This window comes from Phocoena sinus, chromosome 8 (assembly GCF_008692025.1).
Source record: "Phocoena sinus isolate mPhoSin1 chromosome 8, mPhoSin1.pri, whole genome shotgun sequence".
Taxonomy (NCBI): domain Eukaryota; kingdom Metazoa; phylum Chordata; class Mammalia; order Artiodactyla; family Phocoenidae; genus Phocoena; species Phocoena sinus.
Genome location: NC_045770.1, coordinates 72,218,906 through 72,320,859, shown reverse-complemented (window position 1 = coordinate 72,320,859; position 101,954 = coordinate 72,218,906). Strand labels below are relative to the sequence as shown.

The following is a 101,954-nucleotide window of genomic DNA, read 5'->3' as shown; positions in this document are numbered from 1 at the left end:
CTGGTGAAATCCCCCTTAAGTCCTTCATTCCTTATGAGACTTAATCATACACCGTAACGAAAGTCTTTATTCAGTTCCCTCTTCTATTTACCAGAATTCCACTTTAATTTGGACCTAGTTTCCAGTCTGGATTGTTCCAAAGCCTTCTAGGTTTTGGCATCCCCAACTGCTGGACTCTCAATCCAACAAAACAAACAGAACAAGCAAAATACCCTCAGAAAAACAACTCATGTGCTTAAAATTTTCTCCAGGTCCCCCATGCCTAATGGGTAAGGTCTGAATTTCTTATCTTGGCCTTACAAAGCCATCTGAAACCTGAATTAAACTGATTTTCCCAGCCTCTTCACTTCCAACTCTCCAATCCAACAAACACTCTTGTCCCAACACGTGTGTGTGTGTGGGTCTTTCAAAGTCTTCACATCTTCATCATGCACTTCCATGTTCAACCTTCAAGGCTTAGGTAAAATGTTACTTCTTTAGTGAAGCCCACCCAATTCCCCCAATGGTTTCTTCCTTCAGGTTCCATTGTATTTATCACTTAATCTTTAACAGAGCACTCAACAGAGCATTTTATTTCTTTACGTCTGCCTTTCCCAGACATACTCTTTCTTGTTTCAAACATTTTTCTATCTGCTCGATTGCTATTGCTTATAGAGTAGCTGTGGTAATATTCATTTGAAATGCACTTTGTACAACTGTGAAGTGTAACACACCACTACTAAACTGATCTGAAGGAGAAGTGGGACGGCTGAAGCAGAAGAATGATGTTGCTACTTTCCTTTTACTGGTTCAAAGTCTGAACAGGTTGAAAACCTGTTGTAGCCATTTTATGAAAGATAACCAGCTTGCATAATGGCTTAAAAAAATGAGTAGCTCTCGAGCAGCCCACCCAAGTAAGTACCACACATAAGGAGAATCCACAAGATGTGTTACAGTTAAAAGAGTATCTATAAAAAGTTTTACTTTTTTCTGTAATTTTTAATATAAGACATCTAAAGTCTTAGATAAACGGTGAGTTGATACTATCAGGAACAAAATATGGCACAGATTCCAAAAACAAATCTTTTTTTTTTTTTGCATTTAGGCTTTGCAGTCACTATGCAATGATTATCAATTCGCCAAGGACCGTAACACTCAGATACTGGAGAAAAAGAGATATGAGAAACATCTTTTATTTTTTCTAAAGAGGTGAAAATAAGTAAGATTTCTTATATCTCTCACTCATAAGATTTTTAAACTCTTAAAAATGCAATTTCTTTTCAAAGCACATGCCATCTTAAAAAAAATCTTAGCAATGTACATTTGCACTCAAAGAAAAACATGCAGCGCATTGTCCTCTGACAAAATTCTGCATAAAAACCCCACACAACTTTCTGCAAATATGTCCCCTCTTTATCTTTTAGGGACTCCAAACCACAAACATTCAGTGCAATATTTATTGTTTCTTATTTCCGTAGGAAACACAGGACCAATGATGTCTTCTGACTACAACTGTTTCCGGATGGCTGAGCAACAGTCTCCCTCTGCTTTATTTTAAAGTACTCTCTTTAGCTTGCTGATGTAAGGTACAACTAGAATTCAGCAAAACTTGAGGATCCAAGTGGAAGATGGAGGAGAAATACTTAAGGTGTACCCTGTGCCATAAACTTAGGAAAAAAATTTACACAATAACAAAACAAAACCAAAAATCCTCAGATTTTATCAATGCACCCTTTTAAAAAGTTTTTTTTTTTTTTAGATTCCTGAAAGCAGCTTAATGTGAATCAAAAGCAGTTCCTGAGTAACTGCTGTAAACAGTGTCTTTTTAAAATATATATATATATATATATATTTGCAACTTAGCTCATTTTGGTTCTGCCTTAATTTACCTCCCTAGCTTTTAGTTTAATCCTAGTTCCCTTCTTTTCAGTTCTCAATGTGCAAGTACAATAGCATCAGCTCCGAGTCGGCATGGTACAGATGTTTCTTGTCACTTCTGTGTGATCACCTGCATGTCTGACAGGCCAGGTTTCCAGAGTCACTGCAGGTTACAGTTCTCTCAGTCTCACAGAACCTGTGAGAGCCACGGACACTTCACGTTTTCTTCATCAGACGCCGTGACTGCCACGTGTGGAGCTTGTTGTAAGCTGTCTGGAGCATCTCCTCTATGTGACTTACCAACTGAAAAACATAGCAAGACACTTACGCAACAATGGTAAAGGCTGGGGAAGTTACTGCTTCTGATCCAGATCTGGCACATACTTCAGTGCTGTTCCCAAGCTCTTTTTTGTTTCTCCAATGAGGTAACATGCAAGCCCTCTGTGAAAGTGTTATCAGACACATTTTGTATAGAAAGGTAAGAGGGATGGTGGGGTATAGTAGAGGCTGGAAATTCACCTGCTTTGCCTGCACTGTATGTCTGCCCTGTCAGTAACCAGCCATAGGACAACATGAAATCCTGGGTTCTAGGCTTTAGTTTCTTTTGTCAAATGAGAAAGGTGAACTAAACTGGTGATTTCTAGATATAAACATTAGCCTCTTGACTAAGATCAAGAGGGTAGCATCAACACTAACTTAGAGAAAATTTGAAAAATGCCCCACTCCCCTGAAGATTCTGAGGCAACAGGTCTGGGATGAGACCCAGGAATCTTTTGATTTTTCAAAAGCTCCTCCACTTAATTCTGCTGCACAGGCAACCTTGTGAAGCACTTTTCTATGTTCTCTAGAGTCTTTTCCAGGTCTAACACTTCAGGATTTCAATGTAACTCAGCAGATTACAGAAAAATCTAAATGGTCTCAAAGCTTCACACAAGTATTATGTCATGCCTTAGGTCAGGACTACGTATCTTGAGCAGAAAAAAATTTTACCCTCGTCACAGACATAACTAGAAGTCAACAGGACCACACTGAACTAAGCTGATAAAGACTCCTAAGGCAGAGTGTCTTTGGATTATCTGTTTCCTCGGAAGTGGACAGTGTAAGTGACATGGTTGGAAGTAAAAGTTTTATGAAAAGTCTGCAGGTCAATTTTGGCAGTATGGGGACAGAGACCAGGAAGTCCTAAATCCTTGTAGCATGCCAATAACTTAGACTCAATCTGAGGTAGTTAAAAACAAAATAAACTCTTATTTACCACACCTGTTATCACTGTGTGTGTGTGTGTGTGTGTGTGTGTGTGTGTGTGTGTGTGCACGCACGTGCACAAGGGGGAGTGTTATGTTACTTACTTCTGTCTGGGAACTACACTGCTCCATAGGCTGCAGTGGCTCCACAGAACCAGTTAGAAGAGATGAACGCCACAGCCTCCTGTAAGGCTGCACATGGCCTCAGAATCCTTTTGACTATAGTGCTCCAGGCAGTGACAGTCAATTGAGAAGGCACATAAACTGAAATCTACTTGTCACCCTTGCTCTGCTGTGGGAAGACACTTCAAGCTTCTTTTCTGATTATAAATAACATTGTTATATTTTAAGAAAAACCACTTAGAATGTTTAGGGAATAAAAACTTACTAAAAATATTACTGATGAAGATTTTTCAACTTTCAACTGTAAAACTTGTTTTGATTATCCTACTCACTGAAACACTGAACTCTTAAGTTTGTACATACTACTTTTTTCCCTGTCACCTCTGAGAAGACTTGCATTAACACATAGAGAAACAATCTTGTGTGGTTGCTCTAGCCTTCCATTAAAAACAACGCTAAAAATCCTGGGCATAAGGTGACACTTCTCACTGCCTTACCCACTGCCATGCCCTGCTGTCAACCACGGAAGCTGAAGGCCGATCATAATCCAGGAACTGTTCAGCTTACTTTCATAGAATGGCAATTCTACCTTCCTCTGCATTGCTACATTTGTACTTGCTACTCAGGTTTTCAAAATAAATACCTTTAGGAACATACATATAGGTTGTAAATCTATAAAGAAAAGCATGTAGGTGATTATTACAAATCCTGGTTAGTCATGGCCTTGAGAGAGTGGGACAGGGCCACTCAGGGTACTGGTTCTATTTTTACCATGATTGGTGGGTACACAAATACTTACTTGTTTTACTATTTAAAAGAGCAAATATATTTTATACACTTCTGAATGTATGATACATTTTACAATTAAAAAACTATTCTTGGGACTTCCCTCGTGGTCCAGTGGTAAAGAGTCCGCCTTACAATGCAGGGGACACAGGTTTGATCGATGGTCAGGGAACTAAGATCCCACATGCCACCGGGGAACTAAGCCCGTGTGCCGCAACTACAGAGCCCACGCACCACAACTAGAGAGAATCCCGTGCACCGCAAGGAAGAGCCCGTGGCGCCCCAACAAAAGATCCTGCATGGGGCTTCCCTGGTGGCGCAGTGATTGAGAGTCCGCCTGCCGATGTAGGGGACACGGGTTCATGCCCTGGTCCAGGAAGATCCCACATAACGCGGAGCGGCGGGCCCGTGAGCCACGGCCGCTAAGCCTGTGCGTCCGGAGCCTGTGCTCCACAACGGGAGATGCCACAACAGTGAGAGGCCCGCATACCCCCCCAAAAAAAAAAAAGATCCCGCATGCCTCAACGAAGATCCCGCGTGCTGCAACTAAGACCTGATGCTGCCAAAAATAAAATAAATAAATGCTCTTAAAAAAAAAAAAAAAAAAAGGCAGCCTTAAAAAAACCAAAAAACCCCCCAGTATTCCCAGCAACAGAAAAAAAACAACATATATACTCATTTACAGGAAAACAAAGTAAATTTCATCATTTTACTACACAGAGAAAAATATTAGGCCAAAATTAAATTGTTGCCTTACATTTGTGCTTAAATACTGTCTCCGAATTTTTTCTTGGAATGGGCAGAGTTTTGTAACTTGGAATCGTTCCAAATTACTTTTCATTTTCACTACCTAAAAAAAGATGAGAGAAATAACGAATTACAGACTCTCAAAGAACCTACAGGGATCAAGAGAAAAACACACATAAGGTTTCTTTTTCTTTCTTCTTTTTTTGAAGATTAACTGGCTCCACCAGGCAGAGAAGCAATATCGAATATATTCAGATTCTTTTGGTTTATAATTCATATCCTTCCTGATGTTTTTTGTGCATGTGTATAAATGCATATGTAGAAAATATACAGTATACACTGTTTTAAAATTCCACTTGGTTTAACGGCAACATCTTTAAGTCATTAAATACTAAGTCGTCATTTAAAATGGATGTATCTTTAACCAATCCCCTTCTGGTAGATATTTAGACCATTTCTACACAGACAGTGGTAGAGAAACATCTCTATGGCTCAATCTTTGCATACATTCATTGTTAATTATTTCCTTAGATTAAGTTTCTAAATGTTGAACTTCTGGGTCAAAGCGTGTTTTAAAAAGGTAGTACTTGTAGTGGAGGAAAGGACTCTCTTCTTAGCAACTTGGCCATCACTGATCATTCTAAGTTTTTTATCCTTTCACAAATTATAGATGAAAAATGCGCTTTTTATGTAGCTTTAAAGATAATTTATTTGAATACTGAGTATGAAAATTTCCTCTTAGGTTTATTGGGCCACTTGCATTCTTTAGTGAATCGCCTGTTAAAAATGTTTTGCCTATTATTTTAAATGGGGTATTTATCTTTCTCTTAAAGATTGTTTATAAGAGCAGACTATATAGTAAAGCTATTAATACTTTTTTAAAAATTGAATTATAGTTGATTTACAATGTTGTGTTAGTTTCTGGTGCATAGCAAAGTGATTCAGTTAACTTTTAAGATGCACGATTATAAGTTATGGAACTGGTCTGGATCTCAAGTTTCTTTGTATACAAAATGGGTGTCAATACCTACTCCATCAGGATGCCTGTGAGGCTTAAATGAAACAATATATGCAAAGTAGTGTTTGGCACATGGTAAACATTCAATACAATTTTCCAACTTCAAGATAACACTTCACTAAGTTACACTACTACAACAGCTGGCTGTGTTTGGAATGGGTTCTGACCTTTTCTTCTAGGAATGGCGTATTAACGGGAAAGCAGGACCAGAAGTGCCGTAGAAGTTCCCCAACAGCCACATACAGGTGTTTCAATTCAGACTGAATATCATTTGGCACCATCTCTGCAAAAGAAAAAGTGGTCCATAGGATAAAAGCTATTTTCCCCTGTGCGTGGTCTCTGAAAGAATGACAACTCAGAGAATAAATCTGAAATGTGCACTCTGCCAATACTAAACCAGGATGTGCTATTCTGAGACAAGTTACTGGTTTTGTGGCCGACAGACCACAGAATTTAAATTTCCTTGGGGTTTTGGAGGAATTTTCAGGTTTTGCTTTAAGAGGTAGGAGAGGAAAAAAAATGTGTGACGAGCAATGTCACACATTACTAGTGTGACACAGCAACGTGCCACTGTTTGTAATATTAAAACAATACTGAAACATCAACTCTTGTCTAAATATGCTTTAGGATCTGGATGCATAAAAACAAAACAAAAATCCCAGAAATGTCCCAAAGAGAAACCAATAAAACTTAGCACTCTTCTCAAATTGCTCTTCTGAGGTTTAGGTAAACGGACAGCAACATGAGGTCCAGCACATACGGTTTATGGCTTGCTGTGTCCCTCCCTGCATCAGTGCTCCTCCAGGTGACAGTGCTGTGATGGTACTACTGGCAGCACTGCTTGAGAGAACCTGAAAGAAATTAAGACAAAAAAGTGGTTTCTCTCTTTTTTGGCCATCTTTTTTACTTAACATTTCAGTTCTATAGCAAAATGTCCAATAAGTCTTCATTCCTGTATAAATACATAAGTTATAGCAACCAGAGTGAACCACTTTCCATGAGGCTAGAAACACAATATGTGTAGAAACAGAATACCTACCAATCTTCCAGGAATACCAGGCAAGTCCATAGGTACTTCAAAATACACACGCTTTTGTCTAGTCAAGCCCCCCTGCCTTTTTTAATGTATAGTTGATTTACAATTTTGTGCTAGTTTCAGGTGTACAGCAAAGTGATTCAGTTACACATGTATATGTATATATCTACATATTTTTTCATTCTTTTCTATTATAGTTTATCACGAGATACTGAATATAGCTCCCTGTGCAGTAAATTCTTATTGTTTATCTATTTTCTATATGGTAGTGTGCATCTGTTAATCCCATACTCCCAATTTATCCCTGCCCACCACCCCTCCTTCTCCTTTGGTAACCATAAGTTTGTTTTCTATGTCTGTTTCTGTTTTGTAAATAAGTTCACTAGTACTTTTTTTTTAAAGATTGGGAGTGAGTTATCTATCTATCTATCTATTTATTTATGGCTGTGTTGGGTCTTCGTTGCTGCATGTGGGCTTTCTCTAGTTGCCGTGAGTGGGGGCTACTCTTCATTGCTGTGCATGTGCTTCCCATTGCAGTGGTTTCTCTTGTTGTGGAGCATGGGCTCTAGGTGCATGGGCTTCAGTAGTTGTGGCACACAGGCTTATCAGTTGTGGCGCATGGGCTTAGTTGCTCCACGGCATGTAGGATCTTCCTGGACCAGGGCTCGAACACGTGTCCCCTGCATTGGCAGGTGGATTCTTAACCACTGTGCCACCAGGGAAGTCCCTGTACTATTTTTTAGATTCTATATAGAAGTGATATCATGTAATATATGTCTTTCTCTGTCTTAGCCAAGCCCTTACTTAACTACCAACTTAACTTATGAACTCTTAGCACTGAAGGTAAGAGTGCTAAGGTAAAACTGAGTTTAAGGAAAGAAAAAAAAGACAATAAAACAAATGTTAAATCCTTACTGGCAGCTGACATAAGAAAATCCAGCAAAGCAGAAATGTATCATTTGTCACTTTTCAAGAAGTGAATACACCTAGCCAAAAGGGGAAAAAACCCCACATTCCCCACTGTATCCATATCAACATTTAGGGACATAACCAATCTATCTCTTCATTGAGTGCCTAACAAGTACCAAGGGCTAGCCATGGAGAGGAACAAATCATTTGCTGAATAGCTCAAGCGCAGGTTTAGTGTGTCTCAGTGAAGTTTTTACAAGTAGAAACCTGTGTATGGGCTGGATGAAAAAAATATTTAACTTGGTGTGAAGAGCACATTACAGGACAACTATGAGTCAAGGGGACATGAATGCTCACTTTATTCCTATTTCCTTTTGTTAGAAATGCATTGTAACCAGAAGCTTCAGCGACCGCTGAGCTTGCCGACTAGTCACTGGCTACACTCAGGTATACACATCCGAGGGCAGATGACCTCTTCATGTGTCTCAGATAATGAAATCACTTTTTTAGGGGTGTGCGGAAGAATCTAAATATTTAAGACTGACCACAGCTTAAAAAAGTTAGGTGGACCTACTTTGGCCCAAGGGCCAGATCTTGCACAAGTATAGTATCTAGAGAGTGATGTCCAGAAATTTGGGGAAATCTGGGATTTTTCCAATAAAACTGTGTATATGGAAGAAAAAATCAGCAATCACAAAACTCATTATCTTACTTTTCATCATCATCTTACCTTCAGGTATGCCAAATACCTCTTTTCTCTACCTCTTTTTCAATTTATTAAGCAGAAATATGTCTTTAAACCCCATTAAAGTATTAGTTTTACAGTTCAAAGTGAATGTGCTCATAAACTGAGAAAACAGAATGGGAATTCTGTTTTTCAAACAGTACAAGTCACCTACCTGAGTTAATTTGGGTGTATAAGCTTCCATTTCTTGTCTAATACTTTGAAAAGAATTAATAATGTCCTGACTTGTTGCATACTGTAGCGACTGGATTGGAGTTGGACCATGATAGTACCTGAAGATTAGCAAAGAAGAAATTACTAATCACACAGAATAAAGGTGCTCAACATTTGTCTTTCAAATATTTTAGCAGTCTCAAGACAACATTCTCCCCAAAGTAAAGAGTTAAAGATATTTCAATAATATAATTTAATTCCTGTAAGGGCAATAGGAAGAAAACAGCACAGATAGCCAAAATTTATTTTCTTGGCTTCCATCATTTAGGATCCTTTCCTGAGATGCACAAAGTAAATTTTTAAGGAAATAAGATACTGTATTTTATGGTAACAAACTAATTAAAGCTTGAGTTCTATACTTGCAGAATATATTCTGCAATGACTTGTAATATAAAACTATTCTGTCTCAAGTTAATTTAATATTAGTCACCAAACTTACCTGTCTGACTTCTTGAGGTTTAGTGCAATTGTTTTTATGGAATTATTTTTTCCCAAGTCTTCATATTCAATGGACTCTTGTAACTTCGCCTATAATTATCAACACAACACTTTTTATTGTAAAGTTCTCTTACAAAAGTAATGAACATGACTGAAAAAGCAAAACTGTACAGAGGATAAAATATGAAGTCTTCCCAAAATGAATCTCACTTCCTAGACATGACTGCTCTACAAATGGCTGAACCCATTTTTTTTCACCATCCCCTTACACAGAGTACTTGTTTTCCTACACTCTGACCAAACTAAGCATTACTGAACCTTTAATATTTGAAAATCTGGTAGATGAAAATGTGTATTTTACTATTTTTCTCCCCAAATAAATATTAAAAAATAATTTTTTTACGTGTTGCAAATACTTTTCTTCCAATTTGGTGTTTTTCAATTTTAATTATTCCCTTTATGCTTATTCTTTCTGTGGGTTAATTTTTTGCTTAAATCTTTGATCCACTTAGAATTATTTTGAAGTAAGTAGTAAGGTAGGGAATCTGAGGGTTTTTTAAAATATTAAATTATTAATCAGTCCCCCTAACACCATTTGTAGAATAATGTCTTTCCCCACTGATTCTGAAATGTCATGTTTATCATATATGTATTTAATTCCTCCATGTAATAAATATTTGGGTTTACTTCTGGATTCTTTATTTTGGTTTTACTACTGTGTTTTCTCCTGGACTAGTAACAAAATGCTATATTTCTACAGCCTTATAATAAAAACACATTAATTATAAGACACATGGTGACAATCTACGTAAACATTTGGGAAAACAATTTTACAATATTTCATCCCTACAGAGCTATGGAATTCATCTGGTTAGCTCTCATCTGTAGCTTCCCAGACTAGGATCAAAACGTTTAAGATATTAAATATACCTCAAAAAAGATCAATCTGAAAACAGTATTTTAAACTGCCCCTATTTTAAGAGTCTAAATAGTCCTCTTGTAGTATAGGAACAAATCTGACCTCAGCATGCTATTCAGAGTAACACATCCATCAGTCCCACCTTACCTAGACTCAGCCTAAGCTTTTATTACTTTCTCAGCTCTACACCCTTGAGCCAACTTCAAAGCATACTGATGTCTTCATTACCTTTCCCATATGTCAAGCTCATTTCTACCCCTGCTGTTACCTTACCCAAGTCATGTCCCAACCTAACCTCTTATATAAATCCAAATCCTAAGCCTCTGCCAAGGCCTAGTTATTCACCTAACTTTCATACTTAACTGAAAGCTCCATGAATATAATACTTCTGGATCTCTCATTCTATAAATCCCTTGCAGAACACACAGCAGACAACTATTGACTTGAAAAAATATCTACAGAGTCAGTTTATCACTGAATATTGTGAAAATTCACACAATGATTTTTGACAATTCTTTCACTACCAAGAATCACAGGTACTTAGTGCAATATTGCAAAGAAAAGCATCACTTCCTAGATTTCTTCTTTAGCATCTCTAACTTACATTTTAGATTCACTTTGCTTAGTTCAGAAAAGAAATATCTTACTGACTTTGATAATTTTAAAGGTGTATATCCCTGTAGAAACATATTAAGTAACTGAAATATATAAAAGACTCGCCTATAATCCCCCTTTAAAAATCATAAACTTAATTATATCATATTAGTCTGTTCTGTGAACTTCATCTACTTGCTCACTCTTTGGCTCCTATTGTAAATCACACAATTACTATACTTTAAATTGTTTTATAATTATTCTTTTGATTTTGTTTTACCTGTAGACACTAAATTCTTTGAGGACACGAACCCAATCTTATTCTTTCTTGTTTCCCACCACCTAATATGGCATGTAAGGCAACTCAAAAATGGTTTCTTGAATTTAATTTTAATGAACTGAACTATCGTATGGTATATGTGAACTCTTTTTAATTCAACAATCCTTTTAAAAAGCCATTAATTGCTGCATGCATCAATCTCCATTGTATGGATGTATCAGGGATATTAGGATGGTTGCTATTTTCTCAATTATAATACTGCCATGAGTATCTGTATCTGAATCTTTGCACACAACTTTATTTTTTTTAAAAATAAATGTCCAAAGTGGAATACTATCCAGAAGTGGAATTAAGGGTATAAACCTTCAAAAATTTAATACATATTGCCTGACTGCCCTCTAAGGAAGCTTTATCATAACTTATTTTTATAACGAGGGAGGGAGGAACTTAAAAAAACTGAGGGATAGCGAAGCTTGGCAAAGTTGCAGAGAGAGAAGAAACATACAAGTAGGTAACTGTTCATATTCCCCCACAACCTCTTTTCTGTATTTAATGAAAGACATTTCCAGTTCTGAAATGCCAGGTTTAACATGAGGGCCAATCTTATCTTTTAAAATCACATACACTAACCTTTAGTTTTTTCTTTCTGTCATATTGTCTTTGTTGATACTCTTTCCCAGAAAATAAAACTGTATGTTAATATGTGTATGTGTCTACAGGTGAAGGAAAAAAATAAAAATAAATAAAAAAATAAAACAAAACAATAAAAACAGTTAACAGACTTGAGTCCATGGAAAGCAGGCTGGCAGGCCAAAACTGAGGAAGTACTCTTTAAAATGTTCTACAATTTAAGCCAAATGCTTAACATCTTGGCCAGAAGGAACTGAGTCATCTGAACTGATCAAGGGTCAACATAAGGTACTCGCAGTTACATAAGGTATCTGGAGAAATGTGAGCCATAAATGTCCCAGACTTTTTACCCATACCCTTTTTACTGCTGGCTGAAAGCAATCTGCATCTCCAGAATTTCCATCAATGCTGCTGGGCTCGCCATTTTGCTCATTTTGTGCTTCTCTGAAAACAAAGGAAAAAAAATTAATGTTGAAAACCACAGGCAGAACAAAAACAAAACTCCATCTGGCTATCATGGAAAACCCAGTTATTGTATCTTAGCATGTGTACTTAACTGTTTCCTGAGACCTGCTGCCAGGACCATGGCACTGTGATGGTTAAATCTCTTGATGATGGCAGCATTACTATTCTCTCTTATGGACTTAGAATTAGAAGTAGATGGCACAGAGGAAATGCCATAGCCCTGTGAGAAACAATTTAGTAGATTAAAAATTAAAATAAACTTCTGGTTTTCTTATCTATTATGAGAGACATGTTGAGCCGTAAAAACTTTCTGGATGACAGGACTTTATTAATTCTGAGCATTATCAAATACTTACAGGTAAACACTTAAAAATAAGTGACATTATACACACAAAAAATGAACAAATACTACTAACTGCTTTTAGTATTGCAAAAATACCTTAACTGTTAAGTGCTGCATTTTTTTCCTAAAGAGCAATTTTGGATCTAGATTAAAATACCAGTTAGTGGGACGTTGGGCTGTAAGTCAGTACACTTAGTTAAAACTCATAGGGGCTACGAAAGAAGAAGCCGTCACTCCCACCGGAGTGGGGTACAGGGAGGGTAGGGTAGGTTCAAAAAAGCTTCACGGAGCACCATAAGATGAATAGGTGCTTGCAAGGCAAAAACGGAGACATTTCAGGAAGAGGAAACTAAACAAAGGTATAGAAGTAATGTAATACATATTGTGCCATGGGTTTGTATGTAGTTCGGTATTCCTGGAATGAAGGGTGGGCCAGGGATTGGTGGGACATAAGGTTAAAGAGGTATGAGAAAGATCATAAAAACTCATATGCCATTCATTCATTTATCAAATAATTACTGAGTGCCTAATACCTCCTATGTGATGGGGATAGGCCAGTAATAGGAACAGTCAGCCTCATGGAACTTACAGTCTACTGAAAGAAGACTGACAACTGACAAGTAAAACAAGGTAAAAATAAGACCATTTTTGATAGTGACAGACGCTATGAAGAAAATAAAGAAAAGAAATGGAGAAAATAAAGACACAGTGTAGTGACTGGAATGGGAGGAGATACTTTAGATAGGGAGGTTAGGGAAGGTCTCACTGAAGAAGTAACATTAGAACAGATGTCCAAAAGATGGGTAGAAGCTAGTTAGGTAGAAGAGCAGGAAGACGGAACAGCAAGTGTAAAGGCCCTGAGGTAGAAAAAGCTTGATACGGACCTTAAAGAAGGCAATTATGTTTGGAGCACGAATCGAGTGGAAACAGCCCCAACTGAGGGAGAAGTAGGCAGAGGCCAAATCAAGAAGAGCACGGTAGGAGTTTTGATTTTATTCTAAGTTCAATGAGAAATCACTGAAGAGTTTTACATAAGGGGGGCATTATGATCTGATTTGTAACTCTTACTGCTAGGGAAGAATAAACTATAGGGAATAAACGTTGAAATAAGAAGATCAATTAGGAGGTTAATGCAAGCAATGAAGCAACGGTACCCTAAAAGCAAGAGGGTGTAAGTGTCTACAGAGACAGAGGAGATGTAGACAGATCAGAGATGTGTTGTTGAGTACTTGTTGATCAATTGAATGTTGGAGGTGAAGAAAGGGGAGGAATCAAGGAGACTCCTAGGTTTTGGCTTGAGTAACTGAGTCCATGGTAATGGTTTTGTTTTTTTTTAAACTGACATACAGATGACCCAGGAGGAAATAGGTTTTTGAGAATGGGAATCAAAGGTTCTATTTTGGATATGTTATGTTGAAGGGTGCTGTGAACTACCTAAGTGAAGATATCAAGTAGGGAGTTGGATATATGATTTTGGAGTTCTGGGGTTAAGACAGACCAGGACTAACTGGAAGTCATCATTACATAATTAGAATTTGAAGCAATGGAATGGAAAGAATGTATTTACAAGGAGGCTCAAGTCTGTACCCTGGGACAGAACTACTAGAGGATGACAGGGGAAAAAGAGGCATTAAAGGAACAACTGAATCAACCAATTAAAAGGATTGGATATATAAATTTTTATATATCCTTACAAGGGAACACTAGTTGCAAGTCTGTACCCTTAAACAACATCTCTCCAATTTTGCTACCCCTTCCCAAGGTCAGAACTATTAACCTCATTTTACAAGAAAACTTAGAAAAATGTTTATAAACTACAGTTTAACCCAGGTAAGTCTATGTACTTAACAACCGTGTGGTGTATTTAGCTCAGATTGATAGTGATAACAGGAAAAGTGAAGAAAGGTATGCACAACATACCACCATTTTTATTAAAAAAAATTTAAACTCCCCCTCCATATTAAGCTGTATCTTTTAAAAAATATATTTAAATTTAATTTTATTTTATTTTTGGCCACGCTGCGCAACATGTGGAATCTTAGTTCCCCGACCAGGGATAGAACCCACGCCCCCTGCATTGGAAGCGCGGAGTCTCAACCACTGGACCGCCAGGGAAGTCCCTTAAGCTGTATCTTAAGCTTCGTTTTCTCCAGGTGATTAAAGAGGGCCACGTTTGTAACGTGTTGAGATTCACCAAGGAAGCGACTGAATGCTGAGAATTTTCAAGAAAACAACTGAATTTCATTAGGGAAATGACTCACTGGGACATCAAGGATTACTTTCTGTTAATTTAATAATTTAGACTTATAGGACACAATTTTAACATTGGTTTTCTCACCAGGTGCATGCATATACCAAGAGGAAAAGGGGGGGGGGAGGAAGGAATGAGCATGTTTATATGGCTAACAGAATAGTAGCCAAAGGAAGGGCAAGTGTCAAGAGAATACCTGAGGAAAGCAGGTTCCTTCCTAGCCTAGAAGATAGAGGCAGGGATAGAATTAGCCTTGATCAGAAGGGATCACCTATTTCTCCGTGATTGGATAAACTTCTCAGTCTGGAGTCAGAGGTAGGTGCTGAGGTAGGTGCTCATACCTGATGGTCTAGCTGTTGAAACATACTGGGGCTAATATAGGGTAAGGGTCATGACTGTGCTCAAGATCTGGCAAATAGTGGGCAACCAACAATGTTAACTTTTCCCTGTATACTAGTATTTAGGCACATTTATTTAGATTAATGTTAGATACAGCATAAAAAACATCGTGTTAAACCTTCATTAATACCTAGGCAACTGTTGATGGGGGAGCTAGAAAATTCTTTTAAAAAATGTTTTACCAATTCATATGGAAATTTCAGTTCTCCAAGGCAATCTTAATAATAAACAGTGCTCTTGAAAAGCACTTTTGATAAACCATTCCAAATAACAGTATTTTGTTTGTTTTACCTTCTAACAAGTTAGAATATCTATACTCAAGGCAATTTTAAAATTATACAAATGTTGAAGACTAGGAAAAGACTGTTTTCTCTCGTAAATCCTTTTACTACTACTTACCTCATCTAATGGTTTATCTTCCAAAGCTGTCAAATCAAGTAGTGGGTTTTTCACTCCCAATGAAACCATTGTTTTTAACCCTAGAAAATCAATGAAACAAAAAGTGATTAAGTTTTCCTTTCTCAGAAATAAAAAAATTCACTAACAGCAGTAATGACGAGAGCAGCAAATTAAATGCTAGAGTGTGTTTCTGCCCATGGATGCCGCCGAGTAAGCATCGTTGACGTCTCCCCGCCCCCTCCACTGCCGTCATGTCTAAATCAGAGTCACCCAAAGAGCCCGAACAGCTGCGGAAGCTCTTCATCGGAGGTTTGAGCTTTGAAACAACCAATGCGAGTCTGAGGAGCCATTGTGAGCAGCGGGGAGCGCTCACAGACTGTGTGGTAACGAGGGATCCAAACACCAGGCGCTCCAGAGGCTTCACGTTTGTCACATATGCCACTGTGGAGGAGGTGGATGCGGCCATGAAGGCAAGGCCACACAAGGTGGATGGAAGAGTGGTGGAACCAAAGAGGGCCATCTCAAGAGAAGATTCTCAAAGACCTGGTACCCACTTAACTGTAAAAAACATTTTTGTTGGTGGCATTAAAGAAGACACTGAAGAACATCACCTAAGAGATTATTTTGAACAGTATGGGAAAATTGAAGTGACTGAAATCATGACTGACCGAGGCAGTGGCAAAAATAGAGGCTTTGCTTTTGTAACCTTTGATGACCATGACTCTGTAGACAAGACTGTCATTCAGAAATATCACACAGTGAACGGCCACAACTGTGAAGTAAGGAAAGCCCTATCTAAGCAAGAGATGGCTGGTGCTTTATCCAGCCAAAGAGGTCGAAGTGGTTCTGGAAATTTTGGTGGTGGTCGTGGAGGGGGTTTTGGTGGGAATGGCAACTTTGGTCGTGGAGGAAACTTCAGTGGTCGAGGTGGCTTTGGTGGCAGCCGCGGTGGTGGGGGATATGGTGGCAGTGGGGATGGCTATAATGGATTTGGTAATGATGCAAGCAGTTTTGGAGGCGGTGGAAGCTACAATGATTTTGGCAGTTGCAGCAATCAATCTTCAAATTTTGGACCCATGAAAGGAGGAAACTTTGGAGGCAGTAGTTCTGGTCCCTACGGTGGTGGAGGCCAATACTTTGCCAAACCCTGAAACCAAGGTGGTTCCAGCAGCAGTAGTAGCTACGGCAGTGGCAGAAGGTTTTGATTACTGCCAGGAAACAAAGCTTAGCAGGAGAGGAGAGCCAGAGAAGTGACAGGGAAGCTACAGGTTACAACAGATTTGTGAACTCCGCCAAGCACAGTGGTGGCAGGGCCTAGCTGCTATAAAGAAGACGTGTTTTAGACAATACTCGTGTATGCGCAAAGAAACTCGAGGACTGTATTTGTGACTAATTGTATAACAGGTTATTTTAGTTTCTGTTCTGTGTAAAGTGTAAAGCATTCCAACGAAGGGTTTTAATGTAGATTCTTTTTTTTTGCACCCATGCTGTTGATTGCTAAATATAAGTCTGATCATGACACTGAATAAATAAATGTCTTTTTAAAATAAATAAATAAATGTGTGTCAAGGATAAACAGTTACCTTTTTCATCTATTTTGGCACATTCTGCAAAGAGGTCCTTTGACCCAGTATTCAGCCGGTCCCTGTGAAAATAATGGGACTGAAAGAAACGTGTCCAGAACTCCTTTTCTGTCATGTTGTGGGGAACATTTTCTGCATATTTCATTTTTACTGTGAAAAAAACCCATAATAGTTACATAGTGAATCTCCAATTCTTAAAACCCCTCAAATTAGTTTCAAAATAGACTAACAGCAAAACTAGATTATGAAAGTATTCAACTTTACAAACTGTATATAATAATTGTAAATATAAAATATAACTTGAGAGATTAGGTGAGGCACTACCTTTATGAATCTTAACAAATTACAAACAAAACCTTATTTTGAATATTTATTTATTTGGCTGTGCCGGGTCTTATTTGAGGCATGCAGGATCGTCGTTGCAGCATGCAGGCTCTAGTTCCCTGACCAGGGATCGAACCCGGGCCCCCTGCATTGGGCGTGTGGAGTCTTAACCAATGGACCATGAGGGAAGTCCCACAAAACCTTATTTTGTACCAAGAAAATTGACGAGTTTCAAAGTTTTAGTGGAAACACCAAGCTTTTTGGAGTGAGACTTGAATCTGCTTATTTGATCACTTATATATGGACACTTTTAATCCAAGGCACCGTGTTAGGTGCTGGGGAAATAAATAAAGATCTCCATAACCCAATGGACTATCAGTTCGGCACTCCAGATTTTTACACATTATTCAATAAGTAAAGAGATTAAGAGGTTTAGGTCTCTTAAGCTGGAGAGCCTAAGTTTAAAATTCTAGGTCTGCCACTTACTGTCTGTGTGATGCTGGACAAATTGCTTAATCTTTCTTTATCTTGGCTTCCTCATCTGTAATGTGGGGGTAATGATAGTACCTACTTCATAGGTACTATCTGTGATGATTAAATGAGTTAATATACATAAAGGCCTTAGAATGGTGTCTGGCACATAGTAAACACTACATAATTATGTTATTATCAGAAAGATAAGAAAATAATTACATTATAATGTGGTAAGACACAGAGCCCTATGGAAGGAATGGGGAGGGGGCTTATATCTGCCTAAGATAGTCAGGATTTTACAGAAGTGGCAATGAAGTGATGCTTGAGCTGAGTCCTGTGGGAGAGAGATGTTTCCTAAGGACTAAAGGGGCAGGAGTGAGGAAGTATAAAGAGAGAATAGTGTATAGCTTGAGAGCTTTGTTTAATTAGAAGAATGACTGAAGCAGCTGCTCTCAACCTTGGCTGCACATTGTAAATCACTAGAGCTAGAATCAAAACATTTATACTTTTAGGATGATTTCTGCAAGGGAGGCAGCATGAAGGATGATCTGAGTTAGTGCTGTAGAGACTCATTTATTGATGCCTCTGGAGCATGTCATCTTACTCATGTATGTTAAAGGGTATATAAAGTTTAGGAACTTCCCTGGTGGTCCAGTGGTAAAGAATCCACCTTCCAATGCAGGGGACGCAGGTTCGACCCCTGGTCGGGGAACTAAGATCCTACATGCTGCGGGGCAACTAAGCCCGTGTGCTGCAACTACTGAGCCTGCACACCTCAACTAGAGAGCCCGTGTGCCGCAAACTACAGGGCCCACACACTCTGGAGCCCATGGGCTCTGGAGCCTGCACACCACAACTAGAGAGAGAAAAATCAGCAGGCCACAACTAGAGAGAAGCCTGCACGCTGCAATGAAGAGCCCATGCGCCGCAACTAAGACCCAATGCAGCCAAAAATAAATATATACATAAAAAAGAAAAAATAACTTAAATATTAAAGAAAAGGGGCTTCCCCGGTGGCGCGGTGGTTGAGAGTCCGCCTGCCGATGCAGGGGACGCGGGTTCGTGCCCCGGTCCGGGAGGATCCCACATGCCGCGGGGCGGCTGGGCCCGTGGGCCATGGCTGCTGAGCCTGCGCGTCTGGAGCCTGTGCTCCGCAGCGGGAGAGGCCACGGCAGTGAGAGGCCCGCGTACCGCAAAAAAAAAAAAAAAAAAAAAAAAATATATTAAAGAAAAAAAAGTTTAAGAACCACCAATGGAAAGAATGGGAAAGTCATCATACCAATGGATTGATGACAGCACATTATATGCTAAGCCATTAGTATCTACCACATGTCAGGCACTGGAAAACGTACTTTACATATTTTATAGCACTTCATCAGGAATAAAGGTAAAGCCTTTTGCTTTTCAATGATACATTACTGAATTCATCCAAACAAATATTTTAACTATCTGAAAGAACTGATTCTTCTTACCTGCTGGATAGGTCCTAAATATGGACTCAATGATATCAGTCGTTAAATTGTATCTCAGACCATTACATCCATCTGTTTGGGGTCGGACATCAGCCTAAAATAAAGACCACATATATATATCTGTATTTGTTAGAATATTGGGGGAAGATGTCTAAGAACCCAATGAACACTGGACAAAGGTGGAAAAACAGACTCTCTGAATGAAACAGAGACAGAGATAAGTCCCTCACCTATACTTTTGGCATAGAGACAGGGCTCACAGAAGCCTGACCTGGTTTCACATAATTTTAGTGAACTGTAAAATCTGCTTTTTGAAAATATAATGGTCAAAAATGGCACATTTAAGTGTGGCCAAAGGCAGATATCTAGTGGAGATTTAACATAGAACTTATACAGTTACCAAATATTTAACTATTTGGTTACTAAGTAGTTAAATATTATCTGATTGGTTTCTTTAGAAGGCCTTATTAATTCAATTCACTGCTAAGCACTCAGAAAGATGCCAAACACGTAACTGCTACTCAAATGTTTGTTAAATGTATAAATACTGCTTTGGTTTTACCGTCACTTTCTAATTCCATACATAAGGTAGTCTCAATTTTCCTCTTAAGATACATTTTACAAATCTTACTTTTTTATAACCTGGTGGTCATTATACGTTTAAACTTTGCATTGTAAGTAAAATATTGCAATCATTAAAAAAAGGTAGCTGAAAGCCCTAAATTTAAAAGTAATAGGGGAAGTAAGCATTAGTCCAGTTGCTATAACATTTTCAAAAGTCCATTTGATTTCCAGCATACTAGAGTCAAGTCCAGAAAACTAAGAAAATATAACTGGCAAAAAATATATAAATTAAAAAAGATACTGTATGTATTTTAAAAATTATTTTAGAAGAATACCGTGGATACTGAAGTATCCACTAATTTACTTGAAGAAAATGCTAAATTTTACAAAAGAAGTGGCATCGTTAACACATATACCACGGTTTTTTTCCCTTTAGAAATCTAGAAGGGTCACATACCAGAAATGCTGCAGAAATGCCAACATCCTGCTTATGATTAGATGTGGAAGAACTCTCTGTTGCATTCACATTTAAACGATTGGCCCAGAATTCCTCAGCACTGATCACCTGACTCACAACAAGGTCTTTATAAAGCTGAAACAAAACAGGATCTTCTTGCAGCATTCTGGTGATAGAATATATCGAACATATTGAACTTTTAGAATAAAACACCATTTAGGTAACATTCAAAAAAGACTTTAGCCACATGAAACACCCAACTTTCATTTTGTGATGATTGAGCGGCAGAGGTCATTTAGTTCATTTGTCAGTAATTAAAAGCAAAAAAACATTTTTGGAGGAACAAATGTAAGTGCAGATAAACAGAAGTCAGTCTGAAGAAGCAAAGGCTAAACTCTTTGAAGGCATGGATTTGGTCTTATTCATCCCTATATTCCAGTGATACAAAGGCTGTATTTGTACTGTACTGTATTCTCTTTCACAAAAAGGTGAATGGGGAAGAGAGATTTTCTAGCAACTAGTTTTTCATGGTGATAAGCACCTGGAGCCATAAGCACAGAAAGATAATTCATCTTATCCGAAATTCTCATTATTTTAGATGTTTTCTCAACTTTTTTACAGTATGACTACTTTCAGGTTTCTTATTCACACACACATTTCTAATGGTTTAGTATCTTCTCTGTGACAAAGAACTAGAGAATTAAGGGACCTTATTAGCACCTTCGAATCGCAGTTCTGTTCCTAATCAGATGTTAGGTTTGAGGCAGTTCGTCTGAGTTTATCTCATCTGCCGAAAGCCAAAGCTAGTAAGATGCTAAAGTTAATAACCAAACACAGAGGTAAAGATAACGAAGCCCATATTTTCCTAAACTACACTGTCAAAGCACAAGGGGTGAGAAATAAACTATTACTTGACTGGTGAGAACCTAGCATCTCTTTAAAAGGCTGTTCTTTTCCTCCTTCACCTGTTTTTCTCTTCCAGTTCTTTATTTGCTTTCCTCTTGAATTTGGGCAGCAGCTGCTGAAGAAGGTCTTTCACTGCATCTCGCTCTTTCACTGCTGTGCTTTCATTGGAAAAATGGAAGTTAGTTGTGTCCCCTGCATGCAGGACCAGCTGAAGTTGAATTTTAGCTTTTCCTTCTGGACTGATTTTCTGGCCTAAAAAGAAGCATGAGGCTAGTTAGATAAGGACACTCACACTGTGGAAAGTCATACAATAAGTTACTTCTCTCAAGACTCAGGCTTCCTTTGGGCTTTAGTTGCCCTTTTCCAATCTTGATGCTTCAGCAGAAAATGTACAATTCTCAAATAATCCCACATAACCAGAGCATGGTTCAACAAATTCACTGCTAGCACTTGGCTTCCTTCTTCAGTATCCTTTTTGTGTGGCACTTCTCACCCACTGCTTCCACCTATGGATACTAAGGGCTTTGGTTTCCACTCAACTGGGCAGCTTTCTTAAAAGCTTTCTAAACAGCCAACTCAGAGTCCTGAATCCACCCTGAATAGCTGCTTCCAACTGACAATATCATTAATAAAAATGATTTGTCACGATTCAAAAAACTCCAAAACATAGCCCATGGCCTAATTACTAATTGCGAAGGAAAATACGTAATTTTACATTTGAGAGATCAGGTGTCAGCACTTCAACCAAGTGACCAAACTTAGCCTCATTAAAAATGGAACAACCTGACACTATGGGCTTTCTGAGGTGACGGAATAGCAACACCACCACTTATGTGTTGTTCTTGCTGAAAATGTCTAACTTGAGTATAATCAAGCCTGTAGACCTGACTTTTAATTTATAAGAAATACAGGTATACAGGAAAAAAATGAAACAAAACCTTGAGGAGACCATCAGACATAATCAGAATGTGTGATATTCTACAAGCCCATACTCTTAAAGAACAGACAAAAGAGACTACAACTACATACATGAACCTAGACTAAGTATTGGTTAAAAAAAAAAAAATCACAGGTATAAAAAACTTTGGACAACTGGGGAAATGCAACAATGGTCTGGATATTTATTAAAATTTTCTTGGTGTCACAACGCTATAAGCAGTCAAAGTGTACACTCACGTAAAAAAGCAAATATGGCAAAATAACTAATATTTAGATGGTATACAATATACACGTATACATTGTACTATTCTTTAAACTCTTCTGTAACTTTGAAGATTTTCATAATAATTTGGAGCTGGAAATGTCAAAATATACCTACATAATAGAGATCTTGTATTCTTAAAAAGTGGGCCTCATGACTTGTCTTCTTCATAAGGGAAACAGAGATGAAGGGGCTTTGTCTCACTAAATGGGTGACTAATGGTAGTGTGAACACATTACCTAGAGCTCTCTGCCCCAAGCAACCTACTAACACTTAAATAAACAGAAACTTTTTCAATGAAGATGCTGCTTCCAAACCAACAGTTTAGATGAAATACCTTACTGCCAGAAAGAGCAATATGAAGCAATTTACACTGTCAGCCAGCCTGTTCCATTATTCCATACCTCCAAAACAAACTATCACTCCTCTCTACTATCTCTTCTCAGTCACTGCTTTATTCTTGCTCTGTCTTAGCTCGTGCCTCTGAGAGGCCTACTTTTGAAGCTTTTTAACTATCTAACTGCTAATTTTCACCTTAGTAATGTATTATTGACAACTTTCAATGGCTTCTTTCAGAAATAAGCATTCTTTCAAATATTCAGCTTAAAATGAAAACTGATCTGGTGCAGATCTAAATTTGGGCATGTGCTCTCCTCCCCAATAGCTGAGAAGAATTGTTGAAATACAGAAGATAGGCATATTCTTTTTTTTTGTGGCCTCTCCCGTTGCGGAGCGCAGGCTCAGCGGCCATGACTCATGGGCCCAGCCGCTCCGCGGCATGTGGCATCCTCCCGGACCAGGGCACGAACCCGCGTCCCCTGCATCGGCAGACGGACTCTCAACCACTGCGCCACCAGGGAAGCCCAAGGCATATTCTTTATTGCATGCTGTAAGTATCATATTGAGTATCTGTTTTGCAAAGGTATAAGGCTAGCTTCCCGTTTAAGAGAAATGCTAATACAGGCAGTTCCTAATTTATGAGTCTATTGTAGAACAAATGTTAGTTTGTTAAGACTACTATTAGAAACTTGGTGAGGCATTTCTCCACAGAAACAAAGGTTTGAAAGGAAGTAGTGTTACCAGGAGTGGACAAAGACCAGATAGCTCAGGCAGTACTGAATTATGATGAATTTTAAACAGTATTTCCTTTTGAAAATTAAGATTCTAAGTTACTTCAGTGGAGAAAGATGATCTTGGTCATTTCCAGCAGCAAATTAGAGGTAAGTCCTTAGGGCAACTGTTTATACACAAAGGAGATTTGTAAACTGACCACTTGCAAGTTGAGGATTGTCTATGTTTTGAGGTGTCATGTTCCTTGAAATCTGTTCAGGATTTTATCTAGGAGAAGAATCTCATATCCAGGAAAATAAATGAATCCATATTAATGGTCATAGTTAAGATAACACAATTTGTTGAGGGCTTTGTTACCCAACTCCCCTGGGGTCCCTCCTATTCAAGATCTTTTAGTTAGGTGAATTGCAGAAATCCCTTTCAGAGTACAGGTTCTAAATCCCAGGATTCACTTGGTGCCTTTAAACCTAATTATTATTGAGCCACAAAGTACCATGTCCTTTGGGTAATAAATTCAAAGTTAATTTTGCAAATTTGAAAAGAGAAGGGGTTTTGATGTTAGCTTTCATACCTGAAAATCATAAAAAGGATATAAAGATATTATGCTCTGTATTCCTCCCATCTACATTTAGTATAAAACTAAGTCTATTTTCTCAACAGATGATGGATGGCCACATAACCAAAGATTAGACGACTTTACTTAAAAGATACAATTTTATGCCAGGGCAATCTGGCATCATCTATCAGGATTTTAAAAAATAAATTTATTTATTTATTTTTGGCTGCACTGGGTCTTCGTTGCTGCACGCGGGCTTTCTCTAGCTGTGGCGAGCGGGGGCTCCTCTTTGTTGCGGTGCGCGGGCTTCTCATTGCCGTGGCTTCTCTAGTTGCGGAGCACGGGCTCTAGGCACATGGGCTTCAGTAGCTGTGGCATGCAGGCTCAGCAGCTGTGGCTCGCGAGCTCTAGAGTACAGGCTCAGTAGTTGTGGTGCACGGGCTTAGTTGCTCTGCAGCATGTGGGATCTTCCCGGACCAGGGCTTGAACCCATGTCCCCTGCATTGGCAGTTGGGATTCTTAACCACTGCGCCACCAGAGAAGTCCATCTATCAAGATTTTAAATGCATGAACCATTTGAACCTGTAAGCCCACTGCAGGGATGTATCCCATACATAAAACCTCAAAAAGATATTAGTGCATATACCAATACTGCAACATTGTTTTCAATAACAAAATTCTGAAAACTTCCTAAATGTCCTTCAATAGTGGACTGGTTAAATACATAAGTGTAAATCCATTCAGTGGACTATTATGCAACTCTTAAAAGAAGGTATGTGTGGAGATCTTTATGTGAGGTAGATTTACACATGTAAAGCTGTACATACTCTATTATTGTAGAAAACGCAGGTTACAGAATAATATATATTCAATGATCCTACTCTATAATTATTTTTATACAGTTGATTTTTTGACATTATGATAAAAACCCCACAAAGACTGTATAAGCAGTCTTCTTATAAAGTTACTAACAAATATGACATAAATCAGACTTAGTATAGCCGACTTACATTTAATATCTGCATACATATGGCTGATGGTAAATCTATCTTTGCCTTCAGGTGCCCAAGCAATTCTTTCTGCCATGAGGTACAGAGCTCCATCCTGCTTCTTTTGTCGCACCTTCTTTACAATCAGCAAAACTTCTTCAGATGAAGTCGCCATGACGGCTAGAAGGTGCTAAAAAAGACAAAAAGATTTCACATCTCAGTTAGGGTTGGATTTATTGACTTGAGTCCCTTCCAAATCTAAAATGAGTAATAAGGAGGGAAAAAAGTCTTTTCCCTCTTTCTGAGTTGAAGATAAAGCTGTATGGCGTTATTCCTTTAAAATCAAATTTCATTTTGCTCATACAACAGGTATGAATTTACACAACACTGCAAGTTGACAACACCTGGCAGTTTTCAAACCATTTCCACACATGCTAATCAGAGTATTTTCAATTTATTTTTATTTTCCTGTTATATTATTAAATCTTAAACACATGATTTGACTACAAATATGTGGTCTGTAACCTATATTGCAGAACTTTAGAATTACACAGCACTCTATTGGATATTTAGTTCAAATTTGTTTCAACTGAAAAAACTAAGAGCCAAAGGGTTTGTGTGACTTCCTAAAACCACTCCTAGATCTAAAACCCGGTCTAATATGCTTTAAAAAAAAAACTGAAAGAATTTAACACTTAACACTTCAGATGCTATCTTCCCCATCTTTTAACAATCAAATGTCTTCAACTGCTCTCCAGTCTAGGCGGAAGATTCATTTGTATATGGCTAATTTGTTACCTAGGAAGAAACAGCTTGGAGCTCCCCCCAAGTTCACCCCATCCTGGGAATCTTAACCACTCAACCCAAATCCTAGATTCTTGAGTGTAGCTGTCTGGAATATGAGGCTGAAAAGGATTTTGAGGCTGTTTGGGCTCAACAAGAAAGATGCCACGATTGATGAAGTCTGCCATGGGCTGCGATGGGGAAAGTGGTGGCACAAATGGCACATATATGCCATTTCTGGTGAAGTTATGATTTTAGCTTTCATTCCCAAAGGAATGATTTAAAATATAACTTAAAAATATTTACTTCTTCAGGTACAAATTATAATTTCAGAGAAGTTAGCATATCTAAGTGTCATAAGAATTAAATTTGAGCAAACAAGTGAAGCTTTATTGTAACATTTCTTATTCACTGAAACAGTGATTTAAAAATCAAAAATACAAGTAAAAAAAAAAAGAGTGAAATTTTAATTTCTCTGAAGTTGACTACCTGAATTTTGAATAGCCAGATCTTCCCTTTTAGTTTCCTTACAGGCTACTCCACCCCAAAAATGGAAAGGAAAAGGGTCAGTGTGAATACATTTATTCAATAGTTCTGTACTGAGCCAAGAAGTCTAGGGATTACCTGAAGACAAATGTCTGCCAGTAGTGATTTCTGCTTTGAGAAAGCTTCCAGTCTAGTGAGCAAGATATGTGTGTGTGTGTGTGTGTGTGTGTGTGTGTGTATACAAATTAGAATGTGTAAAGTCCCAAAAGGGAGACAAAAAACAGTTCTGAATTAGGACTCAGAGGCAATTAACTTTTTCACATGAAAGGCTTTGTCAAATATTTCACAGATATCTTAGGGCAATAAAAAAAATTCAGTTATAATTAACTGAACAAACAAGATGCAAATCACTAAATGCATAGTTCTTAGGTGTTCCGTTTGATGCGTTTTGGCAACTGTATACACCCATGTACCATTACCCAAAACAAGACAGAGAACATTTCCATCACCCCCCAAGTTCTCTCATGCCCCCTTCGAGTCAATTCTCTTCCTCCCACCCTCGAGCAACTGTTTTCTGATTTCTATCACTACAGATTAGTTTTTATCTGTACTAGCATTTCATATAAATGGAATTCAGGCACTATGTATGCTTTTGTCTCTGGCTTTTTGCTTAACATGTTTTTGGAAATTCACCACATTATTACATGTATTGGTAGTTTATTCTTTTTTATACAGAAGTTAGTTATGAATTGGGTTTTGAATGAGGGTTTTGACAGAGAAAAGGCAATAAGCATTATAGGCAAAGAGAATGCCTTGGGGCAAAGGCTCCAGACTCTCTGCAAATGGTTAGTAGTCCACTCTGGATATAGCACAAAGTTCATGATGGGGATCAGTGGGATATGAAGTTGGACAGTTAAGATGGAGGCAGATAGTGGAGAATACCCCCCTATGTGGCAGACAACAGAAAACTTTTAAGATTTGAATAAGGGAGTGATTTGTATTTTAGGAAATTAATCTGAGGCAATATGAGAGAGACTGAAGGGAGGACCAGAAAGGGTCTGAACCAGGCTGGTGGCAGTGAGAATGGAGAGGAAGAGACAAGGAGGAGTACTGAGGAAGCAGGATGAATAGACACTGTGCTGAAGGAGGTATCACAGCTGCTTGCTCATACCCCACTTTTAAGCCTAACTGACATGAGTACAGCGATGCCACTCACAGAAACAGTAACAAGGGTAAACAAGTTTGAAAGTGAAGGTAAGGAATTCGGCTCTGAAAATGAGTGTGAGGTGCTGTTGAGTCACGCAGGTAGAAATAGTCTGTATTATGTGGGCATTTATAAATGTTGGGACAGAGCCTAGTAAGTTAACAAAAAGGGATTTTTAAAAAATGCCACAATCTCACAACTTTAACATCAATTTTCTTAATTTTAAATTGTGCTTATCTGTACTCACCCTACAAATGTAATCATGAAGTACAGCCAAGTTAATTATCTTGTTTATTTGCCATTGAAAACATTTTCCCATGTTACTTTACAATCTCCAGTTTTAATATCCATACATTATATATGATAAAGGGTCAAAATTCTTAATATATAATACCATCTTTTAACTGATTTACTTATTTGATGTCCTCCAAAGATTTTGATTAGAGGATTACTGTTGCTTAAAAAGTTTGAAAACCACTGTTTTAAAGGACTATTTTTTTTTTTTGGCTGTGCCGCAGCTTGTGGGATTTAAGTTTCCCGACCAGGGATTGAACCTGGGCCCTTGTCAATGAAAACGCACAGTCCTAAGCACTGGACCGTCAGGGAATTCCTTAAAGGACTATTTAATGACATGAAAAGATAAACTGTTAGGTGATCAAAGCAAGCAAAAAAAGCATGTAGTTTGATTCCATATTCTTAAATTTTAAAAAACCTTCTAAAATTTATTGAAGGCTTGTAATACGTGCCAGGCATTGGGCTAAATTCTCTATAGGCATTATCTCATTCAGTCCCTAGTTAACAATCCTGAGGTAGGTTCTATTATTAGTTAGTTCTATTCTGCAGATAAAGGAAATTGGGTCTGAGAGATCAAGATGCTTTCCCAAAACACCAAGAAGTAGAACTGGGTTTGAATCTGGATCAGTCTGACCTTAGAGTTCCATTATGCTATTTTGCAAATATATATGACTGGAGAGACATACACCCAATTTAATAGTGGTTACCTATGGTGACAGGACTACAGATGATTTGAATGTTCTTTTTGTTTTCTGGACTATCTACAATAAATATGTATTTTGTAATGAGAAAAGCAGTTACTAAAAATGTCTTTCCAAGAGTTTGTTCTCTATCAAACCACATCTATAAGGTAACATGGGAAGGTGTTAGGGTTGGTAAGAATTAAAACTGTTATTTTCAATTTCTGTAATATGTGTACTGTTTTTATTTAGTATTAAAACTTTAATTTATAATAATTTTTATAAAATCTATGGAACCATTAAATATTTTAATATTAATTTTATAATATTCATTATAATAAACACGTAACTATTAAAAACATTTAAAAACCTGTCTATACTATGTAAAATTAAACTGCATACCATATGAACCACATTTTAGGAAACATGAATTAAAATCTGAGAAAGATAGGAGAGGTGTGTGTATGGAGGGGGATAAGCAGATAACTACAGGATAATTTAAAATATGTCCATATATGGAGGAAACACAAGGTTACAGCTGACAGAGCAAGTCACCAATTAACTGGGCTTACGGGCACAAATAAAGTGTTAACTTTGGAAAAGAACAAAAAAACCTTTCTGAGATGGGAAGATAAGGAGAAAGATGAATGAAGACAGAGAAACTGTAAAGTGGAGAATAAATTAGATTAATAGAACTATTAGAGTTGGCTACTTTAAATCAATTGGGAAAAAACATAGCCTCTTATGCATAGCATGTAAAACCATTCATATTAAAATCTATTTAGAGGGAGCTTTAAAAATAAATCAGAGATAAGTTATTGAACACTGGGAATAACTAGTCAATTGTCTCACAGCTAACCTGCTTGGCAAGTTTCCCTGGTCATCTGTAGCACCTCTGTTAATTGTACAAGGACCAGTTTTAGGAAGTTTAATAGAACCAGTAGGACCATCCTACAAGGGCTTCTATGATTTCTAGATTTTTCTTGAAGGTGGCTCCTTGGGTGGCAAAAACTTCTTTCTAGTAGAAATCTGTAAGAGCCACAGAATATTTTATGAAAAACATCGGTGCAGTTATATTTAAACAAAGTGGCTTGATGAAGATCTAGTTTTACTTAAAAGATTATTTACTTTATGAAATAATCTGCCACAAGACTTCTTTAAATAGCAAAATCCTCCAGTAAAGGCATTTATTCATTTGCAGTTAAATATTTACTTGCTTGAGGCTAAAGGCACATGCATGCCTTGTGCTGAGCCTCTGCACATTCTCCTCCCTTTCCATCAACTAGCTTTTACTCATTTTCTGTCTACTCTGAGTTTCAAAGTTATAGTATTCTTCCCTTCACAACACTTATCACTACTGCAATTAATTTTTAAAAATTAATTAATGAATTTATTTTTGGCTGCGTTGGGTCTTCATTGCTGCGCGCAGGCTTTCTCTAGTTTCCGCGAGCAGGGGCTACTCTTCGTTGCGGTGCACAGCCTCCTCATTGCGGTGGCTTCTCTTCCTGTTGAGCACAGGCTCTAGGCACATGGGCTTCAGTAGTTGTGGCTCACGGGCTCTATAGTGCAGGCTCAGTAGCTGTGGTGCACAGGCTTAGATGCTCTGTGGCATCTTCCTGGGCCAGGGCTCGAACCCGTGTATCCTGCATTGGCAGGCGGATTCCCAACCACTGCGCTACCAAGGAAGTCCCTGCAATTAATTTTTAATGTAATTCTTTTAATGCCTTTTTCCCCGAAAGACCGCAAGTTTCATAAAGAAGGGAAGAGGCTGTATGTGTTGTGTTCATGGCAATACAGAGCCCAGCAGCATATTTTAGTCCATAGGAATAGTCCAATAAATACCTATGACATCAATTTAAGATCTCTGTTGTTAAAAGAATACAGTCTTGGTTAAGACATAACAAGAAACCATTGTACATACATCCTCGGCTAAACTCCAGGAAGCACTAAAGCTCTCAACTCACAGATCAGAGTACCATTCCTTACAGATTCCAATAACTGGCTTATAAGTAAACAGGGATAGGAAGAATTTGAAACTATTCAGGAGAAATCTTTAAATTTCCATTTCCTACATCTCATGTCTCTGCATTTCCATTACCTACATCTCCTTTTCCAATGTGCAGAGATAAATGGGGCAGACGAAAAAAAGGCAACAAGTGAAATATAAACTCCTTATCACTCACTAAAAGGAGGATTGTTATTAGAGAAAGCGCTTCTGTGTCTGCCAGCATACAAAATGGAGACTGGAATGCTGCTTGCCATCGGGCAATCCTAAAAAATGTTAACAATTCAGCACTACAGGGAATAAGACCTTGAAAGTATGTAAAGAGTGATCAAAACGTACTGTTTTAAGGATACATACACACATAAAGAAGATATTAAAGGGAATAACTGAGGTAGCAATTTTAAGACCGAGCACTTTTTCATTTTACAGCAGTGATGGGAGAGGCAGGAGGAGGAAAATGCGTCAGAGACGCAAGATAGAGGGAAGAGTATGCTCATATTCACTAATAAATACTGCATGCTGACAAAGAGTACGATACCAAAATTGAGAGAAGAGCAATCAGTTGGTAATCATAAATGGAGCAAGGAGGGACTATTAGATGGATGCCTGACACTGTCACATTGCAGGCAGGAAAGAGAAAAAGGAGGAAGGGACAAAGACACTTTTTTTCTTTTTAAATTAAAAAAACATTTTTTTTTGGCCGTGCCATGTGGCATGTGGGATCTTAGTTCCCTGAACAGGGATCGAACCCATGCCCCCTACAGTGGAAACAGGGAGTCTTAATCACTGGACAACCAAGGAAGTCCCCAAAGACACTTCTAGTAGCAGCATCCATGAAGTAGAAATAGTGGTCAAAATGCTAGGAATAGGAAAGCTCAAGGTACACCTGACAACATTCTGATGGTAAGGGAAAAACCAGCAGCGCAGAAAAGCAGGGCTAAAAGGTGTAAAGACAGCCCAGCAGGGATAAGATATAAGCCTTGAGAGCAGGTCGTACAGGAGGCAGCCACAACTGACTGAAGTTGATCGTTGGGTGCATTCTTTTTAACTGATTCCTCTCTCTTTGCACCAACCTTCCTAGTATTTTTAAAGAGCCCTCCCTGCATTTGTGTGGATTTTTTTTTTTTAACATTAGCACTACCATATGTATTTAATATCACCTGGAAGAGACTCAAAGCTCATCAGTCTGATGCACTGCCAAATGTCAGATGAGTGAGAGTAGCAGAACAGGTTTAATGCCTCCAAATTCTCTCTCCCTTCTTTCCAAATAATGGATTTCAGTCTGCTAAAAGGTACAAAGTTCCAGAGTCTAGATCTTTTGTAAGCCATAAGCCTGATACTAGAGGTTACCTTCCCCTCTGTTGTGACCTCTCCATCTCATTTGTTCTAGTTTTGATTTTTTTAAATCGATCTTAGGGTTGGCAGCTTTGGCTTAGTTACTAAAGCCCAGTTCATGATGTTCACACTGTGTTCCAAGAGGGGAGGCTGAGCGCTCCCAAACTCAATTCCACCATGGCATGCTGCTTTGTATGTTGGGGTTTCTGGTAAGAATTCAACGGGAAAAATTGTTCCACTCCTTTATGGAATCAGTACTTACTGCAAGGTATATTTTAAACCACTTAGTTTTTGTATGTTTTTAAAACTGGGTCTTCTGATGGGCAAAAGGTTGTTTTTATCTCTCTTCTCCCGCCCCCCATTTTACAGACCCTAAAGCGGGCATTTAAGAGTCAACTGAATACACTTCCTTAAACAATGTAGTCTCTGAGAACACTGGAGAATTTCTAAAATAATTATTTATTTCCATGTGTTGGTGCTTAAAGATGATCAAATTGGGCACAGACCAAAATGTTATGTGTGTGTAGGGGGTTGGCCTGGCACACGTGTTAAGAAGATTTTAAGAGTGGTAAGTTTGACAGGTAAAGCAAAAGGTGTGTGGACACTAAGGTAAAAGCTTTTCCCTTACAGAAACCGAAAGACTCAACAGCACATTTTCTAACGGGACGGGCTTCTCAGCCCCAGAGAGGCCTCCGTGTCCTTCATCCTCATGAGCCAAGTCTGATCCCGGCTTTGAATAAATCTTCGAGTCCCTGCTTTCAGTGGAGAGATAAGGCTTCCTACAGACAAGTAGATTAGGGGTCGCCTCTTCGTCGCTTCAGAATAATAAAGGGCTACGAGACCGCAGGCTTGGGAGTTGTGGCAACGGCGACAGGGACACAGGAAAAAGGGGCAGATTCCGCGCCGTCCTGCGGCCCCCAGGCCTGTCAGCTCTTCACCCGCCCGCCCACCCCCATTCTTCGGTCTAAACTTACCAGGTGGGAGCTACGGCCTTGGGCAAGGAGTAAGTTACTGAGCTAGGTCGAGTCGAGTTCCGCTGCGCTTCTTAGAGACGCTGCCGGGAAGAGGCTGAAACCCAGCAGCCGCCGCCGTCGCCACCGCCTCTGTTACCGGGGGGTCTCGCCTCCATCGCTGGCTGCGAGAACTCTGAAGGCACGTGACCGGAAGTACTAAGGCGGGCCTGCGGGGCACGTGACCCCAGAGCGCGGCCGCCATGACACCTTCCGCTAGTTCCCTCCCTTCCCCGCCGGTGCCCGCCTGTTTCATTTCCTCTCGCCGCTTTAAGCGGTGAAGGGTCCCGGGATCCTGCCTGGCTCACCCCTTTGGCCTAGAGCTCCTCCGGTCCCGATCGGCGCTGCGTCTTCGGCCGACAGCGGCCCGCTTACTGCAGGCCACAGAGAGCGTAATCACGACCGCGGCCCGAGGGGGAGGGACCACGCGCCAGCAGGGGCGTAACCTGTCACGTGACGAGGAAGTACAGTTAACAGCTTTGTCCCAGCGTCCCCGGCGCTCCGGGATGACGTAAGCCAGGGAGGGGAGGAGCAGGAGGGGAGACTGAAGTTAAGGTGCGGCTCTTACTGCGTGGTGAGTGTTAACGGCACCCAGCCGGGAGAGAGGGTGTGACCCATTGGAATTTGGGGGATACCGGCCTGGAGATGGTGGAGAGAGGCTGAGACCTACAGGCTGTGAGCCTGGCTTTGAAAACTTGATTACCGAGGCTCCTTTTAAGAAATCTGAGTATAGTATTAAAGTTACTGCTGTTAAAAAGTTAGGAGTTCCGCTAGTCAGGGAGCTTGTGGTCAGGAACTGTCTGCAGTGGGGTGTGCGAGGCATGCTGAGTGCATGAATGAGTGAGTCGCCATTTCTTGGTCTGAGATGAAGAGTTGTTCTTTGTTACTTGGGTTTAAAGATCTCCATTACGGGAATGAGGGAATCTCGTACTTCCCCTCCGCATAATATCTTTAATTTTTGCTTCCTTTCTTTTCTCTTTTGCCTCCTCTTCCTTCCACGCCCCTAGTGGGGAAGAAAGAAAGCTGTGATTTGCATTGGGTGTTTGCGCAGCAAACACTAGTCCATTAAAATGAATAAAAATGAGTACTAGGACGAAGAGAAAAGACTTTGCTTGATTCTACTGCTCCATTAGTTACCATCGAGCAGTGCGGGGAAATGGAAAGGTAATTAGATTTGGACTCAGGATTAGTGGATTCTAGTCTCAGCTCTACTTGTGAACTCTGTGACCTTGGGCAAGTCAGCACTTCAAAAAGTTCTTTCATTGACTTTGGTAAGCATTTATGACCACCTTCTATTTGCTTAGTTTTTTGCTAGGCTAACAGTGTGACAGACTTAACAGAAGTAATAGTTAAACTCGGGTCTGCAGGAAGATAGTGTTTTGTTAGATGGAGGAATATTCAAGGAACAGCATATATTAAACCATGGAGGCACAGAAAGTTTATAGAATGAAAGGTTTGTACAGAGCTTTTTGTTGTTAAGTACATACTTAACAAAATCTTGAATATATATGACGAAATCACTGTGCTGTACACTTGTAACTAATACAACATTGTAAATTAACTATACTTCAATAAGAAATCTTGTTCAAGAAAATTTAAAACATAGACAAAAGTAGACAGGATAATATAACGAACCCTCATGTGAACCTAACCAAACTTTAACAGTTATCAGCATTCTGCTGTTCTTGTTTGAACAGTTTTAAATTTTCTAGGTACTTTTTATATCTATTATCACATTTGATTAATGGCAGCTTTCAATTTGAGCTCAATTCTACTGTATCTAGGTACTGACTAGGAAGATTATATTCATTTTATTTGAAAATTTCTTTGGGTTTTAGTTAACTGCTTGCTCTGTTGAATCAAAAGTGTGACATGGCACATTGTAAAGCAATTATACTCCAATAAAGATGTTAAAAAAAAAGTGTGACATGGCTACCTTAAAAACATATCTGGAAAAAAAGTCTGATACTGTTTTAGGATGTAACATAGAAATTTAGTGTCCAGGTCAAGGAACTTAGTGTTTCTACTCTATTCTGTGTATCCAGCTACTTAAGGAGATTTATATTCAGTTCTGGAGACCACATTTTTAGGCAGACTAAAGCTCTTGTGTGGAAGGCTGATCAGAAGAGAGAGGAATTTGGAAATTGTCAGGTCAGGAAGAACTGGGGTTGATGAATTTTTAGAAGACCTCATAACACTTTTCAAATACTGAAGGACTGTTTTGAAAGGAGTGAACTTATTTCCTTAAACTGTAGAAGCCACAGTTGGAAATAAAAGCTCCAAGTCATCAGGTTTCAGCCCAATAGTAGAAAAAGTACGTTATAACAGTGAGAGCTGTGGAGGAGTGGAATGGGCAGCTTCATGAGAGGGAGCACTTCCTTTCCCTTGCTGAAAGTGTTCAGGGATCCAGCACAAGACTAATTCCTGAATTACATGGATGTGTGCACTGAATTACCTATGAGTCTTCCACTTTGAGAATTCTGGGAAGTGGGACTTATGCTGGGCCTGAAAGGCTGGGCAGATTTTAGTAAGTAGATCTGGAGGGAAAGGAGTCATTTCAGAGAGTAAACGCAAAGAAAAATATAAATTTGGAGTTGGCTCAACACTATCACTAGCAACTTCTCTTGAGAACTGACATTGTTTATGCTATTCCTTTTTCATTCTCGTCTCTATTAAGTCTTTTTCCGAAAAATAGAAACTTAACTAGGTTTTTTACTCTGTTAGGTCATAATTTCCAGGTCATTCTCTCTTCACTGAGATCAAGACCAAATGGTCTTTCCGTCTCAGAGATTGTTTTAAGATTGCAAGTGGAAGAGATAGCCGCTGTGGGCCTGATGTCATTCCTTTCTGTCTGTCTTAGGATCTTGTACAGTGATTTTATTTTCTTTTTCTTGTATTTTCAGTCCCTTTCATTTTTTAAAAAAATTATTTATTTATTTGCCTGCTCCAGGTCTTAGTTGGGTCACACAGGATCTTAGTTGTGGCTGTGGAATCTTTGGTTGCAGCATGCAGGAATCTAGTTCCCTGACCAGGGATCAAACCTGGGCCCCCTGCATTGGGAGCACAGCGTCTTAACCACTGGACCACCAGGGAAGTCCCTTTAGTCCCTTTCATTCTAAAGCCTTTTCTTTTAGCTGCTATCTACAAATCTGTTTGCGTCTGTCCTGCTCACAAGGTCGAGGGGTTTTCTCCTCCACCAGATTTCTTGAGTAATTGAAAGGCCTTGTCTTTAGTTCCGCACCACCCCTCCCACCTTTTCTCAAGTCTTTTTTCTGGTGTCTACCCACAGCGCTTCACAGAAATTGTGATCTCCCAACACCAAATTCTTCAATGCCTTTCTGTTGCCTACCAAATTAAAATTTGTGCAGGTTCCTTAGTTTGAGATTCACAGTGCCTTGTACCTTGTGACTGAATTACTGTTCCAGCTTTATCTTTCATTTTTCTGTTGCTTGTGTCCTGTGTTTCAACCAAAGACTAAACTTGTATTCTCCAAATATATCCTCTGTATCTTTGCTTATTGCTGCCCTACCTGCTACCCTTTCTTTTTTCCTTGTGATAAAACCTACTCAGCTCCAGTGCTACTTCCCCAGGAAGTTTTCTATGGTTACTTTTAACTCAATGTGATCCCTCTGTCCTCTAAGTCTCGACATTGGACCTTGCTTACGTTTCCCTTATGAGGGGTGTGTGTGTGTGTGTGTGTGTGTGTGTGTGTGTGTGTGTGTGTGTATGTATGATTTGTCTTTTTCTCCCTAGTTGATTATAAAGTGACTGATTTCTGGAATTATTTTATTTGTCTTGTTTGCACCACTGTGCCTCACATTCTACTAGAAACTGTCGACTCAGAGAAAAACACACAAGATGAGAGTTGTGAGTTTAAGTTTTATTCAAGGTCTTGCTGAGGACTATAGCCCGGCTAACAGCCACTTAGCCCTGAGGAAACTGCTCTGAAGAGGTAGGGGAGAAGACAGTTTATTTTATGTTATTTTATTTTTAAATTTTTATTGGAGTATAGTTGCTTTACAATATTGTGTTAGTTTCTGTTGTACAACAAAGTCAATCAGCAATGCATATACATATATCCCCTCTTTTCTGGATTTCCTTCCCATTCAGGTCACCACAGAGCAATGAGTAGAAGTTCCCTGTGCTATACAGTAGGTTCTCATTAGTTATCTATTTTATACATACTATCAATAGTGTATATAGAGAAGACAGTTTATATATGATTTTTGGCGAGGAAATAACTGCAGGTTAAGCCTACATCTTGGTAAAAGATTACTGCTAATCACAAAGAATAGATATCTCAAGTTATTTTAGTGCTTTTCTATGTATGGGAAGGTGCAAAAATCTGGGGTGATTAAAATTCTTCCTGAGATATACATCTGTGAGGGGCCTGCTTTGTCCAAAGCAGAGGGCCTCATCCTGTTGTTAATTTCCTCTCAGAGTGCACTGGTGGTCAGCAACTGTAGTGGGTTACGATGTAACCCTTGTAGAGATGGATGGTGAGCAAAACTATTTGTCTTAGCAATCCTGATTTGTCTGTATCTACAGTACTTAATAAAATGAATGAGTGAAAAGGATGAGAGAAGATTTTTCTTAGATTAGGAATTCTCAAATATTTGAGTATAGGAGGACTACTAAAGAATTTTGTTTTTTCAGAACACCATTCTCCTTGCAGAGATCAGCTGTATTACCAGCAGAAAATAAGACTATATTATGTGTATGCAGTAAAAAGTATTGTAAGCTTATATATGGTTTGCCCCTGGAAAGTGTGCTCCATGAGGACTTTGTTTTGTCCTCTGTTTTATCTCTGGGACCTAGAACAATGCCTGGCACATAGTTGGTGCTAAGTATATATTTGTTGAATAAATGAGTGAGTGAATACATGTGTTTCTGAAAAAAAAAGTTAAAACCACAAAGTATAAATTTAAAACAATTAAGCATAAACAATTGTTTCTGAATTTTTTTGTAGTATTTGTTTTTTATTCTCAATTTGGTAGGCAACAAAGAATTGAGGAAAAGTTAAAATTAATGGATAGAATTTTCTTAAATTCTGCTTTCTTCTGGAAACTGGTATAATTTGACAAAAATGTACACTTGAGAGTTGTTGAACAGGTAAGAACTCTTGTGTTAGTTTACAAAGTCTTCACTGGGTAGTTGGCATTTGCTACCTTGTATTCTTATTTCTATTCTTTCCTATCAGGCCTCTTATTGAAGCTCTTATTCCTCTTTCTGCCTAATTCCCCACACCTGACTTTTCACTTATTCACAGGCTGGAGAAAGCTATCCAGAGGCCCTTTCCTATTAAGCACGGTTAAAATGTGGGCTGATAACCATTGAATTTAACAAGAGACTTAAAAGCAGAAGATTTACAGCTCAAAAAATTGCAGCTGGAGGTGCTATTTTACCACAGAGGAGCTTGACAAAATTTCCCCTTATATCCTGCAAGCGTCTATTCTATCTGTTCATACTGTTAGGTAAATAGAATGGGATAGGATTGTGGAGGGCCTTGAGAATCTGGATTTCATTCTGTGGGAGTTTTAGGAGTCAGGGAATAATCAGTACAAGCTGATGGTCACCTATAATGTCACCTGCGTGTGTTTTCTTTCCACCTAGATGCCAAGGAGCTCCAGAATAGGGATCCTTGTCCCTTTCTCATGTTTCCCTGTTTTCTCCACCTGTTCATTAAGTGCTTGCTGAAGGAGTGGTGAGCTTCTTAAATTATATTTTTGCAGGTTTTATTCAGGAATACTGTGCCTATCCCTCAACGTAGTTTCATCTTTCTGGGTAAATGACTTTCGTGCCAGTGATACCAGAGTCCTACAACCATGTTCTTGCAGAATTTGAGTCTCTGGATCCATTACTTTCAGCCCTGAGGCTGGACTCCGCTCGTCTAAAGGTGATTTTCGTGATCCTTATATCAGTTTTATTTTCACTTTCATATTTTTGTGTGCTCTCGGTTACGTGCCCCTCCGACCCCGTTCTTTATGTTTTATAGAATCTTGGGTGTTCTTACCTGTGCTAGTAATACCTCACATAGAAGTAGTATGTTCATAGTGCTTTCTTGATTTATTTTTCAAGCAATCGTTTGAATTCTTCTTTCCCATCCTTGGAAACTATCATATAGATTACTGAATTTTCTCGCCTCTAATCTTGCTGTCTTCTCTCAGAAAGTAATGTATTCAATTGAAAATAAAATAGTATAAATGAGTATACCCCATTGCATTTTGAGCAACACGAACCATTGCTATTAAACTAAGTTCGTTCCAAAACAAGGAGTTTGATGTACCCCCTCTGTTTTAGGGAACAGAGCTAAAAATTAGCTTTATAAAGTTAGCTAAAAATTAGCTCTGTGGGAAGGAGTATGTGCTTCCCTCGAACCTTGAATTCATTTGATAAACTCAGGAATGACATGGTAAAGAACAGTTTCATAACCAATTCCAAAATAATTTCATTCTTATCCTTTTGTTCCCACCCCAAAGCAACTTTCTAGTCTCTGAGCAAAGGGAGAATAGGAAGTAATAGGCAAAGTAATATGGACAACAATTATGAGGGTTGATATCAGACGTTTTTTAGCTGCAAGTTACAGAAAACCTTCTCAATAATATCTTAAGCAGTAAAGGTGTTTATAACCTGGTTGGAGGTTATCGTTTCTGGGTTTAGTGTAGTGGCCTTTGATATTCCTTAGGACCCAGGCTCTCCATCTTTCCTGTTCTACCATCATCTGTATATTGACTGTTGGTCACAGTTGCAAGGTAAGTGTGCTGGCTCCAGTCTTTTTTTTTTTTTTTTTTTTTTAACATCTTTATTGGGGTATAATTGCTTTACAATAGTGTGTTAGTTTCTGGCTCCAGTCTTAATGTCTCCGTTAGCATCTCAAGCAAGAAAGAGGTGGCCGAGGACAAAGGCTTTTTTCTCTTCAGCTCCGGCCATTTATCTGGGAGGGCAAAGCTTTCCGGGAAGCCCCAGTAGGGCTTAGTCTTATTAGCTGGATTTGAGTCACAGGGCTCCCCCTAGCTGCAAAAGAAACTGGGTAAGTGAAGATTTAGGTTTTCCAGCTTCTACGGTAGAAAGCAACAAGTTCGAAGAGGATTGGGAATTCCTGTTCGTTCACCAACCAATAATTTTTGTCACAGGGTATTGGGCACAGCCTGGCCACTGCTTTCTCTGGTGGGTAAGGAGAAGAATCAGTAGGCTGAAGGTGTGGGGAGACGTAATAGTACACTGACTTGCATTTGTGTCCTCTGCAGTCTCACTTGCTCTCAAAGCTGTGGACATTTTGTGCTGATTATACAGACGAGAAGTGATTTATGTGAGCAGGTGATTAAAGTGGTTGCTTTATACCCTAGAGACTTACTTGATCTTCCATCATTGTGGTCAGTATTGGAATGACCTAGCTGAATTGCACAGAAGATGAATGGGCTAGTAACTGGCTTTTGCCAAGGGAAAATTACTCATTTATACAATTGAGCCTATTCAGCAATTTCGAGATTCAATTAAAAATTTAAAACCAAAATGTTCTTTCTTCTGTATCTTTCACTATCTAGAATAAGAGCTTGAGTGCCATTATGTGGTGTCTAACTGGGCAGGTGGGTTGGGTGCGGGGAGGAACCTGACACAGATCCTCAGTATTTATTTCCAGTACATAGTTTATTTGTTAAATGACTGTGACAGTTTCACACTTGTCTGTTGCCATGTTTTTTAGTGCACGAGCATAGCTGTGTCTCGAAAATGGTTGGCCTTGGGCAGTTCAGGAGGAGGACTCAATCTCATTCAGAAAGAAGGATGGAAGCACAGGCTTTTTCTTTCGCACAGGGTAAGATTAAGGGTAGCCCTGTCATGTACCATCCGGAGTATCTTTCATAAATTTGAATTTCTCTATTATCAATGATCATTTGGACTAAAAGAAGAGGGTAAAACTTGAGATTTAAAAGTAAAAAATTACCCATTTTTGAGGAGCTGCCTAATATTTTTCCTTTTGTGCTCTAGGAAGGTACAATTTCTCAGGTCGCCTGTTGTTTACATGATGATGATTATGTTGCTGTGGCTACCAGGTAAGAAACTGTTCTAAAACTGTCTGATCTTTTCCAAATGCATTTGAAGTTGACAAATGTAGTTGTGTGTTTGTTAGGGTGACCAGCCATCCCAGTGTGCCTGGGCCTGACCCTGTTTTAGCACTGAAAGTCCCGTGTCTTAGGAAACCTCTTAGACGCAAGCAAACCAGGATGGACAGTTGGTCACTTAGGGTCTGTGGAAAACAGTAATATGAGGCAACAACATTTCTGTGGCCTTAAAAGAGAAAGGTAACAGGGATAATTTAGAACATCTAAGTTCTCCTATTATATTGGATTGGTGGACTAAAGCAAGGAAATTAATACCTTGGCTTTCTACTTCCTCTTTTCTGAAGAATAAGAATTTGCTTATATATTTAACATAGTTGATATTGTGGTGCATTGAAATTGTACCTTTTTCACCTTTGCCAAAAATTTGCTTTTGTGTCTCAATACTTGCAGTCAAGGTCTTGTAGTTGTTTGGGAATTAAATCAAGAGCGTCGTGGGAAACCAGAACGAATTTATGTGTCTTCAGAACACAAAGGCCGAAAAGTTACAGCTCTCTGTTGGGATACAGCTATTCTTAGAGTTTTTATAGGTGATCATATGGGGAAAGTTTCTGCCATCAAACTCAACACTTCTAAACAAGCAAAGGTGAGAACCAGTCCAGTTCTTTGTGTATGTAGGTGAGATATAAGGTGTTGTCTCACAGAATTTCAATTAAAGGACACAGTTTGACCTACTGTGTCTCTTGGGGACTGATCTAGAGCTCAGACTATGAATTTTGAGAAGACTTGTTTGCATGTAGTACATATGGTACCCTGGTTTAGCTTGACACTGTTACAGAATGGCTTCTGTGAGCTAACTTCAGTAATTTGCAGTTGTCTATTATATTACTCCATAATTCACCTTCATGGCTCATTTAAGTAAAGCATTCTTTAATACTAGGCTGTTAAGAAAGAAAAGATGGCTGGACTTCGCGGGCGATTCACTGGTTAAGACTGCGTGATCCCAATGCAGGGATCACAGGTTCGATCCCTGGTAGGGGAACTAAGACCCTGCATGCCACATGGCGCAGCCAAAAAAAAAAAAAGGAAAGAAAGAAAAAAGAAAAGATGCCTGTTTATTAGTTGTGTGAATAAAATGGCAAACATAGAAATGGTACCAATTGTCCAGGGTCCTATACTCCTGGTCCCTGGTTAGAAGAAACTCATGGGTCTAGGTATATTTTCTCAGGATGGATGTAACTTGTTTGAATGGAATCTTAAAGACATCTCCTGGATTACGCTAAGCAGTGTGAGTCCCCAGGCTTCCTGCCACAGTTGTTGGAGTAGAAAAGTTGAGTCTCAAGTTATCCTAACAGAATGCTCCAGTCTGTCATTAAGGCAGAGCCAGCCTGCTCCTCGCTGTCCCTCTCCTCCAAAGCTATGATATCAGAAATGGGGGACTTGTCTCTCATTGGCTTATTTGCATGTAGGATCCTGGTAGAGAAGAATAACTATTGGCTAAGTTATTTTAATTAACACATCAGAATATTCTTGATGTATTAATTAAATATTCATGATGACCCATCAAGGTTACTACTTGATTCCTAACATATTTTTGATATACAGTTGGAATTCTACACTTATTGCAGCTCTAATTTGTCTTTTTTCCAAAGAGAGAAGTACTGTCTACAGGTGAAAAATTGTCTCACGTATTCTAAAACTTGCTTCATCTTTTTCTTCCCAACTTCTAAGAATAGATAATCACAAACAGAGCCTTAAGAATTCTCTTCTGCAGTTATGTAGCAAATTATTTCACAAAACTTAAATGAGCGAAACTTGATATTCTAACAGGCAAATTAATTTTGGCCCATTTAAAGTTTTTATTTTGCTGTCTAAACTGTTTTCATGTAAAAGCACATAATCCCCTTCTCTCTAAAGAGAAGGGGATTATGTGTATACGTAAAGATAAATAAATTTTATTTCCTTGTCATATCCCTTTTAGGCGGCTGCTGCCTTTGTGATGTTTCCTGTTCACACAATAACGACAGTTGACTCCTGTGTTGTCCAGTTAGATTATTTGGATGGAAGATTACTTATATCTTCACTTACTCGATGCTTCTTATGTGATACTGAGAGGTATATTGACTAACCATGAGTCATTGGAAATACAGAATTTTAGTCCCGGAAAGAAGTCATCTCACCCAAACCCCTCAATTCAGTTATACAGATATTAATAAGGAACCACCTGTGTGCAAGCTGATGTTAGTGAGTAGAGAGGAGCTAGAGGAGAGTGACATAGTCCAGTGGGTGACTAAGACAAATATTCAGTTAACTCTACCAAGAAACCTGGTCTAAGTGTCATGAGGGAAGACCGAACAGAGGCCTGTTTCTATATGGGGAATTGGGAAGTCTTCCTTGATTGAGTTTGTTGTTGTTGAAATTGTGTACTTAATAGAATTTTACTATAGGGTAAAATTGGGTGAAAATTATGAAGCTGACAGATATTTAATGAAATCTCAACAGTGGAACCAAAGGCGCAATGAATGGCAAAGGAGTATATTGGCGGTAGCTGTGAAATACCAGAACAGAATAGGAAATGGTTTGAAATGAATGTTGTGTATTGCTGTGTTTAAGTTCTTTAGCCATTCTCACCACAGGGAAATATTCACTGGGCATTTTTTTTCCCCCTCCATTGGCCCTGTCCAGCTACCATATTCCTCAGGACCCAGCCCTTCTGTTAAAAATTTATTGTGGAGAATTTTGAGCACACACAAAAGAAGAGAGAATTGCATAATAAACCACTGTGAGCCCACTAGCCAGCTTCAGTAATTTGTTGAGGATATTTAATAGGCGAAGTTTGAAGGAAGAGAGGTAAGAGGGGATAGGATATTCTAGCAGGAAGGAACAGAGTCTTGGGGAAAAGTAAGAAAGAATTAGGCATATTCTAAAATGTGTCCTCTGGCTTGAGTAGGGGAGTCATGGGAGATCACGTTGGTAAATTAGTACCACATGGAGAGTGACAGTCTTAAATGTCACACTAATTAAGTATGTGGGTTCTCAGATCATTTTAAGAAAGTGTACATGTAGAAAATCAGGGTTTGGAAATTGATTCCCTTAGAACTATCAAGGATTGGAAACTTTTTATGTTTTTCCAGGGGTTCTTGTATCTCAGTTAGAAGACTGCTATTCTAGAAAGTAGGAGACTGGACTCCAAAAGTTTTGAAGGAATGTATGTTGACTGTCAGGGTTAGTAGAGGGAAGGATGAGGAGAGGATGCACTTTTAAAAAATTTTCTTGGGATGAGAAAGGTATGTGGGAAGGAGACCAGTAATAGTAGGTTGCAGATGTCTGGTATCAGAGAACCTAGCTGTACAGCAGAGGGGCAAGGCTTTGAGATGCAAAGGATCAGTTTACATGGAATTAGCAGGAAGGATGGTGTACTTGGTTCTGACTTATTTCAGACTGTAGGTCCGTGATGAAGTTAGACTTACGGAACTGGAGATCATGTAGTGTCACTCTTTCATTTTTGCAGATCAGAAAGCGTAGTGAGTGATAGAGCTTGCCTCACATCATGCAGCTGGGAGGAGGCAGACTAGAATCTTTCTGTCTTGATTTTGTGCCTTTCCTGTTACCTCTAGTATATTCTTTGACATTGGACCTTTGGCCATTAAATCCATCCTTGAGATTTTGGTAAAATATTTGTTAGCTTCACAAATTTCTCAAATATTCTTCATCTATAGGTTTTCGAGTTTACCAAACAGCCCAATTCAGAAATTTGGCTGAAATTCTGACAAATGGTCAGAACACTGCATTGAATGAACACCTTATTGGGGTTGTTCTGAGAATCTAGTCAAATGGTATAAAGAGCTAAATAAGTGGAGGCTTATTTTTCCCTGTGTGCAGTACAGTTGCTAATCACTTATACTCCCATTTTACAGGATTGTGGCTAGAGTTGGTTATGAGAATAACTAACTGCAAAAATAACATGTTTTAGAAATGCCTACTTTGTTAGCTAGAATTCAGTTTGGGGGTACATGGATAGTACAATAATTGAAAATTTTTATGTATGTTTTAAGTTTTGTTTCAAGGTATATTCCCTTCCAAACAAAGAAGCATTTTTCTTTTTTAAACAAAGGCTCCTAATAACTAACGGAAGTGAGGTACGAGTTTGCTTTTCATGCTACTTTCTGTCAGTATTGTTAATGAACAGGGTGGATCCCAGGAGGAAGTAGAACAAACAGAAACAAAGAATTATGTTGTAGTAGAGAGAACATTGGATAAGGGAGCCTGACAATATGGTTTCAAGTTCTAGTTCTGCCACTTCTTAAACCTTGCCAAATGTCAGTTTCCCCATCCAGAATGTAGAGGTAGTTTTAAGGATTAACTAAGATAATGTATAGGAAATACCTAGCCTTGTGCCTGTCACATGTCATTTGAAAATGTAGAAAGCAAGACTAATGAGCATGCAAATGAGAATGAGTTGACTGTATTGGTTTACTCAGGAGATATTTATTGCACTCCTCTGAATTAGTAGCACTGTTGTTAAGCACCATAGAGGATGTGAAATAAGCAAGAAATATATTTTATTTCCCAAATAAGGAACATAGGTAATAAAACCGTAACTTCTTGTATTGCTCTGTATACATTTTAAAGCACTTTCACATCCATATTCTTCTAGTAAAGCTGATGTTATATTTTATTCATAAAGCAAATAAGTACAGGGATATTTATTGAATTATCTAAGGTCACGTAGGAAGTTCATGCTAGAGACCATATCAGGCCATTGTCCAAATAAAGAGTTTGAGTATATGGAGCACAAAAGGCACTGAGTGCTTTCCGTGGGCCAGCTACTGTGCTGTGCACTGGGAGTTCAGCTAAACAGGAAAAAGAAATGACGTTTGTCCTGAAGAAAGTCATAATCTGCTGTTCAAATAGACACAACTACCACATGTAATGTGGTGAATGCTTTGAAAACATAGCATGGGAAGCATATCCTTCTGCTTATAGGAGTCAGGGAAGTCTGTCAGAGGAGGAATGGTAGAGTTAATTTATGAAGAATAATAAAGGAGTGTTTGGAAAGAGATATCCTCATTCTCACCTTCCGTGTTCTCAGGCAGTTTTGTATATGCAGTTCTTTTATATATCTAGCTCAGGTAACCCTCAGGGAACAGAATGTTCCAAGGTACAGCCTTTCAGAAGGACTTAGCATTTTGAGGAAAGAGTGAGGCATTTATTGGGTATATGTGGCCGAGGAGTGGCCTGGAGACAGGGCAGATGAGTAGCCTCCATGGAGTGGCCAAAGAACAAGGTGATTTGGAAAGCAGTCAGTAGGATTTAAGGATGTAGGAAATGGTTTGGTAGCACTTACTTTTTAGTTTTGAAAGGAGAGTTCACATTCTGTGGATAATAAACTGAGTACTAACTTGAAGTCATTTGCTTTCTGTAACAGAAATAGTTAATGGCAAATCAGAGCTAGAACCCTATTTTGACCTTTCCATTCTGTTGTTCTTTCCAGTAAATTGCTAATATGAGGAGAGAGGGGACATTGTGGGTGGGGTTATTATGGCCATGCCGATATGTAGTGCCATTGCTTTTGACTTTTTTGTGAGTAAACATGCTTTCTCTTTTCTGCGGGGGTCGGGTATTAGAGAAAAATTTTGGAAAATTGGAAACAAGGAAAGAGATGGAGAATACGGAGCTTGTTTCTTCCCTGGAAGATGTTCTGCCAGCCAGCAGCCCCTAATATACTGTGCTCGCCCTGGCTCCAGGATGTGGGAAGTGAACTTTGATGGAGAAGTTATAAGTACACATCAGTTTAAGAAACTCCTCTCATCACCACCTCTTCCTGTGATTAATCTAAGGTAATGATTTGTGTGGCCAGCAGGGAGTATTTGAGGAACTTACAGGGAGGGTTTGGTTTGAAACCTCTGATATTCTGCATGAGTTAAAGATTTTATCGTGCCTTTTGAGAGTGAAGTAGAATTTTTATTAAAAGATTCAGAGAAACCAAAAAGTCTTTAATCAATTATCTTTCATATGCTTAAAGCAAATTCAATAAGGGTAAATGCAGTTAGGTTCTTGAATTTGTTTTGGAGGCAGAAATTTTCCTATATAGGGAAAAAGATACTTGTATATTTTGATTGAATCATTAATCATGTTTACTTCCTAGATCAGAACCTCAGTATGATCATACGGTTGGATCCTCCCAGTCTTTGTCTTTCCCCAAACTCTTACATCTTAGGTAAGTTTCTCCCTTCGATCCTTTAAAAAAAAAATGAACACTTAACTTTTCCTCTTTGTTTCTTGTTCAAGGTAGTTAACTTTTCAAGTTTGTTTTTGTACTAAATCATTTTTAGAAAATTAGGAAATGACTGTGTTATGTGAAGTGTTCTACATATAAGAGGAATGAAAAAAAGCATAGAAATATGCTTCCCTTTCTGTTTTGAACTGGCCTAAACCAGTTGGACACTTCACAGTTGTCGAGAACTTTTGACAAATTAGAGCTCGGAGCTGTAGATACACATTCTTTCATAACCTCCTCTCCCTAGTGGAATATTCCAGTGAAAGCAAGTCTCAGACTGAAGTCTGCTGCATATGTATGTTTCCTGGTAGGCAGGCACAAAAGTAGTTGTAGAACTTGTTCTTGTAAGCTTGGTGAAATTTCAGCTCTCTATTCTTCAGGTACTTTGCATGAAAGATCTGCTCAGGGTGGATCCAGCCAGCCATATGCTAACGTCTGAGTTCAGCTAGCCTTCTAGTTGGATTAGGTCCAAAAAAGTCCACTATTAAGTGGCAGCACAGAGTGCCACTTAAAGCCATCAGCTGCTGGGCTGGCCAGTTCTTACAGCTTGTTCTACAAGCATGGGCATGCTAGTGTATGATTTCCAGTCAATCTGTGTGTCTTGAACTCTTCTTATTTCCACAGCAGAATATTATTTCTAATATCTCTTAGGCTAATTAATAAGATCCCTAATGCAGATTCAGAGAATGTTATTTAGAGCTGGTATAGGGTACTCTGGAGCTTGGCTCCTGATCGAGTTCTTTCAAAGGCTAACTAACCGTGCTTTGAATGTAATTTTAAAAAACACTTGAAATGTTAACTAACTGCCCCTAAATAACGTATGTGTATGTCACACTACCTATCATGAAATATGTGAAAATAAATTGTAAACAGTATAACTCTTTTGCAAGTCCATAATTCATCCTAAAAGTTACTGGAGAAAGACCACTATTTATTTGCCCATAGTTAGATAAAGCCTATTAAAAACTCTTTCTTTATGGCACTTATCACAGTTTATAATTACATATTCAAACAGTATTTATGCCTCTCTTACTCCTAGACAGTAAGGCCCTTAAGGGCATCATGTCTGTTTTGTTCCCTGTGTTATTCTCAGTGTTTGGCATAATGCCTGGCATATCATAGACACTTAACATTTGTTGGCTATGGTGTGATGTGTGGGGTGTGGGCAAGTCCCTTACCCAGGAGTATGTTTTCTAATGGCAAGGCCAGTCTGCTTGGTCCTCCTGGTAGTGTTTTTCCTTTGAGTTAAACTATTTAAAGCTCCCATACAAGTTCCTGCCATAGCATTCAAAGCCCTGCATGATCTGGCTCTGCCTACTCCTCAGCTTAAGCAATAATTAATGCCACCTTGAAGCTTTTACTGACTCCTCCAGTGACTCACGTTAGACACTTATTCCCTTGCACTGTTGTCACATCTTGTTCATTTCTCTGTCACCACCCTGTTTCACTGTACTATGAATATCCATCCCAGTACCAGATTGTCAACTCCTTTGCTATGGGCACAGTGCTAGGCACACAGAAGGTTCTCAAATAATGGCTAAATTAAAGAGTTTCACAAAGATTTTTTTGAAAAAACATTAGTTACAGGGCTTTTCTTTACTTTTTTTCCCATGTGTACACTTGTGTTTTGGTAAGCTTCACTGTTACACCCACAAATTCTACGGGGAAGCAAATTTGTATGCCTCATTTTCTTTGGGGTACACTGGTGTCACTTTCTCTTCCTTAACTTTTTAAACAATGTTGTTAGGCTTGTGTCCCTGTCTGTTTATTATCAGTGAAGGGGAAGGGGATGAAGGGTGTGTAAATTACCAAGTCTCAGCTCTGATATTAGTCCCCCCCACCCCCCACCTATTCTTAAGGAATCTTTCCAAGCTGCATGTCAAGTTCAGTGTCAAAATCCTGATCCTGTGTCTCTTTATTCAGGGATCTTCTGGCTTCTGGGTTTTTTTTCCCTTCTGGCTCCTAAAGGCAGCCTTCCAATTTTACTTATTTTGGACTAGGATTCTGACCATCTCTTCCTTCTTTGTGACAAAGATTACTTTCCCATAGGGACCGTGATCTGGTCTTATATTGGCAAAATGTTTAACATTTGTGTGAGGACCGAATTCCTGTTAAATATCGCCCTTAGTTTCATCGCCACATGTTACCTTTTTTAGTACTCTTGGAGGCATAAACTTAAAAAAAAGTCCCTGTTCTCAAGATTATAGTTCGTTGGAGAGATGTAGTTTATTTCTAGAAAATGTTTAACAACAATAAAAAGTAAGAGTTGTGACAGTGCAATACATGATTAAGTGCCGTTTGAGCGGGCTTGACGAGAAATAGGTTGCGTGCAGGAGGGAGAGAGGGCTGTGCGCTGTCGGAGAGGATTTCAAAGGGCAGTAGAACTGCTGCTGATGCTTAAGGGGTGACTAGAATGAGACTGTTACAATGGGGAATGCTCTGACTGGGGATTACCAGTGGTGTATAAAAAAATAATAGCAGCCTCGAGAGAGTAAATGAGATATATGAGCAAAGTAGTATAGAAGGAGATGAGCAGAGATGGAGAGTACCAGAGGACTGGAAAGGAAGGTGGACCAAGAAGTAGTGTCCAGAGTCTAGGAAGGCGAGATTCAGGAAGGAAGGAACAGTCTGCAGAGTTGGCCTCTGCTTGGGGATCAAGAAGGAAAATGAGAAAGTAGGTTATTGGGTTTGGCATTTAGGAGATCTGTGACTTTCCAAGAATGTAGTTAAGTGGAATGATCAGGATTCCAGATAACAGTGGGTGGGTCAGTGAGGATAAATGAGGGTAGAAGTAGCTTCTGTGAGGTATGGAGAAAAAAGTCCAGGTTTTGGAGCCAGACAGTCCTTGGTATAAATTCTGACTCTTCAGTATTCATGCTGAATGGTCTTCAACATGTTATTTATCTGTCTGAGCTTCAGTTTTTCTTTTTTATAAAATAGGGATAACACTCCTATCTTGATGAGATGCTACAGGTTAGATAATATTGGTATAGCCTTTAATGAAAAAAATAAACTCCCATAGTTGACTGGTAGTTTTCAACCTTTTATTGCCCACATACAACTAAGGACATCAAAATATTACCCTCCCTGGGACTTCACTGGTGGCGCAGTGATTAAGGGTCCGCCTGCCAACTCAGAGAACACATTCGTTCAATCCCTGGTCCAGGAAGATCCCACATGCCGTGGGGCAACTAAGCTTGTGCGCCACAACTACTGAGCTTGTGCTGTAGGGCCCGCGAGCCACAACTACTGAAGCCCGCGGGCCTAGAGCCCATGCTCCTCAACAAGAGAAGCCACTGCAACGAGAAGCCCACACACCACAACGAAGAGTAGCCCCTGCTCACCGCAACTAGAGAAAGCCTGCGTGCAGCAACAAAGACCCAATGAAGCCCAAAACAAAAAAATAAATAAACACATTTAAAAATATATATATATTATCCTCCCTAAAAGTGGCTCACTAGAGCAGTGATTGGTGGTTAGATGTGTTTAGTCTTTGTTTTAGATGTCATACCAGATATGGGAAGTTTAGATACTTTAATAAAAGTCAGGTAAGATACCAGCCTTTTATTTTTCTAGAAGATATTTCGTGTATCTGAATTTTTCCCACTTTGGTGTCATATTATGCTATCTTTTACTGGCTTGTTGTTACAGACAGAAAAGAGGTGGTAGGATGTAATTGGCTGGATCAACTGTTGCTTTCTTTGTACAGGCTGATTTTGCTTTAATAGCTAGTGTGAGGGTCTGAAATCAGGGAATTATAAACTTCTGAATTCTCTTGACCTCTTCCATTTTCTCTTGCAGTGAGCACTGTGTGCTGACTTGGACAGAAAGAGGAATTTATATTTTCCTTCCTCAGAATGTTCAAGTCCTTCTTTGGAGTGAAGTCAAGGGTAATTGTGTTTTTCTTCCTATGTAATTTTTAATCGCATGCTTGTGAAAGATTTAGTTATTGTAGGAGGATTCTCTTGCAGTGTAAGAAGTAGAAAATAGAATGAGGTGACATTTCTTTTAAAGATTAACATCATAGATGTATCCCATTATAAGGTACTTACGAAGTATACATTTGTGAATCTGTGTATAGTTATTTAGTTATTTTAAATACAATTTTCATTTATTCTTAAATATTAGCAACCACTGCTAAGGATTGAATGGGTTAATTTTTCCCTCTACTTACCCTGAATATTTATCCCTGTTAGAAGTCTTGCTTTAACTCCTGTTTTGTGTCTTAATAATTTAGGGTTGAAAAGTCCTTGTGGGAACAATAGCCATTTTATGTGGCTGAGGCAGAGAAAGTCAATCTCTGTATTCTTCTGGTTTAAACCAGAAATGGAGGAAATAAATCTAGCATTTTTAACATGACTGCTCAGAGAGTGTATCCTGACTTTTGAGTCATTTTCTACTTTGTAAAAACATAAAAAAGATGAAGGAACCATTACATACTGATTTCTCGTGAATTAAGTTTCCTAAAGGTGTCCCGTGAAAACTAGTTTTTTAGGTCATTTCATGGTATTCTGCCAAGACAGGTGTTTTTTCACGAACAGTTTGTTGATTTACATACTGCACTGAAATCTGTTACTGGTATCAGATTTGTAACTCAGAAATGTGATAGTCTGGCCTCCGAAGTGCCCCCTTTTAAAGTCCCAATTTCTTTTCACAAAACATAACATTTTTAAAAACAGGATTTTAGATCAGAGAGATGTTTCTTTCTCTGTATCTTTTATTCTTGATCTTTTTTAAAAGAATAGTGTCTAAGATATGATTTCTTCATTGAAATGCAAGTATAAAAATAGAGGTGAAATTCAATCAAGCCAAACCCTATATAGAAAATGAATCTATTAGAATAATTTCAGCCATCGCAAAAATGGAAAAGGAGTACTTGGTTAATGTCCTGTGTGTTCACCCCTGTGGTTTTTGTAGATATTCAGGATGTGGCTGTCTGTAAGAATGAGCTGTTCTGTTTGCACCTAAATGGGAAGGTCTCCCATCTTTCTCTGTTATCTGTGGAACGTTGTGTGGAACGCCTGCTAAGGAGAGGCCTGTGGAACCTGGCTGCTCAAACTTGCTGCCTTTTCCAGAATTCCGTCATTGCCAGCAGAGTGAGTCAGAAAGCTGACATGTTCATCTGGGTTGTTAAAACCATTCTAGCTTGCAGGATTGTGCTACACGGTTGCTTGTCTTTATTAGCCTGCTGATGAAGCAGCAGTAAATCCCCAAAGGAAACATGACAGATAAATCTGGAGTGGGGATGGGGGTGAGAAAAACTGTATACTTTCCATTCAAAAAAATCAACTTTACCCACAAATTTATTTGAATTTCAGGCCTTTTTTTTTTTTAGATGTTGGGGATAGGAGTTTGTTTATTAATTAATTAATTAATTAATTTTTGCTGTGTTGGGTCTTCATTTCTGTGCGAGGGCTTTCTCTAGTTGTGGCAAGCGGGGGCCGCTCTTCATCGCAGTGTGCAGGCCTCTCACTATCGCGGCCTCTCTTGTTGTGGAGCACAGGCTCCAGACATGCAGGCTCAGTAGTTGTGGCTCACGGGCCTAGTTGCTCCACGCCATGTGGGATCCTCCCAGACCAGGGCTCGAACCTGTGTCCCCTGCATTAGCAGGCAGGTTCTCAACCACTGCCACCAGGGAAGCCCAAGGCCTTGTTTTAAGTGAAATTATTATATGTACAGTAACTCTAAATTCTTAGTTCCTAAGAGAATTCTTATTAAGTCTTTTACTAGCTTTTAAAGCCGTTTTAAAGCACCTTTGAGGTTTTATGTTCTATGTTAGATCTCTTTCAATGTATTGGCCATTTGAATATAGATTTAGTTACAAACAGAAAACTCTCCTATTGGTTCTACTTATCCTTTTATTAGGGAAGAAAAACTTTGACTATAGATAAATTGGAACATTTGAAATCTCAGCTGGACTTAACAACCTATGGTGATCTGATTTCCCAACTGGAAGAATTGATCTTAAAATTTGAACCTTTGGATTCAGCTTGTAGCAGTAGAAGAAGCTCCATTTCATCACATGTAGGTATTCTCACTTTTAAAAGGGTTTTGCTGTACAGTAAGATTGTTCTACATTAGTTTGTACTCATTTACCTCTAGGATCCCAAAAGTTACCTTCCTTTCCATGTTGTATATTGTTTGGGGGTGGTGGTGAAGAGGGGGCTTTCTTTCAGGTGTTGGACAACGTTATGAAGCCTTCATTTAGGTGTGTCTTAGAGCCGCATTTTGTTTTGTCGTTGTTTATTATGTTCTGTTTGAAAATATACCTCATATAGCCTCCAGAGCAAGTTAAGTTACCCCTAATATGTGATTTCAGATGCTTCATGCCAGCTTGAGTGTCAGTGCAGCTCAGGATTGTCTTATTTAATCCTCATTCTCACATTCTCACATTCTCACAGCCAGACTTCATGGAGACCCACTAGAGAAATATGGTAGCATGATGCCATGAGCAGGTGAGAGGGACCTGGCTGCCAGGAGCCTAGACCTTGCTCACCATTTTGTTCTAATAAGCCATAATTGTCGTTAATGACTTGTTTCTTTTAGTGTTGATTTTTCTCTTAAAAAGCTATATCGTGTTATAAAAGTTTAACTTTTCTTTAATTCTTTTTCTTTTTAGGAAAGTTTCAGCATCTTGGACTCTGGTATTTATCGTATCATTAATAGTAGAAGAGGCAGTCAGTCAGATGAAGACTCTTGTTCCCTTCACAGCCAAACCCTCTCAGAAGATGAGAGACTTAAAGAATTCACCTCACATCAAGAAGAGGACCAACCAGATCAGTGTTGTGGTTCACACGGAAATGAAGGTGAAGAATGTGTCTTTTATTGGTTGCTGATGTGAAGCAGTTATTTTCTGTGGCTTCTGTTTGCCAAGATTATCTCATGCATAGAGTTTTCTACAAGGTGTTAATAATTTTTATTAAGTTGTTAGACTTTCCATCCAGACCTATTGATCAGTTCACCATTAGAAGAATGGATTTATGTTTAGTTGGGGTTTTTTTCCCCTCCTGTTTAGGCTAACATTGGTAAATTACCTAATTATTATCATGCATCAAAGTGCTGGAAAAGTTAAGAAAGGAGGTCATTAACCAAAAGAGTGGAACGATTTTATCCTAACCAAATTATTTTCCATTCGGAATGAAAAATTACTACAGTTCTGGGGGTCATTGCCTTCACTTTTCGATGTTCAAGTACTCCTGTGACCGAACTGTTGAGATTAATAGAGACTCTAAGCTTCCTTTCTGACTTGTGGGGATTCAGGGTTAGTAGGAAAAATGAAGGTACCTGTCCAAGTGTTTTATATGTGGACCATCCCATGCATCTCGTAAACCTGTGTTCCACTCATTTGTATTTGGGTCAGTTGTGATTTTGGTATTGAATCCTTCATTTCCTTTGCTTTATTCATTTCAGAATTTCTTTAAAGATTAAAAAACTCTTCATGTGATTAGATTTTGTTTTTTCTCCCCAATTCCATTCATCAGACAATGTTTCACACGCTTCAGTGATGGTTGAGACAGATAAGAATGAAACTTTTCTCCCCTTCGGCATTCCACTGTCGTTTCGTTCTCCATCTCCTCTCGTGTCTCTTCAGGCTGTCAAGGAAAGGTAAACTCATTAGTCTTGTCATTTAATCCCACTTCTGGTTTTACTTCAGTTGTCATGTTAGGCACTTTGGCGCTGAGAATGGAGAGACATTTTAAATGTGGAAAAAGAAAGTCTCTAGATTATTCCTCATATAGCCTGTTATACAAAGCCGTTTACTTCTCATTTCAATCTTGGGGAATTTATCTTCCCTCTTTGTTTGAGTACCTGGATATTTGAATTGTTACAAATGTGTTTTTTTTCCCCCTCAGGCTGAGCAAAAGTTAAAAAATGTTTTTTCCTCATCCCCGATTGGAACAATTTCCATATATCATTAGTCATTTCTTAACTTAATCATTTCTCAGTTTGGGCTCAGAATTGAAGACTCTTCAGAAGTCTTTCTAGCTACTCCATGGGCCCAGAATTGACTTACATGAATTTATGTCCAAGTTTTTCCACTTAAACGTTTTACCATAATAGGATAAAGTCTTCATAATTATAACTTAATAATTATACAATGTGTCACTGAGTCCCTGTATTATGAATATACTAATGATTTCTGTAAAAAAAAAAAAAAAGACATTTAAGTTTGAAAGAGAAGACTTCTGTAGCTCCTTCACTGCTAATGGGAGTTTTACTGGATACAAATTTTGCTTTTTCAAAGGATATATTGTGGCAAATCAGCAGCTGAGTTTCCTGAAGAAATTCTTTGGCTAGGATGGGGCAGGTTTTCACATGGCCTTCTTTGCCTAAGTAAACAGAAACATTGCAGACACAGCTGCAATTAAAGACCTTTTCTTTAGGATTGAATCAGAGTAGTTTAGTAAATGAAGTAAATCCTTATTATAAATTTTACATGGGCCTTATGTGAAATATGTAATTGATTAAGGAAGTTGCTATAAAGAGTCTTTCTTTATAGCAAGTAAAGAAAGACTTGCTAAGTCCAAGTTGCCTTCAGGGACTGACAGGAACATAGAGAACTCAGATACTGAAATTTTCATTCTTGGCAGTAATGAGATTCTTTTCATATTAGTTTATTGGTATTTGACTTGCAGCGTTTCTAGCTTTGTGCGTAAAACTACTGAGAAGATTGGCACCCTTCATACGAGCCCTGATCTGAAAGTGAGACCAGAACCCAGGTGTGATGAGCAGTCATGTGAAGAGGATGTGGGTCCAGTCACTTGTCCAAAGGAGGAAGACACTGAGTAAGCCATTGCAGAGAAATCTGTGTAAATTCTAGAGGATACAATTGTCGGTTTGAAGAGAGCCATAAACCATGTCGTCTTGAAGAAGACACATGTATGACTCTGTTCATTGTAGATTATTTGCATAGCTTATAAAAACTGAATACCACAGAGTAAGTGTTAGAAAATTACATCAACCCATAAAAAGTCTATTGAGACAGAATTTTAATTTAGCACCTCTTCTTCCATCTTTCCCCTGAACAACTTCCCTCACCTCCAGATCTCTTCAAACTTCTGCAATGTTAGAGAAGGAGTATTAGAGTAAGAGTAGGATGACCAAGGATATAGGCCTCGTTCTGGTTCTGCTTCTGACTAGCATGTGACGTTGGTGACGCCCTCTGGCCTGTAAGATGAGAGCATTGGCGTTAATGTCGTCACGTGCCTTCCTATGATATGCTGGTGGCATAGTCCTTATGGAGTGGGGTTGTAGCAGAGCCCTTGGTCTGGCACAGTGTGAAGTATCTTGTCCACCTGGTCTCTGCCTTTTCTCATAATTCAGGGGATCTGGGCATTGGAGGCAGGCAAGCTCAGCACTCACCCAGGAATTGAGATAGACCCACAGGGCCAGTGTATGCTGACTGGACATTCAGATGAGAAAAAAGGTGTGTTACCCTTAGAGTAACTTAGCTATGAATCCGTATGTATATCGGGAAAAAAGTGTAGATAGTGCGGTGGCATTTAAGGCAGCCCTCAGTCTGACGTTAGCCCACTTTTCCAGCTTCATTTCCAACCACGTCTTTCTAAGCACTCTAAATTCTAGTCCTGTCAGAGAAGTGGGTGTGTACACCTCACTACTTTTCTTCATGCTGTTTCTCCCACCTGCAGTATTTTCCCCCCATTTTTCCTAACGCAAATACACCTCCTCGGGAAAGCTGCTCGTGGTTGCCTAGTCAGAATAATTATTCCTTTTTCTGTGCTTTCAGATCACAGTGCTTGTGCTGCTCTTTAGCATTCATTCTATTCTTTCTTATATTACAGTTGTTTTCTTGCCTTTCTTTCTGACTAGGGCTTACTCTGACTCGAACTTACTCATCTTGAAGCCATGGACCATTTTTTATACTCATCTGTTTGTTTCATGTATCATTAAGTACAATACCTACCACTTAGTGAGCACTTAGAAATATTTGCCCAAGAAGGTTCTAATCCCCTTTAACTCTTCTCACACTTCTCTAGGGGAAAAGAAGAAGTAACTAGTCAACCTCCAGAAGAGGAAAAGTTTCAAGAGATCAGAATGGCAACAGCAGAAGCAATGTGAGTATTTATGGGTGAGAAAGTTTTATAGAGAGTGGGAATGACTTTTTGAGATCATTAGTAGTGGTCCTGAGACAGTGTGGGGCAGAGGCAGTTTCATTTGGAATTGAAATTCATGAATTAATACAAAGGTAATGTTCTCTGTGTTGTTGTCTTGCTACTGAGATAATTGTTATTTAAAGAGTTGAAAAGTAACATTTATTCTGGATAAGTAATGTTGTATCTGTTAGGCTTATTTAGCATGAAACAATTTGTTTTTGAAAAACCACATAAAACATAAATTTCATACTTGTCTGTCTTATATAGGACCAAGCTACAGGACCCACTGGTATTGTTTGAACCACAGTCTCTGAAAATGGTTTTACAGGAGTGGCTTTCACAGTTAGAAAAAACATTTGCCATGAAGGACTTTTCAGGCATTTCAGATACTGGCAACTCATCCATGGAATCAAACCAGGGTATGCTATTGCTTGATGAGTCAAAAAAGGGAATATTAGACGAAGATGAAAAAGAAAAAAGAGACTCTTTAGGCAATGAAGAAACTGTTGATCAAGCAGCACGTGACTCTGTAAATAGTCTGAGGGAGTCCCTGGATGATGACATTTTTCAAGTATGTTCTCCATGCAGTATACCAGGCAGTCTTCAGAAGGACCTGGCTGAAGTGACAACATTGTGTTTGGAACTGAGTGTATTGAATTCTGAGATCAAAAGTGCAAGTAGACATGTAGACCACACTTTGCAACAGTGCTCTCCTGAAATTCTGGCTTGTCGGTTCCTAAAGAAGTACTTTTTTCTTCTGGACTTGAAAAGAGCAAAGGAGAGCATCAAGCTGAGTTATACTAACAGTCCTTGTGTTTGGGATACTTTTATTGAAGGATTGAAAGGTAATAATCAGATTGCCTTACCAATAGAGGACAGTAGCATCTTGGCATTTTTTAGTTTAAAGAAGAAGATTTAAGTAGAAAATCACCTCTGTTCTGGTCAACCATCCCTTCAGTTTTCCACTCAATTTAGTCTTTTGTTGCTTTTTTTTTTCTGTTGAGATTGCTCACTTTTTTTTTAAATTGAAGTATAGTTGATTTACAACTCAATTTAATTTGTAATAGTTCTTGCAACTATTATAAGAAGTTAGTTTTATTTCTCTCACAGTCATTCAGAAAATGATACAGCAATGTTGGAGAAGTTGGGTTAAGTAAAATTGTATAAATGCAGATATATGAAAACCAGAAAATCCCTCTTGTAACTTACTAATATAGAGATAATATATACCATTTATTGAGTACTCACCAAGTGCCAGATAATATGCTAAACACTTTGCCAGCATTCTTTCATTTCATCCTTACAACACTTTGGAGTAGACGGTGTTATTCTGTTTAATAAGTAAGGAAACTGAGGCACAGAGAGATTATAATAGTTGAGTAGGCTAAACTTCTGTAGTATCTCACAATAACTCAGATACGATATAATAACTCAGATATGGTAGTTTATTTCTTGCTTATATATCAGCCCAGGGCAGATGTTCCAGGTCAGTGGGCAGCTCTCTTGCATGTGGTAACTCAGGGTTCCAAGTTCCTTCCATTTTTTTGGTCTCTATCCTCCCTTAGGGCTGATGATTAAGGCTGGGTTGCTATGTCCAGGGGGAAGCATGTGGAAGAGGCAGACAGGCTCTTACAGGGAGGTGTGGCCTGGTGGTGGCTTACGTCTCTTCTGTTGGTGAGAATTCTATCTCATGGCCCCACCTAACTGCAAAGGAGTCTGGGAAATGACCTCTCCAGGTGTCTAGAAGGAAGAGGATGGACATGGGTCAGGAGCCTGCATGTCTGCCTCAGAGATTTTGGTGGGCAGTCAGCAGCCTCTACTCCACACTTGAGTGAAGGTCACACTGTTGGTCATCCTCATGTAGATACCAGCTTTCATACCCTAGAGGCCATGCCTGCCCTTTCTACTACATAGTCCCATGTTTTTGAACAGGTGGATTTTCTTAACTCAAAACTCTGAATAACAGATGTCATGTTTCTAATAATTGATGTAGACTTTAAGCAAACTTTTCATTCATTACCAAAAGTGAGTAGTCACAAGTAGAGATACATTTTTATATTATCTGACTTAAGGTTTCTAGAAACAAGGATCTATGGTTACAGTTCTGCCTCAATTCACATTTAGCAGTTAAAAGCATAAGAAATGATTTCAGCTTCTTTTTCTGAATTGAGGTAGACTGTCTTTTATGTTGAAGTAAGAAGAGTTATTCCTTTTCAAATAAGTTCAAATGTTTGATATTACACTGGAAATTTGCTCTATCTGTCTCTATTATGTGATTGTACCCAACCTTGGTTACAGGAAAATAGCAAAAAAAAAATAACCACTTCACCAACCTGAGTGGTTAACTTATGCCAGAGCTGTGGCTGGAGCCAGCGTGGAGGGTGTTTGAGATGATGCAGCTGCTTCCAAATTGAATTTAAGGGGATAAGTTTGGCTTAGCGCCCACCCAATCACAAAGCTTTCCCTCTCTTCATACGCTCTAAATGATGGCCTTCTCCTCTGAATCCCTTGAAATACTTACTGTCTGACCCAGTCAAATTGGAAATAATGAAACTGGGAAAAATTGATATTTTTTTTAAACAAATATATCAGAAATTGAAGGTTTGGCTCTTTAGAAACGGTCTATTGAACAGGTTCTACTCTTCTAATGATGTTGTAATCATGAAAACAGCTTTGGAACTGTTCTTTGGGATTTATCTTCAGAGCTAGTTGAAAACTTCTTGAAAAAACTCATTTTATTTTAGATTCATATATATGTAAACATATATTTTTTAACTACAAGTAGTTTTAACTAGATCTTCACTCACTTTATTTACACACTTGGCTTTAAATGACTTGGCTATTCCCCAAAGTCAGATCTTCCTTTGGAGGAAGATTTGCTATAACTGATGTTTTTTAAAAATAGGTCAAATATTTTTAAGTTAATTTAATTAAATTTAATTAACTAATTTTGTTCCAAAAGATTGATTAGGGATATCAGTTCTAGAAAAAAACTGAAGAATTTGGCATTGATGGTAGAAATATAGCTTATATATATATTAGCTTGCATATATAATAGCATATATATGTAATACATATATTACATATATAAAGGGTACATTTTCAATGGTAATAGTTGTGTATTGGTTATCTGTTCCTTTATCTTGTTTAAAACTTCCAATATGCTTTGCCTCCCAATTTGATTTTTATTTTTAACATCTTTATTGGAGTATAATTGCTTTACAATGGTGTGTTAGTTTCTGCTTTATAACAAAGTGAATCAGTTATACATATGCATATGTTCCCATATCTCTTCCCTCTTGCTTCTCCCTCCCTCCCACCCTCCCTATCCCAGCCCTCTAGGTGGTCACAAAGCACTGAGCTCATCTCCCTGTGCTATGTGGCTGCTTCCCACTAGCTATCTATTTTACGTTTGGTAGTGTATATATGTTCATGCCACTCTCTCACTTTGTCACAGCTTACCCTTCCCCCTCCCCATATCCTCAAGTCCATTCTCTAGTAGGTCTGTGTCTTTATTCCCGTCTTGCCCCTAGGTTCTTCATGACTTTTAAAATTTTTCCTTAGATTCCATATATATGTGTTAGCATACAGTATTTGTTTTTCTCTTTCTGATTTACTTCACTCTGTATGACAGACTCTAGGTCCATCCACCTCACTACAAGTAACTCAATTTCGTTACTTTTTATGGCTGAGTAATATTCCCTTGTATATATGTGCCACATCTTTATCCAATCATCTGTTGATGGAAACTTAGGTTGCTTCCATGTCCTGGCTATTGTAAATAGAGCTGCAATGAACATTTTGGTACATGACTCTTTTTGAATTATGGATTTCTCAGGGTATTTGCCCAGTAGTGGGATTGCTGGGTTGTATGGTAGTTCTATTTTTTGTTTTTTAAGAAACCTCCATGCTGTTCTCCATAGTGGCTGTATCAATTTACATTCCCACCAACAGTGCAAGAGGGTTCCCTTTTCTCCACACCCTCTCCAGCATTTATTGTTTCTAGATTTTTTGATGATGGCCATTCTGACCGGTGTGAGATGATAGCTCATTGTAGTTTTGATTTGCATTTCTCTAGTGATTAATGATGTTGAGCATTCTTTCATGTGTTTGTTGGCAATCTGTGTATCTTCTTTGGAGAAATGTCTATTTCGATCTTCTGCCCATTTTTAGATTGAGTTGGTTGTTTTTTTGATATTGAGCTGCATGAGCTGCTTGTAAATTTTGGAGATTAATCCTTTGTCAGTTGCTTCGTTGACAAATATTTTCTCCCATTCTGAGGGTTGTCTTTTGGTCTTGTTTACGGTTTCCTTTGCTGTGCAAAAGCTTTTAAGTTTCATTAGGTCCCATTTGTTTATTTTTGGTTTTATTTCCATTTCTCTAGGAGGTGGGTCAAAAAGGATCTTGCTATGATTTATGTCATAGAGTGTTCTGCCTGTGTTTTCCTCTAAGAGTTTGATAGTGTCTGGCCTTACATTTAGGTCTTTAATCCATTTTGAGTTTATTTTTGTGTATGGTGTTAGGGAGTGATCTAATCTCATACTTTTACATGTACCTGTCCAGTTTTCCCAGCACCACTTATTGAAGAGGCTGTGTTTTCTCCACTGTGTATTCTTGCCTCCTTTATCAAAGAAAGGGTGACCATATGTGTGTGGGTTTACCTCTGGGCTTTCTATCCTGTTCCACTGATCTATATTTCTGTTTTTGTGCCAGTGCCATACTGTCTTGATTACCCAATTTGATTTTAAAGTCCTTAAAAGCAGAGGTTGTCTCTTGTTCTGTTTTTGTCTCTCCTATGATGCTTTACAAACGTTGGGACTTGCACACAGTAGGTGCATGACTAATTGTTGATTAATGTGTTCATGAGTAAAATATTTACCACTGTGAGATGAAGGGAAAGGGGTGTGCTTTGTCTTTTAGAAATGGCAAGTTCCAATCCTGCATATATAAAGATGGAAGAAGGAGACCTTCCAACAAGATTAAAGTTATTGGATGACTTAGTCTCTTTTGACAGTCCTTTGTTGATTGCTTGTGCTACCCGGTGAGTGGTCCTGTATGTTGTTCGTGTGAACTAAAGCACAGACGTTTTCTTCGTCTCAGTCTGTAAAGTTTTACTCTGTTACGTGTTGCGCAGCTTCTTGTTAGTATATTTATTTTCATTTCTAATAAATACGTAGATAATGTAACCAAGTTATATTATCTTACTGAAGTTGGAGACTAACATGTTTTGTTTTTAAATGCAGATTGTATGAGAAATTTGGAGAATCTGCCCTTCGATCCTTAATCAGGTTTTATCCATCCATTTTGCCTTCAGATGTCATGCAACTTTGTCATCATCATCCTGCTCAGTTTTTGGCTTATTTAGACAGTCTGGTAAAATCAAGGCCTGAAGATCAACGGTGAGAAGGAGAGAATATTTGCGGACCCTCCTTTTTTTTTTTGGACTCTCTTTTGATAGGGCACTGTTTCTCTAGTATAAGCAGTTGGAACATTTTTACTATTAACTGCCACAGGATTGAGGCACCTGCTATTTAAGAGGAGGATTTTGGCAGTTATGTTCCATTCTTTCACAATTCACAGCACACACCACAAATGTGTGCATAACCCACACTTCTCTCTCCTCCCTCTCTCCCTCTCAGAGATTCTCCGATCAACAGTGTAAAATTAAACTCCGTTTCAAGGCGTATGCTAAGACAGATAAGCTTCCTTGTTGTCTCTGCCAGTGAGTGGATTTGCTGCCACCTTTTTGTTGTGATATATCCCAGCTTTTTGTGGGTGGATCTGTTACAGCTCTTAACTTCTTTGGGCTGAGGCCTCACTTCCTGTCTCCACATGGCAGTGAACACACATGTCCTTTGGTTATTGAGAATGGCAACTTCCCCCCTCTGTTTCTTCTGATTGGTTCACATTTGCTATACTGGTATTTATTTCTCCTTTTTTTTTTTTTTTTTTTGGCCCTTTGGTATTTCCCTTATTATCTTGAAGCTCAGCTGTTCAGTTAAAAGGCTATTATATTTTCACCAGCATTTCTATACATTTTGTAGCAGAAGAGTTTTCAAGTTATTTCATCCACTGTCTTGATCCCTTAATAACATTTTCTTCACATCTGCACATTTTATCTTTCCTTTCTCAGCATGAATATTGGTGATTTTTTCCCCAACTTTCTCTTAGGCCATTCTTCCTTGAGTCCCTCCTACAACCAGAGTCTTTAAGACTGGATTGGCTGCTGTTGGCAGTGTCCCATGATGCTCCCCCAAGCACCAGCACTATGGACGATGAAGGAGACCCCAGGTATAGAAGGAGTCCTGTTTCTAAGTTCTGCTGCTCCTTTGGAATGGAACCAGTTTATTCACATACAGCATTCTGGGCTTACTTCAGGAATAGCTATGGAAGCGACTGACTCAAGTCATGGTAGTAATCAGATTGAGTGTACTGCTTAGTGGTTCTGAACATGTTTTGAATCACAGACCCTCTAAGAATCTGATGATTCCTCTCAGAAAAATGCACATTCATACAAAATTTTGCACATGATTGCAGAGAATTAAACTGGGCTACTGAAACTTTCATGGACCAACATTAAGAGACCTTGGTGATTAAACCTGTGTTAGAAGAAAATTGTTAGAAAATTGTGTGTATGTATGTGTGTGTGTGTGAGTGTGTGTGTGTGTGTGTGTGTGTGTATGTGTGTTTTCTTCCTAGAAATTTGCCAAGGGATTTTTAGATGTAACCTGATGTAGGATTTTTTTTTAACTTTGACTCTTTTTTTAAAGCTTTTCTAGTACATTTTAAAAACTTTTAATTAATTTATTTTTTGGCTGCATTGGGTCTTCGTTGCTGCACACAGGCTTTCTCTAGTTGTGGTGAGCGGTGTCTTCTCTTGTTGAGGAGCGTAGGCTCTAGGTGCGTGGGCTTCAGTAGTTGTGGTACACTGGCTCAGTAGTTGTGGCTCACGGGCTCTAGATTTGCAGGCTCAGTAGTTGTGGAGCATGGGCTTAGTTGCTCCGCGGCATGTGGGATCTTCCTGGACCAGGGACTGAACCCGTGTCCTCTGCATTGGCAGGTGGATTCTTAACCTTTGCACCACTGGGGAAGTCCCTGATTAGGATTTTTTTTTAAAAAAAGAATTTATAAAAAATACACACTGTTACTTGTAATCTATCAGAAATATTCCTTGTGTTTTCCTCCAGGAGAAACTTTTTAAAAGCTCCCAAAATGCCTATCTTATATGCCTAGAGAAAAAGGTCTGGAAAGATATAAAATGGCTATCTGTGAGTGATGGAATTATGAGCTTCTTTCTTTTGCTTTTGATTACTAAAATATATAATTAAAAAAAATAAACAGGTATTTGTCATTGGAAAAATAGCTGTTTTAATTTTACAAAGGCCAAGTAGAAATGTTTGAAAAATATAATAATGGAAAAAATATAATTAAACTCTGATCTTACCTATCAGCTGACGAATAAGCATTTTTGTAGAGTTTATTTCCTGTCTAATTTACTGATATTTTTTTCATTTTTCAGGCCTCATTCCCACTTGTTTTCCTGGGGTTACAGTCAGCTAATCCTTCATCTAATTAAACTTCCTGCAGATTTTACAACAAAAGAGAAAGTGACTGACATCTGTAGGTCTCATGGGTAAGTGAGAACTTTCCTAGAAGCTGAAGTTAAGATTAGAATCATTTTAGTTAGTAACTTTGTAGTTAGGGGCCTGAACGGATGTGCTTTGTCATTTGGGATTTTTTTTGCTACATAAAGGTGGCTTTTTGTTTTTTTGTTGTTTGTTTTTTTTGCGGTATGCGGGCCTCTCAGTGTTGTGGCCTCTCCCATTGTGGAGCACAGGCTCTGGACGCGCAGGCTCAGCGGCCATGGCTCACGGGCCCAGCCGCTCCGCAGCATGTGGGATCTTCCCGGACCGGGGCACGAACCCGTGTCCCCTGCATCGGCAGGCGGACTCTCAACCACTGCGCCACCAGGGAAGCCCGGCTTTTTGTTTTAAGTGATAATAAACATCTTTTTTTGTCTTAAATTTTGAGTGTATTTTATTTTGTGTGTGGAAGAGACTGGTCCTTGCTCATTCCTCTCTCCCCCTTTTGCTTAGTTGTTAGCCCCAGTTCTCAGGTTTATTTAATTAAACACCAGACTGTGTGATACAAGTTATAATTGATATAGTTTTGGAGAAGGGAGAGATCAGAATGGGCTTGGTAGAATGGCTGGTGAAGGACTCAGGGAGGAGGTGAGACTTTGAGGTAAGCCCTAAGTCTGGGTAGGATTTGTATTCAAACAGGAGCCAGGAGGAGGGCAAGTCAGGTGAGAGAAACAGCAAGAGTAAGGCCATGAAAAACTGCCCTTGCTTTTTATCTGTACCACATATTTGTAGTTATTCATGGCCTGAAGATGTTATCTTATGGCTTTACCTGGATTACAGTCTTTTGGAGATAGGGACATGTGTCTTCCTTTTCCCTCATGATGCATAATTCCTAAAGTGGTAGGCACTTGGTACATATTTGTTCACTGATAATGAGGGATGAGACTGGCCAGGTTGTGGGTCATGAGATCATATAGGACCTTGAAAGGTGGTTAGAAGAATTTAGTTATCAGCAGAGACCCTTTTAGCCTTTTTGGTACAAAAATGACATGATAAAATGCAGGTTTCTGGAGATCATTTCTGGTTTCATACATGAGAAAGATTGGAGACGAGAAAGGAAGGCCAGCTAGGAAGCTGGTGCAGTAATTCAGGTATGACCAAATTGATTCTAGGTCAGCAGAAGGAGCACATCTAATGGCACATTTCAAAGGAAAATGCAGTCAGACCTGTAGATACTGGGTATAGCAAATGAAGGAAGGGGAAGAGTCAAGGAGAACTTCCAAAGTTTGCATACTTAGGGAAGAAATATGCTAGTTTGTTATTGAACCTTAAAGTTTATGAAGTGCATAAGCTTAAATGTCTCATAATTGGGGCTTGGCCTCAAATGTCAGTATTTATCGCTAGCTTTATTTATTTTTTTCTTAAATGCTCTAGATCAGGGCTGTCTAATAGAATTTTCTGAGGCAGTGGAAATATTCTATCACGCTGTCCAGTATGGTAGCCACTAGTCACATGTGGCCATTAAGTACTTGAAATATGTATTGGTCAACTGAAGAACTGACTTTTAAATTTTATTTAATTTAAATGTAAATAGCCACATGTGGCTAATATCTACAGTATTGGACCACACAGCTCCAGATAAATTCACTGCTTTTTATTCCTCTCTCCAACTTTGGTCTCTTTAAAGTTTCTGGCCTGGATATCTTATTCTCTGTTTGGAGCTGGGGAGAAGAAGAGAGGCCTTCACGAATATTGTGTATCTGAATGATATGAGCCTGATGGAAGGGGACAATGGTATGTAAATCCCAATAGGTTCTTCTTGGTTATAGTATTTTAGAAGTCACTACAGACTATTCAATAAAGAAATTTGATAAATATTTCAATGATCATTTATGTTATTCTAGCTAGCTGTCACATTTTTGGAGTTTTTTTTTTTTTTTATCTGTACTACTTGGTATACCATGAAATCATAACTAGAAATAAACTACAGGCAACTTTTCTGTTTCATGAGTGCCTACCATGTGAGGCATTATATTGATACCTGATGCTTTTCCATATGCTGTTTAAATGAGATATTAAACCTGTGGGATAGTTACTATTATTTCGATTTTAAAAAAGTTATGATTGAGGCCCAGAAAAAGGATAATTAGTTTCCCCACAGTCATACAACTAGTTAATGCTGGAGCTGGTGTTCAGACCAGGTTTGACCATCTCTAAAGCTTGTGCTCAGGTTTTTTGATCTGCATCATGTTGCCATTTTACACAGCCCAAAGTTAGAGATCATTAAGATGAACTTAGAGTAGCAGTCAGATTTTCCTAAGCCTTTACAGGTACTTAGGGATTTTTTTTTTTTTTTTTAATTTTCATCATTCAATACAGATAAAATGGCAGTCAGGAGGCCAGGACTTTGACACACTGATTTCTGAAGTCTGAGAGTTCATCCTGCACTCAGAGAGGTGGTCTTGGTCTGTTTTGTAGTGTTACTTTATTCATCTCAATGCAGAGATGCCAGCAGCATGACATCAGGATCCTTCATCTAGCAGTGTGATCTACAGCCTTTTTCAGCCCTATTGCTGTAGAAGAAGAAAAGTTACAACCAAGCAAAGAAACCAGATGACTGGCAAAGAGATAGCCTCAGGTGTCACAGTTACAGCAATAATAACTGAATCATCTTTGTTTCAAAAATGAAACAAGAGGGTCACATGGTTTTGTGGAACTATAGATGTGTTCACTTTGGAAAAATAACCAGAAAAGTTAAGATATAAATGGTTTATTCTTTTAAAGTTACAACATGATGTTTGTTATAGAAAAAAATGGAAAATCTAGGAAGAATGAAGAAGATATCACCTAAAATTCTTCCCACCCAGATAAAAGTACTCTTAATACTTTGTTAATGTAATAATAATAGCTATTCTTACCCTTGGTGTATTAAATGGGAGTCTTTTCTTGACATTTTTGTCTCCTAACTTATATTTCACTTCAAAGAATATTGCTTTTGCTGCCAAATATATATCTCATATCTATCTACTTTCTTTGGCTCCACCACGGTCATTCTGATCCCAGCTACTAGCCTGGTTACTGCAATAACTTTATAATTGGCCTTCTGGTTTCCATTCTTGCCCATCTTTAACCGATTTTCCTTAGAACAGCCAGAATGGTTCTTTTTTTTTAATTAAAAATTTTTTTATTGAGGTAACATTGGTTTATAACATTATATAAGTTTTATGTGTACAACATTATATTTCCACTTTTGTATACCCTGCAGTGTCTCACCACTAAAAATTTAGTTTCCATCTGTCACCGTGTTTGTTCCCTTTTACCCATTTCACCCTGCCCCCACTCCATCCCCTCTGGTAACCACTACTTTGTTCTTTGCATCTACATGTTTGTTTTTGTTTGGTTTGTTCATTTATTTTGTTTTTGTTTGTTTTTGTATTCCACAAATGAGTGAGATCATATGGTGTTTGTCTTTCTCTGTCTGACTTACTTCACTTGGCATAATATGCCCAAGGTCCATCCATGTTGTCACAAATGGCAAGATTTCTTCTTTTTTTTATGGCTGAGAAGTATTCCATTACGTGTGTGTGTGTGTGTGTGTGTGTGTGTGTGTGTGTGTGTGTATCACATCTTCTTTATCCATTCATCTATCGAAGGGCACTTAGGTTACTTCCATATCTTGGCTATTATAAATAATGTTGCAGTGAACATAGGGGTGCATATATCTTTTCCAATTAGTGTTTTCATATTCTTTGGGTAAATACTCAGAAGTGGGATTGCTGGATCATATGGTAGTTCTATTTTCAGCTTTTTGAGGAACCTCCATGCTGTTTTCCACTGTGGCTGCACCAACTGACATTCCCACCAACAGTGCACAGAGTTCCCTTTTCTCCACATCCTTGCCAACATTTGTAGACTTTTTGATGATAGCCATTCTGACAGGTGTGAGGTGATATCTCATGTGGGTTTTTTTAATATAAATTTATTATTTTTTATTTATTTATTTTTGGCTGCGTTGGGTCTTCGTTGCTGCACATGGGCTTTCTCTAATTGCGGCGAGCAGGGGCTACTCTTTGTTGCGGTGCACAGGCTTCTCATTTTTGTGGCTTCTCTTGTTGCAGAGCACGGGCTCTAGGTGCACGGGCTTCAGTAGTTGTGGCTTGCAGGCTCTAGAGTGCAGGCTCAGTAGCTGTGGCTCACGGGCTTAGTTGTTCTGCGGCATGTGGGATCTTCCTGGACCAGGGATTGAACCCGTGTCCCCTGCATTGGCAGGCGGATTCTTAACCACTGAGCCACCAGGGAAGTCCTCCCATGTGGTTTTGATTTGCATTTCCCTAATAATTAGTGATGTGGAACATCTTTTCATGTGCTTCTTGGCCATCTGTATGTCATCTTTGGGAAAATGTCTATTCAGTTCTCTGCCCACTTTTTCATCCAGTTGTTTATGTATTTTTGGTTATTAATCTCTTATTGGATATATTATTTGCAAATATCTTCTCCAATTCAATAGGTCATCTTTTCATTTTGTGGATGGTTTCTTTTGCTGTGTAGAAGCTTTTTAGTTTGATGTAGTCCTGTTTGTTTATTTTTGCTTTTGTTTCCCTTGCCTGAGGAGACCTAGCTAGAAAGATATTCCTAGGACTGATGTCAGAGAGTGTCATGCCTATGTTTTCTTCTAGGAGTTTATGGTTTTGGGTCTTACATTTAAGTCTTTAATCCATTTTGAGTTGATTTTTGTGTATGGTGTGAGGTAGTGGTCTACTTTCATTTTTTTGCATGAGACTGTCCAATGTCCCCAACACCATTTATTGAAGAGACTGTCCTTTCTCCATTGGATGTTCCTTATTCCTTTGTTGTATATTAATTGTCCATATATGTATGGGTTTATTTCTGGGCTCTCAGTTCTGTTCCATTGATATATGCATCTGTTTTTCTGCCACTACCATGCTGTTTTGATTACTATGGCTTTATAATATAGTTTTAAATCAGGGCGTGTGATACCTCCAGCTTTGTTCTCTTCGCTCAGGATTGTTTTGGCTATTTGGGGTCTTTTGTGGTTCCATGTAAATTTTAGAATTTTTTGTTTTATTTCTGTGAAAAATGTTTTTGGGGTTTTGATAAGGATTGTATTGAATCTATAGATTGCTTTGGCAATATGGACATTTTAACAATGTTAATTCTTCCAGTCCATGAGCAGGGAATATCTTTCCATTTATTTGTGTCTTCTTCAGTTTCTTTCAGTGGTGTCTTATAGTTTTCAGTATACAGGTCTTTCACCTCCTCGGTTAAATCTGTTCCTAGGTATTTTATTCTTTTTGTTGTGACTGTAAATGGAATTGTTTTCTTAATTTCTTTTTCTGCTAGCTCATTGTTAGTGTATAGAAATGCAACAGATTTTTGAATGTTGATTTGTACCCTGCAACTTTATTATTTCTAGTAGTTCTTTGGTGGAGTCTTTAGGGTTTTCTATGTATAAATCATGTCATCCACAAATAGTGACAGTTTCACTTCTTCCTTTCCAACTTGGATGCCTTTTCTTTTTCTTGCCTGATTGCTCTAGCTGGGACTTCTGGTACTATGTTGAATAAGGGTGGTAAGAGTGGGCATCCTTGTCTTGTTCCTGATTTAGAGGGCTAGCTTTCAGTTTTTCACCATTGAGAATGATATTAGTTGTGAGTTTGTCATATATATGGCCTTATTATGTTGAGGTATGTTCCTTCTATGCCCACTTTATTGAAAGTTCGTTTTATCATAAATGGGTGTTGAATCTTGTCAATTTTTTTTTTTGCATCTATTGAGATAATTATATGGTTTTTATCCTTCATTTTGTTAATGTGGTGTATCACGTGAATTTATTGTGGATACAACTATTCTTGCATCCCTGGAATAAATCCCACTTGGTCATGGTGTATGATCCTTTTTATTTATTGTATTCGGTATGCTAATATTTTGTTGAGAATTTTTGCATCTATGTTCATCAGAGATACTGACCTGTAATTTTTTTGAGTCTTTGTGTGGTTTTGGTATCAGGGTGTTGTTGGCTTTGTAAAATGAGTTAGAAAGCATTCCCTTCTCTTCAAGAGTTTGAAAAGGATAGGTATTAAGTCTTTTAAATGTTTGGTAGAATTCACCTATGAAGGCATCTGGTCCTAGACTCATGTTTTTTAGGAGCTTTGATTATTATTTCAATTTCTGTACTAGTGATCGGGCTATTTAGATTTTTCATTTCTTCATGATTCAGTCTTGGAAGGTTTTATGATTCTAAGAATTTGTCCATTTCTTCTAGGTCGTCCAATTTGTTGGCGTGTAGCTGTTCATATTATTCTCTTATAAGCCTTTCTATTCCTGTGGTATCCATTGTTATCTTTCTTCTTGCATTTCTGATTTTATTTATCAGAGCCTTCTCTAAGATTAGTGAGTCTAGCTAAAGATTTGTCAATTTTATCTTTTCAAGAACCAGCTTTTAGTTTTATTGATCTTTTCTATTGTCTTTTTAGTCTTTATTTCATTTATTTCTGCTCTGATCTTAATTATTTCCTGCCTTCTACTGATTTGGGGCTTCATTTGTTCTTTTTCTAGTTCCTTTATGTACAGGGTTAGATTGTTTATTTTAGATTTTTCTTGTTTCTTGAGGTAGGCATGTATTGCTTAAACTTCCCTTTTAGTATCACTTTTGCTGCATCCCATAGATTCTGGTATGTCATATTTTCATTTGTCTTTGGGTAACTTTTGATATCTTCTTTGATTTTCATTGACTTGGTAGTTGTTCAGTAGCATGTTGTTCAGTCTCCACATATTTGTAATTTTTCCAGCTTTCTTATAGTTGATTTCTATTTTCATAGAAATTGGAAAATATTCTTGATACGATTTCAGTCTTCTTAAATTCACTGAGATTTGTTTTGTGTCCCAACATACGGTTTACCCTTGAGAAAGTTCCATGTCCACTTGAGAAGAATGTGTATTCTGATGCAATTGAGTGGAATGTTCTGTACAAATCTATCAAATCCATCTAGTCTGATGTTTCATTTAAGGCTGCTGCTTCCTTGTTGACTTTCTGTCCGGATGATCTATCCATTGATGTCAGTGGGCTGCTAAATTCCCCTACTATTATTGTGTTGCTGTCAATTTCTCCTTTTAAGTCTGTTAATAATTGTTTTATATATTTTGGTGCTCCTGTGTTGGGTGCATATATATTAATAACATTATGTCTTTGTGATGAATTATCCCCTTTATCATTATATACTATCCACTTTTGTCTCTTGTTATCTTTTTTGGTTTGAAGTCTATTTTGTCTGATATAAGTATGGCTACACCCAGTTTCTTTTGGCTGCCATTTGCCTGGAGTGTCATCTTCCATATCTTTACTTTGAGCCTATAATTGTCTTAAACTCTGAGATGAGTCTCCTGGAGGCAGCATGCAGTTGGCTCTTGGTTTTTAATCCACCCAGCCTTTCTGTGTCTTTTGATTGGTGAATTCAATCCATTTACATTTAGGATGATTATTGACAGATGAGGATTTGGTACTGCTATTTTATCTTTCGTTTTCGGTTGCTCTATATCTTCATTATTTCTTTTTCCTTGTATTTCTGTCTGCCATTTTGCTTTGGTGTTTTTTCATGATGTTTTTCTCACTTTCCTCTTTTTTAATGTTTTGTGTCTTTGCTCTAGATTTATTTTTTGTGGTTACCATGGGGTTTGTATGAAACATGTCATAGATAAAGTAGTCCTTTTTCTGCTTATAGCATCTTATCTTTATGTACCTATATGAGTTCCACCCTTTTCCTCTCCCCCTTTTGTATTTTTCTTGCCTCAAATTATCCCTTTTTATGTTGTGAGTTTGTTACCAAATTGAAGTAGCTATAATTACTTTTTCTACTCATCTTTGCCCTTTAACCTTTATGCTGTAAAGTGTTTAAAAAACCTATTCTGATAAAGAGTTGCAGTTTAAAGATTCTGTCTGCTTATCACTTTACTCAAAGATTTGTGTACTTTGCTCTTTTCTGTTTGTTTGTTTCTGGTAAAGAGCTCCTTTCAACATTTCTTGTAAATGCAGGTCTAGTGTTGATGAACTTCCTCAGCTTTTGTTTGTCTGGGAAAGTCCTTATTTATCATTCATATCTGAATGATAACTTTGCTGGATAGAGTATTCTTGGGTGATGGTTTTTATCTTTCAGTATTTTGAGAATGTCATTCCACTTTCTTCTGGACTGTAGAGTTTCTTCTGAGAAGTCTGTTAGTAGCCTAATGGAGGTTCCTTTGTAGGTTACCCTTCCTTTTTCCCCTGGCTGCCTTAATTCTTTGTCATTGACTTTTAACAATTTTAATATAATATGTCTTGAAGAAGGTCTTCTTAAAATACATATATTTATTTATTTATTTTTGGCTGCGTTGGGTCTTCATTGCTGCGTGCGGGCTTTTTCTAGTTGTGGCGAGCGGGGCCTACTCTTGATTGCAGTGCTCTGGCTTCTCATTGTGGTGGCTTCTGTTGTTGCAGAGCACGGGCTCTAGGTGGGTGGGCTACAGTAGTTGTGGCACGTGGGCTCAATAGTTGTGGCTCGTGGGCTCTAGAGTGCAGGACCAGTAGTTGTGGCACACGGGCTTTGTTGCTCCGTGGCATGTGGGATCTTCCTGGACCAGGGCATGAACCCATGTCCCTTGCATTGGCAGATGGATTCTTAACCACTGCACCAGCAGGGAAGGAAGTCCCTTGAAGAAGGTATTTGTGTATTGAGATGATTAGGTGTTCTCTTAGCTTCATGGGCTTGTATATCCAGTTCCTTCTCCAGTTTGGGAAGCTCTTAGCTATTACTTCTTTAAATAAACTCTCTGCTCCCCTCTCCCTTTCTTCTCCTTCTGGGAAGCCCATTACCCTAATGTTGTCTTTCCTAAGGAGTTGGATAGTTCTCATAGAATTTTTTTCAAATATCTTATTTCTTTCTTCTTCTGCTTGTGTCATTTCTAGAGTTCTATCTTCAAGCTCACTAATTCTCTCTCCCATGTGATCTGCTCTATTTTCAGTGCTTTCTAATGTTTTCTTCAACTCATTTATTGAATTCTTTAGTTCTAGAATTTGTTTTTCTTTTTTAGAGTTTTAATCTCTTTTGTAAAGTATTCCTCTGTTCATTAATTTCGTTCCTGAGTTCATTGAACTGCCTGAGTTTTCTTGTAGTTCCTTGACTTTCTTCATGACAGCTATTTTGAATTCTCTGTCAGTTAGATCACAGTATTCTGTGACTTTAAGTTTGGTTTCTGGAGAATCGTAATTTTCCTTTTGTGGTACAGTATCACTATGGTTCTTCACAGTGTTTGATGAAGTTGTTCCTCTGACACACATTTAAAGTAGCAAGCACCTTTCTGCTTGATTCTAATGATCCAACAGGTTAGAAATTAGAGGCCTTTCTTTTGTTTTCCAGTGGGTGGCGCTATAGCACAAGTTTTGGGTTTCTCTTACGTCAGCTGCCTCTGGTTATATTTGAGAGTCTGCACTTTGTGCCCTCTACCATCTCCATCTGTGGTGTGGCCCGATGCCTGCATTATCACTTCCTGTACCTGCAGGGTCGCCTTACTTCTGCCAGTGCTGCTAGCATTGCCACCTGGTGCACCAGGATGGTGGGCTCCCTCCTGTCCAGGAGCCCTTGAGTGGCAAGTTCCACTGCTATTGGGGAGGAAGGGGCAGGGGCAATAGCTAGGATTGCTCAGGTGGCCCTGCCATGTCCAGTGTTGTAAGATTCATGGGCTTGCTACTTCGAGTTGGGGGCTGGAGGCTGGGGTCATGTGCATTGCTTCCCCTGCCTACTGTCAGCTTCTCTGGGGCTGGAGGGCTGGGACTGCAGACACCACCTCCACTGTTTCCCTGGTTCTGCCTCTTCTATGTGTTCCAGTCCATCACCTTTAGTTGTATAGATATGTGGAGAATTCTCTGGTTTCTTGGTGTGTCAGACACAAGAACCTTTGTTGTGTTGTGGATGTTTTACTGGTTGTAGGTTAAGGGGAGAGACAAAGGTAGCTTTTCACTCCACCACGTTGCTGACTCTCAGAATGGTTCTTTTAAACAAAAATTGGATTATGTGGCTGTCCGCCTTGAAGCCCCTTACGTTGAACTCAAAATAAAATCCAGATTCTTAAGCTGTTCCCTTATGGCCTAGCCCTATCATCTCATTCTCACTCCTCACTGCCACCTTTGTGCATTGTAGGCCTTTTTTGAGTTCCTTGAACTCACCTAGTTCCTTCCTGTGTCGAGTCATTTTCCATGTTTCCTTTGTCAGAAATGCAGGCTCCTTCACCCTCCATTCCTGACACCTTCCCTGCACGTTTGTGTACATATGGGCCACAAGCACATGCTCACTAAACTTGTCTCATCTTTCAGCTCTCTGCTTAACTGTCACTTCTCATACAGCCCTTCTCTGATCCTTAAAAAAAAAAAAAAAACCCAAACCTGCCAATCTCTCTAATGGCTCTTTGATCTTTTCCTTTATAGCAAGCACTTAGCACAGTTTATAAGCATAGATTTATTTATGTGTTTGTCTAAGTTCTGTCTCCTTTACTGGACCATGAGTTCCACAGGAGTGCAGGCCGGGCTCATCATGTCTGTTTGTTCCTCATTCACATTCAGTGCCTAGTATGGAGTGTGCCCTGGGTAATTACTTACTGCGTGAGCAAATGAAGGAATGTTGAAGCTAATTTTATGGCTTCTCCTTTTCGTGAGCTATTTGTTCAACAAATATTCAGAAAACAACTCTGTATTGGGGGTAATGAGATTATATTCTTTAATATTTTTATGTTTTGGTATGAAACATTTTCACGAATAGTTTCTCCTGTATGCAGGCAGAGTGCTAAGAGCAGTCAGAGCCCACATTGTTTCTCTGTGTTTGAGTAGGTTGGATCCCAGAGACTGTGGAGGAATGGAAGCTTCTCCTACATCTGGTACAGAACAAGAGCACAAAGCCAGCCCCAGCCCCCCAGAAGTCACCAAATGGGAACTTCAGCGATGGGCCTTCCCCTATCAACGTGGAGAATGTGTCACTCCTGTTAGCTAAGGTCATGGGCCCAGACCGGGCCTGGTCACTGCTACAAGAATGTGGTTTGACCCTTGAGCTGTCAGAGAGGTTTACCAGAACCTGTGATATCCTGAGGATTGCCGAGAAAAGGCAGAGGTAATGTATGTCTGTCCTGCCCTCTCCACAGGCACCTGGGGAATGTAGAATTGCACAGATTTTCAGAGGTGGATGGGACTATAGAGATCACATAGTCTCAACCCCTCATTCATAGCTGAGGGAACAGAGACTCCTCTGTTGATGAAGGTGATTAAGAGAAGAGGCTAAAGTAATATTTTGTTCACAGTCATCACCGAAACACTGTTTAGGTTAATGTAAATACCCAAATCTGACGTGTACTCAGTTCTTGAAGAATATTATTGGTACCGCATACCTAATTGTCTCAGTCAGGGTTTTTTTTTGTTTTGTTTTTTTTAAAACTGTGGTAAAATACAGATAACATAAAATTTCCTGCCAACCGTTTTTAACTACTTGGTTCAGTAGTGTTAAGTATATTCATATCAGTGTGCAGTCAGTTTCCAGAACTTTTTCAGCTTACAAGACTGAAACTCTATACCCATTAAACAACAGCTCCCCCTTTCCCCTCCACCTAAGCCCTGGTAACCACCATTCTACTTTCTGTCTCTGACTTTGACTACTCGAAGTACCTCATATAAGTGGGATCATACAGTGTTTGTCTTTTTGTGACTGGCTTGTTTCACTCAGCGTAGTGTGAGTAATGCTGCTATGAACGTGAGTTTACAGATATCTCTGAGACCCTGCTTCCAGTTCTTTTGGGTGTATACCCAGGTGTGGAATTGCTGGATCAGATGGTACTTCTATTTTTAATTTTTTGAGGAACCTCCATACTGTTTTCCATGGAGCCTGCACCATTTTACATTCCCACCAATTATAGCACATCCCCACCAACGCTAGTTATTTTCTGTTTTGTTTTGTTTTGTTTTGTTTTTTTGGATAGTAGCTATCCTAATGGGCATGAGGTGATATCTCATTGTGGTTTTATTTGCATTTCCCTAGTGATTATTGATGTTGAACATCTTTTCATATGCTCGTTGGCTATTTGAATGTCATCTTTGGAGAAATACCTGTTCAAGTCTTTTGCCCATTTTTAAATTGCATTATTTGTTTTTTGTCATATGAGTTCTTTACATATTCTCAATATTAACCTCTCAGATATGTGGTTTGCAAATATTTTCTCCTATTGTATAGGACAGGATGCCATATTCACAGGATGCCTTTTCAGTCTGTTGATTGCGTCTTTTGATGCACAGTCAGCTTTTTTAATCCTTTCTTCTGAAAAGAATGAACAATGACAGCTAAATTTGCCTGTTTCTTTTCTTTGGGATTTCAGAGCCTTGATACAATGCATGCTTGAAAAATGTGATCGGTTTCTCTGGTCTCAGCAGGCCTAATTGAAGAAGATTCAGCAGGGTGTCACGACATTTTGAGAAAAACTGAATCGTGCTCCGGAACCTTCTGAATGCATTTGTTATTGAAGGAAAGGCCCCACCTGAGATCCCTGCCACCTTATTGGGAGCACTTTTGTCCATGTCTGTAACCTCTGCATTTGTGGCTCTATCTGTACCTCAGTGTTTTTCAACTGAAGTTGAATTTTGAAAGGAATCAGTCCTTGTTTGCTGAAATGAAGTGCTCTGGAAGGAATCAGAATGTGAATATCCCCAGCTATGCAGTCCTTATTCTGAACAACAGTGTTATTTGTTCCTTGCTGGTGGACTGGGGGAATTCTTTTCCTGTCGTGACTGCCATGTAGGGAGCAGAAGTTTCTCATCCTGGTCACATGAAGACATACAATGTAATTGACAGAAATTGAATTCCTTTTTTATCTTCTCTGGGACACTTGAGAAATTACCAAAGCAAGATCTGGTATAATGGAATTAACACATAAAATGAGTGAAACACTGAAGATTCAAATCAGATGTTTAAATGAAATGGCCCTATATTTAAATTGAGCTAATTTAAAGTGTATTTTTTTTTCCAGTGCTTGACATTTTCTAATCTGAACCTATATACAACTAATTCATTACTGGAAATGTTTTACTCCAGTCTTTCCTAAACAGTAGCCTAAAGGAGTCATGCACTTTTAAAATTTGTTTTTTAAAAGCCATAATAAAGGAAGGCTGAGTACTGATAAAGATCACAGCAAGTGCTTGTATTATTTAAGCCAAGTACTAGATTGCCATTTTCAGGCTCCTGTATACTTACACAGCATGTTATATTAATAATAAATGTAAAATCTAATTTAAAAATTATTTAAATGGAATGTAGACATGAGGTTTTATAGTGAGCAATTTGCAGGAAGGTGTGGTGTAAACTCGGTGTGGAATAAGCAAAGTGTTGGGTACATTGAATGATTCACTTCTTTCTTTCATTTATAACACAGCCAGAGAACTATAGACACAAATTGCTGTCATACTTCCATGTGACATTTGGATATGACATAACCAGATTAGTTGAAGAGATGATCAGAGAAGGGAGGCTTCACAAAGCTTCTTAGCATTTTGGGAAGTGTGGAAAACCTAACAATTTTGGTCACCAGTGTGTGGCAGAGTGTGTGTGGGGGGTGTCTCCCCACGCCAAGCAATTCTCCAACACCAGCTGGGTGTCCTACAACTCAACTCAATTGAACGTATCTCCCTGGAGATAGCATCCGATTTCACAGGTTAGGGGCTCAGAACCACAAAACCGCCCCCACTTAAGATGCCAGTCACAAATCCAGGTTGTTAACCATACAGGCGTACCTCTTTTTTTTTTTTCAGGCGTACCTCTTTTTATTGTACTTTGCTTTATTGTGCTTCACAGATACTGTTTTTTTTTCTTTCTTTTTTGTTTTCTTTAACAAATTGAAAGTTTGTGGCAACCCTGTGTTCAGTAAGTCTATCAGTACAATTTTTCCAACAGCATTTCCTTACTTTGTGTCTCTGTCACATTTCCCTGATTCTTGGAATACTTCAGTCTTTTTCACTCTCATTATTTGTCAGGGTGATCTGTGATCAGTGATCTTTGATGTTACTATTGTATTTGTTTTGTGGCACCACTGCACCCATGTATGATGGTGAACTTAATCGAGAAATGTGTGTTGTGACTGCTCCAACTGGCCGTTCCCCATCTCTCTCCCTCTCCTCAGGCTTCCCTATTCCCTGACACACAGCAATATTGGAATTAAGCCAATTAGTAACCCTATAATGGCCTCTTAAGTATTCAAGTGCAAGGAAGAGTTACACATCTCTCACTTTAAATCAAAAGCTAGAAATGATTAAGCTAAGTGAGAAAGGCATGTTGAAAGCTGAGATAGGCTGAAAGGTAGGCCTCTTGCATCAAATAGCCAAATTGTGAATGTAAACGAAAAGTACATGAAAGGAATTGAAAGTGCTACTCCAGTGAATACAAGAATGAGAAAAAAGTGAAAGAGCCTTATTGCTGATATGGAGAAAGTTTTAGTAGTCTGGATAGAAGATCAAACCAGTCGCAACATTCCCGTAAGCCAGAGCCTAATCCAGAGCAAGGCCCTAACTCTTCAATCCTGTGAAGGCTGAGAGAGGTGAGGAAGCTACAGAAGAAAAGTTTGAAGCTGGCAGAGGTTGGTTCATGAGGTTTAAGGAAAGAAGCTGTCATCATAACATAAAAGTGAAGCAGCAGGTGCTGATGTAGAAGCTGCAGCAAGTTATCCAGAAGATCTAGCTAAGATCATTAATGAAGGTGGCTACACTAAACAACAGATTTTCAGTGTAGACAAAACGGCCTTATATTGGAAAAGGAGGCCATCTAGTACTTTTCATAGCTAGAGAGGAGAAGTCAATGCCTGGCTTCAAAGCTTCAAAGGACAGGCTTCCTCTCCTGTTAGGGGCTAATGCAGGTAGTGACTTTCAGTTGAAGCCAATGCTTATCTACCATGGTGAAAATCCTAGGGCCCTTAAGAATTATGCTAAGTTTACTCTTCCTGTGCTCTATAAATGGAACAACAAAGCCTGGATGACAGCACAAGTGTTTACAACATGGTTTAATGAATATTTTAAGCTCCCTGCTGAGACCTACCACTCAGAAAAAGAGATTCCTTTCAAAATATTACTGCTCACTGACAATGCACCTGGTTGCCCAAGAGCTCTGATGGAGTTGTACATCAAGTTTAATGTTGTTTACATGCCTGCTAATACAACATTCACTCTGCAGCCCATGGATCAAGGAGTAATTTCAACTATCAAGTCTTATTTTTTTTTTCAAGTCTTATTTTATAAGAAATACATTTTGTAATACTATAGCTACCATAGATAATGATTCCTCTGATGATTTGGGCAAAGTAAATTGGAAACCTTCTGGAAAGGATTCACCATTCTAGATGCCATTAAGAACATTCATGATTCGTGGGAAGAGGTCAACATATTAACATTAATAGAAGTTTGGAAGAAGTTGATTCTAACCCTCATGGATGACTTTGAGGGGTTCAGGACTTCAGTGGAGGAAGTAATTGCACGTGTGGAAATAGCAAGAGAACTAGAATTAGAAGTGGAGCTTGAAGATATGACTGAATTGCTGCAGTCTCATGGTAAAACTTTAACGGATGAGGAGTTGCTTCTTATGGGTGAGCAAAGGAAGTGGTTTTTGAGGTGGAATCTACTGGTGAAGATTGCTGTGAAGATTGTTGAAATGAAAACAAATGATGTAAAATATTACATAAACTTAGTTAATAAAGCAGTGGCAGGGTTGAGAGAAAAATGACTCTAATTTTGAAAGAAGTTCTACTGTGAGTAAAATGCTATCAAACAGTATTGCCTGCTACAGAGAAATCATTTGTGAAAGGAAGAGAAGGAAGAGTCGGTGATCTGCCAAACTTCATTGTTGTCTTATTTTAAGAAATTGCCACAGCGCCCCAACTTCATCAAACACCACGCTGATCAGTGAGCTGCCATCAACATGGAGGCAGGACCCTCCACCAGCAGCAAGATTGCAATTTGCTGAAGGCTCAGAAGATGCTTAGCATTTTTTTTAGCAATAAAGCAGTTTTAAATTAAGGTATATACATTTTTTTAAGACAATGCTATTGCACGCTTCATAGACTATAGTATAGTGTAAACATAACTTTTATATGCACTGGGAAACCAAAAAATTCATGTGACTCGCTTTATTGCTGTGGTCTGGGGACCGAACCCACAATATCTCCAAGGTATGCCTGTACTTCTGACCAACTGGCTATAAATCAGAGGTTCCCGTGACCCGCTCCTTGGGTTCAATTAATTTGCTAGAGTGGCTCACAGAACTCAGAGAAACATTTTACTTACTTAGATTATCAGTTTATTATAAAAGGCTCAGGAACAGCTGGCTGGAAGGGTAAGGTATGAAGGGGCAAGGAGCTTCCATGCCCTCTCCTAGTGCCACTCTAGACCAATCTCCACGTTTACCAACTGGAAGCTCTAGATAAAGCAGCGGCAGCATTGAGAGTGGAGATAGGCTGGACGTTGAGTTCAATTGCCAATGGCCAGTGTCAAGAGTGGGACTGAAAGTTCCAACCCTCTAATCACATGGTTGGCTCCACTGGCAGCCAGCCCCCATCCTTAGGTGTGGTCCAAAACTCACCTCATTAACATAATGAAAGACACTTTTCTCCCTCTCATCACCTTGGAAATTCCAAGGGTTTTAGGAACTTTGTGCCAGGAAAGGAGATGAAGACCAAATATAAATTTCTTATCACAATATCACACCTTCCCACTAGTTCAGCTAGATTGTGGCTGTATTGGATTAAGTTGACTGTGAGTCTATAAGGTAAAGGGTGAGAGCCCTCCTGTCACTTTCAGCTTTTGTCATTACACAGTGACTGTCCAAAAGAGTGTGTGGAGGAAATCTCAGGAGGAGGAGACACCTTGAACTGGCACAATTGTGCAATCATTTCCCGACAGATCGTTCTAGGGCACGTTACAGCAATCCTCATTTACCGAAAGGGTAACAGAATTTTCTAGCATTAAAACAACCCCCCCCCCCGAAACCCCACATCATCTGAATTTATTTTCTAAGGAAAACAAACAAAAATCCCATTCAGTTAAACATTTAAATTTGAACAGTCTACTTGGATATTAGGTGGTGTTTTCAAATACAACTTGTAATCTTTCACTTGCCTAAAAATGATAGATTGATTCATGGTTGCCTCACTTTTATTTTTGCATCCAGACTTGACTGGTGTTTAACAGGGCTTCAGGGTATCATAATGGCGGAGGGCTTGGGTTTGTCGACTGAAAAAAAAGAAGCACAATGTGAGAATTGCGAGGTTTTTTTGTTTGTTTTTTTGCGGTACGCGGGCCTCTCACTGTTGTGGCCTCTCCCGTTGCGGAGCACAGGCTCCGGACGCGCAGGCTCAGCGGCCATGGCTCACTGGCCCAGCCACTCCGCAGCATGTGGGATCTTCCCAGACCGGGGCACGAACCCGTGTCTCCTGCATTGGTAGGTGGACTCTCAACCACTGCGCCGCCAGGGAAGCCCATGAGTTAAGTTTTATTTGGGGCAAAATGAGGACTACTGCCCGGAGACTGCATTTCAGATAGCTCTGAGAAACTGCTCCAAAGAGGTTGGGGGAAGGTCAGTGCTGTAAATGATTATAGTGAAGGGGGGTGGTGCGTGCAGTCAAGCATGCAGTTGGACAGAGGCTTGCTGCTAGTCAGGAGGAGCAGATGTCACAGTTAATAATTTTAGTTCTTTTCTAGATGTGAGTAGATGCAAGAATTGGAGCTCATAAGATCTTCTCCTGAAAATATCTAACTATGTGAAGACCTGTTTTGCCAGTTTTTCCCAGATCACAGAGTGCCGCATTCCTGATCTCCACCCTGACCTCCTTTCAGGGGGTGTTGAAGGTCAGCAGCCACAGTGGTTCATGATTCAATCCTCGTAGAGGTAGATGGCAATGCCAAATTTTAGTTGGCAGGTTCTGAGGCAGACTGGCTTTGAATGTCTGCTCTTTATCTAGATGACCTTAGGTGAGTTCCTTTGTTTCTCCAAGTTTCAGCTTCCTCATCTGTCAAATATGGATAATAGCAGCAGTCCCCTTGGGGGTAGTTTGAGGATTAAATGAGGTAATGAATGTGAACCAGAGCTACGTCATGGTGACAATTAAATGAGACTAAAATGCAGAGCATGCTGCCTGTGGCATAGTGTCTGGGTAATAAATATTAGTTGTCGTTTGAAAGATTTGGAATATCGTTTCACCCAGTAGTGATCAGACCCGTGTACACTGGTTTTCATGAATAAAAGACGGTGGGAAGACCAAAATTGAAATAATTTCCTTGCATGTATTTAATTTGTCACTGCCCTGACCAAGGCTCAAAACCTTGTCGTCATCCTTGCCCCCTTCCTCAACCCTCACTTCCAATTACTAGGTAAATTCCCTCAATTCTACATTGGTGGTGTCTTCCGTTAGTCATTTATTTTTCCATTCTCTATTGCCACCATCCCACATTCTCATTACTTCTTGCCAAGACAATTACATCAGTCTTACGGGAACTTTCTTCACTTCTGTTAAAAAAACAAAATTCAACAGTACATTTGAAGGTCTAGTTGGCTTTATTCAACAACTCATGAATCAAACAGCATCACACCTAGCAACTAGAAGAGTGCTCTGAGTGGGTGTACGAAACGGAGAGCTTTTATAGGAAGAAGGGTGGGACAAGACAAAAGAAAAAAGATTATTTCTAGGTCAGGGTATCTTCTTTTGGGGGGAAAGGGATCATCAAAACTTTTATCATGCATGTTACCTCTTCTGGGGGTGGGGCGTGGATGGAGAGGGCCCACATGCAGATTACCTCTTCGGTGCTGACCAGAAAATTCCACTGGTTAAGATTACATTTCTGGGGAGGGTTGAAACTGCAACTAAGTCAAGTATTAAGTCTAGGCTTGGTATCGCGGGAGCACAAGTGGCACCATTTGGGGCCTGTGGTTTTCTCGTTAACACTTCTAAAGACTGCCTTCCCCACCACCACTGAGTCTCAGCACATCACAATGGAACCAGCATTAGGTACCACCCAGTCAGGTGATTCACGAACTTGCCATGCATCAGAATCATCACAGGAGCTCGTTAAAAATACAGACGCTGGGATCCTGCCCCAGACCTGGAACTTGTAGATCTAAGGACTAATTTAACCTCCTTCAGCTTGTCTCCTACCCCCACGTTATTCCTAAATTTAGATGTAGAGTTATCCTAGTATGTAGATAAACCTAGGCCCCTGAGAAAGAGTGATTCCCTGGGTCTCAAGGGAAGTTAATTGGAGATATATTGTCAGAATCCTTGTCCTCGGAGGCATAGCCTTAAGCCACTTCCCAATCAGAAACTTTCGGTGGCTCTCCTCTGCTTTCAAAATAAAGCCCAAATCCTTGAGATTGACATTTAAACTGATGAAACAAAATTATTTTAAGGCAGGACAAGAACAAAATCTCACGTAAAATGTTCTCTGCTTTTTGAACCACTATCCCCTCCCCTTTAGTATACATTGTGCATCTGTACTACACATTAACTAGGTTCCCTTAAAAGACACAGGAATGCCTACTTGCCAAGAAGAAAAAAAAAGCAATTTCCTCCTGGCATCAGCAAGGTAACTTTTTTTTTTTAATTATTTTTATTTATTTATTTTTTGTGTGTGGTACGCGGGCCTCTCACTGTTGTGACCTCTCCCGTTGCGGAGCACAGGCTCCGGACGCTCAGGCTCAGCGGCCATGGCTCACGGGCCCAGCCGCTCCGTGGCATGTGGGATCTTCCTGGACCAGGGCACGAACCCGCGTCCCCTGCGTCGGCAGGCAGACTCTCAACCACTGTGCCACCAGGGAAGCCCCCAGGGAAGCCCCCAGCAAGGTAACTCTTTAGGAATTAACGTTTCCTTTTAATCCTGTAAGGAGTCACAATGACCCACTGCTTGCCTGTTGGACTACATAGTCAATATGTCACTTTGATGTATAACCCTTTGCCTCAAAAACTTATATAACTGCTTTGACCTCTAATGGGTGGAACGGCTTGCAGGATCTTAGTTCCCTGACCAGGGATCGAACCCGCGTCCTTGGCTGTGAAAGAGCAGAGTCCTAACCACTGGACAACCAGGGAATTCCCCTCAGAGCTTTTTTTTTTTTTTTTTTACATTTTTTTTCTTTTTTCACATCTTTTTTTTTTTTAACATCTTTATTGGGGTATAATTGCTTTACAATGGTGTGTTAGTTTCTGCTTTACAACAAAGTGAATCAGTTATACATATGTTCCCATATCTCTTCCCTCTTGCGTCTCCCTCCCTCCCACCCTCCCTATCCCACCCCTCCAGGTGGTCACAAAGCACCGAGCTGATCTCCCTCTGCTATGAGGCTGCTTCCCACTAGCTCTACCTTACGTTTGGTAGTGTATATATGTCCATGCCTCTCTCTCACTTTGTCACAGCTTACCCTTCCCCCTTCCCATATCCTCAAGTCCATTCTCTAGTAGGTCTGTGTCTTTATTCCTGTCTTACCCCTAGGTTCTTAATGACATTTTTTTCCCTCAAATTCCATATATATGTGTTAGCATACGGTGTTTGTCTTTCTCTTTCTGACTTACTTCACTCTGTATGACAGACTCTAGGTCTATCCATCTCATTACAAATAGATCAATTTCGTTTCTTTTTATGGCTGAGTAATATTCCATTGTATATATGTGTCACATCTTCTTTATCCATTCATCTGATGATGGACACGGGTTGTTTCCATCTCCTGGCTATTGTAAATAGAGCTGCAATGAACATTTTGGTACATGACTCTTTTTGAATTATGGTTTTCTCAGGGTATATGCCCAGTAGTGGGATTGCTGGATCATATGGTAGTTCTATTTGTAGTTTTTTAAGGAGCCTCCATACTGTTCTCCACAGTGGCTGTATCAATTTACATTCCCACCAGCAGTGCAAGAGGGTTCCCTTTTCTCCACACCCTCTCCAGCATTTATTGTTTCTAGATTTTTTGATGATGGCCATTCTGACCAGTGTGAGATGATATCTCATTGTAGTTTTGATTTGCATTTCTCTAGTGATTAATGATGTTGAGCATTCTTTCATGTGTTTGTTGGCAGTCTGTATATCTTCTTTGGAGAAATGTCTATTTAGGTCTTCTGCCCATTTTTGGATTGGGTTGTTCGGTTTTTTGTTATTGAGCTGCATGAGCTGCTTATAAATTTTGGAGATTAATCCTTTGTCAGTTGCTTCATTTGCAAATATTTTCTCCCATTCTGAGGGTTGTCTTTTGGTCTTGTTTACAGTTTCCTTTGCTGTGCAAAAGCTTTGAAGTTTCATTAGGACCCATTTGTTTATTTTTGGTTTTATTTCCATTTCTCTAGGAGGTGGGTCAAAAAGGATCTTGCTGTGATTTATGCCATAGAGTGTTCTGCCTATGTTTTCCTCTAAGAGTTTGATAGTTTCTGGCCTTACATTTAGGTCTTTAATCCATTTTGAGCTTATTTTTGTGTATGGTGTTAGGAAGTGTTCTAATCTCATACTTTTACATGTACCTGTCCAGTTTTCACAGCACCACTTATTGAAGAGGCTGTCCTTTCTCCACTGTACATTCCTGCCTCCTTTATCAAAGATAAGGTGACCGTATGTGCGAGGGTTTATCTCTGGGCTTTCTATCCTGTTACATTGATCTATATTTCTGTTTTGGTGCCAGTACCATACTGTCATGATTACTGTAGCTTTATAGTATAGTCTGAAGTCAGGGAGCCTGATTCCTCCAGCTCCGTTTTTCGTTCTCAAGATTGCTTTGGCTATTCGGGGTCTTTTGTGTTTCCATACAAACTGTGAAAGTTTTTGTTCGAGTTCTGTGAAAAATGCCAGTGGTAGTTTGATAGGGATTGCATTGAATCTGTAGATTGCTTTGGGTAGTAGAGTCATTTTCACAATGTTTCTTCCAATCCAAGAACATGGTATATCTCTCCATCTATTTGTATCATCTTTAATTTCTTTCATCAGTGTCTTATAATTTTCTGCATACAGGTCTTCTGTCTCCTTAGGTAGGTTTATTCCTAGATATTTTACTCTTTTTGTTGCCATGGTAAATGGGAGTGTTTTCTTGATTTCACTTTCAGATTTTTCATCATTAGTGTATAAGAGTGCCAGAGATTTCTGTGCATTAATTTTGTATCCTGCTACTTTACCAAATTCATTGATTAGCTCTAGTAGTTTTCTGGTAGCATCTTTAGGATTCTCTATGTATAGTATCATGTCATCTGCAAACAGTGACAGCTTTACTTCTTCTTTTCCGATTTGGATACCTTTTATTTCCTTTTCTTCTCTGATTGCTGTGGCTATAACTTCCAAAACTATGTTGCATAAGAGTGGTGAGAGGGGGCAACCTTGTCTTTTTCCTGATCTTAGTGGAAATGCTTTCAGTTTTTCACCATTGAGGACAATGTTGGCTGTGGGTTTGTCATATATGGCCTTTATTATGTTGAGGAAAGTTCCCTCTATGCCTACTTTCTGCAGGGTTTTTATCATAAATGGGTGTTGAATTTTGTCGAAAGCTTTCTCTGCATCTATTGAGATGATCATATGGTTTTTCTCCTTCAATTTGTTAATATGGTGTATTACGTTGATTGATTTGCGTATATTGAAGAATTCTTGCATTCCTGGAATAAACCCCACTTGATCATGGTGTATGATATTCTTAAAGTGCTGTTGGATTCTGTTTGCTAGTATTTTGTTGAGGATTTTTGCATCTATGTTCATCAGTGATATTGGCCTGTAGTTTTCTTTCTTTGTGACATCCTTGTCTGGTTTTGGTATCAGGGTGATGGTAGCCTCGTAGAATGAGTTTGGGAGTGTTCCTCCCTCTGCTATATTTTGGAAGAGTTTGAGAAGGATAGCTGTTAACTCTTCTCTAAATGTTTGATAGAATTTGCCTGTAAAGCCATCTGGTCCTGGGCTTTTGTTTGTTGGAAGATTTTGAATCACAGTTTTAATTTCAGTACTTGTGATTGGTCTGTTCATATTTTCTATTTCTTCCTGATTCAGTCTTGGCAGGTTGTGCATTTCTAAGAATTTGTCCATTTCTTCCAGGTTGTCCATTTTATTGGCATAGAGTTGCTTGTAGTGATCTCTCATGATCTTTTGTATTTCTGCAGTGTCAGTTGTTACTTCTCCTTTTTCATTTCTAATTCTATTGATTTGAGTCTTCTCCCTTTTTTTCTTGATGAGTCTGGCTAATGGTTTATCAGTTTTGTTTATCTTCTCAAAGAACCAGCTTTTAGTTTTATTGATCTTTGCTATCATTTCCTTCATTTCTTTTTCATTTATTTCTGATCTGATTTTTATGATTTCTTTCCTTCTGCTAACTCTGGGGTTTTTCTGTTCTTCTTTCTCTAATTGCTTTAGGTGCAAGGTTAGGTTGTTTATTCAAGGTGTTTCCTGTTTCTTAAGGTAGGATTGTATTGCTATAAACTTCCCTCTTAGAACTGCTTTTGCTGCATCCCACAGATTTTGGGTCGTTGTGTCTCCATTGTCATTTGTTTCTAGGTATTTTTTAATTTCCTCTTTGATTTCTTCAGTGATCAGTTCGTTATTAAGTAGTGTATTGTTTAGCCTCCATGTGCTTGTATTTTTTACAGATCTTTTCCTGTAATTGATATCTAGTCTCATAGCATTGTGGTCGGAAAAAAATACTTGATACAATATCAATTTTCTTAAACTTACCAAGGCTAGATTTGTGACCTAAGATATGATCTATCCTGGAGAATGTTCCATGAGCACTAGAGAAAAATGTGTATTCTGTTGTTTTTGGATGGAATGTCCTATAAATATCAATTAAGTCCATCTTGTTTAATGTATCATTTAAAGCTTGTGTCTCCTTATTTATTTTCATTTTGGATGATCTGTCCATTGGTGAAAGTGGGGTGTTAAAGTCCCCTACTATGAATGTGTTACTGTTTATTTCCCCTTTTATGGCTGTTAGTATTTGCCTTATGTATTGAGGTGCTCCTATGTTGGGTGCATAAATATTTACAATTGTTATATCTTCTTCTTGGATGGATCCCTTGATCATTATGTAGTGTCCTTCTTTGTCTCTTGTAATAGTCTTTATTTTAAAGTCTATTTTGTGTGATATGAGAATTGCTACTCCAGCTTTCTTTTGGTTTCCATTTGCATGAAATATCTTTTTCCATCCCCTCACTTTCAGTCTGTATGTGTCTCTAGGTCTGAAGTGGGTCTCTTGTAGACAGCAAATATATGGGTCTTGTTTTTGTATCCATTCAGCCAGTCTGTGTGTTTTGGTGGGAGCATTTAATCCATTTACACTTAAGGTAATTATCGATATTTATGTTCCTATTCCCATTTTCTTAATTGTTTTGGGTTCGTTATTGTAGGTCTTTTCCTTCTCTTGTGTTTCTTGCCTAGAGAATTTCCTTTAGCAGTTGTTGTAGAGCTGGTTTGGTGGTGCTGAACTCTCTCAGCTTTTGCTTGTCTGTAAAGGTTTTAATTTCTCCATCAAATCTGAATGAGATCCTTGCTGGGTAGAGTAATCTTGGTTGCAGGTTTTTCTCCTTCATCACTTTAAATATGTCCTGCCAGTCCCTTCTGGCTTGCAGAGTTTCTGCTGAGAGATCAGCTGTTAACCTTATGGGGATTCCCTTGTGTGTTATTTGTTGTTTTCCCCTTGCTGCTTTTAATATGCTTTCTTTGTATTTAATTTTTGACAGTTTGATTAATATGTGTCTTGGCGTATTTCTCCTTGGATTTATCCTGTATGGAACTCTCTGTGCTTCCTGGACTTGATTAACTATTTCCTTTCCCATATTAGGAAAGTTGTCAACTATAATCTCTTCAAATATTTTCTCAGTCCCTTTCTTTTTCTCTTCTTCTTCTGGGACCCCTATAATTCGAATGTTGGTGCGTTTGATGTTGTCCCAGAGGTCTCTGAGACTGTCCTCAGTTCTTTTCATTCTTTTTTCTTTATTCTGCTCTGCAGTAGTTATTTCCACTATTTTATCTTCCAGGTCACTTATCTGTTCTTCTGCCTCAGTTATTCTGCTATTGATCCCATCTAGAGTATTTTTAATTTCATTTATTGTGTTGTTCATCATTGTTTGTTTCATCTTTAGTTCTTCTAGGTCCTTGTTAAATGTTTCTTGCATTTTGTCTATTCTATTTCCAAGATTTTGGATGATCTTTACTATCATTATTCTGAATTCTTTTTCAGGTAGACTGCCTATTTCCTCTTCATTTGTTAGGTCTGGTGGATTTTTATCTTGCTCCTTCATCTGCTGTGTGTTTTTCTGTCTTCTCATTTTGCTTATTTTACTGTGTTTGGGGTCTCCTTTTTGCAGGCTGCAGGTTCGTAGTTCCCATTGTTTTTGGTGTCTGTCCCCAGTGGCTAAGGTTGGATCAGTGGGTTGTGTAGGCTTCCTGGTGGAGGGGACTAGTGCCTGTGTTCTGGTGGATGAGGCTGGATCTTGTCTTTCTGGTGGGCAGGTCCACGTCTGGTGGTGTATTTTGGGGTGTCTGTGGACTTGTTATGATTTTAGGCAGCCTCTCTCCTAATGGGTGGGGTTGTGTTCCTGTCTTGCTAGTTGTTTGGCATAGGATGTCCAGCACTGTAGCTTGCTGGTCGTTGAGTGAAGCTGGGTGCTGGTGTTGAGATGGAGATCTCTGGGAGATTTTCACCGTTTGATATTATGTGGAGCTGGGAGGTCTCTTGTGGACCTGTGTCCTGAAGTTGGCTCTCCCTCCTCAGAGGCACAGCAGTGACTCCTGGCTGCTGCACCAAGAGCCTTTCATCCACACGGCTCAGAATAAAAGGGAGAAAAAGTAGAAAGAATTAGTAGAAGTAGAAAGAGAGAAAGAAAGAAAGAAAGGAGGGAGGGAGGGAGGAAGGAAGGAAGGAGGAAAGGAAGGAAAAAAAGAAAGGAGATAAAATAAAATAAAGTAAGATAAAATATAATAAAGTTATTAAAATAAAAAAATAATTATTAAGAGAAAAAAAGAAAAAACTTAAAAAAACAACAAGAAAACGGACGGATAGAACCCTAGGACAAACTGTGGAAGCAAAGCTATACAGACAAAATCTCACACAGAAGCATACACATACACACTCACAAAAAGAGGAAAAGGGGAAAAAATCATAAATCTTGCTCTCAAGTCCACCTCCTTAATTTGGGATGAGTTGTTGTCTATTCATGTGTTCCACAGATGCAGGTACATCAAATTGATTGTAGAGCTTTAATCCGCTGCTTCTGAGGCTGCTGGGAAAGATATCCCTTTCTCTTCTTTGTTCTCACAGCTCCCAGGGGCTCAGCTTTGGATTTGGCCCCGCCTCTGCGTGTAGGTCGCCGGAGGGCGTCTGTTCTTTGCTCAGACAGGACGGGGTTAAAGGATCTGTTCTTCGCTCAGACAGGACGGGGTTAAAAGATCGGCGTTACGTTGCTGCAGCCTGAGGCGCACCGTTGCTGCAGCCTGAGGCGCGCCGTGCGTTCTCCCGGAGGAGTTGCCCCTGGATCCCGGGACCCTGGCAGTGGCGGGCTGCACAGGCTCCCCGGAAGGGGTTGTGGATAGTGACCTGTGCTCGCACACAGGCTTCTTGGTGGCGGCAGCAGCAGCCTTAGCGTCTCATGCCCGTCTCTGGGGTCCGCGCTTTCAGCCGCGGCTCGCGCCTGTCTCTGGAGCTCCCTTAAGCAACGCTCTTTTTTTATTTTTATTTTTTTGCGGTACGCGGGCCTCTCAGTGTTGTGGCCTCCCCGTTGCGGAGCACAGGCTCCGGACGCGCAGGCCTAGCGGCCATGGCTCATGGGCCTAGCCGCTCCGCGACATGTGGAATCTTCCCGGAACGGGGCACGAACCCGTCACCCCTGCATCGGCAGGCGGACTCCCAACCACTGCGCCACCAGGGAAGCCCTAAGCAGCGCTCTTAATCCGCTCTCTACTTGCGCACCAGGAAACAAAGCGGTAAGAAAATGTCTCTTGCCTCTTCGGCAGGTCCAGACTTTTCCCCGGACTCCCTCCCGACTAGCCGTGGCGCACTAATCCCCTGGCAGGCAGTGTTCACGCCGCCAACCCCAGTCCTCTCCTTGGGATCCGACTGAAGCCCGAGCCTTAACTCCCAGCCCCGCCCGCCCCGGCGGGTGAGCAGACAAGCCTCTCGGGCTGGTGAGTGCCGGTCGGCACCGATCCTCTGTGCGGGAATCTCTCCGCTTTGCTCTCCGCACCCCTGTGGCTGCGCTCTCCCCCGCGGCTCTGAAGCTTTCCCCCTCTGCCACCCGCAGTCTCCGCCCGCGAAGGGGCTTCCTAGTGTGTGGAAACCTTCCCTCCTTCACGGCTCCCTCCCACTGGTGCAGGTCCCGTCCTTATTTTTTGTCTGTTTATTCTTTTTTCTTTCGCGCTACCCAGGTACGTGGGGAGTTTCTTGCCTTTTGGGAGGTGTGAGGTCTTCTGCCAGCGTTCAGTAGGTGTTCTGTAGGAGTTGTTCCACGTGTAGATGTATTTCTGGTGTATCTGTGGGGAGGAAGGTGATCTCCGCGTCTTACTCTTCCACCATCTTCCCAGAAGCCTCCCCCTCAGAGCTTTCTGAAAGACTGTCTCCTGAGTTATAATCTTCATATTGGCTGGAATAAAATTCTCTATTTCTTTCTTAGATTGACTACTGATTAAAATTTTGTCAACAAGGCCCTCTGTGACTTGTTCCCGGACTCTTGTTTTCAGTTTCAGAGCCCAAGTTTGTCACTCATCCTGGGCTCTCTGTTCTTGGACACGCTCTGCACTTGCCCTCCGATTGTGCCCCTGCTCAATCAACCCTGAGCTGCCCTTTGCCCCAGGGCCCACCTGCTGAAATTCCACCAGGGTTCTGTTTCTTCAGGTTCCACATGTCAAGTTCGTTTTTTTAATTGTAAACTACAGATACCATAAAATTTACCATCTTAACCATTTTGGGGCACAACAAGGGGCTGAAATCATCCCTTGCACCAGGAACAGTAACTTTAGAGTAAGGTCAGAGCAAAACCCAGCTTTTCCCTTCCCTTCATTTAGAAGAAATCTGGATACCATGAAACTTCTTGAGAAACAGTACAGAATTACGACAGAATGCTGCCTTGCAGAGTTGACCAGCCTGGAGTTTCCAGTCAACCCTGGTTTAGTGGATCAAATACAAACCACAAGAGAGGCCTGGAAAATTCCTGCTTGGCATTTCTTCCCAGAGGGTTCAGAAAAATACTAACTGGCACCGCCGTGTCCTAAATACAGAGAATGTTTTCCCAGATTGTGGTTTTCCCATCTTCCCCAGGTAATAATACATTATTCCAGATGGACAACTCTGAATCAATCTGAATATTCAAGTTGATATATTCTTCTAGCAATCTAAGCATGATTTTATCTGATACTAATAGGCAAAGCCTGGGTTTAGTGACTTTGTATCAGAGTTTTTAATCCCCTGGCTGTCTGTGTAGCTTTTCCTAGGAAACTGCCCATCTTTGTGGCATCAGGCTTGTGCAGCTGTGCAGAGCCCCATGCTTAGCACGGCCCAGTGCTTGGTTAATGCCCTACTTTCACCATTTTAGAATTTTTAATAATTTCTGAACAAGGTCCGCACATTTTTATTTCGTACTGGTACCACACATTATGTAACTGGTCCTGGCTGCCATAGTAGATCTGAGGTAGAACTTGAGGTTTTGCATTTCTGGGAGGATCCCAGGTGACAGTCTCACAGCTTGTTCTGTTCTCAGTTTATTTAGGCTTAAATAAACTTTCTGTGCCTGGGAACTTGACTCCAGCTGGATCAAACACAAGCTCAGGCTCTCTGGTCCCTCTCTTCCAGTGATTCTGGGTGCTGATTAGAATGGCCTTTATTATTATTATTTTAATTGAGATATAATTAATACATTACATTAGTTTCAGTTATACAACATAATGTTTTGATACTGGTACATATTGTGAAATGATCACCCCAATAAGTTTAATTAACATCAGTTACCATACACAGTGATGAAATTTTTTTCTTGTGATGAGAACTTTTACATACTTACATGTGGAATCTAAAAAATAAAACAAACTTGAATATAACAACAACAATAAAAAACCCAACAGACTCACGATATAGAGAACAAATTAGTGGTTACTAGTAGAGAGAGGGAAGGGCATGATAGGGGTAAGGGATTGAGAAGTATAAACTACTATGTATAAAACTACAAGGATGCACAGGGAATAATAGCTAATACTTTATAATAACTATAAATGCAGTATAACCTTTAAAAATTGTGAATCACTGTGTTGTACACCTGAAACTTACATAATATACATCAACTGTACCTCAATTAAAAAATTTTTTTAGAAGATACATGCACCTCTATGTTAACTGCAGCATTATTTACAACAGCCAATATATGGAAGAAACCTAAGTACTTAAATGTCCATCAATGGATAAATAGATAAAGAAAATGTGCTATCTGTGTATAATGGAAATACATTTTATAAGAAAGGCAATGCATTTCTCTTACCTTGCAAAAATTCCCTTCTTACTAGTAAGTTAAAAAATAAATTCTCTCAATCGTTCATGTGTTCAATAAGTGTTTGTTGAAGTCCTGTTATGTGCCAGATACCTTTCTTGGTGCTAGATAAATGAGACAGAAATTGTTACAATCTAGGGTGGAAGACAGACCAAGAAAACAATCAAAACCAACAAACCACCCAAGTAACAGAAAAAGTAAACCGAGAAATGAATAAAATCATCCCACATATTGATAATTGCTAAGAAAGAAAGAATAGTCATGGTAGGTCACTCAGAGTAGTCAGAGAAGGCCTTTCCGAAGAGAGATTTCAAGTGAGAGTCACAGGAAAAAAGGAAGCACCCATGTGAAGGAGAGGTGGGAAGCGTGTTCTAGGCAAAGGCAATATCATGTGTAGACACCCTGGTAAATTAGAGCTTGACTTGTTGGTAGGACTGAGGGAAGAACAGTGTGGCTGGAGAGCAGTGAGCTGGGAGGGTGTGGCATGAGATGATGCTGGAAGGTGACCAGGGACCAGATCTGCTAAAGGGTTTTAAGCAGACGGGACACATGATCAGATTATGGTTTGCAAAGATCAGTCTGAATGCTAGACAGACAGGCCTATTTTGCCCAGAAGAGTTCCAGTTTATTCCTGTCATCCAGGTATAATTATCAATAATGTCCCTTTCACAATGGAAAGTGACTTGGTTTAGATGATAAACTATACAGTCACACTTAAGCAGAGGCGGAAGCCATGAAGATGGGGAGACTACTGAGACAGCTGTTGCAGGAACCCAGGTGAGAACAGGTGTGGCCAGGAGCGTGGAGGTGCACGGGAGACCAAGCTGATGGGCTAGAGATGAATTTTGGAAGTAGAATCACAGGGCTTGCTAGTGGATTGGATGTGGAGGTAAAGGCAAGGGAAGCATCAAGCACATTTCCCAATATCTGGGGTGAGCCACAGAGGGAAGAGTCGTGTCGTTTGCTGAATCGGAGTGGCCTGGGGGTGAAGAGTTCTGGACGGAGATGCGCGTTTCCTTTGGACAAGCAGAGTGTGAGATCTCTGGAAGCCATCCAATCAGAGGTTTCAGGAGGGCAATCAGATAAACAAGCATGGAGGTTGGAAACCAGGTTCGGAGGGGGAGATATAAGTTTCAGAGCCGTCAGCATGTAGATACTATTTGCTGCGCTTGTTGGGGAGAATACAGAGAAATAAAAAGTGCGAGCCCAGAACCAAGTCTGAGGGACACTTAGAGTTTGGGGAGATGAAAAGACCCAGCTAAGGAGATAAAGGAAAACTGAAGGGAAGCAAAAGGAGAGTGTGGTACTATGAAGCCAAGAGAGAACCTTCCAGGAAGGAGGGAGAGGACAACTGTGCTGAGCATGGCTCAGAGGAGAGAAACATGTCCATTGTTTTGGCAGCATGGAGGTCAGTGGTGACCAGAGCTCTTTTGCTGAGTGGTGGGGACAGAGGACAGGCTGGTGTGGGTTCACGTGTGAGTCAGAAGCGAGGAATCAGAAAGTGCAGATGGGCAGGTTTTCAACAAGTCTGACTATAAAGAGGAAGAGGAAAACGTGCAAGAGTGAAGAGTGATGTGGATTGAACTCAGGGTTTTCAATGTGGTGCTTTATTGGGAAAGCTGTTACTGACTGTGTGGACTCTGCAAGGTTTTGCCCATGTGAGGAACAAGCACATTGTCCTCCCTGGCGTGAGTGTCACTGGGTGTCCTGTGCAAGAGAAGAGCACCACAGGAGCTGGGCGGAAGGAAAGCACAAACCAGGAAGTGTTTGCGTCCTACAACGTCCCTCCTGCGCCCTGAAAGGACAGAGGTTAACACCGTGCCCAGCTGGCACAGGAGAAATGTTTACCAGTTCCAGTATCACAAGCGGGGCAAAGAAGGGTGGACGTGGAGTTCAGAGTAAATAAACTGATAACCGGCACACACTTCTACCCTGAAAGTGGGATTCAGGAGCACTCCTAAGGGGAGACGATTCATGATGAAATGATCTCTGTAGGGGAAAGACAAGTTTAATTTCCTTGTCAAGGAGGAAGAATAACTGTGTCTATAAGGTCGTTATTCACAGGAGAACTTTCTCATACAGTTCCCATCAGAAGGCACTGTCAGAGGTGTACGTAGAGGCTGTGTCTCAGAAAAGCGAGTCTGACAAAATAAAGCAGGAGCAGGGTAACTGGGATTAGGGAGAGCGTGGTGGCAGATTGGCTGGCAAGAACAGGCTCAAAGCACTGCTGAGTTTAGGGCTCTAGTGGTAAAGTCTCAACAGACCCCAGGTTGTAAGGAGACTCCTGTTATGAGAATGTTCACTATTAGATTTCTATCCCAGGTACTGAAGGTATAGAGTTTTGCAAAATGAGGGGAAAGAAAGGAAAAGTAGGAGAAAGGATGACTTGAAAGTTTGTATAAAGCAAGTTCTCCAAATTATTGTAAATAGGAAAAATTTAATACTCAGCCTTTTTATTACTTGAAATAAAAGTTGGATACAGAAGTCTATTCACCATTCTTTGTTTTTTTTTTTTTTTTTTGGCTGCATTGGGTCTTCGTTGCTGCACGCGGGCTTTCTCTAGTTGCGGTGAGTGGGGGCTACTCTTCGTTGCGGTGCGTGGGCTTCTCGTTGCGGTGGCTTCTCTTGCTGCGGAGCACGGGCTCTAGCCGCGCGGGCTTCTGTAGTTGTGGCATGTGGGATCAGTAGTTGTGGCTCGCGGGCTCTAGAGCGCAGGCTCGGTAGTTGTGGTGCACAGGCTTAGTTGCTTTGCGGCATGTGGGATCTTCCCGGACTACGGCTCGAACCCGTGTCCCCTGCATTGGCAGGTGGATCCTTAACCACTGTGCCACCACAGAAGCCCCTGTTCCCCACTCTTTAAAGTGTTAGATCATTTTACTTCTTGGAATCTGTAATCTGAGAAAACCAAACACCAAAACCAAATTTTTATCCAAGGAAGAAGGTTATTGGTTTATCTAGGAATTTGTGATTTATAGAGTCACTCATAATTCCTGTGCTCTAACAGGCCCCAACCCCTTTTATTAGACACTGTTTTCCTCAGTAAGAAGTAAAATGCTGGGACTTCCGGGGCAGTCCAGTGGTTAAGACTTGGCGCTCTCACTGCCGTGGGCCTGGGTTCAAGCCCTGGGGGGAGAACTAAGATCCCACAAGCCATGCGGCATGACTGGAAAAAGAGTAACATGCTGCTGGCTTTCCTCTGTTGGGAAGGGTCCAGGGAGGGAAAAGGACTTCTTCTCAAGGACCTGATACATATCCAATGCAATACAAAACCTCCTGATACCTAATCTCGATGTTATCCCTATGCCTCCGTTTGTGGACATGTTTATTCCTGGACACTTGCATAAGGCAAGGAATATAGAGTGAAGGGAAACAGCGTTGGAGGCACTTCTGGATGGCACAGACAGAAATTGGTTCATAGATGGATTTGTAGGTGTTGCTGAGAAATGAAGAGAAGATCAAGGTGCAGCTGCTGGAGCAGGATTCCACGATCCAGTCGTCCCGAGGCTGTGTCCCCTGCCCGCACACAGACACCACTGAGGACGAACTAAGGGCACTAGACCCCAGGGCAGAGAAGCTGACAGGACACAACTGCCAGGGAGTGAAGAGGCCTGAATGCAGAAGGGCCTAGAAAGAGCACCACTGTAACCAGAGGGGCCTGGAGGGGAGCGGGTCTGATTAGGGGAAGGGGTGGAGCAGGGTGTCTGTCCTGTCTGATGCTGAGGCTGTGGCCCCGACACCCAAGACACAGGCACAGACTCGGCCTTCACGTGGGTGCCCAGCCATCACCCCTTGGGAACAAACAGGCTGTCCTTATATCAAAGAATAACACACGGTTTTCAACATTCAATCTCTTAAGAATTTATTAGATCTGCTGGCTTCTGTGGACAGAGAACTCACTAGCTCAGCGTCCCTGCCCTTGGGGGCTCACAGCCCCGTCGTCTCCTGAGCAGAGTGAGAGGCAGCTCAGTACTTGTCGGGCAGGCCTGCAGGTCTGAAGTAATTGGGGTCTTTGCCGCTCCGGCCCCATTCATTGGCAAACTGGTCGGCCTTTGAGTCCTCCACTCCGTGGCCACTGTCTCCATGCCGAAAAAGGTCTGTGACTCTCTGAATATTCTCTCTGGCATCGCTGGAATGGAGGAGGGCAGGTAGGGGATTACTCCAGGGCTGACGATCAACAACCCACCCTCCCCATCTCTCCTCTTTCCAAGGAATCAAGGACTCTGACAGGAGCTAGGAAAGAGGGGATGAAGCCTGAGGCTGCCGGGGCTCAGCCCACCTCAGCCCTGCGGGTCCCCTTATGCTGGGTGAACAGAACCCATGGGGGAGGCTTGGGAATCGTCTGTCCCACCAGCCTTGCTCGGCTCTTCAGCCACTCAGACCCCACACAGGACACAGAGGGTGAGGGTGAATAACAGGAGGAGAGGCCAGGGCTTCCCTGGTGGTGCAGTGGTTGAGACTCCGGCTGCCGATGCAGGGGACACGGGTTCGTGCCCCGGTCTAGGAAGATCCCACATGCCGCAGAGCGGCTGGGCCCGTAAGCCATGGCTGCTGAGCCTGCGCGTCCGGAGCCTGTGCTCCGCAACGGGAGAGGCCACAACAGTGAGAGGCCCTCATTCCGAAAAAAAAAAAAATTACACAGAGAGGAGGAGAGGCCACAGCCCTACAGGAAGTTCTCCAGGGCTTGGCCCCTCCTGGCTGTCCGAGGCTCTCACACCCATCCCTGCATCCTCAGGGCCCCTGGTACCTGATCACTTCAGCAGCCCAGACGCCCCCAGGTCCCCTTTGGGCAGCGTCATAGTTGCCCCGGGCGTGAAAGTACTTGTCTGAATTTTTGTAATTGGCTTCTCTCATGTCAGAGTAGGCTCTCCACATGTCTTTAGCCCCTGGGAGGAAAGCACATAGAGAAAGGATTATCAGGTGGACAGAAAACTGTGACACACCTTAGGGAAGAATCAAGGAATGAAAGACTTCCACGGACTCAGTTTCATCCTGTGGCTATAGCACCATGAGTGCCATAGATTGAGAAGAGCATTCTTTGTGCCTAGTTTCCTGCTCCTGGTAACTGGAATGAGAGTCGTTATGGGGGGAGGGGCACAGCTGTGTTGGACCTGGTCGTCAGGCCCCTATGATGCTGTCTCTGGACTGCATCTCACTTAGGGCTCTATGTGATATGTTTAAAGGAGAGAAGGGAGCTATCCTTATAGGGCAGGATTCCTCGGCTTCATACTATTGAAATTTTAAGCCAGATAATTCTTGGTTGTTCAGGGCTGTCCTGGGTATTGTAACACGTTTAACAGCATCCCTCACTTCTACCCACTAAAGGGCAACCTCTTCCCCAAGCGTGACAACCAGAAGTGTTTCCAAACATTGCCAGATATCTCCAGGACACAGAATTGCCCTTGGCCCCGAACCACTGTTATAAAAGGAAGCTGCATAGGATAAGATCCAGGGGATTTGGGTGAGTGAGGAGGTGACATGGAGGACAGATTCTGAGAAGGGGGCAGACATGCAGCACCTCTGCCCTGACGCCTAAGAAATGGATTCCTGCTGCGCGAATGCGCTAAATGTGACTTGATTCCCCTGCCTGTTAGGCACGCGAATGGCATCCTGAGAACTTTCCAGTGGACGGTATTGATGATGTGGGCTGCCTGAGGAAGCAAGCCCTCGAGCAGTGGGTCTTCGCCTCAGCCTGGTTACACCTTCCAATCAGCTGGGGAGGTACTGAAAGTCCCATGAGACCTACCTCACAGCCCAGGCCAATCACCTCACACTCTCTGGGGTGGGTCTCAGGCTCAATAGTTTTCCTTGCTCCCCAGGTGAATCCAACATGCAGCTGAGATTGATAAGCCCCCAGCTTGAGGGAGTGGCACTGGGACAAGTCTGCCCAGCAAGAGCTGTGGCCTCGTGCACAGCTGGGTTCAAACTTCTGTCCTGCCACCTGCTGACTGGCACTTAGTCCCTGGGCAACGGACTCGGCTGCTCCCAGCCTCGGTTTTCTCCCCTTCAGATGGGGGGAGATGCCTCCCTCACGGAGGTATTCTGCACGTAAGTAGGTGACCAACTGCCCCAGCCCAACCAGAACTGCACCTGTTTTCCTGGAACTGCCCCAGTTAGCGTTGAAAGTGTCCTGGAAAAGTCCTCAGACCTGGGCAAAGCGGGAGAGTTGGTCACCCTGAAGTGCATGTAAGGGCCGAGTTCCCACTGGAAGCTTGAGATATGTTATTAGGTTCCCCACCCCGGTCGCACACGGGTTTTTTTGTCAGTTAAAAGGCTATAAAAGGGTAGGAAACAGACTGAACCAGGGACAGTGTCACTGAGTATAGGAAGCAGGAGCAAGAGCTAAGCTGAAGGTCCCTGAATTATCCAATTAGGAAGTGGAAGGTAAGAAGGAAGAGAAGAAGAGAGGAAGGAAGGAAGGAAGAGGGAAAGGGAGGGAGGAAGGGAGGAATGAGTGGAGGGAGAGAAGAAGAGAGGGGAAATAGATGGATAGCTTTCATCCTCCTTCATGCAGTTGGTCTGAGGGAAATGCTGTACCATTTCAAGACTTATTTTGTGTCTTCCATTCAACTTCCATTTCAGCTGGGAATGATGACTGTTCTTTCTCTAGTGACTGATTGACATAAATCCTGTGGTTTTCAATCTGTCTGAAAAAGAGCTCCCCAAACACCTGGCACATTCTACCACATAGGGCAGCACCGCCTAAGACAGTAGCTCCAACCCTTAAGAGCGCTCATGGTGAATCCCAGAGGCCCATGGGTGTCACCCCCCTCCACCAGCCTTACCTTCATAAGCCTCACCAAGGAAGGAAAACCATCGGCTGTGGACTCCCAGCACCAAGGAGCAGAGAATGAGGCCTGTGAAAAGCTTCATTGTGCTGAAACGGAAGGAGAGGGTCAGGGAGACACGGACAAGCCTTGTACACCCACTTTGGGATTTGTATGTCGAGGAGAGCCCGGCTGTTCTTTCCACTTGTTCTCATTAGACTCTCAGTGGTCCATCTAGGGAATATTGCAGTAGGACCTCACTCGGAGCCACTAGCCCTCAGCTCTGAACCCACCAACCCTGAACCCAAGCCTGTCTAAGAAGTCACCAAGGTGTCTATGGTGGAAGAAGAGAACAGCTGGGACGTAGCTGTGTCTTGCTAAAGCAGCCTGTAATAAACCAAAAAGCATTTCCCATGCACCACGCTGCCAGCACTGACCTCATTCAGGACAAATACAAAAGAGAAGAATTAAAGTAAGTGTCTTCAAAGAAATCACTCCTTGGAGAAGTTCCTCACCTGAACCCGGTGGAACAGACCTGCTAGGGACAGGTGGCTGTATTTATACTGAGCCATCCCTGCTGGGGTCATGGGGTGAGAAGGAAAGCTGGGCCGGTGCCTGGGGGAGAGTCCCTGCAGGTCATTTCTCCTACAGAATTGCAAAGGGTAACTTACTGGAGACCAGTGGCTGTCCTCATCCACAGGTCATATTCCTCATTGTGCAACCCTGAGAAAATAGGAATGCCTGTTCTGCCTGGTGGCCACTGTCAGTGCTGGAGGGGCTGAGGCCTGGGCCACCTGGGCTGTGGAGAAGAGGGTGTGGAGCTTCAGGAAGGA

General features: G+C 40.0%; 4 protein-coding genes across 12 annotated transcripts; 2 read left to right on the top strand and 2 right to left on the bottom strand.

Annotated features, from left to right (window-relative positions):
• Positions 1 to 1,158: 1,158 nt before the first annotated feature.
• Positions 1,159 to 32,928, bottom strand: GTF2H1 (general transcription factor IIH subunit 1). Its single transcript, XM_032639028.1, has 15 exons — positions 32,755 to 32,928; positions 25,015 to 25,183; positions 21,236 to 21,428; positions 20,271 to 20,436; positions 19,250 to 19,343; positions 16,980 to 17,129; positions 15,397 to 15,476; positions 12,097 to 12,224; positions 11,896 to 11,983; positions 9,118 to 9,206; positions 8,620 to 8,737; positions 6,536 to 6,626; positions 5,943 to 6,058; positions 4,768 to 4,860; positions 1,159 to 2,160 (listed from the first exon to the last, which is right to left on the bottom strand). The coding sequence occupies exons 2-15, from the start codon at positions 25,166 to 25,168 to the stop codon at positions 2,074 to 2,076; spliced, it is 1,647 nt and encodes a 548-aa protein (XP_032494919.1). The 5' UTR covers positions 25,169 to 25,183; positions 32,755 to 32,928; the 3' UTR covers positions 1,159 to 2,073.
• Positions 15,585 to 16,547, top strand: LOC116757455 (heterogeneous nuclear ribonucleoprotein A1-like). Its single transcript, XM_032639030.1, has one exon. It carries the CDS (start codon positions 15,648 to 15,650, stop codon positions 16,545 to 16,547), a length of 900 nt encoding a protein of 299 aa, XP_032494921.1. The 5' UTR covers positions 15,585 to 15,647.
• A 298-nt stretch (positions 32,929 to 33,226) lies between the features above and the next one.
• Positions 33,227 to 78,034, top strand: HPS5 (HPS5 biogenesis of lysosomal organelles complex 2 subunit 2). Of its 9 annotated transcripts, none has more exons than XR_004350976.1 (24): positions 33,228 to 33,364; positions 38,523 to 38,686; positions 40,493 to 40,603; positions 40,777 to 40,841; positions 41,301 to 41,493; positions 42,829 to 42,962; positions 46,475 to 46,687; positions 46,996 to 47,067; positions 50,929 to 51,017; positions 52,045 to 52,223; positions 52,993 to 53,151; positions 53,747 to 53,933; positions 54,609 to 54,732; positions 55,764 to 55,913; positions 57,126 to 57,203; positions 57,510 to 58,087; positions 62,163 to 62,283; positions 62,486 to 62,641; positions 62,882 to 62,964; positions 63,414 to 63,533; positions 64,762 to 64,875; positions 66,513 to 66,619; positions 75,699 to 75,975; positions 77,280 to 78,034. XR_004350976.1 is itself a non-coding variant. In XM_032639023.1 (24 exons), exons 3-24 carry the CDS (start codon positions 38,579 to 38,581, stop codon positions 77,286 to 77,288), a joined length of 3,396 nt encoding a protein of 1,131 aa, XP_032494914.1. In that variant the 5' UTR covers positions 33,342 to 33,364; positions 36,619 to 36,742; positions 38,523 to 38,578; the 3' UTR covers positions 77,289 to 78,034. The 9 variants fall into 9 exon arrangements, 8 of the variants coding, with proteins under 8 accessions (XP_032494916.1, XP_032494915.1, XP_032494911.1 ...); XM_032639023.1 differs by lacking the exon at positions 62,882 to 62,964 and adding an exon at positions 36,619 to 36,742 and having other exon boundaries at positions 33,342 to 33,364; positions 77,228 to 78,034; XM_032639022.1 differs by lacking the exons at positions 33,228 to 33,364; positions 62,882 to 62,964 and adding exons at positions 33,407 to 33,465; positions 33,798 to 34,061 and having other exon boundaries at positions 77,228 to 78,034.
• A 20,203-nt stretch (positions 78,035 to 98,237) lies between these two features.
• On the bottom strand, positions 98,238 to 101,648 carry LOC116758725 (serum amyloid A-2 protein). Its single transcript, XM_032641837.1, has 4 exons — positions 101,559 to 101,648; positions 101,140 to 101,231; positions 99,102 to 99,240; positions 98,238 to 98,483 (listed from the first exon to the last, which is right to left on the bottom strand). The coding sequence occupies exons 1-4, from the start codon at positions 101,561 to 101,563 to the stop codon at positions 98,321 to 98,323; spliced, it is 399 nt and encodes a 132-aa protein (XP_032497728.1). The 5' UTR covers positions 101,564 to 101,648; the 3' UTR covers positions 98,238 to 98,320.
• Positions 101,649 to 101,954: the final 306 nt, after the last annotated feature.

Coding starts and splice junctions, on each gene's coding strand:
- LOC116757455 (XM_032639030.1), top strand. CDS start 15,648: ATGTCTAAATCAGAGTCACCCAAAGAGCCCGAACAGCTGCGGAAGCTC.
- GTF2H1 (XM_032639028.1), bottom strand. CDS start 25,168: ATGGCGACTTCATCTGAAGAAGTTTTGCTGATTGTAAAGAAGGTGCGA. Junction 19,344..20,270: donor GCATTTCTGCAGCATTTCTG/GTATGTGACCCT, acceptor TCTTTATTTTAG/GCTGATGTCCGACCCCAAAC. Junction 9,207..11,895: donor TTCAGCCAGCAGTAAAAAGG/GTATGGGTAAAA, acceptor TGATAATTATAG/GCGAAGTTACAAGAGTCCAT.
- HPS5 (XM_032639020.1), top strand. CDS start 38,579: ATGACTTTCGTGCCAGTGATACCAGAGTCCTACAACCATGTTCTTGCA. Junction 42,963..46,474: donor TTCTTATGTGATACTGAGAG/GTATATTGACTA, acceptor GTCGGGTATTAG/AGAAAAATTTTGGAAAATTG. Junction 52,224..52,992: donor ATTCCGTCATTGCCAGCAGA/GTGAGTCAGAAA, acceptor TCCTTTTATTAG/GGAAGAAAAACTTTGACTAT.
- LOC116758725 (XM_032641837.1), bottom strand. Junction 99,241..101,139: donor CCTTGGTGAGGCTTATGAAG/GTAAGGCTGGTG, acceptor CTTTCCTCCCAG/GGGCTAAAGACATGTGGAGA. Junction 98,484..99,101: donor TGGGCTGCTGAAGTGATCAG/GTACCAGGGGCC, acceptor CCTCCATTCCAG/CGATGCCAGAGAGAATATTC.